Source organism: Melanotaenia boesemani, chromosome 23 (assembly GCF_017639745.1).
Source record: "Melanotaenia boesemani isolate fMelBoe1 chromosome 23, fMelBoe1.pri, whole genome shotgun sequence".
NCBI lineage: Eukaryota > Metazoa > Chordata > Actinopteri > Atheriniformes > Melanotaeniidae > Melanotaenia > Melanotaenia boesemani.
The window spans coordinates 6,791,971-6,936,149 of NC_055704.1; the positions used below are offsets into that span (position 1 = coordinate 6,791,971).

At 38.9% G+C, this 144,179-nt stretch overlaps 6 protein-coding genes across 13 annotated transcripts; 3 read left to right on the forward strand and 3 right to left on the reverse strand.

Moving 5' to 3' along the window:
* Positions 1-460: 460 nt before the first annotated feature.
* Positions 461-38,277, reverse strand: dyrk2 (dual-specificity tyrosine-(Y)-phosphorylation regulated kinase 2). Of its 5 annotated transcripts, none has more exons than XM_041977509.1 (7): positions 38,193-38,277; positions 19,088-19,191; positions 14,460-14,799; positions 14,202-14,365; positions 10,637-11,026; positions 10,461-10,551; positions 461-7,759 (listed from the first exon to the last, which is right to left on the reverse strand). In XM_041977509.1, the coding sequence occupies exons 1-7, from the start codon at positions 38,230-38,232 to the stop codon at positions 7,113-7,115; spliced, it is 1,776 nt and encodes a 591-aa protein (XP_041833443.1). In that variant the 5' UTR covers positions 38,233-38,277; the 3' UTR covers positions 461-7,112. The 5 variants fall into 5 exon arrangements, with proteins under 5 accessions (XP_041833443.1, XP_041833447.1, XP_041833444.1 ...); XM_041977513.1 differs by lacking the exon at positions 38,193-38,277 and adding an exon at positions 38,116-38,134; XM_041977510.1 differs by lacking the exon at positions 38,193-38,277 and adding an exon at positions 37,597-37,889.
* Positions 38,278-42,577: 4,300 nt separating this feature from the next.
* LOC121634373 (F-box only protein 15-like) lies at positions 42,578-55,033 on the forward strand. Of its 2 annotated transcripts, none has more exons than XM_041976939.1 (10): positions 42,578-43,086; positions 43,185-43,256; positions 43,801-43,905; positions 45,291-45,521; positions 48,053-48,253; positions 51,365-51,488; positions 52,166-52,248; positions 52,702-52,847; positions 53,711-53,835; positions 54,421-55,033. In XM_041976939.1, exons 1-10 carry the CDS (start codon positions 42,869-42,871, stop codon positions 54,685-54,687), a joined length of 1,572 nt encoding a protein of 523 aa, XP_041832873.1. In that variant the 5' UTR covers positions 42,578-42,868; the 3' UTR covers positions 54,688-55,033. The 2 variants fall into 2 exon arrangements, with proteins under 2 accessions (XP_041832873.1, XP_041832874.1); XM_041976940.1 differs by having other exon boundaries at positions 42,579-42,884.
* Positions 55,034-55,660: 627 nt separating this feature from the next.
* LOC121634357 (E3 ubiquitin-protein ligase TRIM68-like) lies at positions 55,661-59,315 on the reverse strand. Of its 2 annotated transcripts, none has more exons than XM_041976920.1 (3): positions 59,184-59,315; positions 58,275-58,565; positions 55,661-58,110 (listed from the first exon to the last, which is right to left on the reverse strand). In XM_041976920.1, exons 2-3 carry the CDS (start codon positions 58,547-58,549, stop codon positions 56,901-56,903), a joined length of 1,485 nt encoding a protein of 494 aa, XP_041832854.1. In that variant the 5' UTR covers positions 58,550-58,565; positions 59,184-59,315; the 3' UTR covers positions 55,661-56,900. The 2 variants fall into 2 exon arrangements, with proteins under 2 accessions (XP_041832854.1, XP_041832853.1); XM_041976919.1 differs by having other exon boundaries at positions 55,661-58,108; positions 58,270-58,565.
* Positions 59,316-92,096: 32,781 nt separating this feature from the next.
* LOC121635089 (pyrin-like) lies at positions 92,097-93,719 on the reverse strand. The gene is made up of 2 exons (XM_041978148.1): positions 93,374-93,719; positions 92,097-93,286 (listed from the first exon to the last, which is right to left on the reverse strand). Exons 1-2 carry the CDS (start codon positions 93,654-93,656, stop codon positions 92,244-92,246), a joined length of 1,326 nt encoding a protein of 441 aa, XP_041834082.1. The 5' UTR covers positions 93,657-93,719; the 3' UTR covers positions 92,097-92,243.
* Positions 93,720-99,913: 6,194 nt separating this feature from the next.
* On the forward strand, positions 99,914-117,697 carry tspan9b (tetraspanin 9b). Its single transcript, XM_041976909.1, has 8 exons — positions 99,914-100,059; positions 114,018-114,080; positions 114,162-114,281; positions 115,197-115,271; positions 115,362-115,457; positions 115,797-115,907; positions 115,997-116,080; positions 116,615-117,697. Exons 1-8 carry the CDS (start codon positions 100,003-100,005, stop codon positions 116,684-116,686), a joined length of 678 nt encoding a protein of 225 aa, XP_041832843.1. The 5' UTR covers positions 99,914-100,002; the 3' UTR covers positions 116,687-117,697.
* Positions 117,698-123,379: 5,682 nt separating this feature from the next.
* Positions 123,380-133,527, forward strand: LOC121634363 (23 kDa integral membrane protein-like). 2 transcript variants are annotated; one of them, XR_006009223.1, is made up of 9 exons: positions 123,380-123,673; positions 126,186-126,251; positions 126,700-126,825; positions 127,066-127,140; positions 127,572-127,667; positions 127,877-127,971; positions 130,262-130,441; positions 130,951-131,034; positions 132,943-133,527. XR_006009223.1 is itself a non-coding variant. In XM_041976925.1 (9 exons), the coding sequence occupies exons 1-9, from the start codon at positions 123,614-123,616 to the stop codon at positions 133,060-133,062; spliced, it is 828 nt and encodes a 275-aa protein (XP_041832859.1). In that variant the 5' UTR covers positions 123,386-123,613; the 3' UTR covers positions 133,063-133,527. The 2 variants fall into 2 exon arrangements, 1 of the variants encoding a protein (XP_041832859.1); XM_041976925.1 differs by having other exon boundaries at positions 123,386-123,673; positions 130,262-130,367.
* Positions 133,528-144,179: the final 10,652 nt, after the last annotated feature.

Sequence of the window (144,179 nt, forward strand, 5' to 3'; positions counted from 1 at the left end):
AGTGATATTAACAGTGTGTTCGCTGGTTGTCATAACAGCTTCCTGGCTCCTTTTCATGATGCTGTGATGTCACATCCTCTTCTCTGATAACTCTGCATTTATTAGCACTGGGGAGGTCATGTTGTCATGACAACCTCCTCAGAATCCCCTGAATCCTGTAAATGTAGAACAGCTGGTCACTGTTTGTAGGAGTTCAATTAATAAGTGCTTAACTGAAAAGGAACCACAACACTAATTTCAAGCTGTGTTTTTGTTCTGGGAACAGTTGAGTTCCTTTGCATGATTCATCATAAAAATATTACCCCAGAGAAGTAAAGTGACCAACGTCACATATTTATGTTAGCTTTATCAGTCACTGTTCCTCCTCAAGACTAAAAAAATAGAAAATTTTAAAATGAATTCATAATGTGGATTTAAGCTTAATTTAGATCATTTTATGAATGATTAATACATCACGATGAACAATAAAACTGTTTTTATTAATAATTTTTCCACCACAATAAAATTTAACAAAGGCTCACTAGAAAAGTGTCAACTTCTGTGTTCTGTACAGTAGATACAGTATGTTGTAAAACTGGCCGCGCCGTGGCACTGCATCGCATTTATTCCCCCCCCCCCAAAAAAATGTATTAATCAAACACTTTGCACATTATTTACAGGTAAAACAATAAAACCCAGCTGGCAAACATTACAGAAATACAGCGCAGCCTCACACTAACCTCTGGCTGCAAAGACCTCAGAGAAAAGCTAAATGGCTAATGAGCTAATTGGCTAACAGGCTACAGCCACTTTCACACATTAGCACAAAAAAAAAGAAAAAAGAAAATAAATCTGAATACTACGAGAGGTAAGTTAACACAGACTTCATGTTCCTGTGTGACCACAGACTATTTCTACTTTTTCACATTCTCCTTCTATTGTCTGTTTTCCCCCTGACTGCCTTTTTTTTTTATTTTTTTTTTTAAGCTTTCTGTACTTTAACTGCCTACCTGTGTCTGCTTGAGCAGCTAGCATGTAGCCAGCTTAGTAAAGGAATGCACTTTGGTAGATGAAACCAAATGCCCTGGGTGTTAGTCACAACAATGACAACAGTTATGCAATCTGAGGTACCAACATGAAAAAAGAACACTTTAAACCCACTTCAATGCTAACAGCTTGCATGAAGAGCTCAACTAAGCTGTAGATAGCAGGCAAAAACTTGCTGTTTGCTACTAGCATTCAGTTAGCAGTAGGCTAGTGTTAGCTTCACTGTAGAGAAAAAACCACTATCAGTGCAGCAGCTAGCGGCTCGACGCTAGCAGTCAAACGGCTAGTGTTAGCTTAGCCCTGTCGTGAGCAGGTATCGCCCATCAGTCCTGAGGCGACAAGTTACGACAGTTGGCTGATATGTGTCTGTACATTGTGCAGCCATGTTATACAAACCTCCTTATCCCAACACACACACACAAACACATGTCGGTATCAGTGCTGATTTTAAAGCTACAATCTGTTGTTAGTGCACTGGCCCGCTCTGCTGGCTCTGTAAACATTACGGAGGCCCGCAGACGAAAATTCAAGGAAAAAATACTAAATGTAAGTCAACATCACATAATAGACATGGTAAACATGGCTGGATGAATCCTTTGATGGACCACAATATGACACAAAAACGGATTTAATTGGTTAATCAAATTATTATTGGCAACAAAATGCTAAATAATCCTTACCAAAAATGGTCCATAATGGCAGATAACAGGTCCTCCGTAGTTTTCTGAAACTAAAATCAGTCTATTTTCATTTGATTTAAAACAAGTATTTCCTTTTTTGTGGTGATCTTTCATTAAACACTTTTTATGAAATAGCTTTTATTCTGTTTTAAAAACTAGTGGGGGCAATAAAGGTTTTAACACTACCAACTGAAAACTGGATCAGCCAGTTTATTTAATCCATCAAAACCACCTTAAAGTCCATAAAAACGTCATTTACTGCTGTTGTTGAACATTAAGTTTTATGTACGAAATTTGTTTTAATTTAGTCTTTTTCTTAATATTTCTGTGTTGGCATAATTTCTAAACACACTTCCATCAGGAAGTACTTAACCCTGGTTAAAATGTAATATTAATAATACAGTGTATTGCTTTTGAGCTTTTCTGAACCTTGAATGTAGCTTGGGTGGTTGTATTCATAGAAAGATCTACTATTCTTTAATGGTCAATTTTCTTATGGTCTTGGATTGTAATTTTGCTTGGCCCACAACGACCACTGCCAACCCAATTTATAAGCACTTAAATGCAATTTATCTAAGAGTATAGGTCATCAGGCCCTTCAATAGTAGGGTCAAATTTCACAATGACTGGCATGTGAAATCAGATTTCTATTCTGAGAACATTTTTCCACTTTAAATATGTCAAATAGCACAGATTTGTTGGGTCTCTGAAGTTGGGGCTCTGAACAAGAACTAACAAATATTTTAGGCAGAAAAGTTTGGAAAGATGAGCTTCAAAAACCATGACCTCTATAGTGGTGGATAAGAATGGCCTGCTATTTTCCTGCTCATTTCTACGATATCTAGTCCCCCCCCCCCCACCCCACAACTTGTATCAGATCAACAAAGATGTCTACTCAGCGGTGTGAAAATCACATGGGAGTCTTTGGGCTTTCACAAACAAGGAGCCAATCATTGAGCAGATTTTGGCCAACAAAACTTGTGTCGTTTTAAGTTGCACCAAAGAATACTTCATGATTTCCTGAAAGAGGAGTTTTTGTTGAATATATAAGCAAATTTTGCCAGTAAAATGGTTGCTGTAAAAATGCGTGTGTGTGTATGTGTTAGGTGGGCGTGTCATGGCAATGAGATACTGAAGGCACAAAGTTAGGACTCTCAGCACTCCGTCTCACAAAGAAAAAAAACACGTAAAAAATTTTAAACAAAACCACACAACCAAATAACCAATCATATCTTTAGAAAAACAAAAAACCAAAACATCAGAGGGCCCTTTCCCGCTTCCTTCTCCTCCATCTGGAGGGGGCGGAGCTTCTCCTGAGATGGGCGGAGCAGTTCCACACGGTCAGTTCCTCTTGTGCATCGTGTCATCGTCCACTTCCTCTGTGCTACATTACATCAACAGGCCGACTTTGCTCTCGGCCAATCCAGGGAATCTCATCCTTCTCCTCGTTATCTTTATCCTCCACCTCCTCGCATGACTTGGTTTTAAGAGCGCGCTCAGATACAGTCGTGTGTGAGCTTACATAAATATGTGTTTGTGTGAGGGAACAGGCTTTTGATATTGCACACACACGTCCTGCTACAAACAACACACACACACATTCAAGTATACAGTATGAACTGCACATCATTGTAAATACATAGATTAGATTTATAAATTAAAAGGCTGCAAATAAATAAAATCTAGTTACACACTTCTTATCCTCATTCCCTCCCAACCACACTTATAGATCTATTTACCAATTCTGATTCTGGATCATCATTAGAGGTTCAGCTTGTATAAAGATAATGGGAACTAATTAATCAATTCAATCTTCTACTGTAGGGCGGTACCTGCATTTAGTGCTGCTGTGGGTCAATAAATATGAAACTCAGTGAACTCCTGCAGTGAGGGAGGGAAGAGATTTTCTTCATGTGCTGGTGAGATGTCAGTTGGAGCAAAAACAACTAACTATAAAGCTAATGAGGAGGTTTGGGCTGCATCATCAACTATCAGTTAATATTTACTACAAAGAGATCTCATACAGCATTAACTAAGACCTGACAGTATCAGCACATTGATAAATAACAGAAAACAGATGAGCAACTATATAAATGTAAAAGTTTCTGCTTAAAATGATTGTTGGAAATTTTCCTGCACAGTTATGTGTTTTACAAATAACAGTCCAAATTCACAGAAGAAGTTAAGAAAGAATTTTGAGCACTGCTCAAATTTCTCATATATTGCAGAAAAGGCAAGTAAGGTACGGAACACCATTTTGGTCAATATTAAATAGTAAACGCACACATAAATATGCATATAAAATGGATGGGTTTACTTTATATAAACTATAGAGACTGACTTTTAGGATAAAGAGCAAGTGTAGGATAAAAAATCTCAGTGACTTAATTTCTTCAATTCTCATTGTTTTTAATATTATGTTTCATTAGCTTTTGTTATCCATAAAGGTCCTTTGCAAGACTTGCATGCAAGTATGACTTAAGTTTTACCGTGGAATTATCTCATTTAATCTCATAACCTGTAACTTTTGTTTACAAAACGTGTCATTTTTTTTATTATGTGTAACTCCTAATACTCATTTAAAAACATCTTTTATGGGTATTTTCAGCAGAGAAACTGTAATTAATTTATTAACTAATATAGCATGATTCCAAGTTTGTGCAGGTTGTGGAAACATCAGTCTATCAGGACACTGAGTTTCCAAACTAGAGACAGCGCATTTGTTTAGCCCACAAAGCTGCTAATTCTGTAATAAGCAGGTGTCCGTAATTACTGCCTGTGTTTCAGTACGATGTTATTTTGTACTGCTGTGAAGTCATAACTGTGTTGTTTTTATCAGATAAGCTTTAAAACTAGTCTGAATGGTATTTTGGCTCTTATGTGTATTTATTCCTAAAAACTTGGGGCTGCTCTTTAGTGGCAACTGAATGGAGAGTTGGTCTGGAGCACCAGAACAAGCAGCTAAATAGCTCAGGATTTAATTAAAATGTACTGATGTGACTAAGCCCACGTAATTCAATATTGTTGATCTCCTCAAAGAGAGTTTAGTTATTTTGAAGCACTAAATTAAAGTCATGTCAATGTGTACGTGACCACATAGCAGATCTTAGAATTCATCATCTTGTTGAGACAAAGGCAGGTGCAAAGTGAGAGAACAGAGCATCTAGTGCTTTGTCCAATAAGTGTGACACAACACCTGTTGACGTTACACGGCTACACTGATGAGAAAATCTGCACAAACCAGAGAAAATTCACGGTGCACCTTAGGACCGCATCATTGTAAGCATCTTAAATCAAACTGATAAAACTGACCTCATAATCACTACATCCAACCTTTATATTAGGTCCTAAACCACAACGGGAAAGTTGTATTTCTCTCCACTGATGTAACTTCAGGATCTGTGTTGCTAACCTCAAGTTCCATGAAAAAATCTTCACTTACAACATGCTCTCCTATTCTTTAGGTGAGTATAAACAATTTAAATTAAGGATTTTAAATTCTTGGAGCTATGGTGTTTCCCAAGCAGCCACATGTTCATAAAAAAGACCCATTAAATACTCTGTGCTGCTTCCTTCTCTTGCTAATTTAAAGGATATCTCATATACTGAATAAGTAGAACTACATTTTTATACTGGGGCTCCACTAAATTAGCCCTTCAGCTAATCAGCCCTATTAAGAAAGAAAATTAATCAAAACATTGCACTGGGCCCATAATGCAGTTCATTCTTTGAGACCTCTTCCCTAAATGTCATCTTTCCTCTTATTGGTCAGTTTCTATAAGCTTCTACTTTGTAAGCATGCAGTGCAAATGACTGTATAAAGATATCAAGAAGTATAAAATGTAATTCTAAAACTAATATTCAGGGCAATTGGAAGCCTGAGTATACGTATTTATGTGACACTTAACACAGACCGGTCCCATTTCTACACTCCTACCTCCTTTTTTCCAACCATTTGAACAAATATGGTTTTATTATTGACATTATTTTGGTTTCTAAAGTCTCTGTTTTTGGAATTTTAATAGCCTCAAATTAACTTTATATGGGCTTGGTACTTAAAAATAATTTAAAAAGCTAACCTAAAACATTATTTATTTTTTTCTTTAATTCAAACTTGTCATTTGAACCTTTTCTTTCATTATTCATAACTTGTCTGTAAAACCATCTCATGTCTACCTTCCTAAGTTCACCCCTTCTTCAACTGCCAGTTTGTGCCCTTAATAGTTTGATTTGGTTTATAAAGAAGGAACTTTTACAAAAAAATAAAACAAACATCCTACATTTCCCCCACCAGATAACCCTTAAAAACAAACATCAAACATACAAAACTGCAAAAAATTTAAAACCTGCCTCTTGTTGTCTGTATTTCATAAGGCTGGGCAGCGGAGCGCAAACACGCTATGGCTAAAAACGGCTAAGGCTAGCCACAGGACTGCCAAAGAAGACGAACAGATAGCCAGCTTCGGTTTACTGACTCCTTTAAGTTTGCTAGGCTAACTGCTAGCCAGTTAAATTGTAAATAGGTAGCAATATGACAGCTAAACACAAATAGCTGTTCAATAACAAGCCAGTGCCAGTTAACAGTTAGCTAGCTGACAGGCACTAATAGCATGGTAACACTGGCTAGCTACTCAATATGAAACAACAGGTAGCTATCAAAGTTAGCTAGCTAAAAGGAAGATGGTTATATCTCGGTTGCAGGATCTCTGACTACAAATAATGTAGGTAAAAAATTTTATAAATGCCTACCAACACTCCCAAACTAAAATGCAACATAACTTTTTTCGTCACATGAAACTAAAACCATTAAGCTAATCACAGCTCAGCTTTTGTTAAAGGGGTATATCTTACTTGTCAGTTTATAGCACCGACGACTGTCTTAAGATATAACCTTATGAGACTGAAGTCTGAATATGTTTGGTGTAAAATTGATCAATTTGCTCAGCTAAATAGAATTTGTGCTTAAAGATATTTTTAAAAAGCCTTGTTCCCTCCATCAGCACCATGTTTTTGATGTGTTTGTGATTTTGGAGCTATATAGTAGTGTGATATTTTCTGATTGTCTGAGCTGCCCCGCACTCATTTCAAACGAGTTGTCGCTTCCCGTCTTGCTGCTCAAAATGTAAAACAATTATTGTTTTTCCACAGGGACTGAGAATTTGAGGTGTGTGAATGCACCCCATTTTCCTTCAGCTCGACTTACATCCCAGTCTGGTCACTTTGCACGTTTTAACACTCTAAAGCCATGTCTTCATGACAGTATTTGTCCTGGACGCACCCCGCCAGCGCTTTGAAAAAACAAGAAAGAAATCTTCAAAACTGGACAAACCAGTTTAATTCAGGTCTAGCTGGCTACTTATGAGCTCAGCTTTCATCTCCCCCACAGCGAGCGGGATGCATTCACTCTCAGCTGACCAGTTTGGGCAGAACTGTCCTAGGCTGGATGTTTCCATTGGCATCAGTAATTGCTGCCAAGTTAGTCCTACTTTTGGATGAGGAGGTGGTGGTTGAGGAGGTGGTGGCGATCTTGGAGATGGAGGTGATGGCACCGTCGGTGGTGGTGGTTCCCCTTTTGGATGAAGAGGTCTTCTCCCCTGTTGTGGTTCCTGTTGGTGGCTTGGGGAGCCGCCTCCTCAGCCACGGGTGGCGTAGCGCCTGGCTTGGTGTCATCCTGAGCGCTGGGTCCCACTCCAAACACTGTTTGAGGAAGTCCAGGAAGAGTGGGTCGTCGCAGCCCTTCAAAGCTGCACTCCAGTCCTTGCCGCCTGGGGGACCACGTAGCTTCCCCCGTCGCGATCGTCCACCATTTAGCACTGTGGAGCCATCTGGTAGCGTGGAAACGGTGCAGTACCGTGGGTACCCTTTGGATGACACAAAGTTCTTTGCTCGCTTGGAGGCATCCAGGAGCTTCTGACTGGGCATGCCCAGTAGTTCGATGATGCAGGCCAACTGGTCGGCCTCATCCTCACCCGGTAACAGGGGGTAACCGGTCAGCAGCTCAGCTAGGATGCAGCCCAGAGACCACATGTCAATAGGCATCCCATACCTGGAACCTGGAGGACAAATATACAATTTTAGCCATTTTAGCTGACATCATTTTTCCCAAGTCAATTAAAGAGAAATTAAGCCCCGCCTAAAGAAAAGGACTCTAGACACCTCTATAATGAACAACTACCGACCTGTCTCTATCCTCTTTTTTTATATCCAAGATTACTGAAAAGTTTTATTTCACCATCTTAATGACTTTTATAATGAAAGTGGAAATTTTGATAAATATCAGTCCAGCTTCCGACCTCATCACAGCACTGAAACAGCTCTAGTTAAAGTGTTAGGCTGAATACTGATTCTGGTCAAGTATCAGTCCTGGTTCTGCTGGATCTCAGCGCTGCGTTTGATACTCTAGATCACAGAATCCTGTTGCACAGGCTGGAAAACTGGGTTGGACTTTCTGGAGTGGTCCTTAACTGGTTCAGGTCCTATTCAGAAGGCCAAAGTTATTCTGTTTTGATTTGCAGCTTTGAATCTCAGCGAGTGCCCATGACTTGTGGACTCCCCTAGGGATCAGTCCTTGGACCTCTTCTGTTCAACTTATATGCTCACTTTGGGTAAAATGTTACTTTTAACATTAATTATCACAGTTATGCAGACGATACACAACTTTATATGTCTTTGTCACCAGACGACTGCAGCCCAACAGACTTACTGTCTCAGTGTCCGGAGCAAATAAACACCTGGATGAGAAAGATTTTTCTACAATTAAATAAAGACAAAACTGAGATTATTCTGTTTGGTAGCAAAAAAAAATTGGTCAGCATTGGTAAATACCTGGAGACTCTTAAAATCACCAATCAAGTTTGTAACCTTGGGTGTTAGACTCAGATCTGACTTTCAGCAGCCACATCAAAGCTGTCACTAAGAAGCTTTTTTACCAGCTCTGAAACATCAACAGAAGTAAAAGTTCAGTCTCCCAGACAGACCAGTAGAAACTCATCCATGCATTCATCTCCAGTAGACGATTACTGTAATGGTCTTTTAACAGAACTTCCTAAAAAGAGCATAAACACCTGCAGCTGATATGTTCAGAGAATATAAACCTAGCAGAGCTCTTAGATCCAAAGAGTCTGGTAAGCTAGTCCAGACCAGAGTCCAGACTAAACATGAGAAGCAGCATTTAGCTGTTTTGTTGCAAACAAGTGGAACAAACTGCCAGTGGAGATTAAACTTTCACCAAATGTAGATATTTTTAAATCCAGGTTAAAAAAGTTTCTTTCCACATGTGCCTAGCAGGAAATCTGCATGGTAACTTTTAGATTATCTTGCTCTTAATCATTTCAATTTATGATTTTATTAAGTTTTTATTGTGATTTTGCTATTTCTTGGTGCCTTTTACTACTTTTAAATGCTGTCTTTGCACTTTTAATGTTACATGTAAAGCACTTTGAAATGCCTTGTACATGAAATGTGCTATGCAAATACCAACCACTGGCTTAAATATATCATATTTATAATCTAAAGCATTTTACATAAAAGATTTGTAACACAAAGTGATTTATATTGTCAGTATAAACAATTAAAAATGGTAAAGAAACTATCAAGTATGATCAAATAAAATTACATCACATGCACCCGACTTTACCCATCCAAATCTCAACCTTAAGCCTACGAGTCACACGCTGAAGCTAATAAAGTCTTATCTTATCCTAAATATACACACAATGGTGTTCATCAAAAGTACTGTCTTAATCCTGATAGCAATTATTATTATACTGATATCCATCTATCCATTTTCTACCACTTATCCAGGGTCAGGTCAGGGGGGCAACTGTCTAAGCAGGAAAACCCAGACCTCCTTTCTCCCGGCCACTTTCGCCAGCTCATCCGGGAGGATCCCAAGGTGTTCCTAGGCCAGCTGAGAGATGTAGTCCCTCCAGTGTGTCCTGGGTCTTTCCCGGGGTCTCTTCCTGGTGGGACGTGCCAGGAACACCTCACCAGGGAGGCGTCCAGGAGGCATCCTGACCATGCGCCCGAGCAACCTCATCTGGCTCCTCTCGATGTGGAGGAGCAGCGGCTTTACTCTGAGCCCCTCCTGGATCACCAAGCTCCTCACCCTATCTCTAAGGGAAAGCCCGGCCACCCGCTTGTATTCGCAATCTTGTTCTTTCGCTTACTACACACAGCTCGTGACCATAGGTGGGGGTAGGAGCGTAGATCAACCGGTAAATTCAGAGCTTTGCCTTTTGGCTCAGCTCCTTATTCGTCTCACATCTTCAGGCAGACTGTTCTAGACTTTTGCCGCATAGAACTGAAACACAGCCTCACCATGATTAGTCCTGACTCTGGGAACCATAAGGAGACTTTCTCAGAGCCCCAGATGGCTCATAACATTCTAGCATGTCAGAGATGTACCTTGATGCTAGACTGTGAAAGGACTTGTAGACAAGCAGAGTCTATTCTCTGAGCGACAGGAAGCCAGTACAGAGAATTGAGCACTGGACTAACATAGTCGTATTTCCTGGCTCTAATCAGGACTCAAGCAGCAGCATTGTTAATGTACTGCAGTTCTCTTCCAGCATGTTTAGAGGCCAGTGAACAGCCGTTACAATTATCTAACCTTCTAGAGAGAAATGCATGAATAAGTCTCTCTAAGTCAAATTTGGATACAGTTCCTGTGATTTTGAATCAACTAATAAAGCAGCAAACAGACACTTCCACTACATACAATACTGTATTTTGCCTTTGACTATTTTTTCTTACCAAGTATAACCTCTGGTGCTCTGTAGAACCGGGACTGGATGTAGGTGTAAACCCTCTGATGTTCGTAACAGCTGGAACCAAAATCTATGACCTGCAGGAGAACCAGGAAAAGAGATGTTTTATTGGTCTTTAAAGCAGTGGAAGGTACTTCCTGCTCCATGACTCATCGGTCTAACCTTGATGCCACTGCGTCCCTGTTGCTTGAGTAAAATGTTCTCGGGTTTGAGATCGCAGTGGATGATGCGGTTTTTGTGCAGTGAGTCCAGACACTGCAGGATGGAGTGGGCGAACTTCCTGACCAGCGGGAGGCTGAAGCCCTGAAACTTATTCTTTTTGATGAGCTCATAAAGGTTCATGCTGAGCAGCTCAAAGGTCATGCAGATGTGGTTTCGGAAGGTGAAATTCTCCAACATGTGGATGACGTTCATGCTCGAGTCCTTGTCCTGCTTCCTCAGGTGCTCCAAGATCCGGATCTCCTCCGCCGCCTGCCGGTGGAAGCGCTTCTCGTTGCGGACCATCTTCAGGGCCACGTGGGTCTGAGTTTTGTGGTCGAAGGCCTTCACCACCTGCAGAAAAGAGAAAAATGTGATGCTTTCATAAATCTTTAACCTCTTTAATCAGATGGTAATGAAATTAAAATTCTATATACTCAGGTGAAGAGGGTTTTTCACTTCACCCTTGTTTGGAGCTAAATGACAAAACAGAGCTGCAGGTAAACGACGGTAACAGAAATGATTTCATTTTAATAAAAGCATATGTGTGTTTTTGTATGTGTCATAAACAATAATGGTCCTCAGATTTCTGATTAAACAACTCTTATAAAGAAAGAGCAGAAAATTCACCCAAGAAAATGACCATAAACCTTAGAACAGCCAAAAATAGACAAAAAAATAGCAAAAACAATAATAAAGAGACAGGAAAGATAACTACAAGGAAAACGACAACTCAAAAAGACTTAAAATTATCACAAAAAGACTAAATATGACAACAAAGACACTCGCATCCACCACAAAATGAAACAAAAGATAAAAAAATGACTATGAATTTAAAAAAAAAAAAAAATCCAAAATTAGACTAAAAACTCTAACCTAAATAAAGACAAAATAACAACAAAAAACCCAACAAACAATCAGAGAAAAAAGGAGATACTGTACATCATCATATAGAAGAAAAATAACTGCAAGTGGAACAACAACAACTAAACAAGGCAAAATAAACACAAGAGAAAACAAGAGACTAAATATAAACAAAAAAAACACATGACAATAAACCTCAGTAAAACAAAAGAGAGACTATTTTACAAACAACAACAAAAAACTATAAAAAAAAATCAAATAGCCTAAAAGAAAATAAGTACAAAGAGAGTAAATATGAAAACAATGAGGCTGTTTCTCTATACTATGTACGCTAACATACTGGTAAACATGCTAATATGGACATGACAAGTTTGTCTTGTAAGTTCAAACTTCTGAGGATGGAAGGACGCGGGGACACTCATTCTGCATGTGGAACAGCAGCATAATTGATGATGTCTAAGCTGTTGCTGCAGATAACCTCACATTTTCAGTAGTATTTGTATTTGTAAATGAAGTTTGTCATCCTGAAAAAAAAAAAAAGAAAAACAAAATCTGCCCAAAAAATTCAAGTTTGCGAATGTGCAGAAAAGAATTTGCATGGTTGTAAAAAGATTTGTATTTGTGGAAAATAATACAAGTTCTTTTACAAACATCCTGTCCACAGATGTGAAGCACAAAACTGCGTATGAGACTAAGGGTGTGTCCCAATTCAGGGTCTGCAAATTTCGAAGTGTGGATTCGTTGGCCACATACATTATCGCGGTGCGCGAAGTACTGTCCCAATTCACAGAATTTGAAGGACCCTCCGAATCCACCCTTCGCATCCGCACTTCGTTTGGCCTCAAACGAAGGCTGCTGGTGATGCATCCTTCACGGCCTCTTTTCTCCCACAATTCATTGCGCACAGGACGGTGGCGAATCAGCAACCTCAGAAGAGTCGTATTAAGTTTAAATAAAGTTTTATTTAAAAAAAAAAGTAAGTTTTTTTAACTACACTTTAGTATATACGTTACAAAATCAAGTACATTAAAGCATGTTTGTTAAATGGTGACATTAAAATTCGGTAATATTTGATATTCAATGACTTTTAAGGGTTAATGAAGTGTGTACTTTTTTTTTTTTTTTACTGTGGGTGTTGCCGCTCCGTGTTCAGCGCCTACTAACGTTTCCTACGAGTAATTTCAGAGGTTTAAGTGATTCAACGCCCTGTGTTGTTGCTATGGGAAATTCTTCTAGGCTAGGTAGGCTGTCCCATTTCATGAACGTTAAGCAGACTTCGAAGTGTGAGGCTACAGAGTGTCCTCCGTAGTCTACACACTTCGAAGTCTGCTTAACGTTCATTACAGCTTCCTGTCTGCTATCTGATTGGATGCTGACTAATCAAGCCGTCCAATCAGAGAGCAGACACAGCTTCTGTTCTGCACAGCTGCAAGCTTTTAAAGTAGTAGATCAATTTTAAAGACAGGTGATGGCGCAACCAGAGTGGTTTATTAAATGACACTAGGTGTCATTTAATAAACTTGACGCAGGTAAGTGTCAGTTGAGTATCTCAACTAAGTTGCCTGTAATGATATTTAAGATCCAGCAGGTGCCATGATTGAGCAACGCAGTGACACAGTACCAGAACAGTATCAATACAGTTTGTGTAATATGCCGCAATGCTTCACGAGGCCTCATCTACCCATCACTAGTTACAGATATCAATACAAGTAGGATTAAATAAAATATGATAATAAAAGGGACTTAAACCAACCACAAAATGGAAACAAAAGACAAGAAAATATTACCATGAATGTTAAAAAAGCCTAAAAGCAACTGAAAATTGTAACCGAAGACCCCTACAGAGAACATCAACTAAAAGATACATAAAATTACCCAGAGAGTTAATATGAAAACAAAGGGACTCAAATCTACCATGAAAATAAAAAAAGTTAAAAAAAGGTCAGTTAGAGCACAAACGGCTGGACATGACACGAGCTAATATAGCCTCCTGAGACCTAGCATTCTCATACGAGGACATCCCATACTTGGTTTTCTGCACCATAATACTAAATTCTGTGTAACTGGAACCTGTTGAACACTTAGAGTCCATTTATGCTCTTTTACGTACGTAAATAGTGATGTTCGTTTCAAACATTGTCATCCGTCGCCATCCTCTTACTTCCATGCGTGTTATGCGTTGCCATGGTTGTTAAGTCAATTTCTTCACTAGGGGGCAATGCTAAGTTCAGAGTTCATTCCTAGGATCTGATGTCAGTTTCAGACACTGTTTGGCGGCGGCAATGCATCGCTGTAAAGTTGTTTTGAAGCGGCGAATAGCTAAGCTCCTTGAAAACGGACAAAATTACAAGAGCAATCGACACAGAAGACGGACAATGTTCGTCTGCGTATCAGTCTTCTGCGTCAAGCACAAATGGGTCTTTAAACTTTCATCTGGTCGTGTCAAAACAGATTTTGTTTTTAAACAAAAAGTATAAAATTATATTTTTATATACATCATATATAATATTTATAGTCTTAAAAAATATAATCATAAATCATAAAATTCTATTTATTGGTTCCTCTTAACCCCAAATAGCTAGAAGAAATCTCTAACTCAAATCAAACTAAAGCTCAGGTCTCAGAAGGATAAAGGCATCAGCAGTTCTGGCTGCGGTAGTTGTACCTGTCCGAAGCTGCCCTTGCCAATGACTTTGAGGACTTCGTAGCGGTATGCAATGTGGTCATGTGGGACATGGATGTAGGATCCCTGATCATCGTCATAGCCACCATTGTTGGCTCCGCCCAGAACCCCTGACCTCTTCTTTGCGTTTGGACCGATAAAATACACTGAGGAGACGTAACAACAACAAGCCCAACAGATTAAAACTGATATATCACTGGTTTGTCAATTACAATGTTCTCGTTGATCCACACGACTCACCTTCGGGATAGCTGAACACCTCGTGGTGCTCGAACGAGGACATTTTGGACATGAACTGCTTCATGGCGTGCTCAGGGGTCAGGGGGGTGTGCTTTGTCTTGCCGTCCATTGATTTGTTGGAGGTGGCGCTGCTCTGGCGGTGGTGGGCGGGCTCAGACGCCGAGGTCTGTCGGTCCGGCAGTGGCAGGCCTGGCCGGGTGGAGCTGAGCGGAGCCAGGCCATTGGGCTGAGAGGTCAGGACCGAACGCTTGTTGGTGTTGTCCTCGTACAGCTGGGTGACATGGACCTGCGACTGCGACGACAGCTGGACGGCGTCCGACATGGCGGCCTTAGAGCCTCCCTGTTGGAAAACAGTAAGAAATGCGCGATTACTATTCATGGATGTACAAACATGAAGCCTCGGTGGCCGGGAGTCACAGACTATTGACATTAGCAATAGTCAAGTTTTATAACCCACAGAACATTTATTTATTAATAAAAAATAATTATTACCAATAACTTCAGTTTGTCATTATTTATAAAATACACATTCAATAAAAAATAAATTAATAAATAAATTTGCTGATAACTACTTAAATATGTAATTTATTTACTGAAGTTGGAAAAAACACATTTAATAAAAAAAGGAATAACTGCATAAATTTATTAAAATTGAAAATAAACACATTAAATAAATAAATGTAGTTAAATGACTTGTGTGTCATTAATTACTTAATATTGAATATTAATGCATATATAATGAATCAAATTTAAAATGTATTATTTAAATATGTAATTAATAAAAATAGTAAATAAATTCTTAATTAATTTATTAAATCCCTAATTATTAATTGAATGAATTTTACAATCAACTAAATTGTTAAAAAAAAAAAAAGATATAAAGTTATTTATGTATTTCATTGTATAATTTTTCTCCTTCCATAGAGAAATGCCTGAAAATTAGCACAATTAAAACATTTTTCTGAACTTGTGCTGCAAACTATAAAAGGCTAAAATATGATCTAAGGCCACACTACTGAACTCTGAGATTTTCTAACTAACAACAGCTAATTCAGCATCGATGATGCATCCTGTCTCTTCTCTGAGGTCTCTCCACCCAGTCCAATGTTGACTCTTGTCTTCCTCTGTCCCTTTTTCTTTTCGTCCTCCTCTTATAATGTCTTCTGTGTTACTTAAAGAATCAGCCATGGTGTGTGTTTAAAATGGCCAGTGTGTTGGTGTCCAGTTGCCGTAAAGCAAAATGCTGCAGTAAAGTGATGCTCTGGGACAGTAAAAAGTAGTGAAGTGCAGTTTTTCGGCTCAGGAATGCTGCAGGGCACAGACAGCTCCATGCATACATAATAAATGTCACTGTCAGAAACACATATTTTTGAGGTCAGGAATGTACAAAGTGCCACTTAAATGGTGCCAATTTGTCAAATGGCTTAAAATAGCTATTTTTAGCCCACACAACAACAATAGTAAACCCTAAAATGAAAAGCATGAATGACTCTTAAAGTGATAGGATTTTTCTTCAGGAACTGATATTTCTATTTTTAACATTTTTGTGTCTGTGCGTGCACGCTTTACTTTTTCTGTTTGTGTATCATCAGAAAGATGTTCAGTGGGAAAAAAATTTAACAAATTTGCATTTAATTAATTAATTCGCTCAAATACTGATAGTTCAATGACCAGATTTTATTTATGAACATCTTTCTCTCTTCTAGTGTATCTTGCTCATTGAGTCACTCCCCGTTGCCGTGGTGACCAGCACACCTGGGTCCTTTCATGAAGGTGCATATGGTTTCAGTTTGCTGTGACACAAACACACACAGCGGCCCAGTTCAAAGAGCTGCCGTTGCCCCTAACGACACGGCAACATGTTGCTGTGGCCTTGGTTTAACACGCAAGATGAGAACTGGATGAAATACACACACACACACACACACACACTGTGGTCGGTTTTGTGTGCGTGTGTTTGTGTTGTCATTGGTTACAGTGACTTAAGAGCAAAAGAAGCAACAACACCTGAAAACACCTGGACATGATCAGTAAAATGATCTGCTGCCATCAATTATTTAAAATAAAGTGGGACAGTACGGCAGAAGAAGAGTTGTCCCCTCCAAACAAACTGATTAAGTCCTCTTTGTTTGGTTATAGATAAAAAAAAAATACCAAGGTTTAATTATGGAGGTTGGCTCACCTGCCTGTTCCAGAGAAAAATTCCAGAGAAAGGAGGAAAGACACTAAACATGTTTCACCATCTACAGGTAAACAGCAGCTTTTCATGCTAAAGTAAAGATAAATGCATGTACAGAGGTCCCTCGTTAATCATGGGAGTTACGTTCTAAAAATAACACGCAAAGCGAAATCCGCGAAGTAGTCGGCTTCATTTTTTACAATTATTACAGATGGTATAAGGCTATAAAACCCCTCATACACACTTTATACACTGTTCTCAGACAAGCATTGACATTTTCACACTTTTCTTTCTTGTTGAAACACCCTCAGTTCAAAACTATGTAAAAAAAAAAAATAATAAGTCCAGTATTATAAAATGAAACCGCAGGACGCAGAACACTGTAAAAAACACTGTAAAAAACAAAAACAAAAAACAAACAAAAAAAGCATGCAAAAATCCACGAAACAGCGAGGCTGCGAAAGGTGAACCGCGTTATAGAGAGGGACCACTGTAAATGAATGCAGGCTTTAATTATTCTTTTACACAGGACAGGGTTTAGTCTCATTTACTTTCCTGTTGTTTCAATATTTTGTAATCCTTGCATCAAAAGATAAAAATAAATAAAACTTAAAGACATATAAGGAGTGTTTATGTGATTTATAGCGTTGGGAGGTTAATTCCTGCATAATAATCATGATAATTACAAAATTGTTTTTATTTTTTTGACAAAATCGAAAATGTATAACTGACATTTCTAGCTGAAAGTGGACTATTTTTTACAGCCCCCCACAGTCTCAGGTGAGTGTTGTCAGCAAACATTGCTCCTCTATAACTGGAACCAATAACACAGCTGCTCAGCGCCATGTGTAGTGGTGCAGCAACTACACAACAAATTCCAGCTGCACCACATTCCCAGCAAAAGTAAAAAACAGTTTCTGGATGAACCCATCCAGCACGAGTTGTCAGCCTTTGAATAAGACCAGAACCATAGATAGAGTCTGATGGAGTGCTTCTCAGTTGTGGCTCCAGTGTTCAGTTTGTAGGAAATGTGCAGGGCGGTAAAGTCCATTTCACCGGTAGCTTAATTGTTCATCAGACAACAGGAAGAAACCCAGTCGATAAACCATTTCCCTTCCTGTTAATGTATACTGGGATGAAGGAAGTTGTCCAGTTTATTGGTCAAATCACGCTAAAACTCCACCTCTACCTTAGCAAATACACATACATAATGAATGAAAGAATGAGTTACTTCACATTTGTAAAGCAGTTTTCAACCAATAAAACAACAAAAACTAATGAAAACTTCTAGAAATGTTGATTCAGATATTTAAAATCTTTGATGTTTGTTGCTTGTGGTTGTTTTATACAATAAGAAACCTGCAACTATCAAACCACTCACTGTAGTGGAGTAAAACCATGCTGCACCAGTCCTTTTACACCATTGTTCCTGTGTGTGTGCCCTTCATGGCAGCCTATAAACCAATCAGCTGTTTAAAGCATCTCGGAGCAGGAGGTTATTATTAGCCTCGTGGCTACAGCTGAACGCTCCACAAAGCTGCTGCTCAGGGTTCACAGAGTTAGCAGCAGGCTAACATGCTAACCACAGCTGACTGTTTCGTACTGATCAATAAAACAAGGAAAAGTGAAACCCAGCTGTGGTTATGGCGGGAAACAGACAGCAAACAGCAAATTGAGGAGGACATAAAAAAGTGCATGAAGCTTACAGCTGCCGTAACAAGCAGATCTGATCAGGACGTTCCCTGATAATCTGTTTACTGATTCTCATGAATCCAATCAGCGGTTTGTCTGCTGACAAAATAAAAAGAACCCCAGACACACGATGACTATTCTGTGCTCCCTATTTAAATATAATCTGCAGAAAACAAACTACTCATTTAACAAGTAACTTGTTAATCATCATCTAAAGCACCTAAAACCAAAAGATTCTACAGACTTTTACTCTTCAAACATAAAAAAACAAACAAAAAAAAACAAGAACTCTCATCTGAGCCAAGAAGCTCTTCTGTTATGCTTCTCCATCATCCTGCTGCAGTTGTTCCTGGTGATAAACAAAGTAACTGGGTTTCCTTAAGATGTTATGAAACCCTTCGGTTTTAATTGACTGGTGTGGAGTCTCAGGCATTTACAACCCCCCCTTCCAGACACCACAAGAGGTTAAATGCCTGGAACTCACAGCAGTCGGTCGGAGATGAAAAAGCCTCTCACATGTGAGCTCACACATCTTCAAGAAACCAAAGTGGGTCCGGTAGCCTTCACTTAGATGTCAGGTTAAGATGTTCTAGGAAAGTTCAGAATGTGCTGTAGTTGAGGAAGGAGGCACCTGATGGTTTTCTCTAACCAAGTAACCCTGCGAGTTTCGGTTACAGCCTGCAGACTGTAGCAAAGATCAAAGATGAAAGTTCCTACAGTAGCCATGATGCTCTGCTGCTGCTGCATGTGTTCGTACCGTCAGAGGATTGTGGTTGTTGTTGCGGAGTGGCGGCAGGGTGACGGGCGATGTCGTCTGAGAGCCGCTGTGACTCGGAGAGTAGACCGGCTCGCCCGATTTGCCTGGAACAGAAATCTCAGTTAGATCTTTTCAAAGTTTTTGTCAGTGATTTCTAATTTTTGTTGATAAACATCAGAAAGTGTTTTACTCTTTTGTTTCCCCTTCTTTATTTTTTAAAAAAAAATCTAAGACAACTCTAAACAGGTGTGAAGACAATGTAAGAGAACACAATGATTTACCAACTTTAAAGGCCCATTTATGCTCTATGCTAAAGATGGATTCAGAGCATTTCCTCCGTCTTCTACATCATTTTGGTGTGTAATTTGGTCCATTGCAGACACGTTCCCTCACGTAGCAAACAGAGCAGTCCCACAGTGCTAGAAGACCGAAGTTCTTTAAAATTTTGTGTTGAAAAGATTATTTTGATGATTTTCTGATGGAACTTGGCACAGTGGCAAAAGTGGGTCAAATCCAATTTCTTTGCCCATTTGCAACTCTATCTGATCTTCTAATGACTGAACAGTCATAAAATGGGTCTGCACAGCACAATCCCATTTTTTACTAATCTGACACAGAACATTTTCATATTTGGTCCTAAATAAGTATTAACGATGGATTTCCCACTGATGTCTGTTTGCATCATATGGACATCACAATGGATTTAAATTTGTCAGCTTCGTTTGCACAACAGCTTAGAAATTGACATGTGTAACATCCATATTTACCTCCATTAACACACTGAACTGCATGTGATGTTATGTTTTCCTATGTGCATGCAGTTCAATTTAGGGCCATAAATGTATGACACATGATGGTCACATTTAAATTATAATGTGAACACCGTCATGAAAAAAAAAGTGGATCAAAGTAAAAGGTTTTAATTGAGCATTAAGCCTTACTGTGTGACTGTAACCAAAGAATTTGGTGGATGCTGCTTTTATACCCATTGCTGGCACCCTCACCTGTCACTAATTAACCTGCTGATTTGATCATTTTATTTTCTAATTGTTTTAATTCTGTGCTTGACTTTAACAATTATTTTTCAGGGTGTTGCTGCATAAAATTCTATATTTGTTTCCATTTTCTAAATACAGTTTCTTTGGATCTGTGTCTTTTTTTTATTGTGTTTTCAAAAAATTCCCAGCTTTACCGAAAATCTATCCAATCCAATTCTAAAATCTACAGAATTCCCAATGAAAAAACAAAAAGTTTCACAGTTAGATGATACTTGGAAAAAAGTCTTTCACATTTAACTGGTTGGACGATTTCAATTTATTACTTTTATTGTTGAAATTCTTAATTCTTAATGCAAATTGAGATACATAAAAAACCATGGAAACATAAGACAGGCTGAAATTGAAGGAGTGAACAACACTCAAACTATATCTTAACATGCAACGACTTATCCTTTCTTTGTTTAAATCTTTCATTATTAATAAATTTGCATAAATCTTATCATAGTTTAAATTTGAAGCCTTAAACTCTCCTATGAAACGGGATAAACCAATGTAAGCCATTAACTCCACTCATCAAACCAAACCTCACAAGGTGCTACTTCCAGACCATCTTGTATTACAAAACGCAAACTACGTGCTCATCAATCTTAAAGTTTTACTCCATCCTCCTTTTTATTATGTAAACTACTAAGAAGCTTTGCAGCAAACTAAACTCAATAATCCTCCTGAAATATCTAAAAGTGGCCTGAGAAGAGAAGACTGTGCTTTCAGTGAGAGGAAGTCCATCAGTTTTAGATAAGACGTGTTTAAAAATGATGCAGCTGTGTTTCACATGTTCACACTGAGACACGCATGCAGTACGATGGCTTACAAAGTCATCTCATGATGTTCAAACAAACGGAAATTCACAGCACTGATTAGTAAAACGGTTAAAGGAAATGTAATTCAATTTGGAATTGGGATAATAATCGGAGGATTAACTGAATAAAAATAAACGTTTCAGACCTGGATCATACAAATGATTCAGCGTCAGATAATATAATAAGTAAATCAAACAAGGGAGACCAGATAGAAGCAGCAGGTACTCTGGGCTGGATAAATAAGAGCCAAGCAACTTCAGTTTCGAATTTCAGGTTTAATGACGATTTTGACCACCCACGCTAATGAAAGCAGAATAATCAATAAAAAGATCATAATGCAGACCTATGTTGTTGTAGCTTGTCTTGATTGTAATGCTATTGCTGATGTTGAGAGGAAACAGTAGTGGCTCACTTATGGAGCTGTTCAGGAAGGTTTCAGCTCTCAGAAAATGCAGAAAAGTGGTCTTTAGGTGGTAAGAAATAGCAATTGTAAGAAATCAAATACCTTCTCAATATGTGATTGTCTTGTTTTAACCAGCATCTGGTGTGATGTGAAGGCACCATGACCCATCACCACAAGTTGCTGTTAGGCCCCTTTTACATCAACGGGTCCAAGTTGGGACACTTTTTTTCTACAAGAAAGAAAAAACAAAAACAAAAAAAAAACTGGAAACGGTGCAAGAAAATCCGATCCAACTCGTTATACTTTTTTAGGATCCTTCTGCTGGGGTCCCAATCTTACTGATCTGACCCTAAAAGGTGGAGCTTGACACACAGAAATCTGTTGATTGGTCAGAACAATTGTCACTTCCTGTGTGAATCAGCAATAAGAACAAAGTAGGAACAGCTCCATGTTTAAATTTTCTTATTGGTTATAATTCTAGGAAGGCGTTGCGCTGCTAGGACGTTATGCTATTACTGTGTTGACGCATCTCTCAGGATCCAGTTAATACTTCCCTACCCGGTAAAAGGTCACCACAGATCAGGATTTACAGACCCGGACTAAACTGTTCCATCCTGAACAGGATCCCTGGGTGGAAATGGGGTGTTAGCTTACCAAGCTGTTTACCAACGGCTATAAAAGGCTCTGCTACAAAGTATCTGCTGTGAGATTTGATGCTAATGGAGTACAAAACATGCAGAATTAAAGATAAGAACCAGCAAAAGGTCCTGTGTTGAGTTCCTTTAGGAAATTAATGAAAATAAATTACACTTCTATCAGGTGAAGCTAACATATCATAAGTCTACTGCAACGACATCATTTGAGAGTAAAGCATCCAAGAGAAGGTCAACAGCTAACTTTAGCCCCGTTTCCACCAAGGGGTTTGGTGCAGTAAACCCTGATCTCTGTTATGTTTCTACAGCCAACCGTACCTTTTCCTGGTAGATGGGGTATAAGCTGGATAGCCGTAGATGTGTCAGCTAGGTGCTAGCGGTGCAATACCTTTCTCAAAATCCTAATGAAGAAGAATATGACACAGATATGGAGAACAGTGGACATCCAGCTGTTCGTCTTTCCTTCTTCTTGTCTTCTGACTTTAAAACAACAAAAAAATCCACCATATATTTAAACACGGAGCTGATCCTGCTTTCTTCTCTTTGAAGAGTTACACAGGAAGTGATGATTCTTTAGACCAATCAATGGACTGCACTGTGTCAAGCTCCACCCTTTAGTCGAATTTGTAAGATTTGGACGCCAACAGAAGGATCCCAATAAAGTAGGCCAGCTCAGACCTGATATTCTGGCAGGTCCCAGTTTTATCCTGTGGAAATGTAAAAATGCATTCTGTGCCAAACCAAATTTCTTGGTGGAAACGAGGCTTTTGTCCCCAGATGAAATAAGTTCGATGTTAGATATGAAGAGCAAATAGTGGACCTCAAACATAATAGCTAAAGATGATGCTTCCCTTCAGTTCGGATGAAGGTTTTCCACATTTAATGGATTTGTTAAGTCTGATTTTACAGTGCCATCAAGACTGAAGAAGCTGATGGGCAGGTGAGCCGAACACTCAGCGAATGTTGTCACCACAGATTCGTGGACAGAGCTTACAGTGTCTAATGTAAAGGTCATGTCATTACATACTCATCTGGAAAATAAACAGAGCTATTCTTAATACCAGGCAGATGAGCACGCTGCAGAAAAACTTTCCATGGCTACTGATCACTGAGGACTTAAAGGAAAAGTAAGAGCCTTCTTACATGACAGTGCTAGCATGGTGTTAGCCAACACCAAACATCCGCTGAGGATGGAGTTGTATTTGAATAATGGCAAAATAACCACAAAGCAGCGCAAAGAATTTATTAAAATGTGAAATCAACCCATCTGAAATCTGCTCACCAAGTTGCCTATGACCAAGTCATAGTCACTACTCTGTTCCTACCGAAGCAACACAATTATTAGTAAAGGCTGTACACCCAGCTCAGAGACAAAATCCCCCGTTATCCAGCACGTTAAAGCGTAACACCAGTCTGAACATTCAGTTAACAAGTACATTCTCAAGTTAATGGGTTATTCTGTTTGATAATTGTGATTTAAAACAAACTAATACCAATTACTAAAATTATTTTCCTCTCTTTTAAATGAATCACTCACAAACAGCTGCACAATCATGTTGTTCGCCTGGCTGCCGACTTTACATTCAGCTGCTTTCATCTGCTTTGAGTGAAAAATCTAAAAGATTTTAGGGCAAAAGTTACCAGAGCTGTAACACCTGCTCAGCGAACACAAGCAGCAGCTGCTGCAGGCAACAAGACAAACCAGTCGGTCGCTTCTAACTTTTTCTCTGCAATCTGCACACACGTGAATGCCCTCCTCATCACAGCACACGTGCTGTCCTTAACATGTGTATGATGGTTATGTCAGACAAAGCTGCATTAATTAAAAAAAAAAAAAAAAAATCAATCAAGATTTCATCTGAGCAGCCCTGAAGTGCTTTAAAAATGACCACATGCTAACAGTTTCAGCCAATCGCTTTTCAATTTCAGACTTGTTTTATGATCTGACAACAAAAAAAAAAAAAAAATTTAATATTTTAGAGAAACTTTACACACAGTGGTTTGTTTACCTCTTTATGATAAAAATAAAATGAAATTTTTTGGTTAATCTTGAATGTAAACAAAGATTAAACCGATTATTTTCTTTAATATCTGATTTAGGCTGATTTAGCTGACAATAAGTAAAACCCTGTTTTAAGCTAGATGTGGGGCTTTACACAGGTTTTGTAAAAACAATCAAAACCATTTTTGTGTTTTATAATTTACCATACAGCAAAGCATCATTCCATCAGTAGATGAACATTTATCAAAGAAAAAAGTCCTGAAGCATCTGAAGAGTTGCAGAAAGATTTTCTGGTGATGCAGTTTGTTGTTTCCTGGTTTTTAAACTGATTTTTTAACCAGCAGCTGTTAGAAACGCTGACAGTCTCTTCACTACGACACAAACACAGTAGGACTGGGCGATTAATCGAATTTTAATCACAGTTACGATCTGGGTTTTCAACGATCATAAAAATAAACGGATTTTTGTCCTTCTCAGTTTCCTCTTGTGTTGTTTTCAGTTGCAAATCGAGAGCAGCTGGCATTGCAGCACTCTGCTGCAGACTCCTCCCACTGCTGCTGCAGACTCCTCCCACTGCTGCTGCAGACTCCTCCCACTGCTGCTGCAGACTCCTCCCACAGCCCTGTCGGCTTTAGTTTTATTCAGCGCAAGTTGCAAACACCTCGCCAGTTAAGGGCTGGACACACGGGAGGCGACGTCGCTCCTTCTCCATCATTTTCTATCGAACTTGCACGATGAAGCGAAAATTGCTGCCCTCCTCCAGCCAAGCGACAGGCGACATTCGTGCATGTGAAATGTTGCGCTCGTGCACGCAGACGTACACACGGTGGCGAAGCGACACAAGAAAATAGAAAAATGTTAAATTTTTGTGAGTCGCAACTAAATAATCGACCAGCTCCCAGAGACACAGAGAGACAAACGTTATAAACAAACAGAACTTTGTCCTCAGTTAACACATGAACAACCCAGGATTTAAGAAACTCATCAACACTTTGAACAAATGGCATCACCTCGTCTCCATGTTAGTGGAGTGTCTCTCCTGCCCTGGATGATGAGGATGATGAGGGTGGTATGAAGGACGTGGCTACAGTCCAATGTTTCGCCACCACTACGGACCTGTGATCAAGCCGCACCATAGAGCCGTATAGAAATGTCGCGCTACATTTTATTGACACGGATTTAAACGTGAAAACAAAATGTCTTCAGACTCATTTTTTTCCAGACCACACCGGGCAGAACATAGCAGCTGGTCTAAGACTAACAATAGCTACGGGGACCTGGAGGAAAGAAACTAGTCTGTATTACCACACAGACACACACACACACTCTCTCTCTTTCTCTAATCATGTTAAATAATCGAGATCTCAATTTCAATCAAAATAATCGTGATTATCATTTTTCCCATAATCGAGCAGCCCTAAAACACAGCAGAGAAAAGATGCCGCACGATGTAAACGCCACATCTAGCTGGGGAGCGTTTGAGCTCATCATAAATAAATCAGCTGAAATGAGCAGACCAGTCAGAAAGGCCGCTGTGTTTGGACAGATTGTACCAGACAGGATCTGGTCCAGTCCAGCAGATTGACTCGGTCTGAGGAAGATGAAGGATTTAATATAGCCCTATAATCCCCGATACACGACAGCCACTAGTTCCTCCAACACAGAGGTCCCACACTCACGGGTCAAAGGTCACAGTGGATGATTCAGACCGGAGCTGAGAGTCCAGCAGCAGCTGATAGTGATGGACTTTGACCAACTTTCCCTCCAACGTTCTTATCTGCTCCTTCATCGGCTTCAGGCCGACTCAAAGCAGGAAATCTGTACCCACCCAGAGTTCAGCAGCCAGCAAACGACTAAAAATCTCTTTTTGTTTACAAATTTACTCTAGTTAAAAGTGAAAACTGAGAGGTGGACAAAAACGTCCAACAACCCGCTCCTTTTAACATCACACAGCCGACCAGGAAGCCACAGATACCTGAGAAAGGTGTGTGACCGTCCAACAATCTGACATCTGGCTATAAATCCAACTTAAACGTTCGAAAGGTGTTTGATATTTTGTTCCATCTCCACATCTCTCCATCTCCTACAGCCGCTCCTGAATTATTTCAAGCAGAAAAAGTAGTTTTAAAACAACAGAAAGAACATTTAAGAATCTAAAACCACTAATATATTTACAGCAAATAACTTAATTATTTCAATTTTGAAGCATTTACGCCAAATCTGCACCGATCAGTTTGTTATTTCATCAATATTCTGAGGTTGCAGCTTCTTCGAAGACAAAGTCCCAGCTAATCATTACCTTCATTATTGATTAATCAGCTGATTGTTTCCTTGCTTAGTGGGTCTTAAATCTCCCAGAGTTCAAAGTGACATATTCTTTTACAGCATCAACAAAACTGATAAAATGACCAGAAGGAACAATCAATTACCAGCAGCCGATTAATCCTTTGATTTTTCTGGCTCTGGCTAGAAACAAGATATCAAGATGTTTTTTCTCTCCCTTTATTATTCACACGCTCCGCTCAATCAAAAGCAGACGGTAATGAAATGAAGAAGGACCCTCACAGGCCACCGTCCGGCTGCCAGGAGCAGACAGATGGTCTCAGCTGCTGCTCTCTGCCGCTAATCTGAATGCTTGCTCTAATCTCGTTAATGAGAACGACTCAGATAGAAAGAGATGAGCCACACTGGAGGTCTCCGACATGCTGCCAAACATCTACATGACCAAGTCCAAGCAAACTGCCTCTGCTGGAAGATAAATCATCAGAATCATATTCTAATATTCTCTAAAATGCACCACTGAGTGGCAGTGTTTGTAGCAGGTCCGATCGTAATGATTAAGCTCCCCAAGACCAAATAAATGAATGAAATAACAACAAATCCCAAATAAGATGAGGAGGAAACAAGGATGATGCAGGATAGGAGCAAGACAGAAAGAAAAAAGGAGGAAATTCAAACTGTTTCTTCCATCCGCTCGGATGGGAAATGTGACGTCATTAGCAAATTAAGCTCAAAGCGCCAACAAGGACACGGAAGGAATGCAGAGAAAGCAGTATTATGTGTTTAACTGCGACGTATCCCAGACTCTCAGATATGCTGCTTTAAGACTGTATGAGCAGATCGAGACAACAAAGTTAGCTTAAAACTAGGGCTAGGTGATATGGCCTAAAGATTAAAATCTCCGCTCTTTTATAACCAAATCCGATTTCCGATTTTAATCGATTTTTTTTCTATTCTTTTATACAAAACATAAATAAAGTTATTAAAAAACATTTATTTATTTATATAAATGAATGCCAGCAAAACTGAAGCATATAATGTCATAACTTTACCACCATATAAACAGCTTCATATCTGACATAGAAATATGCAACACAACGCCTCCGTGATCTCTTTCCATCTGGATCTTTTACAGGATCCACTGCAGGAATAATTCCCCTGATGAAGGTTGTCTCTTAACGAGAGTTTGTGGGCTACAGTTGACTTCTGCATGTCATAGAGAGCAGCATTTCTCACTGCAGTTATACGCACAGCTAAATGCCAGGCGTGAGTGAAGGGTCACTTCACTGAAAACCTGTCAGACAAACACCGTTCTGGTGTGGAGGGAGGGTTAAGTCTGCTACTAACTAACTATGGAAAAAAAATCCAGATTTTCATAAAAATAAATCTCCAAAAATGGAAAATTCGATTTATCGATTTTATTGATTAATCGCCCAGCTCTACTTAAAACTAAAAGGAATTTCAGGTCTTTTCAACTTGGACTTTGCAGTAAAGAAAAAGATCACGTGGGACATTGAACTGTTGGCAGTTTCAGTCCACACTATCTTAAAGAAGAAGGAAAAAAAAAGATCCAATGCTGGTTCTGTTCTGGGGAATATTGCTCAGATAACGATGCTGAAAAAGCTGCTAAATATAATGGAATGAATAAACAACTGTGTTCAGTCAGAGGCTTCTTCAAGTATCTGCATGACAGAAAGATACAGGACCATCACAATCTGGAACAATATGATTGATAATTATTCAACAGAAAGAGAAAACAAGAAGACAACCACTATGAAACACATTAAAATTTCCCCTCGTGGGATTAATAGAACTGTTTTTTATTTCACTCTGAAATGCTGATGAAATTTTTATCAGATCTGTTTTCATCCTGAAACAGTTTTTCTGCTGAAATCCTCAGGTCTTTACTTTTCATCTGAAAAAGCTTTTAAATTCACTTCATGTTACAGAAATGTGTTTTTAGCTCCTCAGATGGATTTTGTTGGTGTGACAAAAGACAACAGGAGCCGCTTTAACATTACCAGACTAACCATACTCAATCTCCAAACAGGTGTAAGGCTATATTTAACAATGTTAACTAACTCAATCCTGACCTGCAGCAAAATGTGACGGGCTCTTCCTTTTCGTCATGCTCCGACCATCCCACCTTAATCAAATTCAGCTGGGTAGTTTTTGTGTTACCTTGTTAACTAACAAAAAAAATGCAGTGATCACATGCTGTACCTCCACCGCAGCTTGATTTACTGGAGAATAATCAGATCAACTGACATTTTTATCATTTTTTATTTGAGATTTTTGAGTTACAAAAGGCAAATTCACTGACTGAACACAGTCTGCACACAAACAGCCTGAAAACAACACAAAGGTGGATGAAATGTTGAAGGTAAAGAGTGGAGGATCTCTCTGATAACACACAACCTGCAGCGATCATTTAAACTGATGCCACATTTCATTTTTTGGTCCAATCATCACATGAAATGCCCTGAAATCACAGCTCATGGAAAGATGTGTAAAGTCATATTTCACAGTCTGAAAACTTGGCTCATTTAAGTCACATGCAGCACTGTTCAAAGGTGTTCAGCCATTCCTCATTTCCTTATTGTCAGGAAAACAGGGAGTAGGTGCAGCCATCAGACCTGTTTCCACTGATCTCCAGTCCAGTTCTTGTGTCATGTGACTTTTCTCCCCGTTTCCCTTCCTTAAGAACGGCTTCTTGACAGCCATGTTTCCATGGAGACCATTTCTAATGAGGCGTCGGGCCAACAGTAGATGGACCAACTGAAGGTCCAGATACATCTCTCGGGTCCTGGGTCTTTTCTGGATTTGTTCCAAGGATTTTGGGATCCTGTTCATCTGCTGTAGACAGATTTTTAGTCCTGACTCTTCTTCTTTTGTCATCCACGTGTTTCTGCCTCCATGATGAGATATGCCAACTTTCCAGCTAACAGCTCTTTGGGAATCACCTTGTTGATGCTAAAATGCTGTTTTCTGTCACTGTCTGTTTCCTAAAGAAATGGGAACAAATGATGTGACTTTGTGACAGGCTGCTGGCACCAGAGAGCCTAAAGATTCAGTTTTAAGCTGGTTCTTTGTTAAGTTGTTTGTTGTTTATCTAAAAATTTTCTGGTACAAGGACGGGACTGAAAACAAGTAAAAAAGTAGAAAATGAGAAAGAAAAACTTTGAAAAACCTTCAGAAAGTTGGAGAATTATTGATTAAGATCACTTGAAAAGATTACAACAAAGTCAGACTGTTTTGGGGTTTAAAACATGAAGTAATGAGGGCTGGATTAAGACTCCTGCTCAACACTGTGGCTCTGCATTTCTAGTTAAAACACAACGTAAGAGAAAAGGAAGCTAAAAACGATTAAACTCAGCCTAAAACATAAAGCACAGTTCGGCCTCTTATTCTAAATGTCCACGAGTTTTCCTGTTGGCCTCTTGGAGCTGTATCAGCTCCTGAGGACCGCCTGCTCTGCAGTGCACGACAAAGCACGACTTCACCCCTGCAGCACATACTGATAATGTAACTGGGATCTATACTGGAAAGCACATACTGTATCCTGTGCATGCTACCAGAGTGGAACAGCGACATGCTGAATGTGAACTCGACACCGAGCTGGAAATGCCAGAGTGCCGGCGAGCACGCCCGACATGCTGCTCGGCAGGACGAGAGGGGGGATCTGCAGCAACGTGACCGCACACATCCAGCGAGGTGATGCTCGGCGGGTCGCAGACCAACAGCAGCGAAGGGTTAAAAAACAGCAGACACGGGTCAGAAAGTGACCTGGAAACGACAGCGTTCATCCCTGCAATGTGCTGATGTTTTATTTCTGGCCCTCACAGGCCTCTGTAGATGAATCACTCACACTGTCTCAACACCGACAGGCCCAACAGGCAGATGGAAAATAATCAGAGCCATTGGGAGTGTATATGCATGTGAGATGTATATGCTGGGACATTTAGTCACATTCAGAGCAAATTCTAGTGAGATCTGCCGAAGTCGATCTCCTGTCTGTCTTCATGTCTAAACACCTGAACAATAATCCTCTGTTCCAGCTCAAAAAGTGCAGTTTGAAGGTCTAAATCTTTAAATCTCTCCCTGTTGAGCCTCCAGCTGTCTACAATAATCTATGAGAATGAAGATGGACAGTGATGAGCAGCTTACAGCTCGACGAGACTCACATTATTTACAGCAACCATATACAGACATAAGCAGCATTAGCAAATCCAGAAAGCAACAACTGCAATGAAAACAAACTCCGACAACAAATTATTAAGTGAAGAAGGATGAAAACATCAAGAGCCTAAAAGCATCTTTACCTCGTGCTGTTTGCACCTGACAAACGGTCCTTTTCACACGTGCGCTGATTTCCAGTAATTGAACATGTCTGAATCCCCGTCTGATGATGTTCTGCAACATTATGTGATGAAACTCTGATTATGACTTCTAAATATCTCTGCAGACATCAGAACTCCCAACAGGTTGTATTTACTTCAGAAAGTAAGACAACTTTATCCTCTGGGTAAAGCTGGATATCGATCCTGAATCGATTTGATTCAATTCACAACAGCCTATTTCGATTAAATTTCTATTAAATCCTATTCAATATCAATTCATTTTATAGTTAATTGTGTAACACCACCTGTTTTCCTTGAATATTAAAGACATTCTCAGATAACTATCTGAGTATATTTACCTGACAAATTCTGTTATCTGGGTAATCAGATTACTGTAATAACCTGATCTGACACATCTACATTAATTTCTGAAATACCATCAGAACACAGTGATTCACAGCCAGAAATGCTGTGATGGGGAAAAAAAACAAAACAAAACAAACAAACAAAAAAAAACACTCAAATTAAAAAGGTAAACTTTTTAAATGTCCTGGTGAAAGCGTTTCATTCAGCAGAGTCGCTCTAAATATTCTTAAAGTTCAGATCTCAGATAACGTGCTGATGTTAATAAAACCTACAAAGAATACTGGATCCGTTTAAAGTCGTAACACAACTCAGAAATCCCTAAAAATGACGTAGATTCAGCTTGTTCAGCTGTGTGTGTTTCCGTGACGACCTTGATGCTAACGGGCGTAACACAGAGCAGGAGAAAAATATTCCTTCTGCTCCTCCCTGGACCAAGATGTTTCCATCTCCACCTGCCTGAGACAATCTAGAAAACTCTCATATTTTTGTCTCACTTTCAGCTGGTTGTTGTGTTTTCCAACGTGTGCACGTGTCGGTGTGTGTGCTCACTGCCGTGGACACACAGAGCAGCTGTGACATGCTGCCATGTAAACCAGATAAACAGCATCAGACTGTTTACTGTTTGATGAAAGGACGAAGTGTAAACCTGTTCTAGAGGAAATGTGGCTTTAAATGACCATGTCGGATTTACTGTTTTTGGTGACATCACTTCCTGTTGTGGAACGTGGCGGCACCCGCAGTCATAGCATTAGCTGCTAATGTGAGCAGTAATACTCTCCAGAATAATTTAGAGGTGAATGTAACCCACACTGGTGAATGAAAACATCTGAGTTTGACTCAAATCGATCAATCGATTTTTTGAACCTGCGTTTCGTCTCTATCAAAGAAAAGGTTTGAGGAGGAAATGAGCCAGAAATCCGATCCAGAGGATGAAGGTGAGCAGCTCGATGAAGTGCCCGGATGCTGACGTTTTCACCAAGTGTAGCTGCCTACACTTCATCCGTTACCGAGACGCTAGCAGCTGCTAGCCGTTAGCCACAGTTAACTGGCCTGAACGCTACTAGTCATGTTTTACATGGACACATATTCAGATTTAAAGCTCAATCGGAGTAAAAATTAAAAATTTAAAAACACCAGTTGGAAGATTTTGATCCGATCATACTCATTTAGTTCAAAATTTCAATCGGACTGTTACGTCAGCTTGATGTCAATGTATCGTACTCCCACACTTTACAAGATGGCATGTTTTGTGCTGTATTAGAACTGACATTACTGATCTTTATGTGATACAAATACGCTTATAATTTAAAAATAACTTAAAATCATTAATGTGGAGAAACTGAAAGGTAAGACAACAAACAAACACACAAAGCTGTTTGTTTACATCAGTCTCTTCTTCTACTGCCGTTTCCAGAAAGTGAGACAATTTTGGGCCAAATATCAGAATCATTTATTCTCTTTAAACATGGGATGCCTGTAAACGTCACGATCGGTGTAAACTTCTCAGGGTCCATGTAAACAGTGCAGGTACGTTCAGAAAGAGATTTTGCTCATATAAACATGGCTAATGATTGGTCCTGCTCCAGGTGCTTAGCAGGACCCGGTCTTAGCCGCTAACAGCCAGACGGCTCCATGGCTGCACGTTTTAGATAACATGTGTGATCTATACCACACAAAAAAATCTAGAAACTATGTCCAGATCCAGGTTGCTTAAAAAAAAACATCTGGTCTCATAATGGAGAGTCTGAAACAATAAATTAAACAAGTTCTTTCTGCATAGAAATAGTAAAACATGCGTTTCTATGGTGTTTAAAGCCATAAACCTTTTTCTAACAGAGCAGATTAAACAGAAAAAACAAGATAAAAACATGTCAGGTCTCTTCACAGCATCCCAACCAAACAAGAGAAAACTGCTCGAGCGGCAGCTTCTACTCTGATAAAACATTTCAACTCCTCCCATCTAAAACCGTTTTGTTAAACAAAGAGCTGGATGTGTGTTAGCTTTCTAAAAACACCTGTAACAAGGTGGCGTGTTCTTACACAGCTTCTCATCAAGCAAACAGCAGTGATCCTGGAGAAATGTCCTCGAATGTACAATCCACCCTCACACTTTAACACTGACTTTTTAATAAACTTCAACATGAAGAAAAACGTGCACCTCACTGTTAAACAAAACTGCTTTAGCAAGCTGATACGAACTGCTGGACTATAATTTTACTTCACTTAATATAAACTGTCCAATCTTGTACAAATGGCACATACATCACATGCACTGTGGCCATTTCTGGCATTTTAAGACATTTATGTGAAATAAACATGTGGAACATTCATAGAAACCAACCAAAACACATGGTTTCTAGTATCTTTCTCACCCTTTTAGAGCAGCTCATTAGTTTTACTTCACAAAAGCTGCTACTTGTGGTTTTACAAGGCTTAGGAGGAGATTCACAGGCTCTCTGCAGCTCGGTAAGTTGGTTTGTTTTGTCTTCAACTGACAAGATAATGTGAAAGTATTTTGCAAATTACTTCAGGTTTTTTTTGCAGGTGCTGCAGAAAATACTGAGTCTGATCAACAACTTCTAAAACACCTGAAGCATGTTCTCCTCCATTAAAAAATCAAGTAAAATCAAATAAAATCACACAATAACCCAAACTATTATCTCTCCACACATCTGAGTAAATTAAATAATTATTCTTCTAAAACCCAAACAAAGAGAAAGAAAACCTCTGAAATCACCTTTGAAAACAGTATTTGTCTAAAACCAGACCGACTTGCATTCGTCACCGTGTAACAAATAAAATATTCCCCTACAGGAATGATTGACTTCTTCTTCATACAGTAAAGTCTGTGTTTGTTAGTGCAAGACACGAGGCTGGGACAAAAAATGGAGTGAAACTGGAACGCTGCCCGAGGCAGCACAAACTGTCACCACACACCCTGCAGCAGCAAACACACACTGGATATTATAATGAAGTGGTTAGAAAACATGCATGAGGGGGACGAAAGACAGAAACGTGCTGGTGAAGTCTTTGTCTAATCTGAGCTCAAATAACAAGAATGTGGAGCAAATTCTGAATAATCATGATATAAAGAGGCATTCAGCGGAATTAAGCAGCGATCTCGGGCTAAAGCGGCTCCCTGTGTCCTAACTTGTGATTGTTATGTGTTCCAAATGTCTCCGTGTGTCCTTTTATTCTTTACCAAAACATTTCCTGCTGGTTCCCTTTGCAAGATTTGCCTCCACCCCCTAAAAAAATCTATGAGCTGCTAAAAATACAACCAACCCGCTGGATAAGTTCTGCACACATAGTTCAATGTGAGAAAGCTTCAGGTGTTAATTTCATATTAACCACATGTCACCGCAGCCTTCACAGGAAGCTGTTCACCTTGCGATTACAACATGTGAAGAGGAGCAGATGAATGCTTGGCATTCAGAGGGTAAGTCGGCTGGGGCTGGATGGGATCGGCTCGGCTGTGTGACTCAACGCGCCTGAAGTTTTCCAGGTCAGGGTAATCCTTAAACCTAAAGAAGACAAATAAACTTCTTTGGCTTTTGAAGATGGTTCACCGTCGTCCAAGAGGATCCCCTAACATCTAATGGTCTTATGACCCATATGGTCTTGAAGGATATGACCCAACCTGCACTCACACTTAACCACCTATCACAGCAAATCGTCCGTCTCGCTGCATCATCAAACACGAGTGTGAAGAAGTTTTCACCTCCAGGACCAAGAGTTGGTCTTTTTATAGACTCTTCTGGCATCGCGGCAGCTGCATCGGTTACAGCTATGTCTGTCACGATTATTATATAACCGGCTGATGACAACATTTTGAGGTAATCCTGATCATTTTTACACAATTATTGACAAAGATCTTCACACAGATGGAATAAACTACCAAAAATATCATGTTAGTCTTTAAAGATTTAAATGCTAAGCTCAACATCACGGTGCTGCCGTTAGTACGTTTCAGTTCTTACCAAAAGGACAACAGACAAAATGCCATTTTAGTCAGATATGGAGCTAAATAAATAAATAAAATGGTTAACAAAGGCATCACTATTTAAAGAATCCATCATGAACAACAAATGGGGATGTCACAATTATAGATCTTCTCTCTACAATTATCAACAAAATAATTGCAAATTTACAATTATTAAACATTAATTAACTTCCCAACACTATAAATGTGTAAAATCACATGAACACTCCTTATAGGTCTTTAAGTTTTATTTATTTTTCACCTATTTGCCAACATAACAAAATAATATAGAAATAAAGTAAAATAACCAAGAACTTTTAAACTAACCACCACTGCTGTGTGAAGAATAAATGATCCTACATATGAACTCTGGACGCTGGGCCGGTGACATCTGAACAGCCAAAGTATCCGTTAAAAAGACGTATTTCAGTTTTTCTCGTCTGTACAATGCAATGTTGAGCGAACGCTGCTAGACTTGTCACATTACTATAAACCCAACCAGTCGTACATTAGAAAATTTCAAATGACATCAAAACATTAAATTTTAGTCTTATGCTAGATAAACATTAACGTTATTTAACCAAACTACTGAACATTTAACTTTACTTTAGCATAAAAAACAGCCGATTATCCTGCAGGTGGTGAAACATATTCGATGTATTTCCATTTTTATGTTATATTTTCCAGGCTGGTGAGCAGTCATCTGCAATGATACCTTGGTCTTTTTTACTAAAGTCTAACAAAGATGTCTTAATTGGTTTGTTTGGAGGGAATAACTCTTCCTCCGCCGTACTTTCCCATGCTAACAAGCAGCAACACGTGGAGGTTGTTTAACTTTCTGTTGTGGAAGTTGTGCTGATCTGTCGACATGGTTCAGACATTAACTTTTACAGACAGTGATGATATTAAAGGATCTTTATGATAAATCAATTGTGGGATTTAATACCGTGATCAATTGTGAAATTAAGTAATTGTGACATCCCTGACGACAACTACTTAGTAACAAAATTTTCATGATCATCGAGACTCCACACACAGTGACTAATGGTATCTTATTAGGCTAATGTAGTTTAGGTTGATTTAATGGCTAAATGTATTTTGTTTGTAATATAGAAACCATTTTAAGCCTCGTTTATGCGTTAAATACGCGTATGGACAGAGTTTTCTGAGTCAGTCTTCTGCGTCCTTTACATGCTTTTTTCAGTACCTTCAGAGAGCTTGTGGATGTGTACCCAGATGTGGTAAATGGTACGTTACAAACATAAAGGGAACAAACATGAGGCTTTAGATAGCAAATCAACTACAGTTAGTTTATTCTAGCAAACATCGCTGTAAACAGTATCCCGTTTTATTCTTCTAATACTCAATGTACCAGGTATTCATGTCTTGCTTACGCTAATGTAGCAGCTAAAGTTGCCTGTTTAAACTAATATACTAGCTGTACCTACATTAGGCCTGACTAAATACCTGGAAAGTAAGACTAGTAAACCATCATCACAATGCTCCTTACGTTATACAGTTATTTTGATAAAAAAAAAATGCAACAGCAGATGAAATTTTGGGGAGGTTAACAAACGGGCTAATGCTATCTGCTTTAAGCAAAAATAGCAGGTAACAGTACCTTGTTTAGGAAAGTGCAGTCAGGGAAAACAAACAAACAAACAAACAATAAAAGAGTTAATATAGTCTCTTTTTGTTTATAATTTGTTGATGCCAGTTTCAGAGCTCATTTCCAACAGCTGGCTGAGGTGGGGACAAAGCATTAACACCGCAAGGCAGATATAAACATGGATGCCGCCCAAAACCTTTACTTGTAAGGGGTTTCTCATAAAGTATGAAATTTCCTAGACAAAACAAACTTTATTCTTGTTCTTTCCACCTCAAGAAACAGAAAAAAACCCTGTTCTTGCCGATTTAACAGGCCTTTAAACTGAGCTGTGCTCACTCTTGCAGCCCAGAGTGCAGCACCTTCAACGAAACTCAGCAAGCGGACCTGGCTGTCGCCTTCCTATCAATGCCTATGACAACCAGAGCCAATAAATACCCATAACTACTGCAGTCATTTGACCATGGACTGGACGCCAACTACATGAAAGAGGAAGCCAGATAAGATGTCTGACATCACATTCCCGTTTGTGTCATTGTGTCTTGTTTGAGTTAACACAGCAATATTTCTCATTACAGTTGGTTAACTCTGTTACAGTTAAACCTCTTATAATTTTGTTTAGTTTCAGTGGAAACGATATTATGTTATTATAACAGATTATATACCTGTTAATGATAAACATCCCCGTCTCAGAGTTGGAGTTTTACACGTTAAAAGTCAACTGTCTCTATCCAGCTAAAATAGTTTAAATCAAATTATGTAAAAGACTGAACATTATATGTAAAAGAAAAGGGGCAAAAACAAATCTCTGTCTAAAATAAAAATAAGTACATTTTGTTCAGATGGTTTCAACAGATACATTAGCACATTTCAGGCAAACACAGTCGCTCTCACATGAATAAACACACAGCTGAAACACTCCGTAACAACATTCGTTGGTTAATTAAGCAACCTCAATAAGAAAATCCACACTTAAAGAGGAACAAGACATTATTTGGACCAAAGAGAAAGAAACTGACCTCAGCCTGAACAGAAGCGAAGCTGTTTTCCTCCCTGCCAACCAACCCGGAGGCCAACATTCACCAGGCAACCAAAATACACACAAAATGCCACAGACAACCAAATTCACCGTAACACCCACAGACCGAAAATACACGGAGGATCGTTTCAGACGGAACGAACAGTCTGAGAACTGCTGGAAAGCTTTACACACAGCCAAATGAAACATAATCATGCAGTAAACAGAGCAGGGAAACACACCAGGAAAGCTGCTGCTGTCACTTCTCATCTGAAGGCTAAAAATAAACCTGACAGACAGCGAGGAAGACGTCCGGAGCTGCTTCCAGTTGAGCTGCTTCTTATCTGTTTAGTTTGGACACTCAGAGCGCAGCGACTCCTCTGTCTCCCTTTATGAGATTACAGTTAATTTAATGACCAGGGACAGAAAGACGAGCCTTAGGGACTCGGTCAGCTGCTGCCAGATAAGCTAGCAGAGCCTCCAGCCTTCCCAGCAGTGTTTTCCTCCGGTTCTGACTCACTCCGTTCAGATCCAGCTGAGGCGGAGAGACGGCGGTGTGTCTCCGCCGCAGCGAACGGGCTCAGAAGCTGCGCTCACCCGTAGGGAGGACCGAGGCTCCGGGCTTCTTGGTTAACATGGCGGCCGCTCCTCTCCTCTGGTCGCAGACGAGTACAACACCTCCTCTTCCTCCATCTTCAGCTCCTCCTCTTCCTCCTCCTTCTCCTCCCATCTCTCCTGCTCTTTCTAATCCCACTCTAAAATCCTCAACTCTGACTTTTAACTGGAAAATGCTCCTAAAATACACTTTTCATCTCTCACCTCTGGTGTTCAATAACCAGTGACAAATTTATTAAATAATGAATTTATTTAATTACACTAGATTAAAAACTTATTATTAAGCATTTTTGTATGGAAGTCCATTCCACCCGTTTGCAAATTAAAAATATCGACAAAGTATCTCATAATTATGAGATTCAAAGTAATAATTATCGGTTATAAAATGGGAGACAAAAAGTCACAATTGTGAGATAAAGTCAATATTACGGGTTTAAAACTTATTATGGAGTAAAAAGTAATTCATCCATTTTCTTCCGCTTAGCCCGGTCAGGTCGCGGGGGCAGCTGCCTAAGCAGGGAAACCCAGACTTCCCTCTCCCTGGCTACATTCACCAGCTTGTCCGGGCAGATCCCGAGGCGTTCCCAGGCCGGCCGAGAGATGTAGTCAGTCCAGCATGTCCTGGGTCTTACCCAGGGCCCCCTCCCGGTGGGACGTGCCCGGAACACCTCACCAGGGTGGCGTCCAGGACGCATCCTAACCAGATGCCTGAACCACCTCATCTGGCTCCTCTCGATGTGGAGGAGCAGCGGCTCTACTCTGAACCCCTCCTGGATCACTGAGCTTCTCACCCTATCGCTAAGTGAGAGCCCGGCCACCCTGCAGAGAAAACTCATTTCGGCAGCTTGTATTGCAATCTTGTTCTTTCAGTCACTACCGACAGCTCGTGACCATAGGTGAGGGTGGGAACGTAGATCGACCCCGACAACATGGCTCCTAGGATCATTTACTGACTGCATGATCAACAATATGATGGTTTATGTAGATACTAATTCATGAAAAAATACTGCCTGGCAAACTGCACCACGGTAAGGTGGCGGCGCAGGGAAAAGAAAAAGACATTATGACATGAAAAGTCAAAATTATGAAATGAAAATGCAATATTATAAGACAAAAAAATCATTGTTATGAGATAAATTTAATAGTATTGCATAAAAAAGTCCTAATTATGGGATTCAACTTTGTTATTTTGAGGTAAAAGTTATAATTATGTGATAAAAAGTAATAATTATTAAATAAAAAGTAATAATTATAAGATTCAAAGCCATAATACGACAAAAAGTCCAAATGATTAAATAAATATTGATAATTATGAGATAGAAAGTTGTTTTGAGATCAACGTAATTAGAAACTTTTGTTTCATTGACTTTTTTAAATCTCATGGATATGACTGTAAAGATCCCATACTAATGACTTTTCATATGATTTTTATTATCTCATAGTTATGATTTTAAATCTTATCATTATGAGAGACTTTCTCAGTCATTTTAATTTGTCCGTGGCGGGAATGTCTTCCGTACTTTTAGCTTTAGAAACATGTTTAAACAAAAGATTAAACTAAAAATGTTTAATAAAAAGTTAATACTGCCTGTAACGGAAGACTAATACTAGAATTTTTTTCTTTAGACATTGGCTGCTTTTTCACACACTCTCAGTCAATTGAATTCAGTTAAACTTTATTTGTATAGCTAATTCATGACAGTTATCTCAAAGCACCTTTAAGGATACAGTCCAGTTAAATTATAATCCAGTTAAAATGAATCCACTGCTTGATCAAATGGTTTATGTTGACACCAATTCATGTCAAAATATTGCCTGGCCAAGTAAAGGAAACTAACTCATTTCATCAAATATTGTCTTTGATTCAGTGCCCCATCCTGAGCCGCACTGGAAAAAATCCCTTTCCCCAGGAAGGAAAACCACCAAAACCAGCAAGGGTCATCTACCTTGACTGGTGGGAGTCCAGTTCTTGTACCCGACTTTACAAAGAACTGATTTTAAATAGGATCTTTAGGCTCTTTATGTTGTTTGTAGCCTCCCTCAAAGACACAGCCTTTGTTCCCATTTCTTTAGCTGCATCTCTAAAAAAAAGACGCATCTGGACCTTCAGCGGATCCATCTACTGTTGTCTAAAGGCTCACCAGAAATGGTCTCCATGGAAACATGTCTGTCAAGAAGCTGTTCTTAAGGAAGGGTAACAGGGAGAAAAGGCTGAAGTATGTCACTTGACACAAAAACTGGACTGAAGATCAATGGAAACAGGTCTGATGGAGTTCTGGGATCCTGCCCAGAACCCAGACTTTAACATCACAGAAGCAGTGTGGGAATAAAACAGACATTTCTTCTGTCTGAAATAACACCCCCAAAATAAATTTAGATTATCTTCACACATACAAGGGCTGCATGTCTATGTGAGATTACTACAGAAGTGTCAGAATAAAGATGTGTGTTACTGTGTCAGAGTATGTTCACCTGTAGAAACTGTGCTACAGCAGAAGGTACAAAGTGAACCTGAGCAGTTTTCCAGGTGTTTTAATAGAGGTGTTACACAGGTAAATATCTCAGGAAGCCATTGGCCGATGATGATGATGATGATGATGATGACCTCTATCAATGGTCAGATTCAGGAGAATCCAGGGATAGCCCCACATTCACCTTAGAAACACCATGAGGATCCAGAAAGATCTAGTCTATGATAACAAGAGTGAATACTTCACTATAAACCTCCTTCATCTCCATGGAAACCAGCAGGACCTTCATGATCCATGTCAAACAAAGGCAGAGTCATAGGAGAACACACTAGCAGAGTTTCAGAGCTGGAATCAAACTTTTCACCACAAAACAGCAACAGTAAGACACGACTTCTGATCCTGGCTTCTAGCTCCAGAGTTTCTGTCCCACCGTGATGAGACAGACATCTTTGTAACCAGCAAAGTCTCTGCTGTCATGTGACACCTTGTTTGTGTGGTTTGCTTGAAGTGGAGAAATCAGCAGAAGCTCTAAAGTGGACAGTGTTCTCATGTTTTTCTTACATTCCCTTATAAATATGTTTGGTTTGGATGCCAGTGCTTGGTAGAGTCTTTTAGCTGCGTTTCTCCTGTCATGTTGCTATGCTACGTGTTAGCATTGCTGCTTCCTGGTGGCTGCAAACATCTTCTGTACTCCATGTATGACATACATTGTATGTCATACTGCCCCCTGTTCACAATAAGAGGTTAAAGAAATGAAGGTGTCGAAGAATACAGCTTAAATAAATAAGGCGTTTATTTTATTTCAATATTTTCATTATTTAGTACTTTTTTCATTTATCTGATGTCATTATTAAATCTATTATTTTCCTTTAGGGATTTATAGTGTTTTTTTTTTTTTGTTTTTTTTTTTACAATTATGTTCCAACAAATTTTTGCACTTTTTTGTGTTTTTTCTGTCAACATATAAAAAAATACTGGGCGGATCAAGACTTTCTCACGGTATTGTTTCTCTATATTGTTATACTAAAAAGTTTATTCCATGTAATGATATTTAAATAAATGCATAAGAAACTCATCTGTAATCTTGGCTGGAGACTGACAGACGGACCTCCAGGTACAGCTTGGTAAAAGACACGTCTCTCTCAGATGGAGATGGAAGATTCAAAAAAGCTCTGTGTGGCGATTTTGCATCCTTTTAATCATCTTTGTCCTTTTGGTGTTCTGCACTTTGTGGTGGTCGCTCTGGGTCTCTTTGCATGCATTTTGTGTCTGTGATGCTTTTGCATCTATTAATATTAATTCTGTCCTTTCTGAGGCAGTTCTGTCTCTTTGTGGATGTTTTGCATCTGTTTGGTTCTGTTTGTTTTGCATGATTTTTAATTTGTTCTGTTATTCATATATATGTGTATATATTGATTTACATGTGGCATCCTCAGGTTCATAAAAGAAGAAAGTACAACCTCTTTAAATTTTTATGTATCAGAACAAATTGAGGTATTCAGGTATGTGCTTGCACTCTGATGTTTGCTGGTTACACTGCATTGGGGATAAAAGAGCACTTTCATACCAAGGGTGCTCTATAGCGCCGCCCTGAGGTGAGCAGCAGAACACCTAGTTACAGATACAGTAGAGCTTTACTCAGCAGAGCTGAGTTCATTTCAAGTGGCCGACTGTCTCCTGCTGGTTTCACTACCCTTTTCACTATTTATCTGTCTGTCTGTCTGTCTGTACCCCCGCCCCCCACGAAATCGGAAGCCGGTGTTACACCATAATTTGTGACCCATCAGAATCCGTGACCACAGGGGGCGACAGTGTGCATTTCTCTGTACTTAGCAACGTCTTGAAATTTCTTGTATTTAAGTCTAAGTTAATTATAATGCAGGTACAGTTAAGTCACACGTTGTGATGGCCATCTGAAATGGTGACCTCTGTGATCCTGGCTATGTGAGGGTCACATAAAGATAGAAGAAGACTATAACAAAGGTGACCTATATTAGCATTTATAGTACCCATCACAATGTGTGGTTTTACTGTAACTGCACTGGAATGAATTCATACTTAAATACAATTGTTTTCCAGACTTTGCTCGTCTTCTGTACATGCAGAGAAATGTACACCGTCGCCCCCTGTCGTCACATATTCTGATGGGTGACAGATTTTGGTGTAACGGCTTCAATCAGCACAGCGATGGCGGTTGGAAGAGGTGAGTTTTTTCGGAGTTTTATGAAGGGTCTAGAGAGAGTGCCTGCTCAAACCGCTCCGACGTGGCGACAGCCGGATTGCGGCAGAGGAAAGCCGGGTGTAGGTAAAAGATTTGCTAGTCTCAAAAGAGAAAAATATGGAGAAGGTTGGACGACGACGCGACCAAAGACAAAATGGGGCCCGGCTCTACTGACTAAGCCCAGGTGATGGGGCGTTCACTCAAGTTGATTTTAGAAGATAGGTTTACTTTTTCTAATAATTCCCTTTAAATTAAATGAAATTATGACACGGCATTTTCCAGTTTATCCCCCAGCTACCCAGGACCAAAAACAGACTTTTCCAGAATAAATTCCAAAGAAAACTTCATGGAAAGGTAAGCTAATTTAGCTCGTGTAAGCCGTTGGTACTGGAGTAGAGCGAGAGAAGCTTTTCTCCGATGTGATTGGTTGTGTTTGAAGTGAAGAAACTGTGATTGGTTGCTTCAATAAGTGGGTAGATTGTGATTGGTTGGTATGCTTTTTGACGACGAGCGGTGGAGGAAGAGTTTTAGAGGAGATTAAGACCACCTTACATTAGATATAGATGAAAAACACAAGCACTTTAACAGGTTAAAGCTTATCTTATCATCCTTTAGATGTTTAAAATCCCTATTTCCCTCCCACATGTGGAACCCCTCAAGATAAGACTCACAAAATCTAAACTGGTGAAATAAATAAATGAAAAATACTGTATTACTATATATTATTAGGTTAACTGAGGTCTCTTGGGAAAAGAGGTAGTCAGTGGAACTACCTGTATATATAAAAAGTTAAAGCCACATAAAAGGACACAGGGATCTGAACTAATCAGTGTAAACATTATTGACTGAGTCTGAAACAATAATTCTGGTCGACATAACGACATCTTTTGCTCTCCAGGCTTCCGTCTGAGGTTCTGATCAAGATTCTGTCGTACCTGGACGTCTCCTCGCTCTTCTGCATCGGCCATGTCAGCAGACTCTTCCGCCAGCTCGCCAACGACGAGTGAGTTGACAGTTGATGAATCAGGAGGGAAATATTTCATTTGAGACGGCAGAACTGTTGGACTCAGCTGTCATGTATGTCTTCTTTAATTACAAACCATATCAGACGTTCTAAACTGAAACTTTACTTTTCTATTAGTTCCAGTTTCTGTCTGCTCGGTCTGTAGTTTTTTTTTCCCATGTGAAGTAGTTAAAAAAGTATTCAAAAATAGTTTATGTTTACAAACTTCTGGTTTATAAGTGTGTTTTTAAAACTGAAAATAAAGCAGCAGTGATCGATGATGATGATGAAGTTGGGGGGGATCTGTCGAACCACACAGTGATGGATGGGGACAAAACTCTCCACCCTGCATCTGTAGGGGGAGGCAGAGACCGGCAAGCTTAAATTTCCTGCCTGATTCTGCGTGGTGGACCAGATGAGGCCCTCGTGAGCTGTAGACCCGGCTACATGGAGCTATGCATCTCCTTCCTCTAGCTCTTCTACTACTTCTACCTCTTTTACATCTTCTTTATTTTATTTTAGCAACCTTTTGTTTTACCAAGCAGATGCTTGAGATCAAATTATCTTTTTTACGACACAGCCTGAAAGATAAGACCAGCTTCGGCTGTTTCATCATCATCATCATCATCATCTTCTTTAATAATAAAATAATAGATCATTACTGTTTATATTATCATCATTATTAAAGTTTGATCAAATATTTAGTCAGTTTAAATCTTTTTGTCTCTTTAATTGTATGATCAGTGATACATGATCAGTAATTCTGTATTCTTGTTATAGAAATTAATTAACTACAATTTATTGTTATATACAGAATAATTATATTTTTACAGTATGATAATCCTTCAGATCATTATGATCAGTTATTTTTAAAATATTTTAAAATGAAGCAACCAGTTTAAGTCTGAATCTGTTTTTTAATTATTTTATTTTATTAAAAGTGATTCCTGAGGATTAAAGGTCAGATTGTTTATGACTAGACACACAGTCCTAACAGTGAACCTGGTATCTAATTATCATCAATATTCTGATTAGAGGCTCCAGAACCAGAAGCTTATTTACTATAATGTACATTTAATTAATAGTTATAGTCACACATTTATGACTCAGCTGTTATTTATGTTTTTTAGTACCTTTTTTCCATGTTCTACCTTTTTATATGTTATGTTTTATTTATAATTTGTACTTTGGCTGAATTAAAAGAAAAGTGTGATAGCTGCATCTCCTCCAGCAGCTTTGAGTTCTGGATGAACCATTTTGGTTCATGGTGGTTCGGTCTGATGTTAAACAATTTGGTGCTTTAAAATGGTGGTAATATGATTAATTGCAGTTATAAAATGATATTAATTCACTAATCTGTTGATGTGGTCTTTGCTCTGCTGCAGCATCTTGTGGCAGAAGATTTATTTGTCCGAGTTTGGGGGGTGGAAGCCAAAGTCGGTGAACGATGTGGTGGTGATGGATGACCCGCGGGAGGTGGAGAAACAGTCAACGGGTCGCTGGAAGATGATGTACCTTAGAAACATGGCTGAACATGGCACGAAGATGTGGAGGAAATATCTGAGGGACATCAGCCCGTACACCGCCCTGCCCAGGCAGACGGAGAGGGTCCTCAGGTACGAAACCCAACATCACCACGATTTAACTACAAGAAACTGAAGCTAGAAATCTTTACCAGAAAACCTAATTAGTTTGTTATTATATTTACTTTATATTTAAGATGTCCCAGATGAGGCTGACGATATTGTTATCTATTCTTCTGCATTGACTCTAGGGCTGAAAATAATGACTATTCTGATGGTCGATTAGTCACCGACTATTAAAACGACTAGTCGACCAATCGGATTATGTATCTCATGATTATTATATATGGCTCTTATTTCACTTTCAGCTTTGAAATCTTGCATGAGGTTGTTAAGTAAGTCCGACGTGCCTCCTCTTTAAATGTTCGAGCATTGCAGACATACTTCCGTGGTACACAAGCTCCGCTTTACAAATCTCACATGTATTTAATTTATTTTGTAAGTTTAATGTGAAGTTATCCCAGACTTTTAAGGTTCTCCGCCGCGGTTTTCCTCCCTGTTCCGGCACCATATTTTTCCCCTGGCAGACTTTATGGCGCATGTGCAACTCTCAGCAGAGATAAAAAAAAGAAGACGATGTCTCACTCTCTATTTTTTTCCCTCTCTTTGTGCATGTGCATTGTGCAACTCTCAGCAGAGATAGGATTAGAAGACGATGTCTCACTCTGTAGTTTTTTTTTTTTTTTTGCCGACAATAGTCGACGGCTAAATTCGTTGTCGACTATTTTTATTGTCGACTATTGTCGACAACGTCGAATAATCGCGACTCAGTGGTCGCTCCTGATGGAACTGCCACTGATGTTAACACTTTCAAATATTTGGGTTTTCTATCTATCTATCTATCTATCTATCTATCTATCTATCTATCTATCTATCTATCTATCTATCTATCTATCTATCTATTTATGTGTATATATATATATATATATATATATGTGTGTGTGTGTGTATATATATAAATATATGTGTATATATAAATTAGTGCTGGGCAACGATTAAAATTTTTAATCACGATTAATTGCATCATTACTCGCAAAATGTCTCTTTAAAAGAAGGCCTACAGCTTTAAAAAGAAAATGCAGTAAGTTTTGGTAACTGTCAGGCGTCTCTAAGCTGCGATTCTGGAGCTGCAAGTATCTCTCTGGACCTCCCACAATGCCTCTAAATACGTGGCTAAAATATTTTTTTAAATCTATCTTTCTTGTCATTAGGTTGGATACCAGGGACTTTTTTTTTTCTTTTACATGATTTTCCACAAATATCTACATTCCTTAGCAGAAAGTCTGTGTATACTCTTTTTTTTATAAAGGTTTTATGTTTTTCTTAATTTTAAAACCTAAAAATAGAAATAAAAATGTGGTTCTTCAAAAATAAGAATTATCCTATGGTGGCTCTTTATTAAAAATATATATTAAGCTGACATTTTAAAAAGTCTAGTAACATTTGCATCTCTAAAGGAGTTTTATTTAGCTGGCTGAGGGAAAAATGGCTTTTTGGATTAGAAAGGCTGCAGAACCCTGAACTAAACACATAAACAGGTTTAGCAGCAGTTTTCTCTTTAAACAGCAACAGTTAAAATATTTCTTCATATATATTTATAAAATCAAATATTTATGAGAAAGAAGGATGAAATGTTCAGGATTTACTAACTAAAAGGTAAAAAGTCAGCAGGATGAATTTAAAGCTGTGAAGCTGCTTCCTTCTAAACACAGAAGGAACAATATGTGATGAATATCAGCATCATTCTTCTTCTTTCTTAAGTTCCAGACAGAAAACATCTCTTCATTTTAATAAACCCGCTCTCTCCTGATTACATCATCACCGCTGCAGCGATTAAAAAGATTAACGGCTTTAATTAAGCGTTGCGTTAACGCGATTAATGCGTTAACGTGCCCAGCACTAATATAAATATATGTGTGTGTGTGTGTGTGTGTGTGTGTGTATATATATATATATATAATATATATATATATATATATATATATATATATATATATATATATATATATATGTGTATGTGTATGTATGTATATGTATATATATATATATATATATATATATATGTATATATATATATATATATGTATATGTATATGTATGTCTTTAAATAGGACCCCCCCAAAAAATGTACATGTGATTCATATATTATGTTGTATTTTTGGTCTGAGTCAGTCTTGTCTTTTGGGTGTACCAAAAGCTGGTGGAGTTTTATGTGGTGTTGCTGTTGCATTGTAGTACTACTTGGTTTGCTCCGTCAGGGTACGGATCCACAAGGCCCCCAAAAACTGACCAAATTACGCATGTAAATGACACAAAGGATGGAGGAAATGGCCTGTATCCGTATTTAGTGTAGAACACAAATGGGCCTTCAGTCCTAGATTAGCTCTAATCATCCTTTCTAGTTACTGGGTTAGTTTAATCCAAAATAAGATACAGCTTTGGCTTATTTAATCCAAGTCTCTGCAAGTGGCTTTGAGTTAAGTCACCTACAACATTGCGTTGTTGGGACTAGCCTCCCAGACTAAAATATATGGGTTTATTTTTACCTCACGTTTGTCTTCCAGGAACCTGAATGTGAGCTGGGAGCTGACACTTTGCAACAACTGGGGCCAGAGGAGCACGTTGGAGCAGAGCCGTGTGTATTTCTTTGAGTCCTCTGTGATCGTCCGCTGGAACGGAGGCAGCTTCCTCAAATACCATCACATCAGCAGCATCCAGCTGTACGGAGTCAGGAAGGAGGCGCCGAAGAGCCCCGAAGCCAGGAAGTATGACACACTTCCTCTCTGTATCGGCATACCTGGAGGATATGTATTGGCTTTTTTATTTTGATTCGACACACTGATTTTATTCAGTAGCTGATCTTTGTGGCTTTGAAAAACATAAAGAAAACCTTAACTTTCAGGTGATCTGTCTTTTCCAAAGAGAAGCCTGATACTTCATCTGAAACATGAGCTCCGCGTTACCAAACCTACTTTTTAATTGATGGACAGAGAAAAGTGTCTGAAATGTCCGAGTCGACCTGAACGCCCCCCGCAGAGGTAATGACCTCCATCTCCTCGGGTTCTTTACCTGACATCAACCCCAGATCATCAGTGATGTTGGAAATGTGAACACTCATCTTTCTGTGTTTCACTGGACCGAAGTTTTCCTCGACCGACCAGATCAATGACTCATCACTGAATATCACTTTCAGCCAATCATCTGCTTCTCTGCAGGTTCACTGGAACCTGGTTTTCTTCTGTTTCGCTGTTGGTGATGGTGGATGTTTGGTTTTTCAGTGTGGAGTTTGCATGTTCTGCCCGTGTATCCTCTCCGGGTACTTCGGCTTCCTCCCACCGTCTGAATACGAGCAGGTTAATTGGTTACTCTAAATCGTCTCTAGGAGTGAGCATGAGTGGTTGTTTGTCTCTCTGTTGGCCCTGTGATGGACTGGAGACCTGTCAGACCCCTCTATTGGACTAAGTGGTGTAGAAAATGGATGGACAGATTGGCAAAACGTTTTCTAGATGATATTCTGATTTTTTTGTTGCACATGCTCTTAATAAATATGCTCTTTTTATTTGAAGCAAAAGTTGTTTTTCTTCTTCTGTTTTCCCATCCGGAGTACACCTTCATTTACATGTAGAAGATGGAGTACAGAACCTTTGCAGACTTTCCCAGCCCCCCATCGACGGCTAATCCAGCATCCACCTTGCATCCTTATACCTGTTCACCTTATACACCACAGACTTTCAGTACAACTCAGAGTCATGTCACCTTCAGAAATATTCTGACGACTCTGCAGTTGTTGGGTGTATAAGTGGTGGACGGGAGGAGGAGTTCAGGGGGCTGGTGGACGAATTTGTGGAGTGGGCGGGTAAGAATCGCCTGCTGCTTAATGTGGACAAGACCAAAGAGATGGTGTTAGACTTCAGGAAGAAGGGATCAGCTCCACAGCCCCTCTGCATCCTGGGTAGTGATGTGGACACGGTTGAGGAATATAAATACCTGGGAGTGTCTATCGATAACAGACTGAGTTGGAAGACCAGCAGCACAGCTGTGTACAAGAAGACCTGCAGCAGACTCTACTTCCTGAGGAAGCTGCGGTCGTTCAACGTGTGCAGCAAGATGCTGGAAATCTTTTACCAGTCTGTGGTGGCCGGTGCCCTGTTTTCATCTGTGGTCTGCTGGGGGGGCAGAATTGCAGCCAGTGACACCAACAGACTGAACAAACTGATCAGGAAGGCTGGCTCTGTCATTGGCTGCAGACAGGACACTTTATAAGCAGTGGTGGAGAGGAGGACACTGAACAAACTGTTATCTATCTTAGATAACCCGGACCACCCTCTCCACCCTGTGCTGGACAGACAGCGGAGCTCCTTTTCCAAAAGGCTCAGACAGCTTCGCTGTCTCAAGGACCGCTTTAGGAAATCTTTCCTGCCACACGCAATAAGACTGTTTAACTCATCATCATGGTCTCAGAGATAACAATATGAGTGACTGTTGTAACTGGTGAATTTTTGCACTGACTGGATCAACCTTGCACAGTTAAACTCCTCATCTTCACTACTAATCATTGCACTGGACTATATTATTTGCTGGCTATTCTCACTCTTACTGTGTATAGCTAAATATCTCCTTGTATAAGTCTTGTAAATATTGAAATTTTTATACTGTTTTTTATTTTTTTGCTACCTTAAGAAGCACAACTGCTAAATGACTGTACCGCTGCAACACCTAAATTTCCCAGCTTGGGATGAATAAAGTACTTCTATCTATCTATCCTACCTGTACTGCTTACTCTGGTCTTATCTGCTGCTCTGTCTCTTTCGTTTCCTCTTATCCTCCGATAACGTCTTGTGTTTCTTTGCCATGTTGCATGTTCAAAACGGCCGGTGTGTTTATCCTCTTGCTAGCGTGTGAAACGTGTATAAAGCAACACTCTGGGAGCAAAGTAGTGAAGTGATTTCTCGGGACACTTATTTATATTAATGACTGCAAACATGAAGGTTGGTAAACATATTTTAATCTTGTAGGATGAATGTACACAGAGTTTATGTTAATTGCTTTATTGATTAATTGTTCATGGTGTGTGTGTGTGTGTGTGTGTGTGTGTGTGTGTGTGCGTGTGTGTGTGTGCATGCATGCGTAGCAGAAACCAGGAGTCTTCCATGTTATGCTCACCTGCAAAGACAAGATAATGTGATTGGTTTGGCTAAGCAGCGAAGAAACGGTTGTAGTGAACTCAGTGCCATGATGCTTTTAAGTAAAGTAGGAAAAATGAGCAGTTTGTGTCTCCCGGACTGGTGCATGGACAAAAATGTCTCCAGGTGTTCATGAGCCTTTTGATTGGTTTCGGGGGAGGGAACTCAAGGTTGGAATTAGGCGAAGGGTGAGTTTGTGGGAATTACTTTCTCTAGTTTTGGTTAATCATTGGTTGGTTGCTGTGCGGTGCCATGGAACAAAAATGTTGACGTTCCACGTCACGCCCAGTCGTTTTGCCTCTAATGTGCTTTCTCCGTGATATTTGCCTCAAAGATTGTTAACTTCAGTTCTCATTTTCAAAGCCTGAATATCCAGCCGTTGAATAAAAGAGTTTTGTGTCATGTCACCTCCTGCACACTCTCATCTCGTCCAGGAGTTTTAACTGTCAGGTTTACATCGACCAGCTGATCAGATGGTGGCTGTAAACTTGTGGTGGTCAGTTACCTTATGTTCTTCTTTTCAAACAGACTCTTGATAAAAGTGAATATTTTGTGTCTGCACATAAAGAAGATGTTGTTGGATGTTGAACTGCTGTTGTGGACTCTCTTTCTGAAGGTTTTTTCCCATTGAGCTGTTTAGTTGATAACTACTGATGTCCAGGTTGCACACTGATTCTCCTCCACCTCCTCCAGGCCCCGCTGGCGCTCTCTGATGTTAAAGGTCGACACAAAGACTTGCCCACAAAGCTTCATCGGTAACGACGGGCTGATTAAAGCATTCCTTCTGCCACCGGGCGTCATCATTGGCATCTGGAGGGTGAGGGTCCACTTGGTCAAAACATCTGTTTCTGACAGAAAATCAGTTCCTTTGTACCAATTGGACTAACGCTGTTATTCACAAAATGAAAAGTGTCTCTGAGAAGAATATAGACTCTTCGTCCACTTTATCAGGTCCACCCTGCTAGGACCAGGTTAGACCCCCCTTTTCCCCCAGACCTGCTTTAATTCTTGGTATCATAGCTTCAAGGTGTAGGAAACATTCCTCAGAGATTTTGCTGCATATTGACATGACAGCATCACACAGTTGCTGCAGATCCATGATGAGAATCTCCCTTTCCACCACATCCCACAGCTGCTCTGACAGGCGGCACCCGGTGTGGTCTTCTGCTGCTGTAGCCCATCTGCTTCAAGGTTGGGCATGTTATGTGTTCAGAGATGATGTTCTGCAGACCTTGGTTCCAACCAGTGCTTACTGGACTTCCTGTTGTCCTTCTATCATCTCCAACCAGTCTGCCCATTCTCCTTTTCTTCCTCATTCTGATGCTCGGTTTAAGCTTCAGAAAGCTGTCTTGACCGCGTCTACATGATATTAGATATTTGTGAAACAGGTGAACCCGATGAAGTGTTAGATACAACTTTACTGGGCTCTTTCTGATATTGTGTATATTTTTATAGTGTGAACTTTAAAGTGTAAAACTGTGTATATGTGTCTAGGGTCAGAACAGCGTGGCCTTCATCATGGTCAGTCTGCACTTCCACAGGTTGGTGGAGAAAAGTGTGCTGGGATCTCCGACCTGGTGAGCTCACGACATCATTTTTACTTTCTGTGATTTTAGTGTTTAGTGTATTCCCAGGGCCGGGTATCGTCACTAATTTGTCTTATTCCAGATCAGGATTAAATGGTTTCATACAATATGTGCCGATGTCATCTTTCTAGTCTTCATGTGTGTACCTGCTGAGATTATTTTAGCTTCATCAGGTGGAGATCAGTGAGATGAAGGTGGTGAACTTAGAGCTCCACCTGCTGGATGTAACGTGTCACTGCAGCTAGTTGTAATCAGATTAATTTACAGTGGAATTAAGGATTATGTTCACCTGAAGTAACATTATTATTATGATAAAAATTCAGAACAGATTTAAATTTCATTTGCTATTTTTAATAGAATAAATTTATTGTCCGTCATGCTGGAAGTTTATTAAAGTTAGAGCTCCACCTGTTTAGTTTTGTTTCTATGCCCCGTGTCCTGCAGCCCGTACGCTGAGCCCGTGGACCTCCTCCCTGCGGGTGACTCGGACCCTGAGTTGGGTCTTCACGGCTACTCTTTGCACTTCGTCCTGCACAACACCAGCACTGAAATCATGTCGAGATACTTTGGCCAGCTGTCCAGCCGCATAGGTAATCTGATTACACCAAGATCAGCAGATAATGTGTTTTGAACACTTGTTTTTAATTTAATTGAATTATTTTACGTAATGAAGAATTGAGAGAAAAACAAATATTAGTAAACATGTAAACTGAGGTGGGTCTGCTTTTCTTAAGTATGTAGTTATTTGGATTTGATTTGATTATATTTGACTTTAATTTTATTTAATTGTATGTAATTTAATTTTAGGTAATCTAATTTATTTAATGTATTCTAATTTTTTATTTTTAATTGAATTTAGGCTCATATTGTAATTTTTGTCCATTTTATTTCAGTGTAATTTATTTTAATTAACTTTTTATTTAATTTGAATTACATTTTATCTAATCCAATTTTAATTTAATTCATTTCAGTTTGATTTAATCTGATGTCATGTTTTAATTTGGTGTGTTTTATATGATTTTATTTCAGTGTATTTTGTCTATTACATTCAAATTTAATTTAAATAAAATTAATTTATTTTAATTATTTTTCATTAATCCAATTAGATGTTTTAAGTTTTGTTTAATTAATGTTTTTTCTGAACCTTGACATGTTATGGAACAGGTGGTTCATCAGCGTGTGTTAAAAATGCTGCAAAAACTAAAGGTGGATGTTGTGGATAGTGTGCTTGCGGTGTCCACATGTCAACATTAAGCACAAAATGTCATCAAAATATTGTTAGATCAGCTGAATCTCGGTTCATCCACCATATTAAACTTTGTTACCTGAGAGCTTCGCAATCGGCTTTTTTGTTACAGAAGTTGTTAAATTTTGTACAAAAAGGCTCATTTCTGCCTGACTTTGTGTCTTTTGATTTTGTTTTGACTGAAATGTTCCTGCGTTTTGTGATCAGTTCAGATCGAGCGCAGACTTGTGGAGCTGAGGGTCATCAACCGGACCAACTTGTCGCAGCACAGGTCGCTCTCTGGAAGCATCAAGCTGCCCTGGAAGAGCGAGGATCTGGAAGGCGCCATAGAGGTACGACTGTAAACACAAAACGACCCTTTCTGTGGTCTTTGATTCGATCCTGAGCTCAGAACTCCTCCTGCTGCTTAGTGCTGGAATTGTTTATAGAGCAGAAGAAGAAGGTGGTGTATTTATAAATGTTACGTGCTGCATTGCCTCTCCTAAAGTACTGTTCATGCTCTGTTGTTGAATTTGTTAATTTTAAAGTTTAAACATCACTTTTAATCTAAATCAGAGGACCCCAACCCTGGTCCTCGAGGCCCACTATCCTGCAGTCTTAGATGTCTCCCTGCTGCAACACACCTGATTCAAATTAAATGACTGACAAGCTCTGCACAACTCTGCTAATGAGCCATTAATCTGAGTCAAGTGTGTTGCAGCAGGGAAACATTGAATGTCTGCAGGACAGTGAGCCTTGCAGACTGGAGTTGGGGATCCCTAATCTAAATGACAATAGAAACAAATGTGTTCGTCAGGTCAGAGTTTACAGTTGAATGTGTCTGCGGTCTTTTAAGCTCAGCTCTGGCTCAGCCTCGGATGAAGAACCCAGATCTCGCCTTATTTTCAGCTCTGAATTTTCTCTCCTGCGTCACGTAGAACTGCTGCATCATGACTCTGACTCTGCTGGACGAGTTCCAGAAACCCTTCTGGTGCGTCAGCTCGCCCGTTTGCATCACCATGACAAAGAAGGTGCTGTCCAGGGACTACAAGGGCGATCACTTTCTGATGGAGTACCAGAATCCCGACGGTGAGGTGAAGATGATGCTGGTCTGGCTGAAGGAACAGAAGCAGTTCTTCCTCTTCAGCCTCACCGTCTACGTGACTGTTGCTAACGTCAACAAGCGTTTCAGCAGAGAATACTGAACCCAGACTGCGTCCAGTTTCAAGTTTCTGGTGTTTCCAGTGGAATCAGATGTTCAGGATCTCTGCAGGTTCAGCAAATTCAGGCTGGTTGAGAACAGAAGATGTAAAAGTCTCATGTTAACAAAGCCTAAAGTGTTTGAGGAGTTTTGACTTTGCTAAAAAGACTGATTTAGTCTTCTGTTGTGTTTATGACACTGAAATTGTTGATCTTTTTGTTAAAGTAAAAAAATGTACATGGGAAAAGAAAAGAAAAATGATGAAGCATGAATAATGATGCTATTTTGGATTTGTGTATTTACTGAGTATTAATTTCAATAAACTGTTTAATTCTGTTACAAATACATGACAACGTTTCAGGAAATTTAATTGCTGCTACCAAGAAGATTATAATTACATGGAGCCAGCACCCTCACATTGAACTCGAGCCTGTGGGAGCACTTCGACTTCTTTAGGTGTCTCCGTTTGCTCAGAAAGTCTAGAAGTGTGAGTGCGAAAAAAAAACTCTAATGCAGATCAAAGAAATGAACCCTGGTTAGCCTGAAAGCAGACGGGATAGCATTAAGTAAACCAAATACAGGAAGCTGACTACAACACAAAGGGCAATGTGGATAAACTCAATCAAAACATATACATACGTTAGAGAAGGGTATCCAGCTCTGGTCCTCAAGGGCTACATTCCTGCAGGTTTTTGATGTTTACCTGCTCCAACACACCTCACTCAAAGTCATTGTGCAGAACTTCATAGGCTGTTAGGTCCATGTAATTTAGGTTGTGTGTGTGTGTATGAGCAGGGAAATACTGAAAACCTGCAGGACAGCTGCCCTCGAGGACCGACTTTGGACACCCCTGCGGCTCTGGCTGGAAAAGATGAGAATGAGGTAAACCTCTGATAGCAATAATGTCTACCCAAGATCGCTAGGATCTGATGCAGCTCTATGTTTAGGTCTTACTTCAAACATGTTTTCCTGGAATATCCAATAGATTTTCTTCCAAGTTTCCACTTAAGTAGTGGTAGTCAAGTAGTCACACAGGGAAAAAAGATGCATCACTAATTGTTTAATAATCTCATTGCAGCCATCTGGATAAAAATGTAATTGTGATGTAACTAAAGATTTCCACCCCTAGTTAGGAGATTACAACTTGTTTGGGCTTGTAGGACATCAGTGAGCTTATTTACCTGCTGACTGACTAGTCTAAACTTAAGCTGAATTTATGAAGGAAACAGAAAAGAAAACTCCAACATTTTTCATCTTTGAGCCTTTATTAGTAAACAAAGATCTTTGCACTGTGGACCCATGTTTCTCTCTGTCATAAGATCAAGTTGTCCGAGTCAATTTGAGTCATGGCGGTTAAAGTCACTCTTCATATTTCTGAGCTTTTACAAGCTACGTTGAGGTATTTCAACTAGACTTCGAGAAAACAGCAGGTAAAGTGCACAGGACAGGATGGTGACTTCCAGTAAACATTCATTGAATTGATATTTATGGGTAGAGAACCTTTTTAACTGAAAATCTGATGTCACCAGAGATGTTTTGGCTCCAGTCCCTATTGGCAGTCACTGGTTTTACCCCAAAGAGAGTCCACTAGTAGTTTTGGTATAAAGAGCCTTCAAATGACATTGTCCAACAGTTCAGTTCATTTTCTTTCATTTATCCAAAAGAGACCGAGACATTCCTCTCCTTGGTGACACTCTATAGCTCCTCTTGGGAAATCCCAAGGCATGTTCTGACCATTAGAGGCGTATCCTTTCAGCAAGTTCTGGGTCTGCCCAAGGGTCTCCCACTAGGACAGGAATAGGCGAAGTCCGTCCCCAAGGCAGCAGTCCTGCAGCTTTTGGATGTTTCTTGCAACAGCACATTTAAATTAGATTAATGTGTCAACATGCTTGGAAAGAACATGACAGCAAGCTGTTGATGAGCACCATTTGAATTGAATCAGGTGTGTTGGAGCAGGGAAACATCTAAAACTTGCAGGACTGCGGCCCTCGAGTTGCCCTTCCCTGCACTAGGATATGACCAGAAAACCTTTGAGGTGGAGGCAACCAGGAGGCAGCCTAATCAAATGCTGGACCCACCTCAGCTGAATCATTTACGCCGCACTCCCTCCGAATGTACGAGATTCCTGCTTAATCTCTCAGGCTGGGCCACTCTCCGAAGGAAATTCATTTCAGCCACTTATAATTGCAATCGCCTTCAAATAACCCAACAAATGATCTAATCAAACTGATTGACAGTAGTGATGATTATGGGGGCAGAGTTCGAGCCACCATCATTCACCCAGGGACAGAAGTACGGCAGGAGTTTCTCAGCAAAGCAGCAGCCAGTAAAGGAGTAGAGAAGATCTGCTGTATCGACACTATAAAAGGAGACCAGGCCCTTATCATAATCCAGAAACACTCCCACCTTCTGAGGATGTGCCCTCGGATGCAGACGTACTGCAGGGGTATCGTTGGCCTCGACTTCATCTCCGTTTCTTAAAGTAATAGTCCAGAAACCATTTTCAGGTTTTACTGTGATACCCTCCTTTCTGAAGATGGACTGTGTGGCGACTCCTACAGTCCACTCAGTTTTCCCCTCAACCTGAACCTCGTAGTAGACTATTCCTGAAGAGAAACTCTGCTTTCCTAAAACACTGACACATTGATTAAATCTGTCAGGGCTGTCTGGGAGTTCCATCCTCACGTCACCATGGTGAACCCGTTTACTGTCATCAGACAGAATGAGATTAGGATGAGCTGTATCAGGATCCAGAGTCACCTCAACTGCAAACTGCTGGACTCTCTTCAGTTCAGCCTTATTTTTCTTGTTAATCACAGGACAAATGATCAGAGGGGCAGAGTTTGTTCCCTTACTGTTATTGGTACAGAAGTATGGGAGGAGATCCCCATTAAAGAGACAGTCCGTGAAGGAGTAGAGAAGATCTGCAGTATCCACGTTATAAAATGAGACCAGACCATCTTTATAATTCACACAAACTCCCACCTTCTGCAGACGTGACTTCATAGGGAGACACACTGAAGGGTTATCAAGAGCTTCATACACTTTGTTTTTTAACCAGATTGTCCAGAAGCCTTTTCTGGGGCTCGTAAAAATATCCCCCTTCCGGTTAATGGACTCTCTGGCCACTCCTATAGTCCATCTTGTTTTGTCTGTTACCAGAACCTCAAAGTAAAATATTCCTGATGAGAACTTCTCCTTTCCTAAGACACTGCCACAGTTATTAAATCTCTTGGAGCTGTCAGGGAGATCCTTGGCCACGTTGCTATCATACACTTGTTTTCCATCTTTGGACAGGACCAGATCAGGATGAGCTGTATCAGGATCCAGAGTAACATCCACTGCAAACTGCTGGACTCTCTCAAGCTCGTCTCTTATTGTTGCAACCTTACAAGTCCCGTTCACCGGATGATGTGCATTGGAATCTAAAACCAAGCAAAGAAAAGAACAAATACATATCATCACTTGGTCAAAATAGCTGCTTCATAGATGGATATATGTCTTTATGTATTCTGGTCGCTTAGTTCACCCTATAAAACCACAACAAAGGAAATCAGGTTGAAGATACATGTGATGTTAATTTTACCTTCTTCTGACTTATCTTTTGGTTCTTGGTAGTTTCGTAAACGGTCCACCAGATCGTTTCTGCCAATGTCCTCAAGGATTTTCATGGTTATCTTCAGAGCTCCAGGACCTTTATATTTCTCCATCATCAGATCAACTGTCTTCCACCTTTCTGCCAACTCGAGGTCAACTGGTAGGATGCCATCCTCCTTCAAATACCACTTGAATTGGTCAAAGTAACGTTGTTCAAGACACTGTAAAATCTTTAAGAGCTCCTGAGAAAGTTCAGCCATGTCAGTCATCTGTCCTGGAAGCCACCTGGAATTAGAGAGAAAAATTAAATTTCTCTGAATTCAAATAAAATTGTTACGTTCTGCTGAGAAGAACCCAGAAATATTTTTAGCTAAGACAATATTTAGGGACCAGATGAAGTTGGAAATTTGCCTGTAAACTACAGTAAGACAGTAATGCAGGAAACAGTTGGCAGTTCCAGAAATACATTTTAAAAGATTCATAGACCTAAACATATGTATTATAAAAGTGTAAGGTTAGTTACTTTAATCTTTTCACTATTAAAATCAATAAACAGAAAAAGGCTGCAGGATCATTCCCTTCTTTTCCCTATTTCATTAACAAAATGCAAATACATAAAAAAAATCATGTGTTTTGCTATTACTTTTTATTTTTCCACATTTATTTATTTTATGGGTATAATTACTTATTTATTTTCACACATTTGTAAAGATATCTTTCAGAAAAAATATAAAGTATTTATTCCATTTAGTTATAGAGTAGCTCGCTGTATGATGGAGTTTTGCTTTTTGGAGTAGTTTTCTGATAACTGGAAGAGGTTAAACTAGGATGGATAGTATGATTGAAACTACATGTTTATTTATTCAGAGCTTTAGCAATGAAAATATGTTTAGAAGAACTCACCCAGCTAAATCCAAAACAGCCTCATTAATACAGAAAGCATAAAAAAGATGTTCAGATGTTTCTGTCTTTAGTTAAAACTGGCCAGATTAAAATACAACCCTTTGTATGTGAGAAGGTGTTTACGGTTTTGCTTTCGACTCCCTCCGTTTGACCTCCTGTGTAGAGGAAGTTCATCCTCCACTTCCTCTTACGTCACCACTTGAATATGTCGTAGCCCAATGAGAGTGCTAGTGATTAAGTACTGGCTTTATAACATGGTACAAAGGTGCTTTTGTTTAATGGCAAATAATCATTCATAATGGCTTTCAGATTCTAAAACACATTATAGTTTCCAGATGTGAAAGATAACAAATTCATGCAAAAATAAACAGCTTGGGGGGAATTTCATATCATCAGGACATAACACGGGGGCGGGGGGTGGAAGTCGGCAGGAACTCTTGTATTTTTCTGACTTGCAGCTACTTGAAGAAGCCTCTGTCTGAATGCTTAGTTTCCTCAGTGTGTTGTGTAGGGGATGTAAAGAATTGTCCATTATGTTCAGCAGCTTGCCCAGCATTTTCATCTGGACACTTTGCTCCAGATCAGTCTCCAGCACAGATCCATCTTCTTGATCTTGATTCTTCAAAAATAATATGGTAGAAAACCCAACTGCTAACAGTCTGATGTCTCGTGTTTTTCTTTACCATAACATGTCTAAGTTAAAAAACAATCCCTCCTTTTAGCTTTGCACTAGCTCAACAGATGAAATCATCCAGACCCAAAATTTAAATGTATGCAATTTTTTTATTTAAGCACTTTTTATTGTGATTACACAGAGAAATATTTCCTAAAACCAAGCCACGTCTCTTATGCTGGGCTGCTTTTGTGCTTATGTAAGTTAGGCTACATCTCCACAGAGACAAAAAAGCTATTTAATTTTTAATCCATGGTATGTAGTACATATGCCTGGCCTGTAAGTGGTGCTGTAACGCTGCCACAGTCAGACATGGAGCATGTGCAGAACCTCCTTTTGGTTTGCACATATGTGAAGCAGCGCTATCTAGATAGTCTGCCCGTCAAGAACTGTATGCCTGTCCTGCTAATCCTCCGTCAGCACTCCCCTGATCCTCCACACCTGTCCCTGATCCTCACATTCCAGTCAAGCCAACCTGTTTCCCATTGACTCACCAGCTCTTATATTCCCCAGCACCACACTCACTCCCGGTCGGACCTTGATGCTCTTACCCTCATGGACCCATCTCCTCTCCTGTGAAGTAAGACGATTCCTGTTTATTCCCTGTCCAATAAAGATATGTTAACTGTCTTTTGTCTCTGTGAGGTCCATGCGTAACAATGCCAAGATACAAAACTTTAAACTTTGCTAATACTGATACGTTGAAATGTTGCAGTGGCACCAACAGGTTCGTTGTTAGTGTTGTACGAGTTCATGCTTCATGTGAACTAGTTCAAAGTTCAGTTCTCACAGGCTAAAACTAATAGTTCGTAGGTCAAAACTCACAGAAGTGAGTACACCCTTCACATTTTTGCTAATATTTCATTGTATATATTATATATACTCTCTCTCTCTCTCTCTCTCTAGTGGATCAATAAATTAAAAAAAACATTTAATCACCAGTATCTGGAGCTGCAAAATACAGTAATTCACATTATCATCAGAATAACGTGTACATTTCCACATGTGTGTAGTAATCATGACCACCTAAACTGTCTCTCCTCATTATACAAACTTAAGTCAGATCAATTAAGTCTGAAAAATAAAAAAAGATAGAACAAGTTATCCTTCTTTTTTTCCACACATACCCCCGCAGTGTCTTAATTACTCCAAGGCTCCGGGTACCCCCCATTTGAGAAACACTGGTCTAGAATAATGAGCTTTGGGTTAGCGTATGCATGCGGTCTATGAGCTGGAGTGGCCTGGGTGAGAGTCTGACAGCCTGACCTTTTGTCCCAGTCTGACCCTGTTTTGGGTTGTTCTACACTGCTGATTGCAAAAATAAAAACATTAAGATATTCATACACTAATCTTCATCAAGCACCATCAAGATCCAGATATTATTTCTTCCAAAAATCATATAACTGTAATAATCTGTTATATTTAAATTACCATTTAGAGCTGATTCAACACCCCTGCAAATGTAAAAACATGACCAGTTTAACCACTAACTTCAATTAACTATACCAGGGATTGTGTTATGGACCTCCTTTTTACCTTTAACATCTGCATAAGCACAGACTGAAAGAACCACACCAGCTCATACAGAAGAGTAGGATTTTCTGAACAGATATGAAAGAGGAAGTCAGACTGAAAACCACATGGTGGTAGTTTATGAGAAGAAAAGTGCTCACTTCCCTTTTGCAGGGTTAAACGCAAGGCTACTAATAAGTGTTATAAGAGTTCACGTTGAAAAAAAAACACTGTTATTTCCTGTGGCCCATAAACCTCCTCCCTTGGTTCTTTGTAAAATCATCATGCTTTTCTTTCTTCCCACTGTTTCTGCCATCGCTCCTTTAATGCTTAATGGTACTTTTTATTTACATTTTACCAGTAAACTGTCAAACCAACATCCTGTTTTTGACGATTCTTTAGGCCTCCTATGTGCCAGTATGAGCCGGCACCCAAACAAATGCCACTACTGAATTCTGTACAGTGTTCGCTGGATTTTATGGAATATATCTGGTCTGATTTCTGAGTAACTGTTTTTATACAGGCTAAAGACAAATTTGAGTCTGAACAGATAAGTGATCTTAAAGGTTTTGTGTCCTCCACCCACTGGGCTGCTAATAGCAACGCTATTGCTATCATATAATCTCTTGCCTACTTGCACTGCTACTCCTGCACTTCCTGATGGATTCTTGGCTGCGTCTGTATATATTTTTATTTAACTATAAAAATTGTCAATATATGACTGAACAGAACCTGAGTTACAGCTCCCTGCCTTACCCCTGCTTTTCCTTTCCAGTGACCAACATTGGCACAGTTGGGCTGATGTTTACTCCATCTATTCCCATTTTTAGCTGCTCTTTGAAACACTGTCCATCCAAAGCACTTATCTTCTTCTACACTTCCCATCACAGTTTCCCGGAATTGTGCAGTCCTTTCCTGGTTTGCGTATGGTTATAACAATAGCTTCTTTCCAACTTTTTGGCAGCTTACCACAGTCCCAGACTTAGGGCACCTTCGAAGTGTCACAGTTTTTTTCTCCTCGTCCCATCACCTCACCATGTTGGTCGCCACCATACCTCTTTTTCCTTCTTCGCTAAAATTGTTTGAACTGTGTATTTTAACAAAAGTCTGAGCCAGCATTTCTGCCTTTTACCCATTTGTTACAGCTGAGGTGTCAAGTCAGAGCAAAACCATAGTCTCTTCATTCCATTAATCTTTTTAACCATGTTCCAAACCTTTTTAATCCCTGTCTCTGAATTGCAGCAAAACTGCATAAGTATTTTAGCAATCCACTCTGTCATCCTTACAAAACCAGGGATTAACCTCCATGAAACCAATCATGTCTAAAACCAGGTACCAAGGTGAATAGGTTTGAAACTTCTACCATCTGTGTTCCGTGACAACAGCGTAATCGAACAGCTGGAGGATATGAAGTCAGTGTGATGAACGAGTATGAGTAAGGAGTATGCTAACGGTGGTTCCACACCTCAGGAGCAATACTTCAGACTGAGCTTATGCAGGACATTAATGGTCATAGAATGTGCTTTTGGTTACCTTAGATTTGCGGCCCTTCAAAGGCCCGTGGACATAAATTTAAACGATCTGCCCACTTTTATATATACATGTTGTGTCCTACACAACTTCTGTGAAGCTACAAAAGATGGTGTGGATGAACAATCTGTTTCTGGAACAACTATAAAAACAAGGTTCTTAACAAAAAAAGTAGCATGCTTGAAAAAAGCTGCATAGTGCAAACACTTTCCAAAGTCTTGAAATACAGTGTGCATGGTCCTTTAAGAACTATAAAGTTGTATAATACAGTCAAAGATGAACTTCGTCATCTGAAAACAGTGTGTGTCTGTATGAAAAGTGTTGCTTTGGTGTATCATGTGGGTGTGCATGTCCTGCAGGGTGGTGGGGTTGTACAGGTGTATGCAAATGATGGGTTGGTGTAGTGTGATGTGGGGTCATAAGAAACAAGGTGGGAGAGTGTTGTCCATATTTATCGCGTCAAATTTTTGTCAAAACCAGGGAGAGCAAAATAAACATGCTCGCGCGCAGATTACACTACCATCGCGCAGAAATTCATTTACCGAGAGGACAAAAGATCCTCTCGCGTGACAGACGACCAACTCCCGCACGCGTGTGGAAGGCCTCGCGCGCGCATTTTACGTTCCGAGCGCGCGAAGCTGGATCAGACGCGCGCGCGTTTCTGTCATGCCGCCCCCGTTCGAGGATGGCTGCGCTCTCGCCAGCGTCTCTGCCCTCGCGGTGACGTTTTACTCGCGCGGATCAAAATGTGTTTTGACACATGGGGCGGGACAAATGCCCATTCTATAAGCCTTCTCCTGATTGGTCCGCGTACACAGGAAGTTGTGTCAGGAAGACCTTGACTGACAAGACGGCTGGAGCCGGGACAGTTGCGGTGGTTTTGGCATTTTGGCAACGATACTTTGCTTAAGGTAAGTGTATGGAGTTAGTTTTGTGTTTTTATTAAATGCAAAAAAAAAATTATCTGAAAGGAAAAAAAATATATTCGGGTTGCGCAAGATGGCGACCGGTGCAGACATGTGAGCGCGATGCTCTGATACATTAATGAGTATCTGATTAAGATTTGAAGAGGCCAACGTATTAAGCAGCTGTTTAAACAGCTCAACGCCCACCAAACAAGATAGAAAACTTTTTAAGAACTCCTTGAAGACTCCAACGATTGGATATTAGTCTCCGACACGTGAGACAACGAGCTAGCTTAAGTAGCTAACATCAACACTACACACGTGAGTCGAAATGTCTAAGAGAGACGCAAAAAAGATCCCAAAAGAAAGTTTAGTGATGGATATGGATCCAGAAGAGGGCTTCCTCGGCTTATGTACCCCTCTTCCCGTGACTCCAAGCAAAAGCCCAAACCCGAAGAAACTGTGCGGAGAAAAAAAGGAGATGGACACGGTTTCTAACGCTGATATCCTCCAAGCCATATGTGAGTTAAAGCAGAGTTTCTCCATCTTTGAGCAGAAGTTGCAACAAAACACTACAGACATTAAAGAAGTAAAAGAAGTGATGAAAGGACTCAGCTTTCAAACTAAAGAAACAGAGGAAAAAGTGATAAAACTGGATAAAAGGGTGGACGAACTGAAAGAAAAAACCGAAGAAGGGGAAAGATACAGCAGAAGATGGAATTTGCGGCTCATCAACCTCCCAGAAAAGGAAACCGAAGATGTGAGGCAAGAAGTTTTCAAAATATTGAGCCAAATTACGCCAGATGAAAAAAACAAGCTGGGTTTCCTGGTCGATATGGTGCACAGAGTAGGACGCCCGAGGGAAGACAACAAACCGCGTCCAGTGATTATCCAGTTCAACATGCGGACCTTCAGGACCAAGATCTGGAGAGAGTCGCGCAACGCCGACATCCTGAAGAGGATGAACCTCCGAATGGCCGAAGACCTAACCCGCTCCGAGAAAGAATGCAGAAACAAACTGTGGCCTTTGGTGGAACAAGCACGCAAGGAGGGAAAAAAAACCAGATGGCAAGGGCCGACGGTCTTCATCGACGGAGTGAAATTCACAGCGTAAGAATCAAGTGCTGCAGACTATGATACTTAAGGTTAAATATGAAAAATAATAAAAAAAAATAAATAAATAAATAAATAAATAAATAAAGAAGGTGCACTACAAGCACTGTTAGGGTCTCAAACAGTTTCATCTCATGTACTTGATACTCATAATGTTCAGAGTAATTTCTAACCTTCCTTTAAAGTAGAGAGCTTCCATAAGCTCTTTTCTTGTGGTTTTCTCGTTATTGTTGTTCTTAGTCAGGCGGCATCTAGTTTTGTTTTTGTTTTACCTTTCCATGGCAGCTAATAATTTCATCAACCTTAAAATTCTCTCTCTCAATGTCAATGGTATACGAAATATAGCCAAAAGAAAGGCAATCTTTCTGTTTTGTAGAAGATCTAACGCTGATATTTTCTTTTTACAAGAGACACATTCCTGTGAAGATGACCGTAAATTCTGGAAAAGTCAATGGGGTGACCAACTTTATTTAAGTCATGCTTCTAACAATTCTGCTGGAGTAGCAATTCTGTTTAATAAATTTAAAGGAGATATTTTAGAAACTCACTCATCGGAAGAAGGTAGATGGATAATTTTAGTGCTGAAGGTAAACAATATCATTTTGATAGTAAATAACAATTATGGTCATAATAATAATGCTCTAGCAAAACATATGTTTGTCCAACTGACTGTAAACCTCATCAAGCTCAAAGAGAAATATAAAGAGGCTCATTTAATTATCGGTGGAGACCTAAATGATACAGCTGATGATTTAATGGACAGATTGCCAGCAAGAATGCCCTCTAGTTCAAGATTTAATGTAATTTCATATTTAAGTGAGCATCTTAATGTTATAGATGCATGGCGTTATATTCATCCTTATCAAAAAGAATACACATGGAGTAATGCTAGTGGCTCCTTACAATCTCGAATAGATGTGTGGTTAATATCCTCTTATGCTACGCAATATGTCTCTGACATAACACATACTTATGCCCCCTTCTCAGATCACAAAATGATAGTTATTTCCTTTATTAATCCTTTAGAAAAAAAAGCAACACTACGTGGTTATTGGAAATTAAACTGTAACTTACTGAAAAATGAAGCCTTTTGTAACTCTGTCAAAGCACTTGCTGGGAATATCTTCAATGGGAAAGAATTAAGCAATATACAAAAATGGGAATTCTTTAAATTTAAAATAAGAGAATCAGCCATTAGACACAGTAAAGAAATGAAGAAACGTAGCAATCTTGAAGAAACTGGAATCATGAAAGAATTAAATATCCTAGTAAATAAAGGTTCCCTTACTCTAGAGGAAGAAACTAAACTGATAAAATTGAAAGATGATTTAGATAAATTATATACTAATATGACTAAAGGAGCTTTTATTCGCTCTAGAGCTAAATGGTTAGAGGAAGGTGAGAAAAATACTAGCTATTTTTTTGCCTTGGAGAAAAGGAACTATAAGAAGAATAATATCACTTCTCTAAAAATAGATAACTCTGTAACCTCTAACCCAATTGAACTAGCTAACCACACTTTTCAGTTTTATTCTGATCTATACAGTTCTAAGTATAATTCAATAAAAAGTGAAGAATTCATTAATAATGTTAAAAGATTTACTCCCCAGATATCTAACAAATTTAAATTGGATTGCGAAAAAATTATCTCTAAAGCTGAAATTCTTGAAGCTGTACACAAAATGAAAAAAGGTAAATCTCCAGGAATAGATGGGTTACCGGTTGAATTTTACCAGTACTTTTGGGATATAATTGAAACCCCCCTGTTTGAGATGTTAAAAGAATGTATAAATACTGAAGAAATGACCACAACCATGAAACAAGGCATAATAACCTTGCTCCCCAAGCCAGACAAAGACCACCTTCTACTGGATAACTGGAGACCAATAACATTGCTCAATGTTGACTATAAAATACTCTCACTAATTTTCGCCAGGCGTCTAAGAAAAGGTTTAAATGAAATCATAAATGAAACTCAAAACGGATTTATGAATGACCGCCATATAAGCTGTAACATTAGATTCATCCTTGATTTAATAGATTACTCCGAATATGTTCATTCAGATGCTTTAATGGTATTTTTGGACTTCTATAAGGCATTCGATAGTGTAGAACATCAATTTTTATTTCAATCTCTCCAAACCTTTGGCTTCGGGGAAAACTTTGTAGCATATATTAGAATGCTCTACAAAGACATCAATAGTTGTGTAATGTTATCCCCAAATACTACCAAAAGATTTCCAATCCGTAGATCTGTTCGTCAAGGCTGCCCCTGCTCTCCTTTTCTCTTTCTTATAGTTGCCGAATTACTCTCAATACAAATTCGACAGAGCAATGCCTTTAGAGGTTTAAGGATATTTGACAGAGAGGTGAGGATAACTCAACTGGCAGATGACACAGTGTTGTTTTTGGAAAACAAACATCAAATAGAGACAACACTTAGGTTAATAGACACCTTCTCTATTGCATCAGGATTGAGACTCAACTTAACAAAATGTGAAATCCTGTGTCTCTACAATACAAATGAAACAATGATTTGTAAAATACCAGTTAAAAAATGTGTGAAGTATCTAGGAATTCATATTTCAAAAAATCTTACTGAACGTCAAGAAAAAATTTTTAAGCCTAAACTACAAAAAACCAAAAATATATTTAATATGTGGCTTCAAAGAGATTTGTCCCTGTTTGGAAGAGTTCTTCTAAGCAAGGCTGAAGGTATCTCCAGATTTGTATATCCTACTCTCTCTTTATATGTTCAACAATCCATCTGTAAAGAAATAAACAGCACCCTGATTAATTTCATCTGGAAAAACAGATGTCATTATCTAAAAAAAGAAATCTTGGCAGCACCAAGATGTGATGGCGGCATGGAGTTGTTGGACTATATGGATATGAACCACACTTTCAAGACAAAATGGATAAAGGAATACTTGAAAAACCCAGACTCTCTTTGGTACTTTATACCTCAGAACATTTTTGATAGAGTTGGTGGGTTGAACTTTCTCCTAAACTGCGATTATGATATTTCAAAGTTACCATTAAAATTATCCAAATTTCACCAACAAGCTATGTCAGCAGCCAAATTATGCTTTAATCATAATTTCTCTCCGCACAAGACCATTATCTGGAACAACGAATTCATAACTAGAGGAAACAAATCACTATTTCTGAAACATTGGATTGACAAAGGAATAATCTACCTAAATGATTTACAAAATGATGATGGTGAAATTTTTAGTTATGAAGAGTTTCTGAGATCTAAAGTCTTTCCGGTTACTTATAAAGAATTTCAAACAGTGATTAAAGCTATTCCCAGTGGCATTCTCCAATTAATGAAAGGGCATTATGAAAAGCAAGAAACAGAAAGGGATGAATTCACCTTCCTTATCAATGGTCGAAACATTACGAGTCATCATTGCAATAATAAACATATAAGAAGTCTATTTCTCAGGAAAAGAAAAATTACACCCAGAGGAAAATTTATATGGTCCTCCTCTTTCTCTGATATTAACTGGAAAGCAACTTGGCTCCTTCCACATAAATTTGCTATCTCTAACAAAATAAAAGAACTCCAATTCAAGATTATACATAACATCTATCCTACCAACTCTTTTCTAACAAGGTTTATTAACACTGATGTGAAATGTGTATTTTGTAATGGTGAAGTAGAAACAATTATGCATCTGTTTTATGAATGTTATTTTTCAAAGTTATTATGGAAAAAAATTGAAACTTACATTGCATCACTTTGCAACATATCTATTAATCTTACAGCCAAAGACATACTTTTACTCTATAACAACAAAGATAAAAAAATACAACACTTTACTAACTTAATCTGTCTAATTGCAAAATTCCACATACATAAAACGAAATTTTCCAAAGGTCGACCTTTCTTTTCTGTATTTAAAAATGATTTCCAAAGCTACATTGAATGCATAAAAAAAATTGACAACAAAAAATGTATACACACAGTTAACATAATCCAAGAATTTATTGGAGAATTGTAATAGTTATGCCTCCTTCTCCTTTAAGTTATTTGTATTACTTTAAGTTTATTGCCATTTGCTATGTATTTCAGTTATATATGCACTTTCTTTGTAACATTCTGCTCTGATTACTTAATGTTTATTTATGTCACATCTCTTATATATATTACCTTTATTTTAAGATGCCATGTTCAATTTACAATATCTTTAATAACTATGATTGTATATTGAAAGAATTCAATAAAGAATTTAAAAAAAAAAAAAAAAAAAAAAAAAAAAAAAAAAAAAAAAGAGAGCGCAGCCATCCTCGAACGGGGGCGGCATGACAGAAACGCGCGCGCGTCTGATCCAGCTTCGCGCGCTCGGAACGTAAAATGCGCGCGCGAGGCCTTCCACACGCGTGCGGGAGTTGGTCGTCTGTCACGCGAGAGGATCTTTTGTCCTCTCGGTAAATGAATTTCTGCGCGATGGTAGTGTAATCTGCGCGCGAGCATGTTTATTTTGCTCTCCCTGGTTTTGACAAAAATTTGACGCTATACATATTCACCACTCCCACTGAAAGACTGCACACTCTGTGGTTGAATTGAAATGAACTGAGGCAATATTAAAAATCCCTCTGTAATGGTGGTGTTGATGTTTGCAAGGTTGTTGTTAATCTGGGTCATGTTGCCATTTACCTGACCTGTAGAAAAGACTGACATTCTGGCTTTTTAAGGGGCAGAGCCTATACTACCATGAACAGCTTGTCAGGCCAGAGGGGAGAGAGAAGAGGAGAAGAGGAGGAGTTTCTTATGGTCCTAAAGTTAGTGATGCATTTTAATCCCTCGTTTGCTGTTTGTTTGTAATCCCACTTGGATGTTTGTGCGTGAAGTCCAAGTAAGTGATGTTTAAGTTAGTAATACAGTTTATTTAGTAAATAAACCTCTTCTCCCACTTAATTGATGCCATGTGCTGTTCACATTAGCAGTTCATGTGTGCTTCTAGCAGCTTTATGTTCTTGTAGGAAACCTGCATATTTGTGCCTTTAGGCTGCAATTGCACCTGTATGTTTGTATAATTAGTTAGGTGCTGATATATTATGTTATTTCTGTTTTAGAACACCACCCAATGACCTCTAGTGTGCATAAGGGACAAACTGTAAAGTTCAGTTGGCTTAAAAAAACCCAGCTAAAGTACCGGCGACTCGTTCTTTCAAACAGGAGTCACAACAGTGATTTGAACACTCAGACCAACACAGAACCGTCACTATCTTTCATGGCCCATGGTATCTGCTTAACGTCTTGAAGATTCCTCCAATTGCTCCAACATCCTCTTCTTCACTTTCAGGTCTTCCAGAGCTAGTGGGTCACCAGGAAGTTTCCTCTTCAACCTCTCAGCTCTGATGTCGTGAAGCCGTGTCTAGAATATTGTACACCAGAGAGTCAAGTGACTTCATTGGAGAAAACATGACCAATGCAATGTTGCAAAATGTTTGAGGAGACGATACAAATCATCATCCCAACATGCAAGTCCCTGTTATGCATATTAAAAGTAGAATACATACAAAAACCAAAAACGGGTGCAGCATAACTTTTAATTGTTGTTGTAAGAGTTCATCGCTAGATGTGAAAATAGTTTTCAGGTTTCAAATTATTGTGAACATATCTGTAGCAAATCGCTGCGCTGTTTAACCACAGAAAGTGTTAGACAGTCTGTTGATTCAGCGGACTGAGGTGACTCTGTGCTGAACTGTTCGGATGGGGATGTACTGCTTGACTCTGCAAGACTCGACTCTTCCACGTCTGCAGAGTCGATGGCGCCTTCAATGCGGCGGGTGATGGGAGAACCTCCCCAAACCTCCTCACACAGCTCAAAAAAGCAGCACCACACATCCCTGGCCACTCGAACGTCCAGTGTCAACTGCCTGCCTGTATTTCGTGTGGATGATTTTAATTTTGGTGGTAACCTGGGGGGTATTCCATCAGCGTAGCTAAAGAAAGCCATACTGTATAAGAGGAAAGCCTCGCTTGAGGCAGAGTATTACCTGCCTCATCTGCTGACTTTCTCTGCACTTTTTTGTACATTCAGTATGAATAATTCTCTCACACACACATTAAAGACATTACACAGACTGCGGAGAGTCATGGTGTATAACAAATATTTCTGTAAAGTTCATATTGGTGATATGCGGAGGAACAGAAATGGGCAAGCGTCATGCAACCCAGTTTGTATTGGATGACGTAGTCAGAGGTGAGGCACAGCTCGCCACTGCCTCACCCGGGATTTCTACCCTGTATCTGAGCTGGACATACTCAAATTCAGCCATTTTTGTGTAGAGTTATACTCAAAATACATTTTTAACACAGACCAGTGGAAAATATGAATTATTTTATGTACTTTTAAATTTCTTTTTTAACATGACATGAGGCAGGTGAAAACACAGCATTAATGGAGCTACCAATGGACGTCGCCTCCATAGAAAATGGGGGTGTTTTAACACACTCGTTTCCTTGTGAGAGAGTTCCACACCAGCACTTTTCCTGTCTTCTTTTTTAACTTGGCGACAGCCCATCTGTGTTTTATCTGTTCTAGTGGCTCTCTGGTCGTCTCTGTTTGTGCAGCAATGGCTGACAGTGATCAGCTGATCTGCTTTTGTTGCATTAGTTTATCGTTCAGCTGAGAAGGAGGAAACTAGCGGTTCACGGTTCACACTAGGGGTTGCATGACTTCAGATTTTTTTAAGTCGACACTAATGTGATGAAAGTCAAGTCGACGTCGACTAGTCGCTGGTGACGTCATTGATATTTTTTCAGTAATTAAAAAAAACACAGGAGGAGAGGAATGCTTTGCAACAACCTGTATTCACTGACAATGGTCAGCTGATACACAGAACTTATACATAACAGCAGTTAGGATCAAGTATTAACGGCAACTCTTAACAATATTATTTTTTTTACGTGACATACCTACATGTTATGTTAGGCTACATCTCCCACAGGTGCAAAAGAAAATACTGTAATGCACAAAACAATTTGGGAGGAAAAAAACACACAGGCAAGAGCCTGCAAGCCTAGTCATCATCACAGTCCTGCTCAGGCACAGGTTTTGTTTCCCTGTCCTGGTTTGCGTGCAAGAACACAAGCGCATCGACGTGAGCTGGGTGAAGGCTTGCCCGCTGTCACGTGATGGTATTTCCGGCCAGTGAAAAAATCCTCTCGCTCGGTGTGCTTGTCGCTGGGACAGCCAGGTAACGTTTGCACAGCTTGGCCAAACGGGGGAATCTGTCCACTTTCTGAGCCACCACTGCAGCGGGTTCTACATGGTGGGAATTTGCGGTGTTTGCAAATAATCACGGACCTCTTCGTCTGGGGTGGAATAATTCCCCGCTCTCCTTCCACTCTGATAGTGCGGGCCAAAAAGTTGTTCAAAATCCTGCTCGAGCCTGGCTTTTTTCCCTTTTACTGGTTCTCCCTCACCATCATCCACGTCTTCACTTTGCACACCCGGTCCCTCACCTAGAATAAAATGAATGACTAGTTTTATCAAAACTGCGCATTCACAAATAAAATGATTTAAATCATCATCATTAAGGTGATGACTAATTTCAATTAGCGCACTCACCTGTTGCTGCAAGCGACTCTGCCTCCTCCTCCAGCAGGGCATTCAGGTGGCTCTGGGCGGCCTCTCTTTTACTCTCTGGGATGAACTGAAGATGCTTGAACCGGGCATCAAGCATACAGGCCACAATAGGGATGGATTCCATCAGGTCATCCGACTCCAGCTTGAATCGTTTTTCTAACTGTTCTCGAACCGTCATCTTGAAGGTGCGCACTGCAGCAAGGTCAGATGCTTGAACACGCAGGGTGGTGTTGATCATGTTAAAAATCACTGGATATATAAAAGACAACCCCACATGCAGCTCACCACACATTATTTCAGTAGCCTTGGCCAGGGGCTGCAGTACCGGAATAAGCTGTTCCACCAGCTCCCACTGTGACGCTCTCATAGCGAGTGACTTCTGGACAGTTGGTTTTGTGACTGTTTCATCTGAAAGCACAGACTGCACAGCAATTCTTTGTTCGAACAGCCGCTGGAGCATGACGACTGTGGAATTCCACCGGACCGGGCAGTCAGTCTGGAGTTTGTTGGCTCTTATGCCAAGCTGTTCCTGCCGTCTCTTTAAGGCGCAGGTGGCCAGTGCAGAGTGGCGAAAGTGGCTCACAACTCTCCGTGCTGCATCAATGGCCTTCACCACATCAGGTAAGACTAAACCAGACTTTATTGTCAGCTGCAGCGTGTGTCCGGTGCATCCCAGATCTTTGGGGAACTTTTGACATATTTCCATGGCTAAGTTCATGTTACTGGCATTATCGTGGACCGTGCAAAACACCTTTATGTCCCACTCCTTGATTATCGCAGACAGACGATCGGCAATATTTACAGCCGTGTGCCTTTCTGGCATCATAGACGTGCACAACACTCGGGTCTGCAGTTTCCAAGCATCAGTGATGTAGTGAGCTGTTACAGTAATGTATGGGTCCATGGTGGAGGATGTCCACAGATCTACGGAGCCCCTCTGGTGACATGGTCAAAAAATAAATAAACTGTGGCCACGAAATGAATACAACGTGCACACGTTATACTAATTCGTGGCCCCGAATTAGTATAACGTGCGCACGAACTACTAATTCGTGGCCACGAATTACTATACTATGTCCGCGAAATAGTTAAAACGTGCGCACGCAATAGTAACTCATGGCCACGAAGACCTTATTAATGATATAATTCCTGGACGTTTGGTGATTGAGCGCACCCTCGTTAGAAGCTGCCAGGTGTTCGTGCCAAGAAACGTATCCCATGTGCTGTTCTTAAGGTGAGTGTCTTTTCTTATTACTATTAGTCAATACATTGTTATCTCGCATTTAGGCAGTTATTCATTTAGGCCTGTGTCTGTGACGATGGCATTAAGGGTAGCATATCTGCTAACGTCTCGCGCGATTATCCAGCTGTACACTGTTGCTAAACGTTGTTTTGTTATGCTAATATGTAGCTGTAAACACATTTGTGTCTTCAGGAGCTGCAGCCCATCACACACATCAGGACACTTTTCAAGAAGAGCTGCGGGGATTTAGGCGAACTAAGTGAGGTATGTTGAAGATGTCACGAAGGTGTTTCTCTTTTAATGTGGGTATTTCACCATGCTAACTACTATCTACCTCAGACCAAATCTGGCCCAGACGAAATTCTGTTAACAGTTTCAGCTTTAAATTAACTTAAAAGTTCCCCTTTCCCTTATTTCCTTTATAAGTAGTGTGTGTCATAAAACGCGGCGGTTCATACAGCAACAGCAGCGTTTAACGACGCCACAGGACCATGCCTTATAGTTACAGTAGTCCTCACCGTATCACGTTGCTAAGGCAACATGTAGCCTAACAGTGAGCACAAACTATATTGATTTGCAGGTTGTTGTTACTCTGACTAAATATTTGGACTCTGGTAAGTGGGTGCAATCCTGGTCTTGTGCGAAATTCAGTTCCCCGTGATTATTTGCAAACACCGCAAATTCCCACCATGTAGAACCCGCTGCAGTGGTGGCTCAGAAAGTGGACAGATTCCCCCGTTTGGCCAAGCTGTGCAAACGTTCCCTGGCTGTCCCAGCGACAAGCACACCGAGCGAGAGGATTTTTTCACTGGCCGGTCTTGTGCGAAATTCAGTTCCCCTGAAATAATCTGTTTCCCCTGCGTCGGGAGCGCGCACTGCAGCCAGAGAGGCTGCGCCGCCCGTCTGCAGGGCATTTCCGACCGATTTCACATCAAAAATGACTCCACGTAATCATGCCAAGGTTCAAACTTTAATTTTAATCGACAAATCCTGCTATATATATATCATATAGACAAAACAACAGTAACAAATAAACCTGGTCTTGTGTTTTTTGTTGTTGTTTGTTTCGTGTTGTTTTTTAATCGCCGAGAGAAGACCTTTCCAGCTTTTGTCATGTTCAGTTGAGCCTTACAGATTTCAGGTAGCTGGCGAACACTGTTTTTTAACACATTGCGTATATTTAGATTTTTTTTATTTATTTATTTTCATTTTTTATTTTTTGCCAAAATGGATGGAACCTAGCTGTTGGCATGATAGGAAGAATTAGACTGCTTAAAAACAATGAGTGTGGCTTTCAGGTAAATTCTTATGTAAAATATGACACATTATTGGATAAAAATGTATTTAGAGCTGCTTATTTTTGGTAGTTAATATCTGTTGTGTTTTTTCCAAAATAATCACCTCTTTTATTAAATGCCTTGTAATATTCCTTGGTTAATGTGATGTATGAGAACACGTGGCTCTTTTCAAAGGAGAAAAATACTTGTATAAAAAGTGAAGGGAAACACAATATTGTACACAATATATGAAAACATTTGCTCTGTATTTTCCAAAGTTACCAGGGGGAACCAAACATTTTAGCTGTCTGAAATATACTGTTCCCCCTCTATATCACAGGAACAGATTAATTTATCAGCAGGTCCCAAACTCTGGTTACTCCTCTCATCATGGACAACAAGTCCTGTGGATATGAAGACACTTGCTCTTTATCTGCCAAAGTTACCAGGGGGAACCAAATATTTTAGCTGTCTGAAATATACTGTTCCCCCTCTATATCACAGGAACAGATTAATTTATCAGCATCTTATATATAGTTACTTGCCACAACTGATTAATTTTGGAGGCCTTTGCTCTTTCCTTCCCACAGTTACCTTATATTAAAGAAAAATAGCAGGCATTCTTTTCAAAATAATTTATTAACATGTATCAGAACTAAACAAACAAGCACACCAGAACAAGCACACCAAACCAAGCACACCGAACAAGCACACAAACCTACACAGAACATGCAGGGCACTCAAAAAATTCCTCTGTTGGTGGGTTTCCCAGACATCCCTGGTGAAACCACCTCTGGCACATTTCACACTGGATCTAGAAGAGGGACAAATTATAGTCATTTTCTGTTCAAACGTATTCTAACTTAGCTGGACAGTATCCAAGCTTGTATTTTGCAAGGTAAAATTATAGTTTTTTCCATTTAACATCCTATTATTTTTTTGAATACTTATAAAATGTTGTTACCCAGTTGAAGTCTTTCTCACTGTCCATCTCTCCGCAGAAGTGGCACAAGTTTTCTAAATCATCTGATGAGAATATATTGAAAATTTTAAAACATAACAAAATAGTTTTTAATGTTTTTGCATAATCACTCTGCAAATCTTTAATTCAAAGTTTGTTTGTCTTTAGAGCTCAGTGAATTGCTTATAGATGTAACTCTGGCCACTCTGGTAGCTATTCAACATGTGTTAAGCACCAAAGCATTTTACCCACAAAGTGTCTTTAATAATGTACCAGTTTGTGGGAATATAATTAGTAATCAAATAAGTATTATGAACTTTATTAACAACAGATACTAAAATGGTTGCATTAGTTTATTTGTGGAACAAAAAAATAATTTTCTTAAATCAATGTTATTGTAGTTACAGTTGTTAGTGTAGTCAGTTTAGTCTAAGAAATCCTGTCCTTGTAGCAATAGCGAAATGTTTTTAACTGTGCTACAGTAACAATCAATGGTAACTTTAAACTAGGAAACTTTTTATTGAAAAAAAATATTAAATTTCTCACCACTGCTCTGGAGAAGTCTGACTGCAATGTCAAACCTGAGCTTGTTTACTGCCTGTCTGGACGCGGGGAAATCCACAGGCTCTTTGTCAAGGACTCTTTCTGCAAACTGTCATGTAAAGCTTTATTTAATGTCTTTAAATTTGAGAAAATATGATAATGATAATTTAAAAATATGTGTGTACCTTCAATGCAAAAACCCCACACGATGTACTGTCTGGCTGCTTTGGATGTTCGACAGTATCACACTGCAGCCTTTCCTCCTCATAAATGCCCTGTTAATATAAGAATATTACAAAAAATGCCATTACCTTTATTTAATGCTAGATTTTAAGTTTAATATCTACCCATACCTTGTGATTTCCAAACACTGCTTGATGTTTTTCTTTGACTCTCCCAGTGGATCCAAGAACAGGGACCTTTTCTCATGTGGGTAAATCACCTAAAAAGCAATCAACAGGCTGCGGTTTCTGCTGGTGACAAGTATGAGATAGTTTCAAATACAAAAATGACCTCTTACCACTAATGTCCAGTGGTGGTGATGATTATTGATCCCCAGAATGATTTCATAATCCATTGGGTTCATCTGTGGTTAAAAAATGCTGTAAATATTTTTGATGTTAACAACCCAAAATTTGTTGTTGTGGCTTCCTGAGTTTACCATTCCTTGAATTAGCCGCTAAGAGGCTATATTGGGACCTGTAAATTTGTGTGACGCTCTTAGCATTCACAGAAAAGCTGGAACCAAGATGCATTTTGTTGATTTATAATTTAAAATAACATGTAACTATCACAGCGGTACAGAGTGAAGATATAGATGGTAGGGATATTGTAAAAATAAATACTGGATTGACAGAAAATTAAACCAAAATAAAGTAATAGATATCACACTGCCTCTCTCCTCTACCCTTCTCCTGAGATGAGTTGGCACCTTTTCTACCTCTGTACACAGAGTTAGGTGATACTGTACACAGTATCACGCTGATGGAGTCGCTCTTGCCACCAGTCACCAGAGGGCAGCAAAAAAAATGCATAAGTGCATGCAGTCATACATTCAGTGCTCACCATACTAATGTCTCCAATTTTTCTGTTTTTCCATACAAAAAAATGAATAAAGGGTAGAATTATTTCTAAGCACTACAGCTACATCTAGTACTATGTATTCAACAAAACACATCACAATCATCAACATGTTACATTGTCAAACATTCACATTACGAAGCGGTTATTACCACATGGAAATGTCACACAGAAACCCATAGTGGAATGAATAAGACCTACCTTTAATCTAGGAGTTTTTCCCTGCCATAGTGCTGACATTGCAAATGAATCTATAAAAGCGGCTTGCGTTTGATTCTGAATGTTGTAATCCTTCACAATGACAGCCATGAATGCATTTATAGACTGGAAATGAACTGAAGACCAAAGATTAGCAAAATACCATAACAGCTTCGAAATAAATAAGAGAAATTATTATTTTACCTCACTCTCCAGTTCCATATCAGGTCCGATTTTATTTATGTCAGAGTAAAAAAGCTTATATGCATTTACTTTCGAAAGGAGGACTTGGACATCTTTTCCCATAAAAGCATCATGGACATCTGATGATGGGGACAGGGTAGCAGGAAGTGGAAGAACAAAGAAAAGATAAAGATAAGGTTACTTATCTGACATCTATTTCCTGTAATTCATAAAAGTATATTATATGTTATCCACTATTCAGCAAATGAGATGATAGTAGTATGAGAGAGTAAAAAAAAATTAATTGATGAATAGTTTTTTTCAATGCAGACATTAATAATAAAACTGGCTGGATTACTTGTATTCGTTGACTGTTATGTTTTTTAGACTAAAACAAGACAAAAACATAGCAGTACAAAGGTTGATGGACTTTATGAGACATACATAAATGGGATGAAAGATAAATGGCATATTCAAACTATTTTGTTTGATATGTATCTTTATAAATCGAAAGAAAAAAATTACATTTTTCAGCAAGAGTGGCGGTTGTGGGTGGAGCAGACTGGTTTGGTGCCAAAGCAGAATGTGCTTGAACTGGAGCAGTCGAAGGTGGTGCTTGAGCAGAGGAGGGGGATGCTTGAGCAGAGAAAGGTGGTGCTTGAGCTGAGTGGTGTTGAACCTCAGCAGAGGGAGGTGGTGCTTGAGCAGAGGAGGGTGACACTGGAGCAGAGGGTGATGCTGGGGCAGAGTCGTGTGGAACCTCAGTAGGCTGTAGTTGAGAGGAAAGTGTGTGTTTTCCCTGTTTTGTCAAACGATGTGGAACTCTGGGACTTTCAAAAATGCAGAGTTTCAGGTGATCCGTGCTTATTTTTCACGATATTGCTCCATTGTCATTCTGGAGATCTGCACTCTTGCCTTCGATGGAAATTATTGTGTAAGGCCCAAGAAAGCCTGCATCCAGCTTTCCGCCTTTTCGCTGAACATTTCGTACATTTTGTCGCCACACTCTGTCACCAACTTTAAACACAATGGTATTGTCTTGTGTTTTGCTCTTCACTTTATCTTGTTTTTTTGACACATTGTCTCTGACAATGTCCCTGAGTCGTTCTTGAATCTTGATGTCCTCAGACACCTCCTCCACAGCAACAATGTCCTCCATGGCACTGTCAACCTTTCAACACAAAATGAATATCCCTTGTGTCAGTACAAATCTGTCACTTAGAGGGGATACCATAGTCATATTAATGCCATACCAGAGAGATTTCAAAATGCAATATAATGTGTCTTGATGGTGTTAATTTAATTTTCAAAATTTTCTTATATTCTGAAACCCTTCTCAGAATGAAATCAATGTCACCTTTTTAAAGGATAAATTGAAAGTTGATGCTTCCCCAAATAGTGTGACCTCACCCAAACTTAAAAAAAGGCAAAACAATCCTCACTGAAAAAGGAACAAAGACATTTTTGACAATAGACTAACAGTACTTACATAAAGAAGTGGTAATGTAATGAGAATTCTTCTCTCTTCAAATATTTTTTATTAGGAACCAGAAATATTTCACAGAGAGCTATAACAGTTAAGTAGGACTTCATTCAAGCACCGAACCTGGGGGGACAGGGTCTTTTCTGTTATTGCTCCCAACCTCTGGAACTCACTCCCTCAAGACATCCGTAACATCACAGACTCTGCCACCTTCAAATCAGAACTCAAAACCCATCTTTTTCGGACTGCCTTCTACACCTAGAGTACTTGTATGTAAATTAATTTCCTAACTGTTTGTTTTTGTTTTACATTTTATCTTGCCTTGACTGCTGAGTATATGTTTTTAATTTATTTACCTGCCTTTTGTATTTGAATTACATTTTATCTTGTTTTGTACTCTTGTTTTATTGTTTTTAACGTGTGCAGCTGCTTTGAGTTACTGAAAAGCACTATATAAATAAAATGTATTATTATTATTATTATATTCTAAGTTAAAGAATCTAAACCTAAAAATTCTTGACATACAATACCACCCAATAGAAAGATTAACCATTACCCTACCACGTAGTGCTCTGGAACTTCAGAAGGATATCGTGCCTCTCTTCCGAACATCAAGAAGTAGGGGGAATGCTGTGTAGTGATTTGCTTCTTCGTTCGAAGACCAAACATGACAGCGTCCAAGTACTCATCCCAGGTATTTGGGTGGCCAGCCACAACTTTACTCAGAGCTCTGAGATACAGGGAAAGTGTTACACATAGATCTGATTACTTAGAATTAGGGCTGGGCGATATGGCCAAAAAATAAAATCTCAGATTTTTTAAAACCAATTCCGATTTTCGATTTTAATCGATTTTTTTTATCTTTCTGTCTTTTTCTTTAAAACAAATCAAAAATATTAGATTTTATGGGAAAACATTCTTTTATTTCAATCACCCATTCAGGGAGTTGACCTAAATTCAAAGCGTAGCTATTTAATTTGTGAAACAAACTTATAAAACAAGCTGGCAGTAAACAATGTGATAAAACTCTAAAAAATAAAAACACAACTTTCACGCATACTGTTGTACAGGTGGGGTTGGGGGGAAATCTCGATTTTCAAAAAATTAAATCCTCATAAACAGTAAATTCGAATTAATCGATAAAATCGATTTATTGCCCAGCCCTACTTAGAATGTACTTTATTTTGTAAGAAATTGTAGCAAATATGGGTCTTGTGTCATGGTTTTTCTTCCAAAAATGTGTGTTAAAATAACACTCACCTCTGAATGGTACCATTCATCTTCTCAACCAACCCGTTGGTTTGTGGGTGATAAGGAGAGCACAGACTCCTTTTGATGTTTAAGATTTCGCAGACTTCTTTGTTTATCTGTAATTTTAGAAAAAAAAGTAATAGAAAGAACACAGCATATTTAAAATATATATCAAACCATACAGTCAGTCTAAGGAGGAAGTTCAATGTGTTGCAATTCTTTAAGAGATTAAAAATAAATGCTTACGGAACTGACAAACTCTCTTCCCTGGTCTGTTAAAATCCTCTTGGGGGCCTCAAACTGATGGACAAATTTTATGATGCACTGGGTAACTTCGTGCGCTGATTTGGTCTTAAGTGGATACGCCTGAGGCCACTTTGTAAAATAATCTATCATGACACAAATGTATTGGTGTCCTGATTTTGTAACAGCCAATTTTCCAATGAGGTCCATTCCAAGTAATACAAACGGATGGGAAACCTAAATTAAAGAATTAACAAATTAACCAATGAAAAATGACATAATAACAGGTGTATGTTTTAAAGAGAAAGGCTTTGTTAGCAAAAATGTCTAGCTTTTCAACGTGTTGTGAATCTTCTTATATAATTTAGATTCCATCCATCTAAATTTTCTATGTCAAATTGTTCCAGATGTGTACCTCCAGTAAAACATACAGAAAAAAAAACCTATAGTACAATTTTTTTAGGTGCAATTTGGAGTCAAGAGTTGACCAAACCCATCATGAGTAGACACATAGGTAAGACATGCAAACCCCATACAGAAAAGACCCTAACATAAAAAATCTTTGTATGTTGAGGCCCATGCGCTTAACACCACACTACTATGTAGTCCCACTTAAAGTACTTCCGTCTGCTTAGAGTTACTTTACCTTTATGGGAGTGTACTCTGATGGCTGTTTCAGGGCTTGGGCACTGGCCTGACAGGATGAACACTCAGAGACCTGAAAATTTATTTTACAAAATCAAATAAGAATTTCACAGATGTTAAATGGACAAACTACACTATAGTTTCATGTTGATAATACAAATAAGACTAAATATTTATTTTCTACAATTTTAAACTTTTAGTAGGTAACAGTAAAACTAAATTTTTAGCTGGTCCACAGTGCTTATCTAACATACCCATTTCTTGATGTCAACGGACATTCCTGGCCAATAAAATCTCCTTGAGATGGCATCTATGGTTTTAATCTGGCCACAATGTGCCCCCGTAGGACTGGCATGGAAGTCTTTAAATATAGTCTCTGCTTCTTCAGCACCTTTAACTACTTTGGCCTTTGATGACGTAAGACCGCCTTTGTGTCGTAGGTAAAAGAGGCCATTTCCTAGGAAAAGGTCAAGGAGAACATTTTGAATTCGGCTGGAAAAAAACAACACATCTATGATTAAAAATGATTGACATTTTCTCAAAATATAAAAACTATATGACTACTAGGGTAAAACATACTGTAGTTTTTGAAATAATAAGAATGCATAAAATAAACCATACTGAAATATGTCATGAAGTTCATACTATATTAATTATTAAAAACGTATTAGTATTTGTTTAGAGAAACAAATATGCAATGCTTTATTTTAAGAGGTAATGTCTGTGAACATCTTGCATTCTTATGTATTTGGTTTCTGATTTTGATAAATGTAGCTGACTATACAGGATTTTTTCTGCAAAAGTTCAATGAAAGCAACACATTTTAGAAGGAAAAATTAAATAACTATAATTCAACTTTGTAATAACAGGTCACGAACATTGAGCGTCACCTCCGCTTTAGAACTAAAAATAACGTGTGTGCAAGAGTATTTATCGACAATAAGTAGCCTAATTAAACAATAAGGAATAAACATTACATAACGTAGTTCTTGTCTTCATAACTGTGGCCCTTGTTTATATGTAGGCCTGAAACCTAAAGATAGCCACTTACCTTCAACTTCGTACGACGACGCCCTCCTTCTAATTACATATTTTTGTTGTTTTGTTGAATTCTGGGGATATTCGCCTTTTAGTTTATAGTTAAAGATCGTTTCATACTGAATGTTGTCCATGTTGAAAAAAAAGTTGACTTCACTTCTTGGTACACATGAACAAATTGTGATCCATGAACCAACGCCTTACCCACGCACATTTGCATAATTGATTGAATGACATCACATAATTTATGACTTTCCATAAAACAGCTTTTTTGTCGTTATTGTAAGGTACTATTGCATATTTAATTTGTGAATCTATATATCTAAGTCAACAGTTAACATAAACTTTACTATTAACAACAAACACCTTTTTAAGTTTTGTTGATTTCTTATTAACTTTTTTTATTCAAATGGAACTTTGGCAGATAAAGAGCAAGTATCTTCATATCCACAGCACTTGTCCATGATGAGAGGAGTAACCAGAGTTTGGGACCTGCTGATAAATTAATCTGTTCCTGTGATATAGAGGGGGAACAGTATATTTCAGACAGCTAAAATATTTGGTTCCCCCTGGTAACTTTGGAAAATACAGAGCAAATGTTTTCATATATTGTGTACAATATTGTGTTTCCCTTCACTTTTTATACAAGTATTTTTCTCCTTTGAAAAGAGCCACGTGTTCTCATACATCACATTAACCAAGGAATATTACAAGGCATTTAATAAAAGAGGTGATTATTTTGGAAAAAACACAACAGATATTAACTACCAAAAATAAGCAGCTCTAAATACATTTTTATCCAATAATGTGTCATATTTTACATAAGAATTTACCTGAAAGCCACACTCATTGTTTTTAAGCAGTCTAATTCTTCCTATCATGCCAACAGCTAGGTTCCATCCATTTTGGCAAAAAATAAAAAATGAAAATAAATAAATAAAAAAAATCTAAATATACGCAATGTGTTAAAAAACAGTGTTCGCCAGCTACCTGAAATCTGTAAGGCTCAACTGAACATGACAAAAGCTGGAAAGGTCTTCTCTCGGCGATTAAAAAACAACACGAAACAAACAACAAAAAACACAAGACCAGGTTTATTTGTTACTGTTGTTTTGTCTATATGATATATATATAGCAGGATTTGTCGATTAAAATTAAAGTTTGAACCTTGGCATGATTACGTGGAGTCATTTTTGATGTGAAATCGGTCGGAAATGCCCTGCAGACGGGCGGCGCAGCCTCTCTGGCTGCAGTGCGCGCTCCCGACGCAGGGGAAACAGATTATTTCAGGGGAACTGAATTTCGCACAAGACCGGCCAGTGAAAAAATCCTCTCGCTCGGTGTGCTTGTCGCTGGGACAGCCAGGGAACGTTTGCACAGCTTGGCCAAACGGGGGAATCTGTCCACTTTCTGAGCCACCACTGCAGCGGGTTCTACATGGTGGGAATTTGCGGTGTTTGCAAATAATCACGGACCTCTTCGTCTGGGGTGGAATAATTCCCCGCTCTCCTTCCACTTTGATAGTGCGGGCCAAAAAGTTGCTCAAAATCCTGCTCGAGCCTGGCTTTTTTCCCTTTTACTGGTTCTCCCTCACCATCATCCACGTCTTCACTTTGCACACCCGGTCCCTCACCTAGAATAAAATGAATGACTAGTTTTATCAAAACTGCGCATTCACAAATAAAACGATTTAAATCATCATCATTAAGGTGATGACTAATTTCAATTAGCGCACTCACCTGTTGCTGCAAGCGGCTCTGCCTCCTCCTCCAGCAGGGCATTCAGGTGGCTCTGGGCGGCCTCTCTTTTACTCTCTGGGATGAACTGAAGATGCTTGAACCGGGCATCAAGCATACAGGCCACAATAGGGATGGATTCCATCAGGTCATCCGACTCCAGCTTGAATCGTTTTTCTAACTGTTCTCGAACCGTCATCTTGAAGGTGCGCACTGCAGCAAGGTCAGATGCTTGAACACGCAGGGTGGTGTTGATCATGTTAAAAATCACTGGATATATGAAAGACAACCCCACATGCAGCTCACCACACATTATTTCAGTAGCCTTGGCCAGGGGCTGACGACTGTGGAATTCCACCGGACCGGGCAGTCAGTCTGGAGTTTGTTGGCTCTTATGCCAAGCTGTTCCTGCCGTCTCTTTAAGGCGCAGGTGGCCAGTGCAGAGTGGCGAAAGTGGCTCACAACTCTCCGTGCTGCATCAGTGGCCTTCACCACATCAGGTAAGACTAAACCAGACTTTATTGTCAGCTGCAGCGTGTGTCCGGTGCATCCCAGATCTTTGGGGAACTTTTGACATATCTCCATGGCTAAGTTCATGTTACTGGCATTATCGTGGACCGTGCAAAACACCTTTATGTCCCACTCCTTGATTATTGCAGACAGACAATCGGCAATATTTACAGCCGTGTGCCTTTCTGGCATCATAGACGTGCACAACACTCGGGCCTGCAGTTTCCAAGCATCAGTGATGTAGTGAGCTGTTACAGTAATGTACGGGTCCATGGTGGAGGATGTCCACAGATCAGTTGTTAGCGACAAATATCTTTGACGATGAAATTCACCAGCAAACTGGTAATTTGCTGCCGTTTTTTCTCTGTGACCGGAGGGCGTTTGGTGAAGTCATTAATTGACTGCTGATGTGAGGATTTAGGCTGTTCAGCTAGTATTAGCGGGTGCCTTTTTAGATGGGTGTGCATAGCACTTGTGCTCTTGTTGTATTTGAGCACAGACGTGCATATTTTGCAAGTGACCAAGCTATAGTTCTCATCTTTGGTAAAATATTTCCACACGGTTGATGTACCACTGCTACTTTGCTGAGCTGACCCACCAACCTCCTCACCTGTTGCCGTCTGCGAGGCGTCCATATTGTTAGCTCTAAAAACACGTGATCAGCGATTAGTCGACGTCACGTTCTAAACATCATGTTAGAGTATTGAAGTCGACAAGTCGACTAGTCTGTACAACCCCTAGTTCACACTGTCACATATTCACCCAAAAGTATTGTTTTTGGCAGGACCTTCATTACCAAAGTAGCTGACAGTTGGTAGAAAGCATATAGAAAGCGGGTCTAGAAAAGTTCTGATGGGAGGCCAAGCAGGAGCACTGACCAGGAAAAGGGGGGCACCAATAAGACCTTTTTTGAGGGCCAGATTTTATGAAATATTGAACTGATTATTACAACTAAAGTGATCATCAAATGTAAAAAAGTGAAGAAAAACTAGCAAAACAGCCAATGATGTATTTTATCAGCAGGTGTTTACTTTGGGTGATGCTGCTGTAGGACTTTTATCACTGCTGCACAAACACTTACACTTGATGAGAAAAGGAAAAACCTGTTTTTATCCAGATCATCATTTTTATCAGAGTTTTTTCATCAATGTTGGCTGTTTAATGTCAGTCGCCACATCTTGAGGTTTTATGACAGACATCATCACCGTGGAGATGGTTGGTGAGATGATGATATATGAATTTGCAATTATGATCTAGAACATGGTAGAGATGATGCAGAACAACATATAGAAGCGCAGTACATGCTGCATTTACTGACCATTGGACATCTCACATCTATCCAAGGAAAGGAAATATTTGTAGCATTGGCTCTTTCTGTTGATACAATATAGAAAAACAGGCAAATTTCAGGCATATAAAAACTCACCAATGCTGATTAATCATGATTATTTTGTAAGCTGTGATTAATCATGAGCAATTTGAAAGCTATGATTAATCACGATAAATTATTTTGAAAGCTGTGATTAATCTGATTAAAAATTTTAATAATTTGACAGCCCTAGACAACAACAATAGACACACATCACCACAACAGATAAAAAAAAAAGCACCGAGGTTGTCAAGATGGTTCAACGCTGTTTTCCTCATGCCACACTACAAGCAAAGATGGCACAGGAGGGAGTCCCCACGTGGCAGGTGAGACGCTGAAACGACCACGTGGAGGCCGTGCTGCAGGATGCTCTGTCAGATGTCGACTGAGACATGTTCCAGTCCAGTTCATTGACTTTACTTTAGCTTTCAACACTATAGTCCCCACCACACTCCACCCCAAGCTGCTCAGCCTGGGGCTGATCTCCAACCTATGTGCCTGGGTCCTCGACTTCCTGATAAACAGAACTTGGGTGGTGCAGGTGGGCAGCCACAACTCTAGCCCCCAAACCCACAACACACAGGGCTGCTTCCTCAGCCCTTTGTACACTCATGACTGTGTAGCCATGGACTGCATAGGGAAGTTCGCAGACGACGCTGTGGTGGTTGGTTGCATCAACAACAATGATGAGCGAGTGTATGCAGGGGAGGTGGAGAAACTAGCAGAGTGGTGCCATGCTAACAACCTCCTGTTAACTGTAGACAACACTAAGGAGATGATTATTGACTATGGGAGGAGACAGCAGAGGAACTACACCCCTCTGAGGATGAATGGGACTCTGGTGGAGAGGGTGTGCAGTTTCAAGTAACCGGATGTGCACATGCCTAAGGATCCATCCTGCACATAGACAGCCAGAAGGCGAGGCAGTGCCTTTTTCACCTCAGACAACTGAGGAAGTCCATTGTCTCTCTGAAAATCATGACGATGTTCTACATTGGAGTAGTTGAGAGTTTTCTGACTGGTAACATCACCCAATGGTACGAGAACAATAGTGGTCGTGACCGGACGCCCCTGCAGAGGGTGCTGAGGTCGGCAGAGTGGCAACAGCCAGAGCCAACAGGATCAAGAGAGACCCTCATCATCTTAACAACAGTTCGAGTGGCTGCGCTCTGGCCGGCGCCTAAGGCTCATTAGGGCAAACACAGAAAGACTCAAGAGGAGCCTCCTTCCTCAGGCTGTCAGAACTGTGAACTCTACCCTGTAGTGACACTGGCCAGAGTCGTACCTTCTGTTGAAAAACAGTCATTTACTCATGTCACTTTAACAAGGTTTATACTTTGCACTACCATTTACACTGTAAATTATATATATACATATTGTCAGTCTGTAATGCATGCACGTCACTACACAGTCATTGCACTGCGGCTTATATTTATATTTATATTACCATGTTGTTTTTTTCTTGTTTTTTTTACTAGTGGTAAATGGTGTGCACAGCCTTAGATGCATGTACGACTGCATTTTACTGCCATCATGCATGTGATAAAATAAATGACTTGAAATTGTCCTGCAGATTTTACATGTTTACCTTCTGCAACACTCCTGATTCAAACTATTGATGGGTCATTAGGAGGCTTGTACAGAACTTGACAACAATCTTTGATTTGAATCAGGTGTGTTGCAGGGAAACATCTAAAACCTGCAGGAGTATTGGTGATCCTGCACTAGTGTGTGACTCCTCTCTACATTCAGGAAAAAATGCTTTAAACTGTTGTATTAGTTTTAAAACATCTCTGTGAGTCCAGATGGTTTTTGGTACACATATTTACTAATCTGAATAAGTTTACATGTTCATCTACAGGTTTATCTTCCATTGGATTAAATGGGAAAGTATGTCCAAACTTTTTACTGGTAGTGTATTTTCCACACTGTGTGTAATGGTTCAACGTAAGGGAAACTTCTCACCTCTGCCAGCTGAAGACTTTTTATCACCATCTGAACTTTGTACTCAATCAAATACAGTAAATCAACATGTATTTTTATTGCTATGTCTTACATCCAAATAAAGTGCTGGAGATAGTTCTACTGAGTAGATTTGAGAGGTACGCCCTGATGAACGACAACCAAGTTGGTTTGAAATGAAAACATGACACTGATTCATGTATTTTTGCACTAAAGGCAATTTTAGATTAATATAATGGGCAAAATTCCACAACGTTCACATGCTTCATCGATGCATTTAAAACATTCAATCATGAAAAATTATATCAAGAATTGACTAAAAGTAGGGTCTCTGGATTTTTAATTAGAATATTGGTTTATTGGTATTTGCAACAGACAATGAGAGTGAGATGGGGGAATGTTAGAGCCATTTCCTTCCTTGTGTCCAACGGTGTTTGCCAAGGCAGAATTTTATTCCTTGTCTTTTTAATATGTATATGAATGATTTGTCTTTGATTTTAAATGCATGTGATACAGGTTGTAGGCGACTGACTAACCAATCACACAGATGATTTGGTCATTTTTAGCCCATTTAGTGCTGGTCTCCAACAGGTCCCAATAGGTCCCATTTCTAGGTCCCATTTTGTTCTCTATTTATATGCTCCCCCTAGGACACGTTATAGCCGCCATAACGTGTCCTTCCAATGCTACGTGGACGACACACAGATATACCTCCCGCTAAGACCAGGGGACACTGGAGGCCGAGCTGCTGTGTTAAGAGTGTTTCAACGATGTGAACAGTTGGATGGCACAAAACTTTCTACAACTCAACAGTTCTAAATCTGAAATGATCTTAATCAACCCTCCTCACTCCACCGCCCATATTGAAGACAGTCTCGGTCCTCTCTCTTCTAACATCACCCCCTCTGCCAGAAACCTAGGTGTTATACTTCATTCCAATCTTCTTCATCTTCACATCAAAAAGTCACCCAGTCCTGTTTCCTTCACCTCTGCACCATCAGTAAAATCAAACCTGTTCTCTCCCGGCCCGATTTAGAAAAAGTTATCAATGCACTCATTTTGTCCAGACTCGAATACTGCAACTCCCTCCTCTCCGGTCTTGACAATAAATCCCTCTCTCGCCTCCAACTTGTTGAAAACGCAGCAGCTCGGCTTCTCACTGGTTTTAGCAGAAGACAACATATGACCCTGTTTTAGCCTCGCTGCACTGGCTCCCTGTACGTTTTAGAATTGATTTTAAGGTTTTACTGATTACTTTTAAAGCTTGTTTAGGTCTAGCACCCGGCTACATTACAGATTTACTGACACCCTACGAGCCTCCCCGCAGCCTTAGATCCTCAGGCAGGTCCTTTTAGCTGTGCCAGGGTCGAAACTCAAGACCAGAGGTGACCGAGCTTTTCCCATCCGAGCCCCTCGACTCTAGAACGACCTGCCTGAGGAGATAAGGCTGGCACCATCAGTTTCATTTTTAAAGTCACTTCTTAAAACACACTTTTATCGACTGGCTTTTTTTTATAACATTTTCATTTACTTTATTTTCAAAATGTACTCGTGCATGTATCTTTGTTGATTTTATTATCTTACTTTGCTGTGTGCTGTTCAGCACTTTGTAAACCTTGTTTTTTAAAAGTGCTATACAAATAAAGATTTATTATTATTTATTATACTGTCCTATCAGACTGGAAACTGTCTCACATTGTTCCAGTCCCAAAGACGATATGTCCAAAAGACTGTAATGACTATCGTCCTATTGCTCTGACTTCTGTGCTGATTAAATAATTGCTGTTTCAGTCAGTTCACTACAAACTCGACCCTTACCAGTTTGCTTATAGGGGTAGACGCAGTACTCAAGATGCAGTTGCTACACTCATCCATCTTGTCACTAAACACTTGGATACAACCAGAAAATCTTATGCCAGAGGGCTGTTTATCGACTTTTCCTTCACCTTTAATACAGTCAAAACAGGTTTACTTCTCTCCAAAATGCAGCAGTTGGACATTAATCTCCATCTCATTCACTGGTATTACTCCTGTCTCACCAACAGACAGCAGCTGGTTAGGGTCAATAGCACAAGCTTCAGTCTGGTTGCAACCAGTAGTAGAGTCCTACATGTGTGAGCTCACCTTTGCTGTTCACCATCCACACCAATGACTCGGTTATCAGTGCACCTGACCACCATCTCATCAAATTCTCTGATGACACAGCTCTTGCGGCTCTGTTGACTGAGGAGAGGAAACCAGACATTTTCTTTGACAGTGTGAGCAGCGTAGTGCAGTGGTGTGACCAGAATGCCCTTACACAACATTTACCAGCTCTGGTTATTATACACAACAAACCCATTAAATAATCTGCATCCTTTAAATATTTGGGAGTGCATGTGGACAATGCCCTCTCATGGTCTTATCATGCGGATTACATCTGCAACAAATAACTGCAGAAGATCTACTTTTTTGAGGAGACTTGGGTCTTTTGGAGCCAGCAGCAAGATCCTCCACAGTCTCTGCAGAACCCTCATACTAAGCATCCTACAGTTTGGAGGTTCAGTTTGCCTCTGTGGCCTCTCCGTCAAGCTGAAGTCCAGGATTCAAAAAACAATTGAACATCTGCTCCAAGGTGGTTTGGTCAGCCTGTGGAGAGCTGTTTCTTTAGTGGCTGGACTGGCAAATAAGAGAGCTGCAGATCCCTCTCATACTCTTCATGAAGAGTATCAGTGCCTCGCATCAGTCAAACACTTCAGGGTGCCCTTTTAGTGGAGGAATAAATATAAACACATTTATTCCACACTCCATCACACTGCTCAATCAGTAATATATTTGTATGGTTTTTCAGAATATTTTTGGGGGTATGCATTTTTAAAAGTGGATTTTATGTTTCTTGTTGCTGATATTTTAATGGATATTTATAGACTCTTTATTTTTGTATGACTGCAGTCTGGTCTGTGATGATTGTTGACTCTGTGCTGCAGTACAAATTTCTGCAAGCAGCCAAAGTATCTTATCTTACAGATGACAAACGTGTCACAACAACAACCAAAGTACCAGACACTCACTAGCAGAAAAAAACAAAAGTATCTTTTAGTGTACAAACCCACTGGACAACTCAGTGACTGTGTCAGCATCCAGAGGATGAGGAATGAGGAGTGATCAGTGATGAGGAGTGGTGAGTGTGATCATGCAAATGTGACCACGCCTCCACAGATTCTAGAGGCAGACCAGTGCAGCCCAGAGACCCAGCTATCAGCAGCAATCCCGGAGCACGAACCCAAGCTACCCCACCACGAAGACAACCCTGGACCCGCCCAGAGGATGGCAGAGCAAGATGGCCCCCTTGCTCCAGCACAACATGCATGCCTCTCAAGACCCTAAGTGTGTGTGAGAAAGAGTGGGAAGGAGAGGGTTCCAGGGATGTAAGACCAGAGGGACACAAACTTCCTTCCAGAGGATGAGCCGCCCGGGAGGCCCCCCAGGGCAGGACAGGCCAGGAACAACAACCACCACCACCAGAAGGCACCCACCCATTACATGCCTAGGGGGGAAGGTTGCCTAGTGATATGTGGGAAGCATCTACAACATGCAGGACATTAGCTCACAAGGACCAGAGATTCCTGGAAAAGAAAAGTGTTTGGTTCTGAAAGTACAGGGTAGATGTGATTTCTTTATTGCACAGATCAGATAAAAAGTCTTTTATTCAGGAATAAATAATAGGACAGAGTTTATGTATATGCCACCTTTTAGTTTAATAATAATGAAAATGTTCTATTCTATTCTATTCTATTCTATTCTATTCTATTCTATTCTATGTAAAGAGAATGAAAATGAAATTGAAATGAAAATGTAAAAATAAACTAGAGAAAGTAGAGCGAGCAACACTTATATGAATATCATCCAGGAGGAAGTGACACCATCTAGTGGCAAAAACCAATACTACACCCAAACCACCCAAAGATTACTTACTGTAACTGTAATTACAATCACAGATTACAATAATCAGTTAAGATCTAATCAGTGTAACTGACAGGACAGATGATAAGAGGGGTGACGTTCAGGCCACCATGATGCAGACTTGGACTGAAGAATGGATAGAGTTTCTCTGTAAATAAACAGTCGGAGAAACAGTGAATGAGGTCTGCAGAATCGACATTATAAAACCCAACTGACTTTTTCTCATAATCCACAAACACACCAACTTTATGTGGTGGAGTTGTTACACTGAGATGAACCGAAGATGCTTTGTACTTATCTCCCCCTCTTAAACAAATAGTCCAGTGACCTCCTTCAGGACTCGCTGTGATCGATCCTTTCCTGCTGATCGATTCTTTGACTACACCTAAATCCCTTGCAGTCTTTCCTTTCACCTGCACCTCAAAGTAAAACCTTCCTGAGGAGAAGCTCTGCTTCCCCAAGACATTGACAGCAGAGCTGAATCTTTCTGGGTTGTCTGGAAGATTTTGTTTCCTCTTACTAAAGCGAACTTGTTTCCCATCGTCAGACAAAACGAGATTGGGATGGGCTGTTAGAGCGTCCAGAGTCACATGCACTGCAAACTGCTGGATCCTGTTCAGCTTGGCCTTATTGAGGAACCTTTCCATCTCTTTGTTGAGCTTTTCCTTTAATTCATTCACAGTGGTCATCACAGTTGTTCCATACGATGGTAAAGGAAGGTTCTCAGTGGTGGAGATGTTTTGGAGGTCATCTTCTGTGTGAACGAGGTTTTCAATCTCACCTTCTCTTTTGTTAAGCTCAGAGATTTCCTGCTCCAGCCCTTGGATAATTCTCTCAGCCTGTCTCTGTGTCGTCTTCTGCTTCTCTTCAATCTGTTCTTTGAGGTTTTCCAGACTTTTCTGGACCAACTGCATCAGAACAGTAAAGACCTGCATGCTGTCTGAAGTCTGTTGGTCCGCAGATTTCCTACTGATCTCTGCTGAATGTTGGATTTCACTGATCTTCAGCTGTCTCTCCTGAATCATCAGCCTAATTCCAGCCTTCATCTGTGCAGCTTTGGCCTTCTGTCTGTCAGAGTCACTTTCCAGGTTCTTCAGGTCTAAAGCAAAGCAAAGTGGGAAATGAAGTCTTGGAATATGTTTGGTTTACTGTTGTAAACACTTCATATGACATTTTATTCACTCACCTCTCCATCTTGAGCTCATGTCTGACAAACGCTTGACCAGGTCATTCCTGCTGATCTTCTCCAAAATCTCTGTGGATTTCTGCAGAGCTCCAGGACCGCAATATTTTTGCACCATTACATCCACTGTGTCTAGTCTGTCTGCCCCCTCCAGCCGGGCCACAGGGATACCAGAGAAACTGTTTTCTGAATCACCTTCTTTCAGAAACCACTTAAATAGCTTGAACTCCTTTTCTGTCAAGTCGCTCAGGGTTTTCCACAGATCCTCTTTAGGAGCAGTCATCATGGATCATTCGATGATCAGAAAATCCCCTTAAACTAAACTTCAAACCATGCAGTCACAGAAGGGAACCTTGAAGAAAGAATGGTAATCCCAGGATTAGAAAAACATGTTTCACATTCAGACCGTGTTTAATGATTAGAATTAAGAAGAGCAGTTGTTGTGATCAGGCTTCAAGATCATTTGATCCACGTTTTTTTTTTTTTTTTTTTTTTTACATTGGGGTTTGCAGCCAACCAGGTTGAGTTCTGGACTTTGACTGGTGATTGCTGATCCTACTCATCTGTGTCTTGCTCTCTATTTAACCAGCAGTCTGTTGTCTTCCCGCTGCCACATCCTCAGTTTTTCCCTCGTGCGTATCAATGGTTGCTTTTGTTTATCTTTGTGTAAAACTTGTTTTATATCCTTGGATGTCTGAGCCTGCCTGTCTGTCCGTTTGGTAACGGATGGAAAGGAACTTAGAGATTCCCTGCCTGATTAAAAGTCACCTCCTGCTCTCCTGAAAGCTGTGGTTCTCTGCTGGTGGCTCCAGAATATTATCCTGGACAGATCACAACTAAACCTTTAGTACGTTACAACTGGGCTGAATTTATCCCCATCTGAAGATCTGGACATCAGAGCCTGCATTTCTTGTTCTTAACACCTTAAGTTTCAGTAAACCCATGTCTTACCCATTTCTGAAGTTCCAGTCCGCTTAACCTTTGCTTAAAGTAGTGGCTGAAAGAAATGGATCCCTCAAACTAAGTAGAGAAGTTCTGCTGCAACATGACATAAATGTGAGGCTTGTTCAAACATGTTTAATCTTTCCCAAGAAACGGTTGTTTTAAAGAGTTAGACGTAATTTTTTTTAAAAAAAAACTGTTGTTTTTAAAGCTACACTACAGTTATGGCATAAAAATTTATTTACAAATAAGCTTTTTTCCTGGGAGACGTCTTCCCTCATCAGAGCCGCCCATTGTTCTGTACATGCTTATGTTTGAGTTGTTTACCCATGATGCCTTGTGCTGAACCCACAATGCATTTTGTTTTGTAGTCTTAAAGGTATAAAACTACGGAAGCGTGGAGCTGTCACCCAAATAAAAAAAAAAATCGGACCTTATCACGTTATAACGTGATACGTTTCATGTTATTACAATAAAGTATCACGTTATAACGTGATACGTTTCATGTTATTACAATAAAGTATCACGTTATAACGTGATACGTTTCATGTTATTACAATAAAGTATCACGTTAAAACGTGATAAGTTTATTATAAGAACATAGCCTGTACTGTATGCAGATGTTGTTACGACCTATATTGGAGCAAAATACATTTTATGGAAAATATACTCATCAAGCAGAAACTTTTCATTTCTTTTTGACAATGATTAATTGTTCTACTCTGGTTTATTGTTGTACAGAAATGTGGGACAGTTATGAGAAACACGTAGTGAGACGGTGCGTGCCTGTGTGTCTGAATTGCCACAGAGCAGGCATCCCCAACTTGGGACCTCTTGAGCCAGTGTCCTGCAGGTTTTCAGTGTGTCCATACTGCAGCACACCTGACTCAAATAATGGGTCGTTAAGAGGCTGGTGCAGACTTGGTTTATTATTGTACACAAGACCGTTATAAGCAGCACGGTGGGTCACCTGCCTGCACGCAGTGAGACAGTGCGTGCATGTGTCTGAGTGGCAATAGAGTGTGTGCGCTGCTTTCAGTTAATAATATATTGTCTGTTGACAATAAAAATGAAAATTATAAAGGCTATATGCACCTCTGGGACTGGGAGAAATAAGTTGCAGACACAAAGACGTGGTCCTGTCTACTTAAAGGGTGCAACGTCAACAAGTGTCCTCCAAGCTTCATCAAATCTCTCCAATGAAGTAAAACTTAATCCCATGTAGTAAATTAGGAATTTCTCTGGAAATAATAAACCACACTGAAAACCTGCAGGACACTGGCTCAAGAGGTCCCAAGTTGGGGATGCCTGCTCTGTGGCAATTCAGACACACACACGCACCGTCTCACTGTGCGCAGGCAGGTGACCTACGTGTTTCTCATAACTGTCACATTTCTGTACAACAATAAACCAGAGTAGAACAATTAATCATTGTCAAAAAGAAATGAAAAGTTTCTGCTTGATGAGTATATTTTCCATAAAATGTATTTTGCTCCAATATAGGTCGTAACAACATCTGCATACAGTACAGGCTATGTTCTTATAATAAACTTATCACGTTTTAACGTGATACGTTTCACGTTATTACAATAAAGTATCACGTTATAACGTGATAAGGTCCGTTTTTTTTTATTTGGGTGACAGCTCCACGCTTCCGTACCACGCTTCCGTACAAAACACAGAGGATGATCTAATGACAAAAAGCTAAATATTTACAACTCGTTTTCATTTCTGTAGAATCATAAAAAATGGGTTTAGTACTTTGGATAAACTTATTTATATCCACCATAAGTTTAAAAAAACACATTTGTTTTTACATAAGACCCCATGTGGTTATACCCATGTGAAACGTATGGTGGTAGACCATTTTTTTGGTAATAACATGTGAAACACATGTAGTCATGTAAAATTAATTTAAATTCCCAAAACACATAAGCACATGTGAATCCCATGTAAGTTCCACGTTAACCCCTAAATTCCTATGTAAAACCCATATAATCACACGTGAAACCCATGTTAAACCCAATGTGAAACCCATATAATCACATGTGAAACCCATGTTAATCCCAATGTGAAACCCATATAATCACATGTGAAACCCATGTTATTCTTAATGTGAAACCCATATAATCACATGTGAAACCCATGTTAATCCCAATGTAAAACCCATATAATCACATGTGAAACCCATGTTATTCTTAATGTGAAACCCATATAATCACATGTAAAACCCATGTTAATCCCAATGTGAAACCCATATAATCAAATGTGAAACCCATGTTATTCTTAATGTGAAACCCATATAATCACATGTGAAACCCATGTTAATCCCAATGTGAAACCCATATAATCACACGTGAACCCCATGTTATTCTTAATGTGAAACCCATATAATCACACGTGAAACCCATGTTAATCCCAATGTGAAACCCATATATTCAAATGTGAAACCCATGTTATTCTTAATGTGAAACCCATATAATCACATGTGAAACCCATGTTAATCCCAATGTGAAACCCATATAATCACACGTGAAACCCATGTTATTCTTAATGTGAAACCCATATAATCACATGTGAAACCCATGTTAATCCCAATGTGAAACCCATATAATCACATGTGAAACCCATGTTATTCTTAATGTGAAACCCATATAATCACATGTGAAACCCATGTTATTCTTAATGTGAAACCCATATAATCACACGTGAACCCCATGTTATTCTTAATGTGAAACCCATATAATCACATGTGAAACCCATGTTAATCCCAATGTGAAACCCATATATTCAAATGTGAAACCCATGTTATTCTTAATGTGAAACCCATATAATCACATGTGAAACCCATGTTAATCCCAATGTGAAACCCATATAATCACACGTGAAACCCATGTTATTCTTAATGTGAAACCCATATAATCAAATGTGAAACCCATGTTAATCCCAATGTGAAACCCATATAATCACATGTGAAACCCATGTTATTCTTAATGTGAAACCCATATAATCACACGTGAAACCTTTGGGATTACATGTGGTGGTCAGTTTTATATTTGAGTATATATCGCAGCGATACACAACTATTACACTTTAACCCTTAAATACAGTCTTTTCTAACCCAATGAAGAAAAATGAAAATGTTTTAGTTGATGTTTTAGAAAAGACATTGCGGGTAAATTGTGCTATCATTTTCTGTGTTCTGTAATATCATACCAGTCAGTATGATACCAGATCTACAGTTAAAATGTGTTTAAATGTTCCCCGGCTGTACTTGTAAAACTGCTTATAGTTAAATGGAGCCTTATAAATTAACTAGTTTTTCATGAAAGCAAACATAGCTACTGGTCAAACAACTTCCTGATATCTGTCTCATTATCACCAGCTGGCCACACAACATTAACAGTGGATTACAAAGTTAATTATTAACAGCTGGATTTTAGTGTTTGCAGGTCAGTGATGATTATATTGACAGCACAAAGACAGGATTGTGTAAATTATTCTACTTACCGGTAATGTATACAATTTTAATCACAGGTCACGTCGTCACTTCTGGCCTCAGGACTCAACACACAATTTGGTATCTGTTCCACTGGTTTATAAGGAGGACAATAAAATAGGGAGGGAGCTGTTAATGCATTCACTACCTGTAGTTCTGCAAAGTGCCTCTAGATGGTGACAAAGTGTAAATGTTTGATTTATTGCATTTAACTGTCAGACATTAAGTGTTGGTAAAGTAAATACGGTACCATCTGCTACTAAAAATATAAATAAATTCAGCTAAGGAAACAGATTGTCTTTAAGCTGATGATTGCTGTTTCATTCCCCACGTTTCCAGTTTACATGTAGATACCAAACCACACAAACTCTTTGATGTGTCTCTCACCTGTAAGTTGCTTTGAATAAAAGCTTCTGCTTTTCAGCTGAAGGCCATTAAACCCACAGGACAACACATTGACTATATCAGCAGGAGAGTAAATATGGGAGCAAAATATCAGGCATGAATAGTGATAAGGGATCAGTAAGGGATCAGAGGCAGACCAGGACCAGGACAGATCCCAGCCAGCCCAACACAGACATGACCATGCATCCGCCCAGAGGTGGACAGAGCCCAGGACCCCTGGAGCCCCACCTCCTATGGCAGAGACCTCAGCAATACCCAGGAGGACCAAGAACCAAGAAATATATAAATAGAAATATTTGAAATTACATATTCTATTTATATTATTAAAGAGGTTAAGCAACAGTTATTTATATTTCTCATATTTCCACAACAATTTATGTATTTCTACCTGTATTCATATATTTATTAAGATGTTTATGAATCTTTTCTTTATGTGTTCTTTCTTATGGTAATTGCTTGTATTTAGATAGCATCACATCTGCTGCTTCGTTAGTCTTGAAAGGTGAAAAATCTTTTTGTTTAATTGTTCAGTTGTTGAAATCATGAAACTGATTGTGGAAACTTCAGGGTTCCTTAATGAAGCTGTTAAAAAATAAGACAGCTACTCAAAGATTTAATGAAAAGATATTGAGAAAAGTGTTTTCTGCACCTGAGTAAATTCATGCCAGAGTTTGCTGTCATCACTTGGTAAAAGGTTTGTGACAAACTTTACTTCATATGGTTAGGGTGTAGGGTTGTCATAATAATTTAAACTATACCAACACTATACAATTTTCCATACAACAGAGAATGGAAAAGAACTTTAAAGAAATCTCAGCTAAAACACCACAAAAATAACAACCCAAACAAAACAATAAGAAAATATATTAAATTAGACATTTACATTGTTAAATTATTATGCAAATGCAAATGAATAAGGAAATCCAACCAGGTGGGCTAATGAACAGGAAATAAATCGGAAGGTAAAACCCAACAGGAGCAACTACACAATAATAAACTCAGAATGACAAAACTAAAAAAATCCAGCCAAAACCCACATGACACTTACATTAAATTATCAATGTTCTCACACTAATATTGATCAATATCAATACCAACGCTGATATTGACACAGTTGTGTGATAAAAGACAATAATTATTATTTATTATGAATTGGCTTGAATTGATCTATTGATATATGTTTATATATATATATATATATATGTATATGCGTGTGTGTGTGTGTGTGTGTGTGTGTGTGTGTGCGTGTGTGTATATCTATATATTTATAATTGCCATGCTTTATAATCATAATGAGAAGAAGGAGAAAATGTTGCTGGATAATTAGTCCTTATTGGCTTGATTGGCTTCATGTGTGAATGTGTCTGCAAGCTGATCTACTTTCACTGTTAATGCTGATTTCTCTAATCTCTCAATGTTGCTCATCTGTTCCAATCAGCCTCCAGCACAAGTAGCATGTTAACACACCATTACATGGCTTTAGAACCTTATTTACATAGAAATTTATATCATTATAATTAAAATTATATTTATTCAACATGTGATGCCCCTTTAATTTGACTTTAGAAGCTGTTCTAAAGACAGTTTCAACCCTTTAGTTTCACCAAAACCACATTATGTTGTTTTTCTGCCATGTCTGAGAGAAAATGAGGAGGCGGGGCAGAGAGGGAGGTGTCAGTTCAGGGGAAGGAGGAGGAGGAGGAAGAGGAGCTGAAGAGGCTGCAGCGCTCACCAGCCTGAGTTATCGTCTCTGCCTTCAGTCTGTGAGGAGCTGCAAAGTAAAGCCATGGCTGTGAATAAATGCGTTAAATACCTGCTCTTCTTCTTCAACTTCCTTTTCTGGGTGAGTGGGAACCTGCATGAATACTCCTGGTTTACAGAGTCTGACAACTTATTAGAATATAATAGAATAGAACTTTACTGTCACTGCAACAAAAAGTGCAATGGAATTACTGTCATATTGTTGGTTTAAAACTGGAATCACAAAAGTCACGTTTGTTCTGTTTCTTACATATTCAGCTTCTTTTGTGACATTTAAATGACCTTTTTTTTCCCTCTTGTGAATTTTGTAGAACAGGTTTGCTAATCTCTGCCTTTCCCTCCACATGTAGTCAGTTTCAGGGTGTGATGGCTGGCTCGGCCTCTCGCCATCCACAGCCTTGTTCTGCTCCATCAACCTGCCCTTAAAAAGCAGAACATGTGGGATGTAAATGTTTAACACAAACATTACTGTTTTCGCTCTGAGCTGCTTTTTAACAGAAACCATTCAAAGCTTGATGCCTGTATTTCCTTACACTCTGCTAGGAGGTTCCTATTAAAACCAAATGGTCCATACAGGTGGACCATTTGGTTGACCTGTATGGACCATAAACCTTCACCTGGATCTGAACAGAAACTGATGAATTTTAACGTTTTTTTTCCATCTGAAGTTGCTTGTTCTGTTAAAGATAAGATTTAAGCTCTTCTTTCAGGCCTGTGTGAGCAAACTGAGGCTGAAATTCTTACAAAGTCTGAGCTCTGGTTGGGTCTAATGAAGGTGACGATGTTAATCCATGTTTAAAAACCAGCTTTGTGACTGGTGCAGCTCCAGGGCAGGTTTGAGGCCTGGATTTTATTTCAAACTGGTTCACGTTTTAACAATCCAGGAGAACTGGTTCTACAGCAGCACCAGCCCTTTATCTACAACAGAGGAGTGATTACATCACAGAAGAGACGTAATGAGTAGTAAAACCAGTTGGGTTGCTCTAGGAAAAGCAGTTTGTGTGGTTTTGTGCATCCATCAAATGAAGATTCAGTCTGTTTTATCAGCTTCTTAAGACCTTGGTACCAGACATTTCATTGACTGAACATGACTAATATGTATTTTACTCTTTTCCAAATACCTACACATGAACATATCACGGGGCCCAAATATAGTCCTTTAGAGCTATCATCCTGCAATGTTTAGCTGAATCTCTTCAACACACCTGAATCAAATTGCTGACCCTCCTCATCCACATGCCATTCAGCTCGGCAGAGGCCTGGTAACGAGCTATTCATCTGAATCAGGTGTGAAGAGATGCATCTAAAACACCGGCTTCATTTCAGCCAGAATATGAATTAAAATAAGAGTATGGTTCTGAGACTGGATGAACAAATAAAATATTTGAAGTCAAAGACTCACAGAGGTTAAAAACTTCTGTGTGGTTTAAATTCTTTAACCCTTTAAAATCCTGTAGTTTTAGTTTAAAATGTTTTTTTATGGATAAGACTTGTTGTGGAGCAGCCACTTTACTGTTTTTTTTTTTTTTTTTTTTTTTTTTTTTTTTTACTTTTAACAGTGTTTGTGTTGCAGCATCTGCTAATGTTGCTTCAAAGATAAAAGGCATTTGGTCTGAAATAAGTTTACTGCAGCTACAGTTATAATTGTAGCCTGTTTTTACTTCTTACAGTCTTGGCTTTCTAAGTGTATAACAGGGATGCCCAAGTCCAGTCCTCAAGAGCTACCATCCTGCAACTTGTAGATCAGGGATCACCAACTCTGGTCCCGTGAGCCCGTGTGCTGCAGGTATTGGATGTGTCCCTGCAGCCACACACCTGATCCAGATGACTGGATCATTAACAGACTTGTGCAGAACTTAACAAGCTGTTGAAGATCCATTTTATTTACATATGCAGGACATCGGCCTTCAGCCCAGTAAAATACTTAATACTCTAAATCAAGGCTTTTATCCATAAAACCCAATTCTTAAAAAAAAAAAACCTACAGGATTTTAGGGGTTTGACCCATGCAGAAGATTGAAACCTCTGTGGGTCCTCGACTTCTCATAATTTTTTATTTTTTCATCCAATCTCAGAGCCATACTATCTTATTTTAATTCAGATTCTGGCTCAAATGAAGCCGTTTTGTTTGACTGCTATTAATGAGCAGTTTAATTGCAGTTTAATTACTGCCACCTAGTGGAGGTGGTAATACTTACACATATGTAAACAGTTGGCAAATATCACTCGGCTGTTTAACTGTCCGTTTTTATTTTTTGTCCTTGCTGTCCAAGGTCGGGTCATGGAGTTTTTTTTTTTTAAAGATTTGAAATTTTCAGAGGAATTTGTTTTGTTTTGTCTGTGAGCCAACAATAAGTCATCCAAGCATAAAAAGGCTCCTAAGCGAAGGGATGAATCAGAGTTGTGTCGACACATAACCAACCATTTGGTTAAAAAAAAAAAAAAAAAAAAAAAGTTTAAACTGGATCTTTAATCTCTTTGTTACTAGCAGGCTGTCACAAAGAAACATTTGTTCTCATTTCTCTAATTTCATCTCTGAAAACCAGCAAAGATCAGACGGTCTGACAGAAAACAGGATTTATAGCAGCAACAAGGTGATTCCCAAAAAGCTGTTAGCTGTGTTAGCTAGCTCCATGCATAGAGGCAAAAACTGGACATGGGGAGGACAAAAGAAGTTAGGACTGAAAAAAAAAAACTATTCTACAGCAGATGAACAGGATCTGAAAATCCTGACGAAATAGGAACAAATCCAGCAAAGACCTGATCCAGGACCTGAGAGCTGCATCTGGAACTTCAGCTGGTCCATCTACTTTTGGTTGAAGCCTCATCAGAAATGTGGCTGTCAAGAAGTCGTTCTTAAGGGAAACGAGAAGAAAAGTCTCATGACACAAGAACTGGACTGAAGCTCAGTGGCAGTGGGTCTGATGGAGGGATGGATCCTCCCCAGAACCTGGACATCAGCATTATTGCAGCGTGGGATCATCTGGGCAGAGAACAGAAGAAAAGAAGAGCTTTGGAAAGTCCTTCAAGAAGTCTGGAGAAATATTCCTGAAAACGACCGACTTCTCGGAAGTAAATAAATGGTTGGTTTAAGATGGTTTAAGATTTTTGCAGTACAACAGCTGTATGTGTTCGTGCATCTTATTATTCGTTGCTGTACAGTTACTGGCTGTGATGACCATTTTACTTTTTGTTTGTTTATTCTCATTAACACAAGTTTAATGATACTTTCCCAGAACTCAGACTCACTTCATATTAGTGGAAACTGGTCAGTGGAGTGTGTAGTCATTAATGATAGTTATCCCCAACTAGAGGTCGTGGACTCTTTTTTTTCTCTGTTTTCAAACATGAGTTGGTAAAGATGTCTTTAGTTTAATGAAAAAGTGAATTGCTCTTTTAAAACACTCCTTACACTTTAGACACCACAACTTCCCTGTTTTTCCACCATCTTCCAACAAACCAGGAACAACCAGAGCAAATTTAAATGTGGTCTCCTCCTGTTTTAAATAACCTCCTGTGGGCTGTGGGGTCATTTCAGTCCTTCACTTAGGTTCCCAGAAACGATGGTAAATCAATGTTAACTGGATTCGAAGCACTCAGTGGGCATGATGTGTTTTCCTCATGATGGTGAGGGTGGAGTTGGTTTACTGGCTTCTAAAACTCATTGGCTGCATTTATTCGTTTCTTTCAGAGCAGAGGTTGTCCATGATGCACATTTTTCTTTTGTATTTGATCTTTGATTATACTCTCCTCATTGTTAACTGTTACTGTTTACTCACACAACTGGTTCTGTCAGCACTCTTCAACTCCAGCTTCTAGGACCTGCTTCTACACACCGGACTTAAATTAATGCAGTGGTTCCCAAACTGGGGGGCAGGTCACAGAGGGGGGGCCCAGAGTTCGAGGGGACTACGTAGGCTGAATAAAATCTAGTTTTAGCACTGCTTGGAAAACATGGACAATTTTTTTTTTACCAACGGGTAAATGATTTAACAGATTTCAACTACCGAAAGACATGATGACTGTTTAGCATGGGCATGACCAGGTAATGGTCAATAGTGGGTGATGAAGGGAGACCACAGTGGGCTGAATGTCTATTAGCATCTGACAGTGTGAAGCCAAGCAATTTACAGGACGTCTCATCCTGAACACAAAGAAAAATCTGTTAATTACTTTAGAAATAAATGTCTTAACTGTTAATGGTAGAGTTGTTTTGCTAAAGCAGCATCCGTCTCAACTCAGTGGCGTGTGGTGAAGTTTTTTGGTTATCTATACTCAAATTTGGCAATTTTACTTAATAAACTGTCAAAAACATGTTGGTCGTACTGAAAATGCATTTTTAACACAGATCAGTGGAAAATATTAATATTTATTGTATGTTTTTTTTTTTTTTTTTTCTTTATCATGACACTGCCTCACCTGACCGCACGTCACTGCCTCAACTTAACTCACTAGTTTGCAGTTTCCTAGTTTAAATGACTGCCACTGACCTGGTTTTAACTATAATTAAAGAAGTAGCAGCCAATAAACTCAAGTCTACTTCATGGCACCTTTCTTTGTAACCATAGGGTGCATGTGATCGTGGAATCGGGGGCTTGACATTGTTTTTGTTGATGAAAGGGGGTCTGCAGGAAAAAGTTTGGGAACCACTGAGTTAATGGATCATTATGCTGAACTTTGCAGCAAGCTGTTGGATCCATTTCGCTTGAGTTAGGTGTGTTGGAGCAGGGACGCACCTAAAACCTGCAGGATTGTGGCCCAAGAGGACCGGAGTTGAAGAGCTCTGCTCTACGCTCGTCTTCGTAAACAGAAGGTGTGACAACACCACCACAAGAAGTCCTACAGGAAGTACAAAAAGGCCTTTTTGGTTGATGTTTGGTTCCGATGCCTGTAGAGACCAACCTGCTGGGCGGCTTATAAAACGTCTCATCACTGTACAGATTTCACAGTATTTGGTATTTCCTTGTTTCTATGCATGTTTTGGGTGTTCCAATGATTTGAGAGGATTACTGCAGTAGATTGAAGAATATTGTTTTCTATTGTCATGATGGTAGATTCAAGACTACACTGTATCTGCAGTGAAATGATTAGAACCAGGTCTTCAGTTGTATTGATGGTGATGCTATTTTTGTCATTAACTTTGCTAAATGTAGTACATCTATCAAGGTGACCCCTGACTTGAGTATCCTCTGGTTTCAGTTTCAATGTGGAGGGTGTTTGTCTTTAGGTCCTGTCATACTGGTTTGCTTTTTATGGATGGTGCGGTCCATTTGGAGCAGTGTTAACACTCATTCACACTCATGAACCAAAGAGAAGAAGTCATGTAGGACCTGTTGTAGAGATGTCGGGTGTCTCGCTGCCTCTCCTGCAGCTCATAATGGACAGGCTGTTGCAAAAACCACATTAGGTTTGAATCTCAAGGTCAAAACAGAAACTCAGACTGGATAAATTTATTTTTACTCCATTATTTATGGTGAACAAGCCATTTTCAGTCCTGACCAATCGATGAGCTGGATTTTCTTCTGTCTTGTTGGTCATTGGTTGTTTCAGAGAATAGCGCCCCAGTGAGCAGTTGTTGTATCTGCACGACGTTCAGGCGGTTTGGTCTGCTTGAGTAAACTGCAGTGTGAAAGCAAAGCAAATCAAAGATGCAAAAGTCTTCAGAACCCTTTTGTTAAATACATTTGTATTTAAAAAGGGGGTGTGAAGGTGCTGGGTGCTGCAGCAATGAACGTTTGACAGTTATCAACATTTTGTGAGGTCAAGAATCCTGTAAAGTAACTTTTACATAAAAGCTCATATTAATCCATTAAACAGTCAACTGCTAAAACCTTATATGTCACAATATTCAGGGATATAACCAAATAAATCTCCTGGATATGTTTTATTGCTCATCCTGGAAACATTTTCTGATTTAATATTTTCTTTGTAAAGAGAAATATTCAGAGTCAAAGATGAATGAATGTAAAAAGACAAAACTATGAATCTACCAGATGAGACTCAAAAATGCCACAAATGGACACAGAGACCAAACCAAAAGGTGGAAAAAAAAACAGATTAAAGCTGCAGAACAAACTAGATGAGTCATAGAGCGACACAGTATCTGTCCGTCTGGTTTTCTTGTTCCTGGAATGATGGGTGTAGGAAGACAAGCTCTGAAATTGGGTGGGGCTTTTTTATGCAATCGTCCATGCTCCTTCCATTGATGAAAACTAGACAAAATCTCCATAAGGATTGTGTATTTATCATCCTTCCATCAGGCGGAGGATGAGCTCTGAATGAGGTCTAATTAAGGAGAAACAGCTTGTACTTGTACAGTTTGTTTGAACATGACACCCGCTGAGCTACAGACACTCAGGCAGGCATCATGGCTGTACACGCCTACATCACGAACTCAACGAACTTTCCGTGTGGCTCAGTGATTGTGTAATTGCACTGTTTTGACTGCTTTGGGTTTCACAAATCCATCGTTTTTTTTTTCTCATTTACGCAATGACTGAACCACTGCCTGTGAGTCACTGCTGAGGGATAAACCGCCCAATATGTTTGGTTATAAAGAGAAATACCTGCCGTGTATTTTGCATCATTCTCATCACGTAAAGTTCCAACATGAGTCGTTCACTGTGACACGAGGATGATGATGATACTTATGCACGTTTCTGCTGAGCTGCACGAATCTGAAGCATGCCACCGATTACAGATTATCTAACAGAAAATGATTATTTGTTTATATGAGTGATTTTTGAATTTAGAAAAGAAATATTTAAGAAACTATTTAATTTAAACACATTTCCAGTGAGATTTAGTCGAATCTAATCCTGACAGTAAACCTCTGATCTAGTTTAATCTGATTTAAATTCAGTTCCAGTCGGCTGTAATCTGGATGGATTTTTAGGTATAAATCAGATCCCAATAGATGGAAAGTATAACCTGGATTTACTGGGAATACTTTAAATCATTAATCCTGCCAAAATCCTGGTAAATTTGATCAGCTAATCCAAATCTTTATTCAACCGAGATCAGGGTTTATCAGATATCATGAGATGAAGTAAAATGTAATCCCCGAAGGGAAATTCTAATACTTTCATAGATGTTTTCCTCCTTTTTGTAATTATAAATGTATATTATAAAATATAAACAAATTCTGTATAACTAATATAAAAATATTCTAATTAGAAAAAATTTAATTCAATCTGAATAAATATTCTGACCAACTGGAACACTTAATCCTGATCAGTTTGATCCAGATTTAATCATTTAATTCGAACTGGATCCTGTTTAGTCTCCATGATCCACAAAATCACTATTGAGGCATCATTCTTACTGGAATCCTGACCTGATGTGATTATGGTTACTTATAGTTTAATCTAGCTTCACTTTCAAAACCTCCAGTCCAATCCACTTTATTTATACAGCACATTATAAAACACATGTGCTGTACATGCTGTGTGTCTGAGGGGAACGAGCTGGAGTACCGGTCAGTCATCAGGGACTTTGTGGACTGGTGTGAGCGCAACCACCTGTGCTTAAACACCAGTAAGACCATGGAGATGGTGATTGACTTCCGGAGAAGGACACTACCCCACACACCGGTGAACATCCAGGGGAAGGAGATTGACCGGGTGGACAGTTTCAAGTACCTGGGTGTTCACCTCAACAATAAACTGGACTGGTCACACCACACAGACGCCCTGTACAAGAAGGGCCAGAGTCGCCTCCACCTCCTGAGGAGACTGAGGTCCTTTGGAGTATGCAGGCCTCTGCTAAGGACATTTTATGACTCTGTGGTAGCCTCTGCTGTCCTCTACGCCGTTGTCTGCTGGGGAGCGAGCAGCACTGACCGGGACAGGAAGAGACTGAACAAGCTGGTCAGGAGGGCCAGCTCTGTCCTGGGCTGCCCGCTGGACTCTGTGGAGGAGGTGGGTGAGAGGAGGATGTTGGCCAAGCTCACATCCATCATGGACAACACCTCTCACCCACTGCACCAGACTGTGGAGGGGCTGAGCAGCTCCTTCAGCAGCAGACTGAGACACCCTCAGTGTAGGAAGGAGCGCTACCGCAGGTCCTTCATCCCCACTGCTGTCAGACTGTACAACTTATCTGTATAGTCATATTACTGTGTAATATTTATTTATATTTTACTGTGCAATACCCCCCATTATCAATGTCATCATATTCTTCATATCCCACCATCACCATGTAAATATGTATATAGTCTGTGAGGTTGTTGTTATATTTTATTTTATTTTATGTATGGATGTAGTGTGTGTGTGTGTATGTATGTGTATATATATATATATATGTATATATATATATATAATGTATGTATGTATATATATATATATATATATATATATATATATATATATATATATATATATATATATATATATATATATATATATATATATATATATATATATATATATATATATATATATATAAATAATGTATGTATGTATGTATGTGTGTGTGTGTGTATGTATGTATGTATATATATATCTTTATATTATAACGGTACATATTTTTGCTTTTCTTAGACTTGTAAATAATTTCTATTGCACTTTCTTGCTGTGATGCATGTTCACCTTATTTTGCCTCTCTGTACTTTATTCTATAACAAGAGCTGCTGTAACAAGTGAATTTCTCCACTGTGAGATAATAAAGTCTAATCTAATCTAATCTAATGTAAAATATAACAGAAACACATTTCACTAACAGCCAAAAAATCTGGGAACGATGCACTAAAATATGCCAAAGAAATCTAAAAACTACGAAATACTCTAATATAAATTAAGACTATAGAATGGAACAGAACTTTATTGTCATTACAACCAAAGTGCAACGAAATTATAAAGCCTTCCAGGCAGTGCAAGACAATAATAAAATGGAATAAAATAGAATAATTGCAACAACATAAATAAGACTAAATACAACATAGCAACAACATAGTAAATCAGATAAAATAAAGTAAAAAAAAAAAATAGATGCCAGAGTATAACATATATAAAATATTATAAAATATTTAAAGGTATATAAAAGCAATAAGATTAAAAAATTAACATAATACTAAACTTTACTAACAGTACAAACATTTGAAGAACTTTAGAATTTTAGTGTCTTCAGTATCAAAGTTTTTATTTTCCTTGTAACTTGTCTCGTCATCTGTTACATAACTGAGCTGATTTTAGGTGTTTGTAGATAATTCTGTAATAAATCTGCCTGAATGTGTGAGGTGTTGATGTGAGCATGACGACAGGTTCACCTTATTCAGAATTTTACCTGCTAATGTTTTCAGCTGTTTGGATGACCCAGACGGATCTATGACATCCCACAGATCAACTTTTACAGGGTCTCTAGCGCTGAACTTGCATCTAAACTGTAAAAATAAAAATCTTGACTCTTTCTACTAGAACAGTTGCTGTTTTGTGTTCGTCCACCACCTTGTCTGCTGGAAGGATGTGAGCCTGCAAAAGTCATGTGATTGAAAATCAGCATTTTAGTCTGAAACTGGATTAAATCAAACTTCTCAAAGCTGGGCTAGCATGCAGAAATGAGTGGAGTTACATGTTTATAGTCTGCATATGCTCTAAAACATGGGGGACAATGTGCCTATTTTAGTTACTCTCATTCACTTCTTCAGTTTATTTGGTCAGATGGTTAAATTCGTCCAAAACTGTGGCTACGTAAACAGAAGGTTGAAACTGTCCCAGGGACAGATTTTAATCAAATGCATAAACAGGCTAACGACCAGCACAAAGGGTGTGTTTGTTTTCCGGACCTGCTGAGCTCCACTCGCTATGTTGTCCTGCAGGTTTTCTGAGCGTTCACATCAGGGTGCTGCCAACAGTGATGCAGATCTTATTCTCTGATTTGCCCGGATGAATGGAAATAGTTGAGGAATTTTTCATTGAATGTTAGGGCAGTGTTGTTGTTAATGCCGCCTTTAAAGAAAACAGCAGCTTTGTTTGGGTGTGTCTTTTATGGGATAAAGCAGATTAACCTCATATTGGCTGACTGCAGTGACAATGAAAGGAACACACACTCATTTTTGTAGCTGGTGCAGTTCATTTTCTATACACTCAGGACAGATGTAGCAACCGGAGGTTTTAACATCAGACTGTGTTGCTCAACCAGACTCAACCTAAACCCGTGTTTTGGGTCTTTTAAAAGACTTTCAAGAGCTGCTAAACTCAGATTTATCTGTATATGTTCAGCAACTAAGCTCTGGACTAAAACGTTAGGTGGGGTTTTATGTGGAGTGTTGCTCAATGCAGGTTGCAGCTTTACAAGCCCAACAACCTTAAATACCAAAGGCTAAAAGGCTGTTTTAGATTTGACAGGGAGCAGCATAAATCTGATACAGGAGACTGAGGTCATGTCATACATCTTTGGTGTTTAACTTTAATCAAAGAACAAATAGTTTTTGGGAAAAATTAAGGTCCAAATACTGTAGACTCGTGTCATCTGAATGTTAGAAAACATGGATAATGGATTAAACCCCAAAAATATGTAAAATTGTAGGATTTCTCAAAAAATGAATGTTGAGCTGGAGTGCTCAATGGGGAGCTCTGACATCATTCCAAAAGTGCAGTGAAAGTCTAAAATAGTTCTGTTGAGCACCTGACAGAGGTATATATATATATATATTTCGGATATATCTATCCGAAAGCGAACTACTAACTGCTTTTAAATGATTTTACTAGCTTAGTGGCCAGCGGTGGCAAAGGAGGCGACTGCTCATTCAACCTGGGGGCGATAAGTCCAGCCCAGAGAAGCTAGATGCTAGCCACTTCAATGCTAACGCCTGTCAGGGACAGAACTAGTAACTGGCTTTGGGATATAACTCAGTCTTATTTTAGGCCCTTTTGCTGCATCATATCGTTGATGGAGCTGCTTCACAGTTGGTCCAGTTTTTGTGTCGAAATTGCAACTTTTATTTTGTTCAGAATGTTCATGATTTAGCTGCTCATAAGTAACTAAACCACAGCTGTGATGGCTCCTCCACCCGTTCTAACATACAAACACCTTTCTGACATGGTGAGGCTAAACCTGGGAATTCTGAACCACTAACAGACAGCGTCAGACTGGTTGCACTGGTTTCGCTGTGTCTGTATACAAGCCTCTGGGTGTGGTGCTGCTGTTTCCTCTCATTCATCTGTCTTCTCAAAGACAAACCTCGTGTATCCTGCAGAGCTAATTTAGTTTCATCTGAATGAGCTGATTTTCCATTTTTATATACAAGTGAAAGTCATTTAGACTGAAGAGGAAAAGATGGATACGATGAGAAAATGGAATTTAGCTTCAACTAATTTATTCTGAGCGATTCTCCTTCATGTCAACTTTTTATTTACCAAAAATACTTGAAAATCTAAAAAAGTGGTTCATGTTTATGTCAAGGGGAAAAAAGAATTTACAATTTATCTTGGATAACAAATTAGCTTCTTAAGATGTAGTTTTCTATTAAATGTCTGTCAAATATAAATTGAACTATTTATATTTTAGGGTAGAAACTATCTTTTGTATCCATGTCCACATGATCACTTAACACTTATCAGTTTCCTCCATTTATTTTATTTTATTTATTTTTTTAAAGTTTTGTTTTTGGAAAACAGTTTTTGTGTTATGTTAAAGTTGGGATCGAAGCTTAAACTTGGAAAAAACACAAAGAAACTTCAGAAGTTTCTCTCCACCATGGTTCCTCCTTTTCTGAGACATTCATGTAGTGGTTCATCCTTGGGAGCCATTTATCCCGATGTGATCCTGGATCTTTAACCTGGATAGTATCTCTGCTGTTCACCTGGCCTTCCTCTTTCCTCCACAGTGTCAGGCTATCTCCACATGGCGCCGAAGCCGAAGTTCAGGTGTGACAATGGTTGCTATAATTAGGAGAAAGGCTTCACCATCCCCACAAAACTGCTGTAGTACATACTACAAGGCTGTAGGGGTCGCTATGAGTGAAGAGTAAGACTCCAAAGCTAGAACAAGACGCAGATAAAGGCTTACTGCAGCTGTGTCCCAATTCAAGGGGTGTGTCCCAATTTACCCCCTGAGTTTCTCAATCAGTGTACATTGTGAGCGCACTGGAGCACTTTCTTCTGTAGTGCACACTGTCGTGGGTAAGTGCTGACCCAAATGGAGCTCTGACATTTTACACTTACCGGTAGTGACGTACCAGCATTTGATGGCGGTTCTTCTGCTCGCTTTAATTTACAGAATTAATTTCCAACTTTTGATTTTACTTTCTTTTGTTTACTTACTTAACCCTACCTGTAAACTACGTCCCATCCAACGCCAGCGCAGGATCCTCCTACTATTGGCTGTACATGAGTTAGAAGGTATGCTTATTTATTTACTTTAAGGCACATGACCCCACTAAATGAGTGCCTAATAGTAGTGCTGCTCCGTTATTACCTTTTCAGGGACAATCCATCTGACTAAATTTAGACACTTTAGTGACAAAACCAAGTACATTAAAACATGTTTGTTAAACGGTAACATTAAAATTTTGTAATATTTGATATTTGGGATTTTTCATGGAGTTAATGAAGAGTGTACCGGCTGGAAAACAGAGCGTCATTTACCCAGTCGGTGTTAACGTTCACTAAAGTGTCCTGTCCCGTTTCACGAATGTTAAGCGTTAAGTGCAGACTATGTAAGACACTTCGTAGTGTGCAGACCGTGAATTGGGACAGAGCTTGCGTGTTGCAGGAAGTTCACATTGGAAGACGATGGCTGTGGATTCAGTGTGAGGCAAAAAAGAAACATTTGTTTGCACTGATGAAGAGATCGAGCTGCTTCTTGGAGTAACGCTGGACTACAAAGCAAAAAAATTGAAGAAAGGATGGATTGAGAATCTGTTTTTGGTTGTTTTGTTTGGCGCATGTTCGTCACATTGATGTCATATCCTCCAGTTGTGCGGTTACGCTGTAACACAGACGGTAGAGGTTTTGAACCTATCTACCTTGGTACCTGGTTTCAGACATGATCGGCTTCATGGAGGCTAATCCCTGGTTTTATATGGATCAAAGGGTGGATTGCTAAAATACTTCTGCCGTTTCACCGACGGCCTCTCAGAGTGAAATCCTATATGCACTGTGAAGAGCTTTCTTTATCAGTGGCTATAATCTCCATTTTGGCCAGGAGTTTACACCAGCTGGGTATTAGATGACTGGCAGGACATGCGTTAATGGCTTGTATTTTTTTTTTTTTTTAAGTGTTTTCTTTGTATTTTTCTCTACTTTATTACAGAAAGTTATTTCTTTGTGGAAACACTGTCTGCTCTGTTGTTTCCGGCTCTGTCTCCTCTCTGCTCTAAGGATGAAATATTGATGGCACATAATTACCTACAACAGCATGTTTGTGGCGGCTAATTGTGTGAGCTCTGAATAATGGATGTCTTTCATCAGAGCTGCACCCATAGAGCATGTGGACAGCTCAACAAAGAGAACTCAACCTGAACAAAGAACTGGATCAGCTGATTGAATTTTTAGTTTTCCTGGTCCAGTTTTTATTTTAAAAAAGGAGACACTTTAGTAGGATTTTGTTGATCCTTTTAGTTTATTTCAGCCTGTAGATTTTCCATAAACCTTTCAAAGAAGTTACAAAGAAACTTCTTTTGGTAGCTTATTTCAACCTTCTGTCGCTACTTCTTCCTCTTGGCATCTTGTACAGAACAGCCCAGATAAAACGTAAAAAATTAAATAATATAAAATAAAAATATGTAAATGCCATGCGGCCATCATACTCCTTGACTCTACCAGATGTCTGACTTATAACCTCCTGCAAATATTGTAAATACTATAAATATTAGTCTAGCTATGCTGTATTTATTTTATTTTTTTGGTTTAATCCAGCACTATTATAATTTCACTTTTATTTTCTAATTCTTTTTGTCTCACTGTGTGCTGCTGTATTTTAGGGAGAACAGTGATGCAACTTATTAAACTTATAAAAAAAACAAAAACAAACTTGTAGTTGCATATTTTCTCCACCAGATGTCGCCAGATTCTTTAATTCAAACAACATCTTTCTCTCCAGGTCAGTGGCTGTATCATCTTGGGAGTCTCCATTTACCTGAAAGTCACTAAAGATGGAAACCAGGTAAGAAATCTTTGTAAATGCTTCCATATGCTGTTCATGTTACTCCTGAATCAGCTAGGAAACGTGTAAATCTGTTTGCAGATCACAAATGAATCTCTTCCTGGCATCGACCTGATGATCGCCATCGGGGTGATCATCATGATGCTCGGCTTCCTGGGCTGCTGCGGCGCCATCAGAGAAAGCCGCTGCCTGCTGCTGCTGGTGAGGATCGTCCATGTTACTGTCAGATTTACTGAACTGTCCAGCCTCAAAGTGTAAAAATTATAGATTTATTTTTTTGTTTTTTATTTATTTATAATCAGAAATGAAAAAGATGCATAAATATTGATTAACATCAATGTGGAGAAACCATAGACTGTATATAAAAGATGGACAGAGCCTCCGTGACGTCACCCGTAGGTTTCTGAAGGGCTGAATTGAAGCTCATTGGGCGGTTCCCACCATCGCCATCTTGGCAGTTTCATGCGTGTCGTCATTCCTGGAAACCCAAAAATTGGCAAAGAGGTGGAGCTGAGAGGGGACTGTGAAGGTAGGGGTGGATGATTGACACCCATTAAACTCCGAGTTGCCTATAGCTAAGAGCTAACTGAGCTAACCCGGAGCTAATAGTAACTAACCAGCTAACGGAGGTAGGCGGGCTAAAGATAAGGAGCACTGTTAAAAACCGCAGTTGTGCTGCACTCTCCCTTCTTTCCACAGATATTGGATAGCTTTCAATCAAAAGGACACACCCGTTATTATGCAGAATTTCAAGATTAAATAACATCCAAACGGATGAGTTAGAAAAAAATTCACCTTCCTCACAGTTGTCATGAAGGTAAATTTGACCTATTAATCCTAAAATGGATTTTTGTACCAGGCTTTAAACATGTTTATTTCTGCTGTGAAGTTGGTCTTTTTAACATGGGAGTCTGTGGGGACTGACTCTGTTTTGGAGCCCCTAGTGGATGAGGCGTGAACTGCAATTTTTTGCACTTCCACATAGGCTTCAGCAGACTTAAGACCTTTAAGAAAAGGCAGCCAAAATGACTAAATGGTGAGAAATTTACATTAAAAAGAAGAAAATGAACTAATAGTTAATATGGGGAAATGGTTGCTTATTTTCTATCCCCTCAGTTCTTCATCAGCCTCCTCGTCATCTTCATCCTCCTGTTGGCAGCAGGCATCGTGGGAGCTGTAGAAGGGAATAAGGTGAGACTGGAGGAAGTTTCATGTCACAGGCAGTCTCCACAACTTTATGATTTTTTTTAAATTTTTATTTTTCTTTTTGTCCATGTGTAGGTGAAGGACTGGATGACGACACGTCTGGAAACGTTTCTCCCTCTGTCAGACCAGCCAGCAAGTGTGCAGCAAGACTTGGAGGACCTGCAGCGTGAAGTAAAACAAACACACTAAATCCCTCTTAACTTCTGCATGGTGATGACCCTTAAACAGTCCAGTGAACTGGAGAAAATGTCCTTGAAAATCAGAAATACTGAATCAGAATGAGCTAAAGGTGGCAGAAAGTTGGATTTTGGGGGAAAAAAAAAAAAAAAATCAGCTTGTATTTTCAGTAAAAACTGTAGCTGTGACGGACATGCTAAACTAGCTAAAGCTTCATTTCAATATTTTGAATTCACTAAGAATATTTTTTTTTAAGATCAGTGATATCCTGCAGATTACCCCAAAAGAGGAGTTTTAAGGTTTTAAGCCCAGTTTGGTGTGTTTTCTTTCCAGCTCCAGTGTTGTGGGCTTTTGAAAGGAAAGTCTGAGTGGAATACGGTTCCTGCTTCCTGTCGTTGTAACTCCACAGCAACAGTCCAGTGCCAGACCACATACAATGAGACGGTGAGACTTCGACTGCTGAACAGAAACCTGATTTAAAAACATCAAATTGTGGAGTTGAGTGGTAAACGTGTCGTCATGTCGTCCTGCAGCCCTGCTTGGAGAAAATCATCGACTTGATGAAGAACAACCTGCAGGTGGTGTTGGGAATCGCCTTCGCCATCGCCATTCTTCTGGTCAGCTCTCACACGCGATTATATTTCTGCAGCTTTTTGTCCCCACTAACTGAACATATTCATGTTTTTTATTAAAGATCCAGCAGCTTCATTGATATTGATATTCAGGATAATTTGGCCAATTGTGCAGTTTAATGTATCACCCAAGAAATGATGGACACAAAATTCTTTTTTTTTTTTTTTTTTTTTTTAAGCAGCAGGTGTAAAAGTTGTCCACCAGGGGGCAGAAGATGATTATCAGACTGTAAAAAGCAGGGCTTTGAGCAGTTTCTACTATATGGTGATGCACTGTCTCTGAAATGTGTAAAATATGATGCCAGTGTCATTGTAGGGTTCAGTCCCATCAGATGTCAGTGAAATGTAATCTTCCTCCAGTATGTGGATATAAAGAAGGCAACATAGTGGCAGGATTAGACAGAATCTAACTCGTTCATGAGTGGATTTGTTTGCTTTTCATGTTCCCAAAATGTTCCGAATTTATTTTTAAACCACCTCCAAATTCTGTTTTAAGTCCGACTTGTCTTTTCTCTGCAGATTTTCGGCATGGTCCTCTCCATGATGCTGTACTGCCAGATTGGCAAGAAGGACGCCGTCTCCACCGCCTGAGTCTCCACCGCCTGAGTCTCCACCGCCTGAGTCTCCACCGCCTGAGTCTCCACCGCCTGAGTCTCCACCAGTCAGCGGTGGCCACATCTAACCTCCGTCTAACCTCAATAATTTATCCTGCGCTTGTTACTCGAAAGGAGCACACTATTTCTCCTGGTATATTTGAGTTTAAATAAAGTTGTCAATGTTTGGAACAAAGATGTGATATATAGGAAGTAGTTTTCCAGCATATCAGAGTTCCTTTGACCTTGTTGATGCTATAATATTTAGCTAAATGCGTTTATGTAATAAAGGTGGTGTTTTTAACAAGCAACAACAATACTTGTCTATAGTTATGTTCACACTGAAGCATCAAGGAACAAAATTTGGACGAGTTGTCAGACACTGAATCATATTTAAAGCCATTATGGCCAAATAGCTTCCTTATTAATCATAGCTTAGTCTTAGACCATAAATGTTGACTTTTAATTATTTTTTATAAATTAAATGTCTTTTTAAATTTTTTTTTAAATGCAGCCTTTATTTTTTTTTTTCTTTTATTAATGTCACATTGGGCTTCCATACACGTGTTTTTGCATTGTCTTATGTCATTTATGGAAAATGTTACAATTCTATAATTCAGGAAGTTTAAGCTGAATCATCTACATTTTAGACAATGAGATATATTTCAGTACTGTCATAATAAAATAAAACCTTTAATTCACCATCGCTGTCAATTGTTATAAAATTCCTGCTTTTCTTTACAGCAAAACTTGATGTTCCTTAATGACCAATTAGTGATTTTTTTTATTTCTTTTTCTTTTCTTTTTCTTTCATTCATTCTTTCTTTCTTTTTTGAAGCCTCTTTCTTTTTTTCTTATCCAGGAAAATAAAATGTAGGAATAAATTTAAATGTATCCCATAATTGAGTAAATACTAAGAACTGATAATTATTAGCATATGCCTGTAATTTTCCTTTTTGTTTTACAATAGAAAGTCGGTCTGTGTTTAAATAAAAACAATTTAGAAATCAGAGGAATTTGTATGGAGATTTTTTAAAATTTTTACTTGGGTTGGTAATAAATGTCAGGGAAATTAATGTTTTAATTGTTAAAAAAAAACAAACAAAAAAAAACAAAAAAAAAAAGCTTCATTTTTTAAAATAAAATTTAATGTGGCAATTATTTAAAAGTTTGAGATCATCTTCATTAAAGTAAGCTATACTGGCAAAAAAAATGACATTTGGCCTTTTACCCTGAAACAAAGATGAGCCAAGTGGGTCTCTACAAATTTGAAACTTTGGTCACTAAAGAAATTAGATTATAGGGCTAATCTGACATTTGTGCTGCACACAAGCTGCTACAGAACAAAGAAAACTTGTTTAATACAGTTTTTTTAATACAGTTTTTCTTAAATATAAAATCAGCTTTCATTAAATTAGATTTTAAATGCTGTTCAAGGAAAAAGAAAATCCTGCTTCTGTGGACATTTTCTGTGGAGACCCCCCACAATCAACTTATGGACATTATTTGGTCCGCAGACCACAGTTTTATTGTCATCCTGAGCCAGTGGGTGGGAGATGACGATGCATCGAAGCTGCTGTGTGAGCATCTGCAGCCCACTGAAGGTTTGTCAGCGTTCCAGCTGTTCCAGCTGTTCAAACATTAACCATGAAGGGAAGCTCCAGCTGCAGCCGCTCGCCTCTCCATCCGTCCATCTCAATTGGCCGTGTGCCCTGGGTCGGTGTCATGGCGGTCGTGGTCGGTGGGCGGCTCCCGGTGCAGACGGCTCCCTGTGATAGTGTTTCCTTACCAGGCTCATCTGTGCTCAACCTCACATTAGTCTTTTAATATGTGCAAGTATGTGTGTGTGTATGTGTATGTGTATGCTTGCTTGTACACAAGCGGGGAGGGAGGGGGTTGTTTTAACCATGGAAAGCACTTTGTGCTGCATTCTTGTATGAAAAGTGCTATATAAATAAAGATTGATTGATTGATTGATTGATCTGCGTTGGCATGTATCACAGACCTCCCTTTCCTTTCCTTTCCTCCTTAGAAAATTCACGTCTGTTAATGCAGCAACCAAATCTCCAGGTCAGCGTTCAACATCCAAATGGTGAAACTGGCATTTTTGATCCACAAGTTTCTCAAAGATGAACGATGATGTTGGGCATCATTTAAATTCTCATCGGTTTATCCTGTTACCTGTCAAGGATTTAATGATTTCTGAAAATGTTAAATCTGAGATGATCAGTCTGAGCTGAATTAGATTTAGAGTTGTAAAGGGTTTAATGGTACACATTACATGATGCTGTATGTGAGCAAATTAAAGGTTTAGAAAAACTGAATGTGAGGTTTTGTCATGTCTCCCCTGAAATTTTAGATTTAGTTTCAAAGTCTCATTTAGTTTGAGTTATAATTAAACCATCTGAATCATGAGTTTTAGTCTAATTTTACTCAACTAAATTAAATATTATAGTCCTCTAAGTCTACAGTAGATTTGGGTGACTAATATAAAGTAATACGTGTCAATATATTTCAGTAGTTTGAATTAGTTTTTATTTGGTTATCTAATTTTTGTTAAGAAAAGTTCTAAAAAAGTTTATTAAACTAACAAAGTTTCTCAGTGTTCCTAAAAATCTTGTTCCAACAGTTTGTAGTTGCCAATCTGGTTTAGTGTTAAATGAAATAAGTAAATGAAATGTCTCCTGAAGACAAAGTTTGATTATAGTTTAACATGTCCATTAAGTGCTTGATGATAATTGTTCACAGTCTGATGTGCTGAAGCGTATTTCTCTGGACTATTAACAACAGCAGTTTATGAAAATTTTTGATATAAAAGAAAAGTTTTGAGTTTGATTCAGCGGCAGTTCTATGGATCAATATCAACATCAAAATTCATCAATTAAACCAGGTTACAGCCTCACTGTCAGACTGGGACAATAACAAATAGGTTACGTTGAGAAGAGGTAGTCTAAAGAAAATCTGTATGCATGTGATGAATAGTTTTAACTTTCAAATCTTGATGCTGCCACAATGAAAAAGAAAAATTAAAAATGGAAAAATGTGAGGAATGAGCAAGAAAGTGCAAAGGAAAGAAATTAGGAAAAAATGCTGGATCAGGAGGGTCAGAGTGTAAGAAGGTCACTGACACTGACGCTTGGGGGAGACAAAAGCAGAGAGGAGGAGGAAGATGATGGAGAGAATGATAATACAGTCAGAGGATGCACCTTTATTCCATCTGGTCCATGGGATGTTTTTATTCCAGTGCAGTGACATAAATGTTAAAGAATAAAGTAACATGTTTTCAGTCCACAGGTGTTATCCAGCCAGATACATAAAGCTTTAATAATGTAGCCATTCATTTATCAGTAATTAAACTAAATTTGATGGAAATCTGCTAGTTTTAACCAGATTTGGATGTTTTTTTTAGATGTTTAGATCTCTAGATCTCTAGATGTCTTTAGCCTTCCTGAAAGACATCTAATATCTGTCCTGTATTGTCTTTAAAATGATTTTTCTGTAGTTTTGTGGATTTTTTTTATTCAAGCTTAAACATTGTCTTTGTTTTCTCCTCTGCTGCCCCGTGTAAAAGGTTCTGGATTTGCAACTGCATGAATCACAACATCAGCAACAAAAAAAAACAAAAACATTCTGTAGCTGCTGAGGAAAACACAGTGACCATATAAGCATGCAAGTTAGAGCAAAATATCAGGAATGAGTCAGGAGAGATGATGAGGTAAGAAAAGACTGCATGTTTTATGTAGCTAAACCAACAGATGTCATGAGAGCAGTTCAACTAATGTGGACCGCCCTCAAACATCCAACATGTTGAGCCAGCTCACTAACATTCAGTGTTGAGATGAAGATTGTTAGATTAAACAAAGTAAAGCATCACCTGACACGCAGCAGCTGTGATCTGTGTTTATTCTCCACAAGATGAACAGCAGTGGTTTAATTCATCCCTCTTCACTTTACTATGGTGAGCAGCTGAAGTGTGTGTGTGTATGTCTGAGTGTGTGCTGGGAGACAAATAGGGACGCTGTTTATGACTACGACAGTTATTTTTAGTCTAAAGTCAACACAGTGCTGCACTTAATGACTGCTGGATTCCTTTCTGTTGTACTCTGCTCAGCAACCCAATGACACAAAGCTTTACGTGGAACCAAACTTACATAAAGATGACAGTAACATCTGAAATGACAGCTGTTTTGAAGATGGAGATAAAATTTACCACTCAAATCTTTATATATTTCAAGGAACCCAGAAAAAAAACGGTGGAGATTGACTGAAGGATTTTCAAACAAACAGAAATTCAGAATGAGGCTGAAGATCTCTGTCCAGCTCTAAGGAGCTTAAAAAGTGAATATTTGGTCTGAGCAGGTTTTAATTTTCATCACAGTCTCACTAAAAGAGCTTTCTGTCATTTCTTTAAGTATTCTTCAGAAATATTCTCCAGAGTCCTTGAATGACTTTCCAAAGCTCTTTTTTGTATGTTTCTACCTTTGGCTCTGGGGAGAATCTATCCCGCCATTAGACCTGTTGAGGTCCAGCTTCTGGGGAGGATCTATCCCTCCATCATGTCCATGCATAATCATCATCATCCATACATGCTCCTACTGGTTTTCAGTCCAGTTCATGTGCCATGTGATATATAAGGCTTTTCTCTCTGTTCCCCTTCCTTAAAGTGGCTCTATTATGTTAATTTCAGGATAATTTATTTTAAAATATGAGTCCATAAGAGAAGGAATCAGTCCAGCATTTTTCACAAATCCCTTTATTTATTTATATCGATCCTCTCAGATCAGCCTGTGCTAGAAACAAGCAGAATGAGATTCTTCCATCCTGAGCCCCGCCTGATGGGGGCTGCCTGTGATTGGTCAACTGCCGGGATTAGTTGTCACGCACTGTTTTCATCATAGAAACATGTGAGGAAACTCGTAAACAAACCTAAGTAATATAAATACTCCGTAAACCATGTCAACACCAACCAACAAAGGTGGAAAACATCTGCTGCCAAGAAATAGATAAGCTAATGATGCTATTTGCTAACACTTTAATGCATTGTTACACTAGTTAGCTTTATTTCTAGCCACTCTAGTCACTGTACATCTATTGTTTCATGTGGCTAATCAGCTGGGTGTTTTTAGCCTGGTTGTTACGTTTGTAGCATTTCCATCTACAGTGTTCATCTCTAACTTGCTGGTAGCGATCAGGTAAAGTAAGCATGGGTTATTTCCTTTAGTTTGACCATTGCTCACACACTAACTATCAAAACAAAGCAGACAACTTATTCAGTTTTACTTACAGCTTGTGGCTCATGATCAGAAATGCAGTCCTTGATTGTAGTAACAGACCCTCCTTTCAGCTAAATCCTGGTCGAAAATCCCTCGTTGTACCGACATTTCTTGTGTAGCATGTTAATCCCGAAAATGCTGCGGTGGACACTGCTGTGTCTTCCGCGGTGTCTTCCGCCTTACACTGAGCAGTAGGGATGTGCCATGCACGAAAGAGCGGGCTCTGAGAGCCGATGCTTGGTAGTGAAACAGAAGAGCCGGCTCCCATTGAGTGAGAGCCGACTCTCAGTTTTTTTCCTTTTCTGTGCGCTTGGGAGGAGGGTAGACAGCGCTACACTGCAAGTGAGACAGCAGACATGAGGAGAGTATGTGAGTGAATGCGTCGTCTCATCAAACTTTACTCACAGAGAGGAGAAACCAGATCGTCCAAGATGAGGCATGTTATTCTTCTGAATGCCAACCTGCACCAAGGACATTAATGCTGCTTTCTCGAGTTTGGTTCTCGTTCTGTTTTGTGGATTTGTTTGCTGTTTTTTGTTAATTTGTGCAATATAAGACTTTTGTTGAAATACTAAACAAAAGGAAGTGGTTTTGTATCAGAATAAATGCAGAAAAGGAGGCAAATATGAGGCTTCTCGTAAAAATGCTGAACACAAAAGGGTTTTCAAAACACAATTCATAAATTTTTTAGAAGTTAAGGTAGGAGCCGTTCGGGAGCCAAAAGAGCTGGCTCTTCTTTGGAAGCCGAGCCAAAAGAGCTGACTCTCTGAGAAGAGCCGAACATCCCATCACTACTGAGCAGTGAAGGTGGACGTGCTTTTCTTCTCTTGAACATGCCCAGTCTGGAGAAGACGACCAGTAACTGAACCTGGAGAAGTATTGACCAAGACCACTTTAAACTTGATTATAATCTTTTATATATATTTTATCTAATCTTTGTAGGAGACTAGAAGTTGTCCTGTGAAGGAAACAAAAATGAAAACTGTTGAGTTATTTTAGAAAAGAGACCATATTAGCTTCCCTAACCCCCCAAGATAGATTTCATGTTCCAGTGGTGAACAGGTGAGCAGCTTTAACAAACTGGGAGCAGTCAGATGAGTTAGCTTGCTCATGTTATCAGCAGAGATGAAAGCAGGAAAAGCTGCAGGAAGTCGTGATGAAGTCTGGTGTCCGGGCTGCTTTGTTGAGTCTGTTGCTGCCATGCAACACTGATATCAGCCTGTTTCAAGCTGATTTCTTCCAAACAGCACTGTGGCATTCTGTTTGGGTTCTGTTTAATAATAAACATGTCGCTCCATTTAAGATATTCTTCTTCACACTGCTCCACCCTCACTCATTTCCTTTTCAACCCCTTTTTCCACTTCCCTTCCTGTTTTTGTTCCTTTTTACTAGATGTAACTCTTACCTGGACTAACCTCGTCACTCTTTCCTCCTCTCCTCTCCCCTCTCCTCTTCGTTCCTCTCAGCTGATCTTCCAAACTTGGTCATGTTCTCAGTCCTTCAGCCAAGCACTCCTGAGCTTTAAACAACACCATCACACACACACACACACACACACACACACACACACACACACACGCACACACACACATGCAGTCGGCTCTGGTCTTTACTCAGTTTCTATTTCAGCTCAACTCTCTCGGGCGGCGGTCATGGCCGGCTGCAGGAGTTACTTACAAGGACTTGCCATCTGTGTCACTGTGCTTCTGCTGGTAAGCTAAACACTAAATGCTAACGGCTTGGTGTTAATTGATTATTATCTGTGATGTCACAGTAATAAGATAAGAAAAATCTATGATTTTGATTAAACGTCAGTCGCTAATTGTTTTTTTTTCTCTGTATTGCAAAATTATCGCAGCAACACACTCTTTTTTTGTTTACATGCTAACAGTAGTACACTTTAATTAAAACACAAACAAGATTTATTTTGTTCACAACAATGATTTCTACTAGAGATGTTTCTTAAACACATAATGTTTTCTTAATCATTTAAATAAGCTGGTGTTCCTCAGGGAATGCTTTTAGGGCTCCTCATAGTGCTCTAAAGATGAAACAAAATTAAATGAAATCAGATTGTAACCTTAACCTTTGAGGGTCCTTCGAGGACCAAACGTGTATTGTTTGTTTATTTTGTGTTTTGATGCCCAACATCTGCTTTAGTTTAAAGACCTATTTTATTAAACTTAACAAGAATATTTTATTTATTTCTATGTTTAACATTTTATGAGCCTCTTTATTGATTTTTGTATTGAACAGGAAACAATCATAATGCCAACATTCTTTACCTCATGACCAGTTTGGTTCCATTGACTCCCATTATAAAACACATTTTTTGATACATTATAATCCCCCTATATTATTATGCCTGTTCTGTGTTTTTCTTTATAAAAACAAACAAACAAATAAACAAACAAAAAAAAACCCAAACAAACAAACAAAAAACCTGGATTTATATGTTCCAAAGACTCGAACTTAACTCAGAGGTGATAAAACATTTTCAGACAGGCTTCTTTACTCACTGTTTTAAATCTCATTTAAAAATCATTGATTGTGATTTTATTTGGAAACCTTTACTTTATTTGTTCCTTAGACTCTTTTTACTTGTATTGCTATTTTATCTTGTATTGTTTATTTTTTGTACTGTGCAACACTTCGGTCAGTATTCTTGATTTTTAAATATTTCTTTAGAAAAAAAGTGGTATGGTATGGGTTTGAGCTGAATGGTGTTTGTCTAAAGATCCACACACTATGGATCTGATTCTGGCTTATGCTTTTTTGGCAGCACATTGTTGCTGTACACTTTATAACATTTAATCTGTTTCTTTTCTTTAACATGTTGACATGTTTTTATCGCTGTAGTTGTTTCATTTTATGCTGATGATATGCTGCTTTATGTGCCCATTTTTGACATTGAAGCAATAACAACTGCCCCTCCTTTTCAGCTTTCATGTAGAAAGTATAAACACTGTTTTCTTCGATGGGATGCACAAAATCTACACTCTTTCCTTATTTCTTTGTTGGTGTTTATATTTCAGTTTTCTATCAGTGTTTTGATGTTATCTTTTCACTGACTTGTTTGTCAGGGCCTAACTGATATGTAAACTTTAAAACAAATGCTTAACCATGAATGCGGAAGTATTCACAACAATATTTGTTGAGTTGTGTAATTATTGGTTAATCTTTCTTCATTCCCTTTTCTTATCTTTTGTCTGGCCTGTGTTTCCTATTATTTTTTTATTTTAACTCTAGAACTTATTTTTGTTGTTTTACTCACATTCTTTATTTTCTCTACAAAACATTGCAAACAAATCAGTTTTAAAAGCTCAAGCTCATTTAAATTGACTATAACTTTTGCTGGATTTACTTAAATTGACAGAATGTCATGATTAATTATAACAGACTTTAACATTTTATTTTATTTTTTATTTTATTTTATTTTTATAACAGGCTATTTCTATGATTATTTAAGTTTAGGGCTTAGACAGTCTTTCCTGCTTCCTGTTTCTGCTGCTGCTTTGCTGTTTATCAGCTGATTGCAGTGATTATGCTGCATGCCTCAGTTTAACCCAACTGTAATTCACAGGAGACTTTCACTTTTGTGTTATTATTTGGGTTACCAGAAACACTATAAGAACTACATCTTGTATCCTGCACTGTTTTTAAGTGTTTATAAATGTTTATGTTTGTCTTGCTCCTTTGCACTTTTTGGTGTCCAAATGTCACTCTGTTACCATTTTCCTTCCTTGCAAGATTGATTTACAGTATATATTTGCCCCGGTTTTCAGACATTTGCTGCAAATTTAAATTAGTTCTTGCCTGGTTCCCTTTTTCTTATTGCTAATGCAATTGCTCAAACTGCAGAGCTCAAGAACTTTTTGGCCCCAGGTCAGAGCTTGGTAAACTCCTCCAGGAATTCATATGCATGAGAATGTCATTGAGAGCAAATAATTAACAGTGCAGCAGTTACCGAAATGAATCAATTTCTCATGTAACATTCATCATTCGCTTAACCTGGACACAGATGTGATTTTGAAGACTGATGACGTTTGTGAGCAAAAGCCATCAGAGTTCCCAGCCGAATTTTGATCCCATTCTCTCTGGGGATGAAGAGCAGTTATAGAAGAATGCCACGGAACGCTAAAGACCTTCCCTTCTGTGAAACCCAACAAGCTCTCAGCTACAGTAGTTTCCAGTTTCTAAAATTTCCCTTCCTTTTAACTGCAGGTGTCTGGTGTGGTGATGATCGGTGTTGGATTTTCCTCTGTTGATGGCAATGTACCAGTTGCAGAGGTAAATATGTGAGTTAACCACATTTACAATGAAAGGCTTGTTGCCTGCTCCATAAATCTAGTAGAATTAAGTAGTATCAAACCCTCACTCTTTCAGACTTGAGTGGGATGGAGAGGTAAACTATCAAGATTTATTCAAATGATCATGTCTGCTAATTATTTTAAAGAGGTATTTCTCTTTGCAGTGTAATCATTGTCATTTAAGTCCAAATAGTTTTGTCTAAATGTGAAAACTTGGACTCTACAATATCCAAAATGCAGGGAGGCTTCAATTTTCAGACATAAGTTAGACTTAAACCAGCTGACTTTGATTTATTTTGAGAAATTTACACATCTGCCTTTGGAGGACGCATGCTTTTCAGATGCACTGAGTTTAATAATAACAATAAAAGATTTTGTTAAAGTTTTCATTCATTTTTGTTAGTCTCTGCTTTCTGCTTGTGTTCTAGTTGTTTGACCAATTGTCCAATAGCGATGGTTTACTAGTGCTGCAGGTGTTTGGTCCAATCACAGTGGTTCTGTCCGTTCTTGGTATCTGCTCTGCGTCTTTGGACCATAAACCTCTGCTGCTGCTGGTGAGAGAAATAAACACACACATTTGCTCTTCCAGCCCTTCATGACATTGTGGCCTGAAGCCAAACTGTAACCATTAAACTTTCCTTTCATGATCTGATCAGCAAAAATTTCCTCACTTTGCTAAAATGTCCTCATTTGTAAGGTTTGACTGACAAGTAGGTCCTCACAAAGATGGTTAGACAAGAACACACACAAAGACTCGTGGTGGGGCGGAGCTAATCTGTGATTTTATGCTTCAGTTTTCTGCGATGATATTCGTGGAGTTTGTGGCACTGATGGTTGTTGCTTCACCGCTGGTTCAAGTTCAAGCTCAGGTAATTCTACCTGTCTGTGTCTCACTGGTGTCCCCTAAAGGCTGAAGAGTTCATCACAACCCACCTAATTTGACATTTTATCTATTTACTTAAAAACACCAAATGGATTTCTATGTCAATTTCTTCATGGCCACAGATATGTGTGAATGTGGTTGGTTTTAAGTGTAAGAGTTCAAATTTTATGTACATAGGGTGGAATGTAGTTAAAAGAATACAAGGTAAAGAATACAAGTAAGTAGAGTGTGGAACATGTATACATTTGAGTATGTAAACATGTTCTGCAAGCAATAGGATATGATGAATAAAACTAAAATACAAAAGCAAGGCAGATGTATACAGCAGCTATATATGTATATGTATCTGTACGCCAGAGTCTTTCAAGATGTTTGTTATGCATCTAAATTCATTCAAGTTTGAATTCTGTTCTGCAGATAGACAGCACCGTGGAGGATGTATTTCTGAACGTCACTCCTCTTCACAGAGCTGAGGCTTATATCCAGAGTGAACTGAAGAAACTCCAGACCTCAGTAAGAGATTTTAAGAAAAAACTTGAACAAAATAAGTCTGATTATACAAAGACAGATGTTTATCTAATATGCTAAAAGACTGAGTTTGTGTTGTAAATGAGTCCACTGTCCTGTAAAAGTGATGTTTCGTGTTTTGACATCTGCTTGTTAATGTGCTGAATTAAAGACACCTTTAATTCACTCAGTTTAAATGTTTGTGTGTCTCTGAGGACTCCTGTTGTGGCTTGAGACACTTTGAGGACTGGGAGAACCAACTTCCTACTTCCTGTTTCTGTACACCTCCCACTTTTGACCCACAGCTCAGGTACAACAGGAAAACAGGAAAACTAAAAGCTTTGGGACTTTTAGAAGTCTTTTTTTTTCTTTTTTGATTATAAATTTGTTAAGGTTGCATGCTCACAAAACAGAACTTTAGATTTGAGGAAACAAACATTTAAAGATAATAATATAATATAATATAATATATTCAACTTTAATAAGAAACCAAATGACAACAAACAATTTTTTGGATAACTGGATAATTATGAATGTTGTCTGAGGGGGTCCACCATCTCACTACTTGTTAACTTACTGATGCATGAAGACAGATATTTGCCTAATATGCTAAAAGATGGAATTCTTGTTATAAAACTGGTGGTAGGTGTGGATATGTCCAAACTACATATATTAAAATAAAATTAAGGTGTACATTGTGGGCTCAGTTCACACACCTCATTTAACCCATTACTAATGTCTGTCATCCTGCAGTTCTTTCTTTTTTTTTTTTTTGCCTTTACACACTAAAATGTCCCCAGACTACCTGAATCTTTTCCTAATATTCTGTTTTGAAGATACTGAAAAACCAAAAGTCTTTTATAATCTGTTGTTATTAAATTATATTCTATTATAGTCTGGATTATTCTCTGTGGGGGTTTGGACCAATGTGGTGAGCCACAACCCATCCCTGCTTGGAAAGACTAACCCTTTGGTGGATACTGCTTTTATACTCAATCCTGACACCCTCACCAATCACTGGTTAATCTGCTGATTGGAGAAAAAAATGTCAGAAAACATGTTAATGTATTTGTTGTATTAACTGTGTTTCTAGACTTCCATGTAATAAGGATAGTTTCCTTGGTGATAGCTAGCTACAGCAGGAGTTTTTTACGCATGGTTAGTCAGAGTCTAAGAAGACATAATCCCGATTTCTCAAAGATCTTTAGAGGCTCTTGATGGACTTCTCGATTTCTAGCTTTCTCAGATTGTTTCAGGAGGATTAGGCTGGAAAATGTTTAAAGAGTTAATTACAGTTAAAAGTTCAAATTAAAAGTCTGATTGGACAGAAACCAACTACAATTAAACTTGAATAAAATAAAGATGATATTTGGAAACTGCAGTAGAAACATAGAAGTTCAATTATAGATAGATGCTGCTGAGATTAAAACAGTATAAGACCATAAATTTCTCAGAGAAATAACTGATGACAAAATAAGCTGGAAGTCATGTACATGCTAAACAGAGTATTTCAGTATTATACAAAGCAAAGTAAGACAGAAATCCCTCCATATTCTTTGTTCACTGGTTTCACCATTTTAACATACATAAAGAGGTTTGGGGAAATAACAAAAGTTAATTGCACTGATTAGTTGTTCTCCAAAAAAAGAGAACAATCCACATGATTAATAATGTTGCATTTCAGAAACGCACTGAGCTGCCAAAACTCTTAAAATATGCAGATATGGTGCTTTATCGAACTGCACAAATAATGTTTAGGGCCAGAAACAATTCACTGCAGGAAACATCCAGAAACTGTTCTGTGTTAAAGAGGGAGCTTACCAATTAAGTGGGAAGCTTAATTTCAAAATTCAGAGGGAATGAACAACTAGGAAACAATTTTCTATTTTAATGTGTGGATAAAATTATTAAACAGCCTCAAAAACAATGTCCACACATCAACCAGTTTAAAATAAGGTTTTAAAAAAATGATATTTAAGAGGTATAAAGAGGATGATTTGTCACTAAGGGCTTGTCTCTATTTAGTTATTAATCCTCTTTGAGGATTTAATTTTTAAGTACAGTAAAATGGCTGAGGAATAATTTGAGAAGCAGAACTATATGAGAATTAAATTACTATTTATTATAATTATCTGAACTGTGTGTAAATACGTATATAGAACAAAACAGTGGAAACGAATTTATGTTTCGTACGTATTGAAAAGGGATTAAATAAGTTAGACTTCTTCCTTAGTCCTTTTTTCAGCATGTTGAATTGAAATATTTTTTTGTTATTGTAACTGGTGCACATTCTGCTGTCGCTTTCTGTTTTAACACGTAATAAACTTTCATTCATTTTTTTCACAGTTACGACAGAATTTTGATTTGTTGAGCCTCTAAAAGAGATTTCATGCTCCTTTGTCACTTTCATTTCTTTACCTTAAATGTTCACACTAAGAAAAAAGCAAGAGAAAAACTTTATTTGCATTTCTCTTTACCTTAAATACAGTATCATTAGTGTCATTTACAGCATGTTAGCTGTCATTTGTTAAACTTCCATCTTGTATATTTTGTACAAGAAGAATAAAGCAAAGTCTTATATCTCCATGTCTGTCTCGCAGCGCTCAGCCTGTAAACTCCAGCTCAGATGGATCCTGTGTGATGGTCAGCAGAGACGTTCCCCCTCCGGCCCCACAGACCTCAGATAAATTATGGGTGCACTCCAACGTAAACAGACTCCTCACTCTGCATATGGCTCACCTAACTCTTTTGCACTCAGTTTTACCATCACCACTTTCCTGGTATCTTTATGTTTTTCTTTCTTCCATTTAATTTTACTGACTTGTTTTCCTAATTCTGCTTTTAATTCTGCATTTTTCAACCCTTCCAACTCTTTCTACCCAACTTCTCTCCTAAAGTTTTCCCTCTTCATTTATAAGTTAAACCATTAACTATTATTTCTTCCTTCTTTCAGTAATTCCTAAAGTCTTCCTGTTTTTAAAAGACTTTCCCAAAGGGTGTCTATGTGGAAAATGTGCAGGCAGACTCACAATATACTGTATTTGCATTCAAGAATATGTGATCTCTAGTGGTTGCAACTGTATGTAATGGCTAAAAATGTCTGACAGTGACAGTCATGTAACCTTCATCTTACTTTTTATTCTCCATCTGTCTCTTTTATGTTTCCTGCTGGCTGTTAAACTGTTTTATATCTTGGAGCTGCAGTAGCACTTAAAACTTTGTGTAAAAAAATGTTATGTAATGTTTTTAGTCAAGTTGTAAGTTGACCTTAAACCTTTGTGCGTTGCAGCCCTGCGGTCCCATCCTAAAGAGCTACTTGGGCTTCCCCATAAAGGTCCGGATTGGAATAATTTCAGCCTTTGCCACTATTACAGTAAGCTAAGCTGCACTAGTTTCTTCCTTGAATTTAACCCTTTAAAAGTCTGATCAAAGAAAAAATGGTTCTAATGTGTAATATATTTAATATATTTAAAATATTTTAATATGAAGTCTTTATTTGGTCCTTTAACAAAATGTAAAAAAAAATAATTAACAAAAAAACCATTTTTATATGTTTACTGTTTATAACTGCATGACACTTCAAAATTATTGTAGTGCAAATGGTATCCACCAGGGGGCAGAAGACAAATGTAATAGGGGGTAATTTTCTATCGTTAATCAAGTGCGTAATTGTTTGTTTTGAGAGCAAGATTTCTGTTTTTCATGCTCAGATTTCATCTTGCTCTCTTTTAAAACTCTGCTCTCACACTGAGAAAGTCCCTTTTGCTTCTAAATATATTGTTCTTCCTTTGAAAACTGTGCTCAGACTTGGTCTCTTTAACTCACACTCAGACACGTTCTCTGCTCTCAAAACTTCTGCTCTTGGATATTTTTTCCTCTCTCTTGGGTTGCTGAAAGAGCTGTCTGTCAAACCATTGCAAAGGTCTTTAAATTCCAGATTCACTTACACATGTACTAATATGTTAATTAGAAACTAGTATGATTCCTATAAATAGTAAATATCTATAAACAATTTGAAGCTTTTTGAGACACGATATTACAAAGTTTAGTTTCCAGAAGGGAAAAAAATTAACAATTAGTGTTTCCTTAAATGTTTGGGTTTTCCAAAACATTTACAGCTTTCTAAACATGATGCAGATGTTTTTTCTTTTTAAATGCTAATGAATATAGGTAAGCTGAACGTTTACGAGCACTGGATTTTTTGGCACTATGTGCATTTCTGGAAAAAGCTGGTAGGTTTAAACTTTTTCCAAAAATGCTTTACAGGTTCATAAAGGAGTTTCTAGAAAAGTCTGTGAAAGCACCTCAAATTTAAACTTTAATTTCATGCGTTTTTTCAGTTGGTGAACAAAACTAGATTGTTCTAGAAAACATTAAGTTTTTAAATCAGTTTCAGAAAGTCTCCTGCTATAGTTTTGTGTCCATCTGTGATGGGCTGGTTTGCAAAAAACTGGACTGTGTTGTATAAAAATGGTTCTCCAAGGTTCTTCAGAGTTCATGTGTCTGTATTTATCATGATGACATGATCGTTCCTACTGCAGTGCTTCCTGAGGGCTTGAAGGTCAAGACCATCTAAGAGGATTTTCTGTCCTTGTCCTTTCCACTTTGGGATTTCTCCAGACTTCCTGAATCTTTTCCCAAAATGCTGCTCTGTGGATGCTGAAAGACCAAAGTTCATTACATTGGGTGATTCTTTGATGGACTTGGGACCAAAGTGGTGAACATGACCCATCGTTTTTGGAAAGACTAAACTTTTGGTGGATGCTGCTTTTATACCCAATCTTGACACCCTCACCTATCATCATTTTTTCTACTGGTTGGATAATCTTCTAGAATGATGCTAATGGATAGTAGAGAAACTTTTCTGTCTTTATTGGCCATTTTCAATAACATTTTTCTTTGTGTGTGTGTGTGTGTGTGTGTGTGTGTTTGATGGATCTGTTGATCCATCAAAGATACATTTTATAAATACAGGGAAATTGGTGAGTGAAGAAAATGAAAATAATTGTATTTTTATTTTATATTTTTTATTTAAATTATATTAAATATAATTAAATTTATAAAATAGATATATTCATCAATAAATCAATCCATCAATAAATAAAATAGAAAGTTCAGGAGGAGATGAAAAGTTCCATCTAGATCAGTGAAATTTTAATTTGATGCTTTAATTGAACCACACTAAATTTTTCACAATAATAACACCACAGCACGGTAATTCATCAGTACATGGGTTCTGTTTGTAAAGTTTTCCCTCATGCGATGTGTTTCTGTGTTGCAGATAACAGCCATTTTCCTTTGTGTGGCTTTGGGTTTGGAAAAATACTGGAAGACGCCGAAAGTAGAAGCTACCATCGACTACAACAGAGTGAAATACCAACCTAAACCCTCCTTCACCTGACCTCTGACCTATCAACTAGAATGAAGACTTTGATAAATATTGTGCTTTAAAATTCAACTCATGAGCTTGTGATTACGGCATGAAAAATCTCCCACAAGTACCACAAAAGAGAAGCACTCCAGACAGAGTGAACATTAGATGTGAAGATGTGGTTTATATTTGATTGAGCAATAACTTATCTGTGACTTCGCTATAAATATTTGATTCAATTTAGATGAAATCATAAATGTTTGAAAAGCACACCAGCTTGGGTCATTTTATCACAGGTTTTCTTCATGGATGTTAATATGCTGTGTTGTGTTTCACTGTAATTTGTTTGTTTAACGGAAAAACTATATAACTTATAACTTTATAACTTCAGAAAGGTGAGAAAATCGATAACTTTTACTTATTTCTCTGAACAGTGGACTGATTTTCATTTGTATTGCTGACCATTATTTGCACAATGAAGACCAGTTTATTCTGTTTGTGTGCAGTTTATTTTATGTGCCACAAGATGGAGGTAAAGATAATATAGTTTTCAGTATGTTAGCGTGCAGACTACAAATATTTAAAATGAGAAATGGCCCCTCAGGTTCAGCCCATTTCCTGATTACATTAATCAGGGAAGGCACCATGAAAAGGCTCAAAGTATTACATAAGCAAACTTTCTAAATGCAGAACAGTGAACAAGAGCTGACTGCATGATGGAAACATTTCAGGAGGCACCCGGTGTGGTCTTCTGCTGCTGTAGCCCATCTGCTTCAAGGTTGGACATGTTGTGTGTTTAGAGATGATGTTCTACAGACCTTGATTGGAACCAGTACTTATTTGGCTTCCTATTTCCTTTCTATCATCTCCAACCAGTCCGCCCATTCTCCTCTGACCTCAGCAAGACATTTTGTTCCAGACAGCTGCTGCTCATCAGATATTTTCTCTTCTTCAGAACATTCTCTGTAAACCCTAGAGATGGTTGTGTGAAAATCCCAGTAAATACTAAGACCAACAACCATCCCACGTTCAAAGTCACTTAAATCCTCTTTCTTCAGTAGGGAGCACGGCTCGGTGTTTTCATGTCTGTTTCCTCGCTAGAAGCATATCAGCATTTTGACAGTAGATGGGATTTCCTGTACAGACAGAACTGATGCGTGGCACGATTGTCACAGTTTTGACTCTGACAAAATATTTATGTGCACAGTGAAACACAAGTAATCTTTTTTTTCTTTAAGAATTTTTTTTTAAAGGTGTTCGTATTAAATTTTTTTTTAACTGTTTGGTTAAATTGTTGTGACCAAACTTCTTTCTGTCTTAATGCTGAATGTCCAAGAGACTTTTCTTCAGGTTAGATGTTATTTTTTAACTAAAATACACTACCATGCTAATTCAGCTAGCATAACAACTTGCTAATACTTAAAATATCTAAGTGAGGAATAAACAATGGAGGCTTTAGTAACACAGAAAGAACAATGCCTACCAGAGTAGGCATTGTTCTGAAACAAGAATATAAATAATTTAGATGATAATTAAGAAACAGTAATAATGAAATGAAAACTCATTATTAGTACCTAAAGGAAAATTATAGGGATTTTGTTTGTTGGATGGTTTTGAAGTGTGATTAGGCTCATTTTACTACTTTTACATCTTAAGCGCTTTTCTTTATTTCCCATAAGAATATGCTGGTACTTAATTTAGTTCCTTTTAATCATGTGAAACATTCTAAAGTTTATCTCCACCCTTCGTGTTATATTTTTCCTATTTGCATATCAGAGGAAATGTCCTACAGAAAACGTTCCTCATGTTCTGATAGCTTTCTCCTGTTTAGTAAGAATCAGTTAGTTTATATTGCTGTTGGAAAGCTCCCATGTGAAGGCCATTGTGGCATTCCTTGCACTTCCTGATCTCGTTCGGCTTTTCGTCCCTCTCTAACTGCAACTGCACATGACAGGATTGAAGCAAGCCAGTCCCTCATCGCCTTCATCACTACTACAAATAAAACCCTGCTTTCTCTACCCAGCAGTGACTGGTCAGTCGTCAGGTCGTGTTTCTGTTGCCAGAATCCCGCCTCGGCCTTGACAACGTTTTGTGAATAAATTGAACTTTGATCTTTTGTACCCTTCTCAGCTTCCTTCCTTAAAACATTCAACAGTTGAATCTGGTGCAATGCAGTAAACATGTCATCACTCCTTTTCTTTAAATTGAAATGCTAAAACCTATTTTAATCTGTGATGGCAGTAAGATTAAAACTGTGTTTTAATGGAAGTCACTGAAGGTGTCCAGAGGAAGTACATAATATGCCGACACTAGAAGTAGTAGTTTGAAAATGAATGATACTGTTTTGTTTAATGTGACTAAATCTTGGTAACCTTCACCAATTAAAGTGGAAACACGTGCTAAAGGGTAATTTATGGTCCATCTTCACAGTGAAATAAATACACGAGTAGGTACATGATTGTGAATATTTTAATTGTTTTCTCAACAAGTACTACATCAGAGCATGTCGTACATCTCTGCCTCCCTCGCCACCCTGGGCCATGGGACTGAAAGCTCAGGTGCTGCACCAGGTCCATCCCCGGAAGTCAGCCTTGGAATTTTTCTGACTGATTGGAAACACACATCATTCATATTGTTTTTTTACCCAATTGCAACAGCTTGGAGCCATAACAATGTTATACACGATGTAGTGTAATGTAGTACATGATGCTTATTATAAACAAGCAAACTACCATTAGCTACAATTAGCTTACCCTCAAACGCGGTCTTTTTCGTATCCTCTCATCTTCGATGGTTACCAAACCTTCTCTCCTTGCCTTTCCCAGATGATTCATCTCACTGCCTCCAACCTTCTCTTAATTATTTTTTTTGACCAAAATCTGGCAAAAAGCCACAGACTGACAACAGGTACAACGGCATTGATTTCCTCCATTGTTGTGTTGTGCTTGTGTTGCATACAAATGAAACCTCACAGGACAAATGAAATGCCACCCCATTGTTGTAGAGTGGTTGTGACAAACTAACATTTATGCTGCTGTGTTGCTCAGCTCGTTGCTAACACAGATGCTAACTTTAAGCATCTCCAGGTGTGTTTCATGGTCAATGTATTTGGATGTGGTGGATCCAGTGGGGAAATTAACAAAAAAAGTAAGATATTCCAATTACTGAATTTAAAAATTGTAGATCTACCCATGTGATATGCATTTTATCATGTCCCTGTAAGTTGGCATATGTTGGAAAACAAACAACATCTGAAACAACAAATATCAGAGCACAACACAACAGCCTCCACAGGAAACATGGATTATGCAACTGCTAAGCACTATGTTGAAGCAAACCATGGCTCATCCGCTCACCCGTGAGTGTAGCAGGTGTGTTAAAATAGATCAGAGCTTGTTAAAATAGAAGAGATCTTGTGTTAGACGGTGCAAAGTCAAACCGGCTACATGAGGTTTTGTGGAATTGAGCGGGTTGAAACATCAACTAGAGGTGGTGATCTTTTGAAAAAACTGACCTAATGAGAGATGTACTGGATCTTAATACTCCAAAACTCCAAATGGACTTTATGATGATTTCAGACCGAGATGTTTTCTGACCTTCCACTGATGTTCGATAAGGCCGAAGTCAAGATTCAGTCAGCCTCCTCCTGTTTGCAACATTGTGAGGGTGGTTTAGTACAACAATGAAGCTGGAAGAAGTGCCACAGAGACAGATTTGCATTGTAATATGTTACTCTAAATGCTGCAGCTCAAAAACAACTTTAGATTAGAACCTTAATCACAGCATGGTGACATTTAATCATTCCCTTTTCTCAGGGACTCAGCCTTAACTGCAGATCTGTCTGAATTGTTGGAACAAAGAGTCTTCTGGATTTTGAAGTTCTGCATTTTGCTTTACTTTTTTCCTCATTCAGTTGTAGTTTGCACTTCACTCATTGTTATTTGTCTGTTCCCTTTATTACTTCTTCAGTTACTGACTGTTACGCCTTCCTCTTATGTAAATATCTACATCCGTATTTCTACAAAAGGGCTTTGTTTGACATGTCCATTTATTCAATATATAGTTGACTATCTAGTGGGCAGGGTTAGAGCGTTGCTGATGCAATTAAATGCATCTTCATAATTATGAATGTATGTATGTTTATTCCCTGTTACTTGTTGCTTAAATGAATGAGACAGAAACTCACCAGACCTAAAGAAGCCGATGGCAAAATGCATTGTTTTTTGGTTTAAAACAATTATTGCCATCTTTCTGTTCTAAAACTGTTCTAAAAAAAATTCTAAACTGTGTGACACCAATAAACTGCTAGCTTAAAATCTTTTAGCTACTATAACTAACACTGGGCCACTCTATCTTGTTGGGATATAAAAATGAATCTTTGTATAATGTCTAACTGTGTTGATGCTGCTTGGCCTGGGCTTATCTTAATTCTTCATTTTATTATTACGAAAGAAAATCACAATATTTATCTGTTCATGTTAGCATCAGCTAGCTGTAGCTAGTGTTAGCATGTTCTGTTAGTTCTTGTCTTCACACGGACAATGCATGATAATTTGTGTTGCTGTGCACATCAGTTGAGTTGAGAGTGTAAGTAAATAGTAAATGAGCGGTTTGAGGTAAAATTACTTCAAAAACAGCCCTGCGAGCAGTACTGCAAAATGGCCGAAGCTCTGTTCTGTGTCAGATCGTCATTTTCATGTGTTATGCCTTTTGGTCCAAGTTATGTTCCTGTCATTTTATTGTGTATTTTTGGATTTAAAATTGATGGGTTTTGTTACCCCTGCAGTGCTTTCTGTTTGTTTTAAAGTAAAACTGATAAGTTGTCCTGACTTGTCTGCCTCCTATCTGCCTGCATATTGGTCCTCTTCATCATACACCACTTCATAACAAAAGTCTCCTTCAGTAAATGCGTCATGCTTAAGAACCTTTGGGAAATGGCATTAATTACATCATTATATAACACACACATTTATTCCTGGTATGGGCCTCAGAGAGGAAGTGCCTCTTTAGGAGGCCCATACAGGGAAAACGGCTCCAGAGCTGGAGAAAACTTGGCTGCACATTACCCACATAATGTAAACATCTGAAGCAGAAAGTTAATGTAAAACATCACCATCATTAAGCCACTCTGTGTATCTGAGATGTTGATGTGGATAAGAAAACTTAAGCGTGAACAGATAACATTCATGATAAAAGGCAGAGATTTGTGATGATGATGTTAAAGGGACAACTGTCGGACAAAATAAACCAGTAATCAAACAAATCTTAAACGCTTTATCTGGACAGCACCCTCTAGTGGCTGTGTTGTTTCTAATGAAAACAAACCGGGAGGAAGTTTGGGTTGACTGATGGGTAAACGACACACTGGATTTTAGACTCAACAATTTTACCTCCTGTAAGGTGTTCATATCTTTGGTATAGTCAGTTTGTCTGCTAGCAGGAACAGATATTTCTTTATGGATTTACATGAAAATGTTAACAGATGTCTGGCATGGCCCAATTTAGATCTAAACCTTGGGATTGACATCAACCAAAGAGGTTATGTGATTGGTACAGTTTGTCTACTTATTGTCAAGATTGAGCAAATACTACAACAATTACGCAACAAAACAAGCTGAACTTCAGAAGACTTCTTGGAGCCATTTGGATAAGCAAAAAAATGACCAATTTACTGACAGTGCAGTAAACAAATGTTCTTAACATCATCACTAACAGTAACAGCATCATCATGACATGAAGACATCTGATCGGCTGCCATAGTCACATGACACAGAAGGAATACACTGTGGTCGTGCTTCACATGCAATTTTATTGCCTAAAACTGTCCTTTGATGTGGACCAATAAATTTCTGACTATTGATGGTGTGATGAAGCCCCATGAACGTGTCGAGTCTTCTTTACAACTGCTTTGAAAAAAGAACCTTAAGCCGAGGCCCCGTTTAACAGCTCAGTTGGGAGAACTGAATTATGTTCAATTCATGATTCATGGGACTCAGATTATGAAAGAGTGGTTCAGGGAGCAGGATTAGTCATTTTCACATGGATTGGTCACCAAAGAGTCCAGACCTGAACCCCATTTAGACTCTTTAGGATGTGGTGAAGGCTTTGAGCAGTGCTCAGATTCTCGAATTAACACTGGATGGAAACAAATCTTGTGACGTTGCAGAAGCTCATTGAAATAATGAGACAGTGAATGCTGCTGGAATTTAAGCTAAAGGTGGTCACAGGTGTGATCTTTTTTATGTCCAGGCTGTGTATTGTGCACTGGGATCAGGTGTGGTTGGTTTAACGGTCTGAAAAGTGGTTTGACTTGTTTTGTTACAGGAACAAAAGGATACTTTTAAAACCAGATGAACATGTAGAGATCTGCAGATCAAAAGGTTTTATCCAGATACAGACCACATGGGTTTAAATGAGGATTAAAGCTTAATTTAAAGAAGAAAATGGACATGTTCATACACAGCCGGTCATTAGAGACATGATCAGTGCTTTTAAGGAGACCAAATGCTTTGTGCAGACTCAGTCCTGAACACTGGCTTATAAACCTTGTAAATGGCTTTTTTTTGTCCTTACCGCTGACAATGTACAGAATGAGAATGGGTGAAGGAGCAAAGATTCAGAATGTTTTGCAATATTCATACAGCACATGTAAAAACCCAAATATTTTTGGGGGATTCTTTTCTGTCTGTTTGACATTTGACATCAGCATTTAGGACTTAAAGGTAAAACACTGAATAAAAAACATGATAATGAATCATGTAGAGAGGGTCACAATTTGGCTTATGATGGACAAAGACAGGATAAGATGTAAATATAAACAAAACAAGTAAACAAAGAAAGGCTGAAGGTCATAAACCAGATAAAATGGTTTGTTGAATCTGCTGATGATCCTCATCCTTCCATCAGGTTCTGGTGGCTAAAACTAAATCAGAACTTTACAGCTTATGAACCACGTGTTGAAAAAGATACCAGACCTTTACAGTTTCACGTGGGCGGATTCTTCTCTTTGGTAACTGCTTGTTCCTACATGTCAAACACATGAAAGGTGTTTAACAAGAAAGGGATTAGACAGAAACAAGTTTGGTTTTTCTTCTCGTCTTCTTACACTAACAGACAACGAGCTGCCACGAGGCCGTAGGTGGCAACTTCCTCGCTGTCTGTCGGACGTGATCTTCTCCTCGCTGTACACACACACACACACACACACTATGTAGAAATATATATAAAATTCAAGGACAGGACAGTTCAAAGTGCTTTACAAAGATATTGAAACATCAGAAAATAAGAAGCATAATTTTAAATTAATAAAAGAAAAAGGAAAAAGAAAGAACATTAGATTAAAAACAGCATTAAAACATGATCATATTTAAAAATTCAAACTTAAAAGAAACAGATGCAGATTTGGACTTCTAAATAAAAACTACTGAAATGCAGCAGGTGGGTCTTTAATCTGGATTTAAATAAACTGAGTGTTTCAGCTGATCTGAGGCTTTCTGAGAGTTTGTTCCAGACACGCTCCTATGTGGGCTTGATCAATAGTTCTCATGTATGCGTTTACCATGGTATAAGACTAAAATAATAAATATGATCATAGTTTAGCCTGTCAATAGTAAATGGCTAATTCATGTCACTCCCTTATTTTCTAGTTAATGCACTGAATTAAGTAATTTGGTAATGATTATAAAACAGCCCCTTTTCCCCTTTCAAGGTTTGAAATGTTTATAAGGTATTAAATCTGACTCAAAAGCACCAACAGTAGTCATTATAATAATTAGATTGACTTGTTAGTCAGTCATTGTGTCCTTAAAATTGGGAAATTCTACGATTTAATTTTATTAATTTAAAAAAAATCATTTGTTATCAGCATTAAAGACTTTGGTGTCTGGTGTGTTCTCTGTGTACTCTGTGTATCAGACTGGCGCCGGATGTGGACTAAACCATTTTGCACAGTTTTAGAGGGGTGATAGGGACCTCAAAGAACATCCATCATTGTTGCTAATACAGAATTAATTCTCTCTGCAACCTTCATTCAGGAAAAATGACTTTGGTCATGATATTAATTAATTACAAATTTTGAAATAGAAAACACACACACACACATGCACACACACACACAAACAAGACTAAACAGGATTTTCAAGGACCCCCTCCTGGGTAAATGGTACCGTTTACCCCCCAGTCTGACACCACTGAGCATAAAAGCTAAATGCAGTTTCTCCATGTCTGACTCTGGGAACTGATAAGAGACCGGATGCAAATGACCTGAGGGTTCATACTAGGTGAAGAGGTTGCTGATGTATTTTGGTCCTAAACCATTCAGAGCTTTATAGACCAGCAGCTAAACTTTAAAGTCTATTCTATAACGGACAAACAGCCAGTGTAAAGACCTCAGAGCTGGACTGATGGGGTCCATTTTTCTTATCCTTATTTATTTATTTGAGTACAAAAAACCCCACAATATTTGCAATTGTAAGAGATTAATGAACCAGTGGTTCCCAACAAGACACCTTCCCTTTTAATCTCAGGATTTGTAGACTGGCAATTTTCAAATTCCCAATTTCTTTAAGGTAGAAAATACATTTATATCTACGTGCCATCAGGATAGAGATAAACTTTCTTATCATGAGGTAGAAACAAACAATGAATTTCTGGTAAAAATGAAAGTTATGCTGACAAAAAATTAAATCTAACATCTGCCCATGAAAAGATTTAGTTTCAGCTTGAGTGTTTTGGCGAAGTGCCACGGTGCAGAGGGTAGATTAGGGGAGGAGGAGGGGTTGAAGAAAGATGGGACTTTTTTCTCGGAATGCTCCCCATCCAAGGATCAGATTTCACCTCAGCTCTTTGTTGAGTTGAAAACACGACAGCTGAGCATGAACAACATGTAAAGTGACTGCAGCTTTCACTCTTTTTACCTGTTTTACTTTCTTTCGATTTATGAGAACTCCCTTCAGCTTGAGCATGAACTTCTCTACTTTGTTTTCCTAAAAACAAACAAAAAGGTCAATAAAATGTTCTGAATACAAGTTACAAGTATCAACAGTGGCCTTAAAATCTGTTTATAGAAGTTTCAAATGCAGTAATTAGCCCACTTTCTGCTTTAGTTACTCTGGTCTTTCTCATAATTAGACAAACATGGTGTAAACAAATAAACAAAAACACAAGCAGCTGTAGCTCTAATGGTGGACATTAAATATGCCAGGCTGGAAAAACTGATGACAACATGTGTTTGGCATCAGGAATCCCAGTCAGAGATGAAAATGAAGCTGTAGGTTGCAGGTACTGCGGCATGGAAAATGTGGTTCCTGGTGAAGTAACCAGAATTATTGATCAATGTGAAGCATGTCCAGATTACAACCAGAAGACAGAGCAATCAGACAAAAACTATGGCCGCTGATCAAGAAAGCTAGAGAGGAGGGCAAAAAGCTACCTTCAGAAGCTCCTTTTCCCTGATAGATGGGGAAAAAAAATCTTTTCTGACGTAAAATGAGAATAGCATCATTCAAGGTCAGCTCTCATGAACATGTTTGTATGATGATATCTGCCTCACACTTATATTTTCTACCATAAAAAAAATTTTCTTTGCTATTTAACAACATGTTTGAGTTTAACTGACATTGCGTCAATTACCAAATTTAAATCTCATTTCATGGTATGTGAAGCTTTTGGTTAAAAATTTAGTTGCAAAATTTGTTTTTGCAGTTCATGCACTCTTTTGAAATAAAAAAAACAAAAAACAGGGAGCTGTTCACTGTTTTCTACCTGTTTTTTTTAAACCTTATCATCTCTCAGTATTGATGGGTTAATCTGTCTTGACCTTCCCCAAATCTCTAAATATGTCTCATCTAAGTTTAACCAGGACAACTGTAACTCATTTTTAAATCAAATTAAAAATAGGATCCCTATAATTTGTGACAATTATAAAGATACTTGGGATTCTGATATTACCTTAAATTAAATAGAGAAAACTTTTTCAGTCAATGAAGAAAGGATAAGCTCCAGGCATAAATGGACTTTCAGTTGAATTCTACTCGCATTTTTGGGATGACATTAAAAATACCCTTTTTTGTATGTACAAGCAATATTTACACCAAAAAGAAATGACAACAACAATGAACCAGGGAATTATATCTCTTATCCCCAGGGTTCGAACAACGGGGAGCTAAGGGGAGCTTGGCTCCCCTGAAAGGCAGAGGAGCTCCCCTAAAGAGATTCAGCTGATCCTTTAGGGCAGGGGTGCCCAAGTCCGGTCCTCGAGATCTACCATCCTGCAACTTTTAGAAGCAACCCTTCTTCAACACACCTGAATCAAATGACTGGCTCATTACCAGGCCTCTGCAGAGCTGAATGACATACAAATGACATCTGATTCAAATTATATCTCTTATCCCCAGGGTTCGAACCTTTACCATGGTTGATAATAAAGAGTGGTTAACCTGCCCTTGTCTCTGAGGAGTCCTGCGTTACAGGATGTCCGACCTGAACAGAATGAGTTGGGAAAAAGAAGATGCACCTCCTTGAGGATCTGGAGCTGGACTCAATGGTCCTCCTTGCTCCTAAGGACTTTAAGGTGGTACACAGGACAATTAAAGCCTATGTGGACACGATGGCTAAGTACCCTGGGCCCACTGAGAGGTTAAGTGTGGCTGTGGACCTAGTCACCCAGCTGGAAGCCAGGCCAGCTCTTCTCACTTTTCTGGGTCTGGTTGAGCTGGTAAAAGAGGCGTGGGTAATGTACTCTGTCACATGTGCAGAAGGTCTGAGATCACAGTCCAAATCTCCAGTGTCTCCTCCGGCTTCCACGCCAGTGTCTCCAGCGTTTCCTCCGGCTTCCACGCCAGTGTCTCCAGCATCTCCTTCGGCTTCCATGCCAGTGTCCCCAGTGTCGCCTCCAGCTCCCAGGCTCACGCCCCCAGAGTCGCCTCCAGTTTCACGGTCAGCTCCAGTCCTGCAGCCTCCTATGCCTGCTCCCCAGGCCTGCCCGGCTCTACAGCGTCTGATGCCACAGCAACGGTCAGTTCCGGCTCTACAGTGTCCGACATCACAGCCACGGTCAGCTCTGGTCCTGCAGCCTCCCATGCCTGCCCCCCAGTTCTGTCCTGACCCGCAGCCTCCTACACCTGCTCCCCGGTCCTGCCCGGCCCTAC

Coding starts and splice junctions, on each gene's coding strand:
- LOC121634357 (XM_041976919.1), bottom strand. CDS start 58,549: ATGACTGACATGGCTGAACTTTCTCAGGAGCTCTTAAAGATTTTACAG. Junction 58,109..58,269: donor AAAAGATAAGTCAGAAGAAG/GTAAAATTAACA, acceptor GCTTGGTTTTAG/ATTCCAATGCACATCATCCG.
- tspan9b (XM_041976909.1), top strand. CDS start 100,003: ATGGCTGTGAATAAATGCGTTAAATACCTGCTCTTCTTCTTCAACTTC. Junction 100,060..114,017: donor TCTTCAACTTCCTTTTCTGG/GTGAGTGGGAAC, acceptor CTTTCTCTCCAG/GTCAGTGGCTGTATCATCTT. Junction 115,458..115,796: donor TGGAGGACCTGCAGCGTGAA/GTAAAACAAACA, acceptor TTTTCTTTCCAG/CTCCAGTGTTGTGGGCTTTT.
- dyrk2 (XM_041977509.1), bottom strand. CDS start 38,232: ATGTTAACCAAGAAGCCCGGAGCCTCGGTCCTCCCTACGG. Junction 14,366..14,459: donor GGTGTTCAGCTATCCCGAAG/GTGAGTCGTGTG, acceptor ACGTCTCCTCAG/TGTATTTTATCGGTCCAAAC. Junction 7,760..10,460: donor AGCACCAGAGGTTATACTTG/GTAAGAAAAAAT, acceptor TTTGTCCTCCAG/GTTCCAGGTATGGGATGCCT.
- LOC121634373 (XM_041976939.1), top strand. CDS start 42,869: ATGGCGGTTGGAAGAGGTGAGTTTTTTCGGAGTTTTATGAAGGGTCTA. Junction 43,087..43,184: donor GCTCTACTGACTAAGCCCAG/GTGATGGGGCGT, acceptor GGCATTTTCCAG/TTTATCCCCCAGCTACCCAG. Junction 48,254..51,364: donor AAGAGCCCCGAAGCCAGGAA/GTATGACACACT, acceptor CACCTCCTCCAG/GCCCCGCTGGCGCTCTCTGA.
- LOC121634363 (XM_041976925.1), top strand. CDS start 123,614: ATGGCCGGCTGCAGGAGTTACTTACAAGGACTTGCCATCTGTGTCACT. Junction 126,826..127,065: donor ATAAACCTCTGCTGCTGCTG/GTGAGAGAAATA, acceptor TTTATGCTTCAG/TTTTCTGCGATGATATTCGT. Junction 130,368..130,950: donor AATTATGGGTGCACTCCAAC/GTAAACAGACTC, acceptor TGTGCGTTGCAG/CCCTGCGGTCCCATCCTAAA.
- LOC121635089 (XM_041978148.1), bottom strand. CDS start 93,656: ATGATGACTGCTCCTAAAGAGGATCTGTGGAAAACCCTGAGCGACTTG. Junction 93,287..93,373: donor CATGAGCTCAAGATGGAGAG/GTGAGTGAATAA, acceptor GCTTTGCTTTAG/ACCTGAAGAACCTGGAAAGT.